Source organism: Dunckerocampus dactyliophorus, chromosome 7, assembly GCF_027744805.1.
Source record: "Dunckerocampus dactyliophorus isolate RoL2022-P2 chromosome 7, RoL_Ddac_1.1, whole genome shotgun sequence".
In the NCBI taxonomy this organism is placed as follows: domain Eukaryota; kingdom Metazoa; phylum Chordata; class Actinopteri; order Syngnathiformes; family Syngnathidae; genus Dunckerocampus; species Dunckerocampus dactyliophorus.
Window position 1 is genome coordinate 6,283,482 of NC_072825.1, and position 144,179 is coordinate 6,427,660.

The 144,179-nt window shown below is 40.6% G+C and overlaps 1 protein-coding gene across 1 annotated transcript; it reads right to left on the bottom strand.

The window, feature by feature from the left end:
• Positions 1-1,964: 1,964 nt before the first annotated feature.
• On the bottom strand, positions 1,965-116,141 carry grik3 (glutamate ionotropic receptor kainate type subunit 3). Its single transcript, XM_054781267.1, has 16 exons — positions 115,825-116,141; positions 62,538-62,711; positions 60,356-60,613; positions 59,690-59,871; positions 52,902-52,955; positions 48,878-49,048; positions 45,165-45,308; positions 37,010-37,117; positions 31,056-31,169; positions 27,162-27,365; positions 19,366-19,589; positions 14,381-14,499; positions 6,249-6,466; positions 4,617-4,842; positions 3,370-3,620; positions 1,965-2,314 (listed from the first exon to the last, which is right to left on the bottom strand). Exons 1-16 carry the CDS (start codon positions 115,940-115,942, stop codon positions 2,120-2,122), a joined length of 2,760 nt encoding a protein of 919 aa, XP_054637242.1. The 5' UTR covers positions 115,943-116,141; the 3' UTR covers positions 1,965-2,119.
• Between the last annotated feature and the right edge of the window lie 28,038 nt (positions 116,142-144,179).

Consider the following 144,179-nt stretch of genomic DNA (forward strand, 5'->3'; position numbering starts at 1 on the left):
GCGGAGTAGTGAACATTAATAAAATAAAGACTTGATTGGGCATCTTTTGTGACATATTACGTGACGTAACTGAAATATTCCAAACCGAAATGCTGTCTGCTGCGTTAAATACGTCGGTTGTTTTCATAGTTTGCTGGATTTACCAGCTTAGACGAGACCAGAGGTTTGAAAGAGTCTATGACTTATTTGCTGTTTCTGCATGCTTTTTGCCGTCATTTTAACACCGACCCGTGTCTTTGCTCCACGTAGCGTCGACATCTGAGCTCAAGTGAACTGAACTGCACCAAAGCTCATTTGTAAGTGTACTGACACCCACCTCACAAGCAGTCTCGATGTGTTTGTTTGGTGCACGCCAGCGTTCGGATGATCGTGTTCACACTTGACCAAACGACTTGTACTAGCAGAGCAAACGAGTTTCTTGTAACCGAACCGAACATGATAAGGATGGACTTCATGTCGACAGCACTGATGCAAGGATCGGGACTTTCTAGTTTGGTGGTCAATGGTCAGTGTCAATTGTCCACTCTGGACACCCCTGAATTAGGAATAGAATAATAAATCATCAATGAATTGATTAATTGTTGTTTTACATATTAATGAGATGGGAAACCGTTCTGAACTGCTGCTGGCATGCCACTGTTGTGTTGAGAAGACTAATGCTCGACCTGGAGGAGTTGCCATAGCGTGGATGTAGCTCAAATTTCCATTGTGATCGCCTTCTTTAGACAGCAAACTACTACTAAAATTTTGATGTAAGTCGATTCAAAATACGATTAATCAACAACCAATCGATGATGATGCCCATCCTTTCTGAGAACAGTCAGTAGTTCCAACTGATAGTCCACATTTTCATGAATATGTCACAAATGTATTTGTTAGGAATAAACTCAGAGTTTCGCTTCAAATGATCCTAGACGGAACCGGTTTCAAACCACACCGATCAAGAAGGAAGCTGGTTTGTGCGCTCATTCATTTGTTGGCTCATTTGTTCGTTCTTTTTTCTGTTTGGATCTTTGTAATCCAATTTGCACTGCATACAAGATGAACACTTGCTATGAGTGGCGCTGGGACTGAGCCGGTTTGAAACCATGCCAACAAAAGTTCGGTCATTCTTTCGTTTGCTCATTCCTTTGTTTGTTCATTCGTTCATAGTGTTTTTTGGTTTGGATCGTTATAATCCCATTTGTACTGCACACAAGATGAATTGGCTTGCTAACTTGCGCACGAGTGGCGCTGGGACTGAACCGGTTTGAAACCACGAAACCAACAAGGATGTTCATTCGTTCCATCGCCCATTTGTTCATTCTGTTTTTTGGTTTGGATCTCCATAATCCCATTTGCACTGATAATCCCATTTGCAGATGATAAAAATATGTGCACATCCGTGGCGCTAGGACTGAGCTGGTTTGAAAGCACGGCAACCAAGAGCGATCTTTCGTTTCTTCATTCTGTTTTTCGGTTTGGATTCCTAAATCCCATTTGCAAAGAACACTTGCTTACATGCGCACACGAGCGGCGCTGGTCGTCTACGGAAAGGTCACATCTTTGGCAATAAAGGTGTCTGAAACAGATGAAAGTCCACTAGTGTACAAAATCACATGAGGGCTTGAACACATACTGTATAATCCCGTAAAAGTGTCCACTCTCCTTGTGAGTTCATTGCTTGTCTAGTGAAATTACACATCACAACCTCTAAAAGTGTGTTTTTAGGAACTGAATCTGAGGTACAAAAGCCCACAAATGACCCTAATTGAAAGTACGTCAGATATTTATTGCCGTCCGCTGATTATGATTTTTCTTCATTGCTTTGTGTTCTCTTGTGTTTTTGTGTTGCGCACGTAAACATCGGACTTGAAACTAAGCATCCGAGTATAACAGAATAAAAATAACATCCCTATTTCCCTCCGGGATGATGTCTTTTTGGGTGGCGGCGGTTCGCGTTGTCATACCTGCGTGGCCGACGCTGCCATTTTGAGTTGTCCATGTTTGGTCAGTGTCCCCATGTCACTGTGGTGGTTCATGGTGAACCGGAGGATTCCGTCGATGCCATTGTCTCTGGTCTCGGGCACCGCCCCCGACACGTTGCTCAGGAGGCTTTTGCCCTGCGGGGAGCACAGGGTCACGGAAAGACGGGGGTCATCCCAGCGCTGCAGCTCAGGCTGTCCTTTCCTGGGAGACGGCGGTCGTTGTAGGCGTGCATGTTGATCACTGCATCCGTCTTCGCCGCGGCCAGGGGCTGCGGCTTGTGTTTCACCCGCCTCTCGCAGGTGAACGACAGTCTGATCTCGTCCACCATGGCACTGCACAAAGACCTCTGGGCAAAAATGGAGGGCGAGGGGAGGTGGGTCGGCGTGGGGGGGGGAAGAAGGGGGCAAAGGGGTAAAGGCCTTAGCTTTAATTTGTTCTGACGGCACAGAGTGTCCACAAAATGCGTTCAAATGTCACATTCATGTTGCGTTACTGCACTATGTCGCTTGGAGCATTCCTGTGTAGTATGTGTGGGCCTCTTGTGTGTGTGTGTGTAGCATGTTTACGTGGTCTGTGTATCACCCATGCATGTGTGTGACCAGAAGTCCTCTTTTCCAGCACATTTTAGGGCCTATGTAAAATATGTAAAATGCATTTTGCAATGCATTTTTGAAGCTTTTTCTGGGTCCACATGGGTCCACATGGAACGTGATCCCCACAACTGCCTACTGTAAAGTAAACTTCCACTTTGAACAGGCTGTGTGAAAGAGGCTTTGTTGGATTAAGTGAAGCAGTGCCCAAGTTTAATTATTAAGATTACTATCAATTATACCTTGGCACCGTTACCGTTACTCTGACCATTACCTTTTACCGTGTCAAAGTTGTTTTTTTTTATTTTATATTTTTGCATTTCTTTGGAGTGATTGCATCTTTGCCATGTGCGGCTTGCGTGTGGAGCATATGCTAATGTGACTAATTTGTACACAACATGCATTGTGCAGCATATATATAGCATCTGTGTGTGTGTGTTTGCCAGCAATGTCAGCTGCCAGCACTCGTCATTAGTGCTGCTGTGAACAAGTTGTGTACTGGAGCATGCAGCAGCCACTCACTTAAACTCAGTGTAGTGCTTTACAACATTAAAGGGGGTCATCTGCGATGTCGAGTAATGGATTAATTCTCTTTGCTCCAATTTGCATTCATGCCTATTAAAATAAGTAAATATTGTGGCCAAGCAGGGATTAGATTAGCCGCAGGCGTGCAAATCCTTTTATATCACGTTTAAACTATAAGCCGTGACGCTTCACATCGCAACAACCTTCTTCGCAGAAATGAAGTGTTAATGGAGTCCAAATCAGATAGGAGGCTTCTTTGTGGGCAGGATTCACAGCGGACACGTACCTGCTCACGCTCCGCTGTCTTCCTCAGCTTGTAGACAAATTCGGCGATGGCAACAAAGACGGAGAGCAGCAGGCCAGATGCCAGCACGATAAATATGCCACCCAGGTTTTGGATGCCCATGGGGCCCGTCTCTCTGCGCTCGTCATCCAAGCAGCTGCTCCCACTCCACCACTTCTCCTTCAGCATGTGTAGGCGTCCGTCCTCCATGATGTTCAGGATGGCTATGGAGATTTTGTCCCTGTACGGCGAGCCTGGAAGCAACATGAGGCCGCTTTTAGTTCTTTGGATGAAGAGCCAGCTGGATGCGTAATGAGATCCACAAACACACACAGTGGTGGCACGCGGGCTGCAAAAAAAAAAGGTGTGCAGTTGCATCCTCTAAGAAACCGTCCGTCATCGTCAAAAAGGGGAGCCTTACTAAGGTGATACCATTTCACATTTTTCATTCAGTGACAACGACGTATCTCCATTGGTTGCTTGAAATGCCTGTCAAAAATGATCAAGGCAAGTGTCAAATAGGATTTTGAATGGTTACAATTCAGATTCCAATTCCTCGCTTCGATTCCGGTTCCTAAAGATTCTCAATTCCGATCCTTTTAACTCATTCAGTACCAAAGACGTATTTACAGTGTTCCCAAAATACCCCGTAAAAAGTGAAATCCGTGAAGTAGCCAACTTCATTGTTTTACAATAACATATATGTTTTAAGGCTGTAAAACACCACACTTTATACAATTTTCTCAGACAGGCAATAACATTTTCTCACATTTCTCTCTTGTTTAAACACTCTCAAAAAAGTTCAAACCTTTGTTTCAATTTTAATGATCAACCTCAATGATCCACACAAGAATTATGAAGTCACTAACGCATATTTCACTCCTGTGGCCGTGCCTTTTCTTCCTGGCGCCGTTCCGCTGCACTGTAGCGTTTTTTAATCGTTCTTAAAACATATTGCTCTACTTAGATCCTCCTTAAGATCCAATCATGCAAAATGTAAATTATTGCAATTTTCAACTGGTCTTAAAATTTTGTTCAGGATTGTACTTTACACCTTTGTCCCCATTGTGGAATACTCCTCCACACAGGTGTCGTCCCACCTCTGTTCGGGCTGTCATACGACCTCCAAAGCTGAAAAATTGCTGGGTCGACTTAAAAGGACAGGATATTTTCCTGTTGAACAGTTGCTCGAAACATGTTTTTCATCACTGGACAGCTATAATATTCAGAGGTCATTCTTTGGGTCTTACCGAGGGGGGTGCCGATCCCGTAGCCTTTCATGTCAATGAGGCCCCCCACTTGCGTCAGGTTACAGTTGCGTCTAGTGATGTAGTCAATGGTGGTGGACTCCATAATGAGGGCGTAGTCGGACTTGAGCACCCGCTGAATGCCGTCCTCGATGGACTTGACCAGTGACGTGCTGTGCTTGCTGCTCATGAAGGCCCACATCTTCTCGTAAGTCGACACCTTGGATTTCTGACATAAGGGAGAGCAGAAACCGGAGCTCCTTTTAACCGAACCAAACATGACAAGTGTGAACGCACCCTGAGAGTCAACCGTCATGTGTATTTTCCAGAATCTGACCACTTTCAGTTTCTTATCCCTTTGAGCCACAGATGGACACGATTCTATTTGCTTTGTTACAGGATTAGGCGACAGTGCATTAAAGCCAGGCACACGTTTATCCTCATGCTACTCAAGTAGCCATACGCAGACACTCCATTAGTCTTGCATCAGGCAATGGTATTTCATGCCTTTTTTTCTTTTTTAATATCAGGTCACATTTGTGCCATGTCTAATCCCGGATAATTGCTGTCTAAAGACTGAGAGCCACTTCAAATCGGGAGAGACGGTGTTATACTAAAACGAAGCAGCCACTGCTCCTGTTTACTTTAAAAAGTAGAATGTTAATATAAGGACGTTGAAAAGTGACAGTTTGGAGATATGGCGAGCGACAGATGCAAAGTTTAATGAGTTTTTAATCTTGAACGTGTGCTTTTAAGAGGGTTGGAAGACAAGCTGGAACCTTGGCAAAGCTGATGTTTGCGGTAATACACAAAGAGAAAGAAAACCAACTTGGTTCTTTCCTTGAGATACTGCTCATACGGTTGCTTCAAAAGTGGTACAATTTGGAGTTCAACCACATTTTTCTGGGAAAAAATGCCGCAAAAAAACAAGGCTTTAACACAAACCACCACCATTTCAGAAAAAAAATGTCTTGCGGTAATAAATGAATTAAAATGAATAAATGAATTTATTGTATTGTTTCCTCCCACATTCCAAAATCATGCATATTAGGTCTCTAAATTGTCCATAGGTATGAATGTGTTAGTGAATGGTTGTCTATATGTGCCCTGCGATTGGCTGGCGACCAGTCCAGGGTGTACCCCGCCTGTCGCCCAAAGTCAGCTGGGATAGGCTCCAGCATGCCCCCGCGACCCTAATGAGGATGAAGCGGAATAGAAAATGGATGGAAAAATAATGTACCCATTTAAGCACACCCATTTCTGGTTAAACCACGGTCACTTATGGTTTATGCCCCGCCTACTCGGAGTACAGATACGGCTACAGATCAATTAGATGGGTGACCAGACACAGACCCAGATACCGATAGTGTTGTGCTCGCTCATCCCCAATAATCACGCTTCAGTGTGTACCTCGGTTTTAAGGTCACAGTTCGCACAAAAAATAAAACTGCTTCGCTTTTGTGTCAAAAACGTGAACTTTAAGTTACAGTTCCAGATTACAAATACATGTACTGTATCGCTACACCCCTAGTTCTCCAGAATTTGTCCAATGGGATACGTCTTGGTAGTCCCCAAAGCATTTCTAGTTCCTTCAATCTATGATTTAAATGATATTTTTCATCATTTATGCCGCACCTTGAAGAAAGTCATGGTTGCTCCGTCACGCACCACCCCGTACTCGATCTTGGTTTGCTTGGCGATGTCGTCCGCCGAGTCTGCCGGCGAGTCCATCCTCTCCACAGTGAGGAACGCTGCCAGGTTGGCCGTGTAGGACGATATGATGATGAGCGTGAAGAACCACCAGATCCCGCCGATGATCCTGGTGGACAGGGCTTTGGGCATCAGCTCGGAGCCTGTTAACAAATAAGACGCTATTTAACCTTTTTTCCAGCTAAAACTGGGCCCAGATCGAGTGTAGAAACAAGACAATTGCATTTGTGTTTGTTTACAAGGCGGCGGAATTAATTGGCAGTGCTGATAGAGGAAATGAAGCCAGTTTGCAAAACAAACAGGCCAGGCTTGTAAAACTGTATCACACCCGGAGATTTACACAAGAAATAAAACCTTTTTTGCAGTTCCCGGAAAACCTGTGGAATTAAACGGATATATCTACTGCAATTTACATAATCAACAAAAAACATGAGGAACTGAGCGTCATAATCTTCAGCATACACCAAATGACCCGATTGAGCCGGATGTAGGATAGTATTTCTTTCCTAGAAAGTCCAAAAAGATGCATCGTTACAGTACACAGTGTACGGGGTGCACAGATTTAAAAATGCAAACAAACCGGTGGCACCAAACGACCCTTTTCCTCCTGTCACTCACACACAACAGTGACCTGACCACCAGAGTCACAAAAATTGTTAGCAAGTTAGTGAATAGCAGAGGAAGAGCTTTAAGCTAATTTTAAGATAACGGTGGTCAATTATGCAGTCATCAAACAACTTTAACAGCTAAGAAATATGATAACCTGTTTTTTCAAATTGCAATTCACCAGTTGTTTTTCATTAGCATTATAATCACACCCAATATCCTCATATAGTGGCAGCTGGCGTTTATTTACTCAACTGCAGAGAGTACCAAGTGCCCTTGAAGGGGAAGGCATTTTTCTGAGGAGAGGCCGTCGTCCCACCTCCGTTTTTTTTACAAACATACAGTATATTACTGTATTACTGTAGTGACCCTGATATAAGACCATCATTTTTTCTTTGAAGAAAGATGAGTCTTCTTATATTCAGGGAAAAATATTAAAATAAGGAAAAAATATCAAATAAATGTGACAAATTAAATATGATTAAACAGAGTTTGGTCGTCAGAGGGGTGGTCTTATATTCAGGACATTACAATATGGTATTGCTGAAATACCTCATTTATCACATTTTTCCGCTTAATATTTTGACTTCATTAGCGTAAAATCACAGCTCTTTTTTTCTATTTCTGCTGTGTTTTTTTAATTTTCCAATTATTTTAGCTTTCTACTTATTAATTTTCTTCTCATAATATTACATTATTCACATCATACTTAGAATTGATTACTATTTATATATGATATCTTTTTTCCCAACTTTTTCCCCTTCAACTTGTTTGTTTCTCATAATATTATGACTTAAAAAAAGAATATATTTCAACTTTATGCTACTAAAATTATGTTATTTTCTTCATAATATTACAACGTTATCAGAAAGTATACAGTACATTTTCTTGTTTGATTACAACTTTTTTCCCTTAAATAAAAAATACTGCTGATTTATCCGCGTACCGAAACAAGTTTAGCAAGTAACTTTCATTTTTTCATTACAGAAAAATAGAGCGAATGGGGGGCATATGAAAACTTTTTACAAGCAACACATGCAGCCAACCAAAATGACCCCAAGAGTGCAGCGACTTTATTCTTAAAAAAATCACTGCTGATTCGAGCAACAGGCTTTTATTGCAGGTTTGAATTAAACAAAGCTGGGACGATCGACGCATTCCATTACCCTTCTGGTCACAGAAATGTTCCAAAAAGGACTCAGTAATGAGCAGCTGCGGCAAAAGTTTAAATAGTTGTGATTAAAAAAAAATAAATTTAAGTGCTGTATGTTTGCAAGTTTTATCCCGACAATGTGCGAAACAAATGTTCTGTTTGACACAAACTTTTATTTTCTGCAATAATAAAGTTGTAATAAAAAATTATAAAAAATGAGAAAAAAGTGTCAATTTTCTATGGGCTTTTCTATGGTTTTTTTTTTTTTTTAGCTTTTTTCCAGTGCAAAAAAATGCACAAATATGAAAAAGTACAGCAAGCGTGGGTCAATAAAACAGCCGCAGGCCGCAGAGACATGGCACATATAATAGAACCATACTATCACATTTTTATCACATTGAATTGCATGTGCCAATAAAAACAAAACAGCCGCGGGCCACAAATGGGCCCCAGGCCGCACTTTCGAGACCACTGCTTTACAGCATTTCACAAAACTCACATTTTGATTCCCGCCCCTAAGTTTGAGAAAACTCTGGTTTGTAATTTGAATACAATTGCTTGATTAATGTAAAGCTTGAACCCCTTTTCCCGGTGTATGTTCATTATTCAGCTATTGGCATTGTTTTCTAAGCAACATAAGTTACTGTGAAAGCATCGGTGTTATATACGACACTTCAAATCCTATCTGTGTCCTTTTATAACACGACCCTGAACTTATCGCAATGTCCTGACATGAAATGTATTACAGATTATATAAAGTAATTTTTGGTCCTCGAAACATAAGCGCCACAAAACCCCGCAGCCTCGTCTTCTATGCGTCTCCTCTGCGGAGCAATTCCGCCTTCCCGATGGCTCGCTGACTGACGTTAAAGTTACTTTATATCTCATCTCTGCCAACCTTTAAAATACCCTTGCGGGTTTCTCTGTTACTTTCCTGAGAAGATTTATGACAGCAATTGTGAAGAGTAACAAGCCCACGGATGGGGGTGGGCAGAGTGGTCCGCTCTTTAACCTCTCCCACCAAATTTGATTGCATTCGTCCTTTGTGGCTTGACGGAGGCTCCGCGCGCTAACAAACAAGGGGAGGGACGCCGCCATCCCTTAATTCACTGTGACTGCAGGGAGGGTCGACTCCCACGTGTGTGCTTCTGCTGAGAAGTGCTGGAAGCGACGGGATTAAATTCCACACCGTTAAAATGCTGCTGTCAGCAGGGGAAGGTATACGGTATATGGTGCTGCTTTGGAACTCTCGGTTAAATGCAAAAAGTAGATCAGTAGGTTGTAAAAACGTCAATATGTTTGTTCTTACAAGGAAGAGACGACAGCAGTGATGTTGGAGTAGACTAACGTTACGTCAATGGTTGTGACTGCTGGAAGACCGTTAATAGCTGTCTGCTTATCATTACTAAACACTAATGTCCGCACAAAGCCATCATTGCTCAGGGGTAGGAATAAATCAACTCTGCTTCTTCCTATTCCTTTCCGGAAGCAAATGTAAACGTGATGTTCCTTAATGTAACTTTGCTAAGCATGTAAGAAATAAATAAAACCATTATGACTACCATTGATTAGCATTTGTTGGAAATTTCCACAAATCAGTATCAGTCCTCTAAAAAAAACCCCTCCAAAAACACCAACGATGTTCCGTTTACATAACGTGACCTGTATATTAATTTGTAGGAGGTAACACCAAAGAACTACTGTACTTCGCGTAGTGACACGGTGCCTTGCTCACAGGGCCACTTACAATGTCTCAGGTTAATGCTAGGTTATAAGTCATGCCTCGCAAGTGTATAGTATAACGTTGGGGCAATAAGCTGAAAAGCTAGTCAACTACTGTAGTGGATACTGTCTCGCAACATCGCAAGGGAGACTCGGCTAGATGCTCGTTTGCTCTCAGCATTTTTTACCCCAGGACTACGCTGAATTTCCCAGCTCAACGGGGCGCACAAGTGTTGTGCTGAAACACTGTGACTGTTTTAGCACTGGAGCTACACAACAACGCTGTGAGAATCTCAGTGTTTCACTGTAGTTGGATCTGCCGAACACAAAGCAACGTTATTCTCTGCATGGGGGGAGTAAAACGTCAAAAAGTAGTAGTGGTCGGCTCTCACTAAGTCTGCCTTGATTAGTGATAGCAAACGCTCTTATTGCTTTTGTTGACGGAAGTAGCGTTCGTTGCAATGGGCTCTGTGAAATCAATGCGACCAGGAAGGATGCTCCACTAATGCTTACAGTAAAATGACCAAAATACGGCAAAATACTGTAAGTATTACATGTTATCATGAATATATCTGTTACTACGTGGTCACAGCATGTACATAAAACAATAAAACGTTTAAGGTTTTTGGGGGGGTTCAATAAAGGGTCTATAGGCGGACTAGGTGAATCCCACTACCTGCATTGTAAGCTGCCACGTGCTAGCAATTTTTCGGTATTTTCAACAGAAAAGAGAAATACACGTGCTCATGTCAAGGATTGTGGATGATGGGCAAAATTTCAAAATAAAGTGCAGTTTTCCTTTAATCTGAGCAAAAGAAGTTTGGAAAGGAGTTAAAAACATGCAACATTTATAGCATCCGCATGTCCTTTGTAGTCGTGTCACTTTGCAAGGAAGAAATTGAGCCAATTACATACAAAAAGTGCAAAATAGTTTGGGGATTCAAAGGAAATGCTGTGCTATCCTTTGTTGTTATGCTAATAAAATCAGGTTCCAAATCTTGATGCTAATCTAGGATAATTGTTTCATATTGCCTGCAGTGTCCAGTATCCCAAAGCTACCTTTGTGATGGAGTAAAACAAACAGTCCCGGTGGGATGTCCTTTGTGTGAGCTAACGCTTCTACTCCTGAATCACAGCACACAAAAGGGGGAACATTTGTCAACATGCATCCCTTCTTTGTTGTCTGTGCTATTATTTTTCACACCAAACTTTGGTTATTAAACAAGTTTGACTCCTGTAAGTCAGATGGATTTGGAATTTCGGATACAGCTTAATGCGTTCTACGAAGCACCCGCTGTAACTTTAGGTTGTGTACCCAAATCACCACCAAATTGGGTGCACCTCTTTTAGGGACTGGCAAGCGTGTAAAATTTGAGTAAGATTGGTTGAAAAACATGGCAAGAAAAATGTCTTTCCAGGGGCATGGGCGGGACTTTGCAATTAATTGTCCATAAGTCATGAAATATTTGTCTAATGATTATAAAACTTTGAAGAAGTCTGTATTTCATGTATGCTAGCATGCATTCCAAATAGGGGTGTAATGATCCATTCACTATATCGATGCTTCGATTTACATTCCTACAATCCAACTACATCGATGTGTGTTTAACAAATTCCATTCTGGACGGCATATATCAATCTAACATCGTTTAAAAAGGTTATCAATCGACTGAATGGATACTAGGAAATAAAGCATTGGATTTAAGCATGGCAGTCTTCATATGGATGTGTGTTTTTTAAGCATTTTTAATGATAAAGACTCGACGAAGAAGAAATCCAGTCTGTGTCTGTGACGTCATTGTCTTCCGGGTACGTGGTGGTCATTGGAGTTGTAGAGGACCTGTGAAATACAGTTGATTCACCTTTTCTTCTTTTGGTCAGTTAATTCACTTCATTCAGTATTCATATTTAACTCATCTGTCTTTATTTCAAACTCCTTTTCAGTGACAATATGCAAAGTAAGGACGTTTTGTACGCATGTTAGTTTACGGTCGAGGAGCAGTGACGCTTATAGTGACGTCATCATCCAGCGCGGCGTGTCCAGGTCAAAACATACACTTACGTACACAGAACCAATAAATGGCACGCACTTGGAGGATGCAGAAGAGAGGAAAGGCTGGGAAGCCGTAATTATTGTTGACCGACCGTTTCTTTGTTTTGTCACACATTTACACTCGCATTTCTTATGTATTCTTCTTTTGCATTACCACTGATGTCAGTGGATGGGTCGACAGAGAATGGTCACTACCATGTTGGAAACGAATGTCAAAAGTAACCTTGTGGAGCATATGGCAGATTCCACTACTTTTGTTCACATTTCCTTCACAGGAAATGATCAGACATATGTTTGTCGCCGATTGCGAGTCGCATTTGAAGTACTGAGCGTCTTCTGTGTTCTTTGTGTTGTGTATGACACCTCACTCCCACAGACAAGCTGCTCGTTTTTTTTCTTTTTCCCTTTTCCCTCAAACACAACCATTTGCATTTTAAACACGTCAAGGAAATGGCTTCCGTCTCAGCTGCTGTCACCGCGTTTGGCAGGCGAGCGCAGGAAGAAGCCTTGTTTATGTGACACAAACAAAACTCACCTATGAGTGACTACTCGCACTTGGTCTATCTATCAACAGTATCCATCTTTCCATCCATCCATCCATCTGGTGACTAACTAGCTCATTTGGTAGCGATTCTCCTCTGTGGTGCGTTCAAAGCCCTGCATGCCTGCACCGACAAATTGGCAGAACCGCTGTGCAGTTACATAGCAGCCAATGAACAGGAACCTCCGATGCGTTTTTGCTGTGCTGGGCACAAGATCCACTGCACTGCCACCCGAAAGGCTCTTTCTTGGTTTGTCTTGTTACTCTAAGGTTAAACATTTTATGACCTGACTATTTTGGCCAGTGATGACTTACAATGTTAATTTTGTTCATTTTTCCCCTGAATGGACATGTTGCAAGACAATTTCATTGCTTTGCAAGATATATAGTAGACATTTTTAGCAGCTTTTTTCACTCCTTCTTCTTTTTAAAGGGCTGTTATTGAAATACATGTAAATTCAACTAGAAAATGATTTAAAAATATATATAATTTAAAAATTACTAAATCAATAATTACCGTAATTTCCAGTGGATAAGATGCGCCGGTGTTTAAGCTGCACCCACTAAATTTAGAGAAAAAAAAAACAATTTGTACATATATAAGCTGCACCGGACTATAAGACGCACACGTACACGTCATAAAATTGCATATTGTGGCGCGCACGAGTCCATGAGGACTAGGTAGGTCTTTATTTGACAGGAGCCTATCATGAACTATGAGAAAACTCACAACGAGCTTGTCAACCCATCGGCAATCGAAGGAGGTCATTACTCAATACAACAGTCTGACTCACGGTGTCATCTTAAAAAGAATGCTAAAATCATCACACAGCAACTTCACACTCCAAGGGTAGGTAAGAAATATACAGTACAACTACCAATACGAGTTTAGAATAAAAAAAAAACATTTTAACTTCATCCCGTAATGCATTTCTTCCCAGCACAGCATTTTATTGGCCATGGCTGTCGGGGCGCTGCGATGATTCATTAAGCTGCCTCTGTCCACCAGAGGGCGCCTCACCTGTTTGCCTCGCCTGTTTGCCTGCCTTATCACTTCTATTCTGCTGTTTTACTGCAATTTCTTCAACTTGGTGGACTATTTCAAGTCTGATGTGCAGTCGTCTGATTTTGTTTTGTGCAAAGTGGCCGCTGTCATTGATTATCTGTGAGCGCAGCGATCACAATAATTAAACTACATCTATCTATTCTGCTGGAATGTTTGTGGAATATTTCCAGACTGACTCAGAGGAGTGATCGCACAAATTAAATGACACGACTGTAGTCGAGGGTGAGCCAGCCGCGAGTTCGATTTTTGGATCATTTTGAGTCTTTGCATTTTATTTCTATTTGGAATTATGTCGGTTATCATTAATAAAAACCTGCAAGGAGCAATCGCATTACAGTCATTTTTAATATAACTATAAGTAGGACAAGCAACGTCGTACACTACTGTAAACTACTATACCACAATATTAACCATGTATTAGTATGATTTCATTCTTATTTCATCTTAATCACAAGTGAGATAAGTGGATAATGCTGCGGCGGTCACCCTATGTCCAATTAAGCAGTTCTGAATATATCACACCCGTCAGCTGGAGCTTTGCCAACAGCTGGCATTTGTCAAACTTGTCCTCCAACATACCTTGTTTTTTTTTCGCGTGTGTCCCGACACCCTGAAGGCACCAGATGAGGGGTCAGCAATGGGAAATAAACGCTGCAACACCGTCTTGCCTCACCTGACAATGTCTGACAAGCTTCCCCCATTTTTTCCTTTAAAACAGCAGTAGGCGACAAGCGCCCCGCTATGTCACGAAAGACGGAGCACCGCAGTCGTTCCTGATGGCTGAACATCTCGCAAAGAAAAAATCTTGTCAGTTAGAGAGGCAGGAAGTGGAAGGTAGTGGCGCGTAGACAAAAGTGAGAAGATGAGGTGATGGGGGATCATTTTTGACAGCCAATGAGGGGGTGCCGTGCCGTACCTTGCTGCATCAAGGAGCCCACTCCAAACCAGAAGCTGTTTAGGAGCGTGAAGTTGTTTTCCACCACGTCGGATCCCGGGTTGCAGGGGTGGGCGTCGTACCACTCGTACGGGCTGAACCTGCAGAGCAGGAAGTTGAAAACATGTAAAATTTTCTCTTTCTTTTTTTTTAAAGTCACAAGACTAGTTGCACTGTCTCACTTTTAACAACAGCAAGAAAACTGCTCTCAAACTTGGAGCTATTTTGTAGTTCAGTCATGTCTGCTTTGAGCAGAAAAGTAACAAAACTGTTGCAACAGGAAGTCTAAAAAAGAAGAAGGGGAGTTGCATTCTAAAAAACACACTGCAGTACAAACTTTTTGAAGGAAATGTGAACAAAAGTAGTAGTAGTCGTAGTAGTGGTGGTAGTGTGGTAGTTTTAGGAGTATAAGTAGTATTTTTATTAATAATAGTTTATGTTGCAAATACCAATCACAATATCAACACTCATACAAACACCAATAAAAGCTACCAACATCAATACAAGGGATGAGCGAGTACACCACTACCTATATCTGTATCTGTATCTGTATCTATATCTGTATCTGTATCTGTATCTGTATCTGTTCACCCATCTAAATGATCAGCATCCGTATCTGTACTCAGAGTGGGCGGGGAATAAACTGAAAGTGGGCGTGGTTGAACCGGGAATGGGTAAAGGCTTAAATAAGTACATTATTTTAAGTCTGAAATTGACATGGATTGATCAGAAGTTGCTATATTTATTGTTTATTTGAAAATTATTTACAGAACAGCCTCAAAATTGAGATTCAAATTACATTTCTGATCACAAATGTAAAAGAACCACTTACAGAACATATTTTTTTAATGATGTTTTGTAAGGTTTTTAATGATCTGTGTGAAGTTGATGATCCATGCAAACATCCAGTAATGGAAAACAGGGAAATAATCTGTCAGCCTTGTTCACTGTATTTTTCTCAAAAGCACCGTGTTCAGTACGACAAGCAACGTTTTCCAACTGACTTTATATCACCAGCCAAATTAGAAGCAAGCAGACAAAAAAACACAGGCAGTGACCGATGCAACACGAGCCGTTTACAGCTCTGTACGAAACGAAACAAGTCTACCAACAAACATCAAATATCATACAAACCGATAAGCAACAGAGAGCGCTTATTCATGCACCGCGAGCGAGCACCGAGCGAACATTGAGTGACCAGGGAGCAGCAAATTCAGACATGGTGAGAGCGAGGACAGTTGTCTTTATGCGCGCTGAGTATGTTCTTACTCGCGCCAATTTTGGCATTAATGTGACGCCAAGCGAGTCTGTCGAGGGAGGGCCGGTCGCTGTGTGTGACTGGCCAATCACAGGGCGTGAAGAACATGCTCGTACTGGGCAACAATGCACTATCCGTAATGGATACTCGTCTAAAAAAGGTATCCGGCTCATCCCTACTCAATACCAATACCAATACCCATACCAACACCAATACAATACAAAATACCAACAGAAGATACCAACATCAATAGCAATACAAAATACCAATACCACAACAAATAGAAAATATCAATACCAGCAGAAGCGTCATCAATACCAATACCAACACAAAATACCAATAGAAAATACTAATACCAACAGAAGATACCAACATTAATACCAATAAGAAATACCAGTACCATCACAACTGGAAAATACCAATACCGGCAGAAGATACCAACATCAATACCAAAACTAACACCAACAATGATAAAATACCAATACTGATAAAAAAATACCAACACTTATCCCAAAACTAATACAAACCACCAACATAAATACCAATACCAATAAAAAAATGCCAATACCAATAAAAAATACAGATACAAATTGAAAATACCAACACTAATACCAGCACAAACAGTAATACCAATACAAATTTGTAATTTTTTAAAAACACATTTAAACAATACATGAACACAATTCGGACAGTATCAATTAAAATTGTGATAATGACGATGACTGTTATTCTCATAGTATGGCACTTATGACATTGTTGAATCACTGTTTGTCACTGCAACCCAAGGGCGTCAAATGTCACATTAGAGAAGCTGAAGAACAAATCCATAAAGAATGCCTCCTGCAATCCGCTGCCATTTCCTTGCTGTAAAAGCTGTGCACCTTTATTGCGCATTGAGTCATTTTCAGGAGGCAGGTGCTGAGATAAAACATCCTAAATGTCACGCCTTTAAAAGTTATTTGGATAAATATGAAGAATCACACTCCAGCCGCCTTCTTTACTCTCATACGTCTCCTGAAAATGTATCCAGTGCCCTTTTTGTCCTTTTGGAAAAAAGGGGGATAAATAATAACTATAATGCTTCACAGGGCTGAGGGGGGATGTGATGGAAGTAGATCATGTCACTTCTCATTTAGAGAGATGGAGCTGAGTAGAAAGCATTTTATCCGGCAGATACTGTAGCTACATGTCAAACTAATGACATGCCCCGCAGTCTAACATGTCAGCGGTGATGATTAAAAAGCATATGCAAACGTCTTAAGAGTACAAATATGACACTCTGGAAGTTTCATTTTGTTTCACCCTCTGTTGGATTAGGAGTCATAGTAAACCTGCGGGTGTGATAGTTAAAGTTTCATTTTGTTTCACCCTCTGTTGGATTAGGAGTCATAGTAAACCTGCGGGTGTGATAGTTAAAGTTTGGAAGATGATGCCACGATTACATAAAAGAGCAAAAAAATACAAAGCAATGTTGTGCTGTTGGAAATGTCTCTTTTGTGCATTCCCCAATGTATTCTTTTTTTTAAAATCCTGCCTAGCTCTCAGTCCGTCCACCAATAAAAAGTACAGCTCGGGGGTAAGTCCGAGTTTATACATCAGCATTACCAAACAGCAACTACGGTGGCCCTAATGGTGACAACACAGGAAAATAATTGTGTGAACGCTGAGAAGCTCCTTCTGCATGTCCCAATGATCCTCGGAGCTAAGTTGTCGGGGGCTTTTACGCCCCTGGTAGAGTCACCCATGCCAAACAGGTCCGAGGGGAGGGACTAGACCAGGGGTGCTCATACTTTTTTAGCCTGTGAGCTACTTTTAAAATGGCCAAGTCCCAAAGATCTACCTACTACTATAAATATAGAAAGTATATATATATTTAATATATTTATTTTAAAAAAATATGAGTAGGTATTTCTGTAGGTTATACAGTACATGTATATCAGGAGTGCACACACTTTGTCAGCATGCAAGTACAAGTCAAAATGATCTACCTCTTTCTATAAAACATATAACATATACAAAATGTAACCAGTAAACTATGAAATTCTATTGTTAATATTAATGATTAGTATTTCACATTCACATTTTATATAGTTTTATATAGTTCCTAGGATGAGCTGACTAGAGACGTGTTTGGTAGTTGGAGATACATACAGTAGGCCTATATAGTGTTGGAATTGCACTGCTGTTGATGTGTTCAGGTAGGAATAAAGTTATAAAAGAACTCTGTGAGACTCTGTGGTGATGCTACACTATGCTTCCGTCTGCTGTCATAGCAGAGGTGTGTCTTGACATGATGCCCATGCGTTCATTTCGCAAAAAGTTTTAACATAAATAATAAATTGATTAGTTACCGCCTTTAACGAGCTATTTTTGACCACCCTAATAAAAATCTAATAAAAAATACATTTAAATAAAATATGTTGAGCCATTATTGGAGGAGAACGTTAACATCAGGCTAGCAGAGGGGTTTGGAGGGGGAAGAGCGAGCTGGAGTAGCGTACGGTGGCACATCGATGCAGTAGCAAAATTCAGGTGTTATTAGACCGTCAAAAATAGACATTTTGATGGGCATCTCAATTACTTGTGTTTATTTACTATTCCTGAGTGGTCTTGGACAGTGACCCCCGTGAATAGCTACAAAAAAAATTACATAAATATAATTGGATATAGAAAAAAATAGGTCTGTAATGTGAAGGCATTCTGTCTTTGTCACCATGTCATGTGACAGTGGAGCATAAATAGATACAACATGGAGAAACAGATGGGTCGTGTATTGAATTAGTGCTGATATTTTTTGTATTTGCTTCGCTCCCTTGAAGCCTCCTCAGATTTAAGATACAATCTAAGTCGTGTCAGCCTGGAGCCAACAGTGTTTTCTCGCTGGCTCCTTATCACCTCATATGGTGCACTTTTATGACCTTTGAGCTATGTAAGCTCGCCTCCTACCACCTGATATCGCTATTATTTTTTTCTTATGCCGGTGCAAAGCCCCCTCCACAATTCCCGAAGTCCCACACCCAGCTAATTAGCGCATAAGGACTGCAGCTGGTTGCACTCGACCATCCTCCTCGCATCGCCGCGTCTTTTTTCCACAAGTACCACTTTGCATGAAAAACAGCAGGAAACGTGGAAAATCACATTCAGCGTATTTGGCTCTGACAATCAGATCGTTTGTCTCGTCAGAGAGCAATTCGGTGACTTATTACTTCTGTTTTTTTAATGCCAGAGCACATGATTGCCAATAAATAGCCTTCATTGAGGAAATTTCATCATCAGGTGTGTATTTACATAACCCTTGAGGGTAAAGAGTGTCGGCACATACAAATATCCTATTCTATATTTTAAAAGCAACCCATAAACTGGGTATCAACACAATCAAAAAGCAGAATGTACACATTAGGTCCCTCAAGGTGCCTCGAGGCTTTTAATCCTCTATCTTGACTTTGACTGCTAAATATGCTACACACTAAAATGGGACTTTCCAACCCAACTGGAGGTTTTTCCTCAGCCCCTCTTCGACCACCGCTGGGCTGTGCACACATAACTGCCTGGAGCAGCATACATAAAACATCTTCAGCAGCTAGCACAGCTTGCATTGGCTAGCCAGTGTGCTTGATTCACAGCCTGCGGTGATAACAGACTAAATGACTGCCTAGCCACCACATGGGCGTGGGCTTTGTCCGTTGTGGGGGGAAACTTCTTTACTTACCTGGCAATGACAAAGAGGACGCAGCTGACCCCCAAGTAGGCCAGTAGGATGTAGATCCAAATGTCGGGGGTCATGGGGTTGAGGAAGGAGAAGAAGCCGTTGTTGGTGGTGTTGGGCTTACGGTACAGGATGCTGATGCCCATGCTCATGAAGGGCTTGGTAAAGTCCACCACCTTCTCCCGCATGTATGTGATGGTGAGGGGGGCCACTGACAAGTCTGCCCTCTGGGGAAGAGGAAAAGCAAAAAAAAAACGACAGGTTTACTTCGTATGTTTGTATCTTTTTCTTCAATTCTCAAGACATTCTGTCCTCAAAGATTGTCACTGTCATTCAAAAGACAGTCAAGTTTCATTTATGCTGACCTTATTATGAATGGAACCTGATGACAACTTACATACATTGTGGTCATTTACAATCATACATACAATCAAAGATTTAAAGAAAAAAACAATTTTAAAAAATCTGTTCTATTACAGCAAACCAAAAAAAGAACCTTTTGTGTAAGGAACTCACTATGTTGTATCGTATGAAGTGTATTGAGTAGTATTTTAAGAGACTCTATTGCATTATTGCAGAACAACGCACATCATCACTAAAAATATGTAGTTGTTTATAAATAAATGTATTTATAAAAAATTAAATGTAAAAAAAAAAAAGTCAAACTAATAAAATGTATTTAAAAATATAATATGAAACATTATATAATACAGTCGTACTCAAAATGAATGGACCCTCATTGTAAAGTGCATTTATTTTAAAAATGTGCAAGCTTTAAAAATAAAAAATAAAAAAAATAAATGGTGTTTGTAATATTAGACTTGATTTGTTGGTTTACTGCAAAGTATTGCACCTTTTATACATTTTGCAGATGAAAACAATTAAAATTTGGGTTGAATGATTTTGAGAAATATAGAAAAATAATCAATAATTTTGTTTGTTGGTGCAATATTATTATGATTTTTTACAGGATATATATACACGATATGCAATTTATGGTAGCTTTAATGTGCTGGAAAAGCTTGAAAAAACATCCTGAAAGTGCTTAAATTTTACCTTTAGAAGATATGAGCAGTGTGTTTTTTTGAGCCTGTGGCCATCACCATGGCAATACAGGGACGGTAGAAAGACAGCAGTGTGTCCCGCTGAGTCTCTGCTGTCTCTCCTAAACTATTCTCATTTGTATGTGGCGTACAACAAGTCCATCTGCAGGTTCTCTTGCTGCCAAATGCAGCTTTGACCCAACCTGCCGGCCACTCGGACCGGCGACCAACACGAACGTGCTGATGTACACGCGTGTCCTTGTTCCGCTCGCTGCTCGAGTGCAGCGTAAGCCAAATAACCTGACGGAGTCCCACTGTGTGCCACATGGCTTGGCGTTATCAGGGACTGCAGATGGTGAGCTTAGCGGTGTTCTCCCCGCGGACCACCTCCTTTTTCTCACCTGATGGAGACAGGCCCGGGGGCTTCATGGCGTTACAATGAACGCCATTCATACATTTTTAATCCGCCGCATGGACACTTGACATTTCATTTGTCTGATTAGCCACTTGCCGGAACAAAAGAAGGTGCACACGGCGTGATGTTTGTTCCTATATGACGACATGGCCGCATAAGGCTAATGGGGGCGCATAGAGGTGTAATGAGGGTCACGCTTTGCGGTCACAGAAGGCTGTCTTTTTGGCCGGCCAGACAGACATGACTGCCAGTACGACGCTTGAGCTTGTGGCCTTCCAGCTGTGGGTCAACCCGTCTTGCCGCCTCCGCCAATAAGGATCAAACTGACACATTTGAACGCTCGAGGCAACAAAGTGACCTCATAAGCACAACACGAAAATGGTCAGCAAAACATCAGAATGTGTGTTTTTAGGACAGTGGAACCTCCAACGTCAAATGTCCTGATTTAAGTCGCGTAATCTGTGTTTTGTTTTTTACTTTGGTTTTACTTTCAGTAATGTATGATGTATGATGATAACTTTAGAACACAAAATTATTATTTTTTTAAGTGGTAAAAAAGGTTTTCGTCCTGGCTGCTCAGCTCAGCTGCTCACATGGCTAAATCATAATAACATTAAGATTTATTATAATTAATTAAATTAACTAATTCGATTATATTCAATTGATATAAACACATAGAGTGTTTAATAAAATCAATTATTTAAAAAGTAGGGCTGTCAAATGATTACAAATTTTAGTCAAATTAATTGCAATTTTCAAATTGATTAATCAGGATTAATCACCATTTGGAACTATGTGTGAAATATGCCAAGTTTTACTGTATTTTATGAACAAAAAGATGTTCTGAAGTACATATCTGAAAATATATTCGCCGAATGCTAATAGTAGCGCAACATTTGAATCACACGTTAACCATGTTATGAGGGGTTGCGTTCAAAAACACCACATAATTTCAGTTGAATTCACGTTTTGAGTGTAGATGTATTTTCTAGGATTTCCGAGCATACTTGCACCAAATTGTACTTTCGCAGTGTGAGTTATGTTAGTGAGTGATAAGAATATGCAGTTATTGTTTTTATTTGTCTTTCTGTTTATTTAGACCACACATACCTGTAATAAAGACATTATTGTGATTTTCGGAGTATCAATGAGCGCACCGTGCGGTAGTCTAGTGACCATGAGGAAGTGACGTTCAGAGGAGGACTAGAGACGTGTTTGAATTGGAGGTGTTGGAATTGCACTGCTGTTGATGTGTTCAGGTCAGAATAAAGTTAATGTGGGTTAATGTTATACTATGCTTACGTCTGCCATGCGCATGCGTTAAATACGCAAAAAAAAATTACGTAATTAATTAGTTACCACTGTTAACACGCTATTTTTGACAACCCTAAAAAATGATGAACGGAATGTACACCGTCGACTCTTCTCTGTTTAAAGGCAATGTGAGGAGACTCACCCTCAGGGACTCATTATGTCATGCATCAAAGTTATAGGGCAGTGTTATTATTTTTACACTTGCACAACAATTTTCAATGTTAAAAAGCATGATGCATAAATTCCATTTAATTTTTTTATTTATTTATATATTAAAATAAAAAATATTAAAATAAAAAATAAAATATGTATAAATATAATAGAAAACAGAACAGACCATTTCAAACTCCGTTTTGTGATACAAACAAATGGGATTCTGAAACCGAGGGAGGTTTCACTGCTCTCAACCTCATCATTAAAAGTTAAATCACGCCGCCTTTCTTCACAGATCACCGTCCATTGCGTCTTTATTGCATGACAAGATTAATTGCCACGGCACCAACAGATGATGTGCTAAGCACGCTGTTAGCTTTTGCATCGAAGCTGCATGATTAAAGTCATTATCTATTGTGACTACATCAAGTTTAACAAGGCCCGTTGCATCATTTAGCACCTTCCAAACAATGCCCTTTAGCCCAGCATTGGCCTTCGTGTCTGTTTAGAAGAAGGGTCTGCATGGCGGTAATCATAGCTTTATTGCAAACGTTCTTTATGTGTGTTTAAAAGGGATCATCACAACACATAAACAGTGTACTCCATCTCTATCACCTATGCCTTCTCCCTGTGACAAACCTTGCGCCGCGCCAGATACAAATAAAGGTGTACAGCTGATTCTAATGCCCGCGATCTTGTTACCCTTCAAAAGCTGTCAGTCAAATGGTTTTGTGTAATTTCCCAAATGCAGCTTTGATTTATGAGCAGACGGCATGCCAGTCGACAGGAGGGAGGAATAAGCCTCTCTCGCCTCAGCAGCGCTTTATCTGCATTAACTTCAACAGGTTTTTGTATCCCTCACAACACATCTCGAGCTGCGATCTTTGTTCGTGTAGGAAACAATCACCATGTATCTTGCCTGGCTACATTACAGTGAAGGGTGTTGCAGTTAAAAGCACAAATTTATGTTGCATTTCTTTAAAGTCGTACAATTCAAAATTTGGCAAAATTTTAAGCTGCCACGTAATGATAGCAGTCACAGCAAAGAATAAAAGTGTGATGATAACCATAGACCCCGGAACAACGGGTAGTGGGCAGATTTCCAGGCATTAAGATGTGTAGCGAAGCCTGCTTTTATTTCTTTTTTTTACAAAACTGTCCTCAGTGAAGTGGTGGGCACATACACAGGGCAGGCGCATCAGGGCAGGGCAGGTCAGAGGTGCTACCATGTGCATGAGGAAGGAGGTGTTTCCTTCATGACCTCATGAAAAGCCATAACTTCAGAAGCAAGTGTGAGAGCACCTTTTCTCTAAACAAGTGACAGAGATGGTGGATTTTTGCTTAAAAAAAGGTCTTTAACATGGCTCCAGGCTGTGTTTGAAGATGTGTAGTGAAGCCTGCTAGTTTCTTTTTTTTTAACAAAGCTGTCCCCAGTGAAGTGGTGTGTTTTAACAACATTAAAAAGTCACTTGTGTTTAATAAGGGGCCTTTAACAAGATTCCAGACTTTGTTTTAAGATGTGTAGTGAAACCTGCCTTTTTTCTTCGGGTTACAAAGCTGTCCCCAGTGAAATGGTGGGTTATAACATTATTAACAAGTCAATATAATGTATTATATATACCGTATTTTCCGGACTATAAGTCACACTTGTTTTTTAATGGCTTGGCTGGTCCTGTCACTTGTACCCGGAGAGACTTATATGTTTTTTTACCCACACTGACAGCCGCAACAGGGCGCTCTAGGCTTGTGTGCCAATGAATGGAGTTGTCATGTTGTTACACTTCAATGCCCCTAGATGGCACTAATCTGTTAGGCAACTGTGGAGTATGTCTGTTGTATGAAGGAGCTGTCAGTTGTGCTGTCGCTATGCTAGAGACAAGATGTTGCCGCCCACTCTGAAATAAAGAGATAAGATTCTTTTTTTAGTTCATATGTGTTCATATATCACAGCCAGTATCTGCCACTCCGGAACAGACGATACGAGAACGTTGACCTCACCGACTCACCACCGACTCGTCACCGTCACGTGACCAGAAGTGAGCTTTGATGACAAGCCAGCATAATATCTGAATGTTTCGACGGATATGATTCACCACAGTCGACATTCTCCTGATATTTTGCTGTCTTATAGTCCATAATGACTCGCAGAAGTCATTTGTAAGCAGAAGATGACGGACTTAAGCGCATCCGTTCTATCTTCTTCTCACGTTTGGAGTGTCACGTGCTTCCGTCTACGTGTCTGTTCACAGCGCCACAAGTAGGTGTAGAAAGATGGAACATAAATGCCCCCAAAAAGAAAATCCAAAAATCTAGATGACTGTGCGGGTTGTGTAGGGTATCGTTATCTGAGTAACTATATGTTACGGTAACATACCACCGATTCACGTTGTATTAACAGACACCTATTTAGCCTGCTGTTCTCAATACATTTTTGGCTAGTGCGACTTATACTCCGGAGCGACTTATAGTCCGGAAAATATGGTAGTCAATATTGTATAATAACGTCTTTAATTAATACTGACGTGGCAATAAATGACATTATGTGCCTGGTTTTCGGTATAGTAATCAGTCGCCAAATTGGCCTTTCAAAGCAGTATATGGCGAGTATATGGTACGTTTTCTTACTGTTTATGCTTTTGCTCTGCTTAATCCTGCCCAGCTCATCCATACCGACAAAGGTGGGAAGTCAAAAACCACCACACCACAACTTAGTCCAGTCTAAGAATTCACAAAGGGAACACACCCTTGATTGTGTGACAAGGTGCAGGAAAAGCAATAACTTTCTGTATAGTTTGCCTTCTGCGGCAATGCACTGAAGCAAAGGCTCTATACGGTGCTCGTAAATTCAAGAAATGCGTGTTTAAATGGCTGCATTAAAGCTCCAATAGTTTCAATTGCCAGTGCTGTGCCCTTGTGAGAACAAACTTGATTTTTAGTATTTTGAAACAACACTCTCTAGCAAAAATAAAAATAAAAAACAAAGAGAATGTGTGCTGGTGAATGACAGGGTCATGCTTCTTCATTTCCTGCCAGCATTTGCAGCCTGTCGTAATCCATTTGTTCCCCTCAAGGTTATTGTTATCAACACGGGAATAGAGCAAAAAAAAAAAAAAGCTTGCACGGAGAAAAGTGCCGCCCACCTTCCCTTCAACCCTTTCAGCAGCCAAGCCATTGACTCCTGCCACACCATTCCCCGCACTAAATGCCATTTAAGCTATTACAAGTTTTCAGCTGAGTACAGCGATGACCCGACGGGGCTGCTGAGGACAAAGCCGGAGCATTGACGGAGACACTTAGGAAATGCCAGTAGAGAATTGCCACCAGCACTTTGGATGTGAGGCTGTTTTTCACAGTGGTGGAGGGTTTTTGGAGGTTTTGACACGGGCGGGCACGAATGCTGACGACGTTTCAGCGAGATGATGGATGCTGTGCATGTCATTAACATAGATGCGATAAAATATATTTGTTTTAGAGCTCAAGGAAAGACATTGTAGAGCAGAGGGGTGGGGGAAATTTTTTTCTATCAGGGGCCATTACATGTTTTATAAAGTCTTGCAAGGCAAAGGTGTTGTTTTGATGACTGCGCAAAATTACACATTCAAATTCTATGCAAGTTTGTGGGGCACAGAAGCACATATTCCCAGCAAGAACCCAATACATTGTGATGCCGATCTGAATAAAAATGTGGCTACAGAAATATATTTTATTTTTTTTTGCCCCCATTACACTGTTGCCGATCTTTACAAACGTAGAAGAATAATCCAAATTGTTACAATTAAAACAAATGTCTGAAAACAAAAATCGCTCTCCCTTAGGGATAAGGTGAGAGACTCAGAGTAGAATCGCTACACATCCGCATTGAGAGGAGCCAGATGAGATGGCTTGGGCATCTGGTCAGGATGCCTCCCGGACGACTCCCTGGAAAGGTGTTCAGGGCACGTCCGACCGGTGGAAGGCCTCGGGGAAGACCCAGGGCATGTTAGAGAGACTATGTCTCTCCTCTCTGGATGGATGGGTCCAAAAACAAAAACCTTCTTTGCTAAGATAACTAGTGTTGGTTTTTGCATAGGTCAGTGCTTCTCAAATGGGGGGGTGAACTGTCAGAGGGGCGTGAGAGGCAGGGAGGACTTTGTCACCCATAACAAACAGGTACTAGGGGAGGGACCAGACAGAGACTGGCTCATCAGACCCTAATGAAGAGAAATAACGTTAGACCGAGATTTCCCTCACCCAGATGCTGGTCACCAGGGCCCCCCTCTGGAGCCTACCCTCACCTATCGTCATGAGCTTTGGGTAGTGACCGAAAGGACAAGATCATGGGTACAAGCGGCCGAAATGAGTTTTCTCCGTAGGGTGGCTGGGCTCTCCCTTAGCGATAAGGTGAGAAGCACTGTCATCCGGGAGAAACTCAGAGTAGAACCGCTGCTTGGGAACCACTAGCATAAGTTACGACTTTATTACCTCATTAGATGGTAGAAATTGTAGATTTTGTCATCTGAAAACAATTAGAAAGCTAAGTCAAAAAGCAAGAACTTTTGATCTGATTGTTTGTTCATAAGCAAATTTACATTAGCAAAATTACATTCAAACCAAAACCAAATTCTATGAAATTTTTTGTCACAGAAGTACATGTTCCAAGCAAAAACCCAATGGATTTGGTGATTATCCGAATAAACCTCACTTTTCGTCATTTTGGTCTGCTTGGGGTAAGTTGGGCAGTGACCAATGAGAGAACAGTATTACCTCGTACTTCAGCATTTTTCAATCAAACATGAGTTTAGTAATGTATTTAGTAATGTATTTAATGAAGTAATGAATTAGTAATGAATTTAGTATTTAGTAATGAATTAGGAATTTAGGAATCTACTACTTACGTGTTCTATGAGTTCCCGTATCATGCCATTCCACTGGCCCTTGTCGTCCTGAGAGCCGTACTTCCCGTCAGGCACCAGCCGAATCTCATAGGTGAAGCCCAGGATGGTGGCCAGCTCCTTCAGCAAGTCGATGCAGAAGCCTTCGAAGCGGTCGTTCCCGACCAGCGCCTTGTCAGATTTCTTAAGCATGACGTATGGCTCCTCCTGCACATCAAATGGGAAAAGCGATCGTTGAGGTCGGCCTTTTCAATTTGCTTCAGCACAGTGAAGCCTAATTGATGCAAAGGGATCTAAGTGGATGAAGGGTTGTTGCATTTAACAGGTAGAGACAGCGCATTAAAGTTCCATATTAGAATATGTAAAAGGCTGGCTTTTAATATTGATGGATTAGCAAATGTGGATAAAACTCTTTTACATTGCAAAAAGTGATGTTCTCCATATGCACTTACCGTGACACTGAGCTAACTAAGCCTTCTGTCACACTGCTATGCGTTGACCTATATAGCTGGTTCATTTTATGGTCAGGTAGCTGACACTATTTACTAGCCTGTAATATCCTGCCTGGCTGCTCATCATTTGGACTGTAAAAAACGAGCTTGATTAGGAACAGAATGCTGTGGTAAAATGGAACATGCCTACGACGACACTGCCTTCATCAGCCTGCTAAAGGACAGCGACCCGACTCTTTGCAGTGACTAAATCGGAATAACTTGTGAATGATTTCCTTAATTTAGTGTGCATTCAGGGGACCTGCAAATGTGTGCGCAAAGCCACCCGTGAAATATCTGTAATGGAATTATTGCATTCAGTAACTAAATATATGCAACTTACAAAGTGAGCTCAGAAGATGTGGTTAGTTCTCTGGTGAAGGTCAGGTTGTTTTTACACTGAAATCGGATAAATGTCACTTTGGCTGTTTACTTATATAATGAATGACATGTCTGGAACCTCATTTGAGAACTCATCTTAAAGTGGACGTTTTCGTAAACCGTAGCTTTAGAGTTTCCATCAAAATGCTGGCGTTGTCGGAAGTAGTAGTTTGTGCTGAAGACTCTACCAGGGCAATTTGGCGACCTGCGGGCCAAATTTGGCCCGGGAAATGATACCAGACAGGCCGGCGACTTCAATTGAAAACTTTGGAGAGAGTAACATTTTTGCAGCAGACACCTAAAAACAGTGGACCCTTAAGACATTGACACTGATTGGCTGTCATTGTGTTTGGGCGTGTTTAGCATAAACTGATGGGCTCCCGCTGCAGTTGGGAGGGCAAGGTGAGTAGCTTAGAAGAGATGCTAAAATGGTGGAGCACGTGATAGGTTCAATGAATGGGAAATTTACATTTCAGATTGCCCCAATGGCACCATTGATAAGGGTCGAGTGATATGCCTTCTTGGTAAAAAGGAGTTTGCTTACCATTCATATATATCAATATTTTGATGTGCCACAATAATGCAATGAATTTAAATGAAAGTACCTCAAAGTGAGGGCTTTTATCAGCAATATCTAGGTGAGATTTAAAAACATATGAATTAGATAAATTAATTACAGATCATAATAAATGTATCTATTTTTCATCTCGACAGCAATAATATATATTATTCATTATTCTTATTCTTATTATGGATTTTTTTGTATAGAATGATATCTATTTTTTTTAAGTGTTGTGTGTAGATGTTATTGTATGCAGTACTGATTTGATCGCTATTTGTTTGATCGCAGGATTACGCAAAACACAAAACTTAGTGTGATGGATGCACATACACTGAGCAAGAACCCATAAAACGTTGGTACAAATAAAAGTACTGATACAGAAATGAACAGAACAACAAATGCAATTAGAGATTTCAGAGTAAAACAACTTGGAAGTCAAGCAGGGTCACAGACAGTTTGTGCCTTTTCATTGAGTGGTAGAATAATCATTGTGCGTGTAGATGTTACTGTAGCATTTATTCCTTAAAATAAAATGCATAAAAAAGCTCAGGTTGGCATAGCAACCACCTTTATGTTACATTGTGCTATCAAAACCTAAACCCCCTCCAACCATGCAATTAGGGCGCTCTTTAAGATAAATACGTTATGAATACTTGATGACAATGTGTTTAGGGCGCCAGGCGCTCCACCACAAACTTTGCCCAAGTTGTCCAATTAACTTGATCAAAAAGTTTGCGTGTTGAGCGAAGTCATTACCATCTGTTTGGAGGCTTCCACTCCTTGCTATTCCCCCACGGTTTGGACTCAAATCAAAGTGTTTATACCAGTCGTCGCAGCATGGGTGTGCATGGCGGCGGCGTTGAGGAGGGGGAGGCGGGCCCGTGCGGAGACATTACAGGCAATGGAGTGCAAACAATTAATGTAAGGGGAGAAAACACATTAAGTTCCTTAATCTCTTCAACAAAGTTATCGCTATAAAGCTGTCAGACGTCTCGTTCACGCATCACTGCCGTCGGTTTGCCGCCGTGTCATTATGCAAAGAGGCGAGATTGATATTAAAGTTGAAGATTTTCCCCCCTACCCTGCAAATTGAAAGTAGGTTGTTTTACGACCTTGAACTAATGACTGTTGATATTGAAAATTCACTTTAAAAAATCGACTTTTTTATAATCCAACTTTCACAGCGCATTTCCTGTATATTTTCCTGAGATCTGTTGGAGTCAACACATTCGGCAGCTGATAGGCACTAATTGTGTTGTGCCTTGACCCTCGCTTGATGTAATTGCGGCGTTCGGGTCAGGCATAATGACAGTATTTATCATGCTAAGTAGATCTGTCCTAAAGAGGTTCGCTGAGAACATCTGTGTCAGCACCAACCAGGCATCCAGTCGCGTTCAGCAATCGTGGAAACAAAGATGCAAATGCGAAGCTAAGGGGAGGGATCGCTGTGTCCTTTTGGGCAGAACATGTTATTATGCATACTTTAAAAAAAGTACACCCAGCCCAAACTGTTTTTAACGTTATCGGGCATTAACGTATCAAATGAAAATGAAAAAGAGTTATTTTGTGTTGACGTCTTGGCCTGGTACGAATCTCAAGTACTATGATTAGAGGCATGTGGTGGAAAAATGTATAATTTACTGCCATAACTTAGGTCACATGTTATCTTACAAGTTATATGTATTATTGTTTTAAGTGTTTGTAGGGATTCATTTCTTACATCGCAACAGAATACTGGTAAATATCCAATGAAATATGAATCTGTTTTCTTAACAATGTGCTGGGGACACCGGTAGACGTGGCTAGCATTAGCATTACGCTAGGTGTTATCGATGCCGTGAAAACCCGACATTCTTACTGCCTACTTTTTTGAGAAATGTGTTTACAACATTATAGGCTCATATTAATGTATTTGCTGACTTAACATGCTCATCAGCTAATGCTAAAACAGATGAGTCATGAGGACATTTTGTTATTTTGGTGCTAGGTAAACCTGCTGTTAAGTGTACAGTAAATTCTGTAGATTTAGTATAAACACAATTACAAATATATTCCTCATTCATTTTAGATTGATGCAACATTTTTATGGTATAGCATTCAGTGTCATGCTCATTTTAACGACAATAAGTCAACTGAATGTTGTGTGTAGCTAACTACTGAAATACATCCAATCCACGAAGCTACTTCACTTGTAATGCTACATTTTCCAGCTACCTCGCCTCCCAAACCTACGGGAGATTTATGGGAAGCTATTTAAAAGGGAGGGCAACGGGAAAGTAGGACAAAATATGGTAGTTTCCCAGGGAAAACTATTGTAAATTACCAAGTATCTGTTTCGATACTTGTAATAATAACTTTTGTGCTACCTTGATAGAACCTCCAGGCCAACGAGGAACAGTTTCAGAGTGTCACTGACTAGTACAAGTGACATTTTGGATGGCGGGTCATACATTGTTGACTTACCAGGATGGTGGTGATCAGGAGGGAGCGGTTAGCCAGGGAATCAGTGATGTTCATCCCTTTTCGCTTGGTCACTTCTGTGATGTTGAGACCTCCCGACGCACTCCACTTCCCAACCTGCGCAAGAGCAAAAGCATGAGGCGGTGTGTCCTTGGCATGGACTGTGACCTCAGCTAGAACTAGCGGCTGGCATTAGCGGCAGGTTAAACGCACACACACCCGGCCCTCGGCATTATGTGATTACCTAGCACAGCGTATACGACTACACCATATTGGAAAGATGGGGGTAATTATGTAGTATCATATTCAGGAATAAGGGCTCACTGGGAAAAAAATATGACATTGGTAAACATTAGTGATTGTGTAATCGTTTGAAGTGCATGTTCCTAAGAAAGAAAGAAGTACAAACTAAATTAAACCGGGTCTGTTGTTGGTGTTCTTCCGCCATCGAACCCGAAGTGTTGCGTTTAGGTTTGTGTGTGAATTGTGACGCGTGCTTGTTGAAATGTTTTTTTCTTTCTCATAAGGTTATGACTTTTTTGTCGAACATACTGTATTTTTAGAACTTAACTGTTTTCTGTTCAACTCCGCGTGTCTTAATTCCCACAGCATTACAACACATACACTATAAATGAACTCACTTCAGGGCAATTAGCTGCTAAGATGACACTACAAATTCTTGAAAGGTTGTGACTTTTATGTCAGACTTTCATAACACGACGCCATTTTCCCAGCATGTTTGTTTTGTTGCTGTCATCGGACAAAAAGTGCATGTTTTCAGAATATTTTCAATTTAGTTTTGGCACGTTAAAACATTTTTTGTTATAATATTACAAATGTATTCTTTGTAATATTGTGAATTTAATTTCAAAATGTTTTGGTTTCTGTTTTGCAATATCACAAATTTATTCTTGTAACATTACCACTTTTTTCTAGGAAAAATGTCCTTTCACATATTAACTTCTTCTCATGTTATTGCGACTTTTTGTACTTTTTGTTCCTTATGTATTTATTACATTTAATTATGTGGTATTGTCGGACTTTATTTTCATATTATTTGACTAGAAAATATATTTTTCTAATGTTACTTACATTTTTTACATTCCCGTTACCATTACAAATTTATGTTTGCTGCTTTAAATTGTCAATAATTTGTTGTTTAAATAATAACTTATATAAAAAGTGGTGCAGCTATTTAGTTCCCTCGCTACATCACAGTTCACCTTTCACGGATTTGCTGTGTCGCAGAATTTTTGAAGTGCAATTTTGCATACTTTTTTTAACGTTTGAACGCAGATTGTGTTCTTCCTTGTGGTGTATGAGAGCAATTTATCGGTGCTCTGTTGTATGTGTCTGTTATTGTATTTACTACTGCTACCAGCAGAGGGTGTTGTATACTCATGTTGAAGACACCTCGTCTCAGAGCGTTCACCTGCCTGTACGAGCATATTAGCAACCCACAGTAGACAATAGCCGGCTTAATATAGAGCCACAACAGTCCTTATTGGCTAAGGGAGAACAATCAATCATTTTCCTTTATGTTGTCGTGAGCAAACTAGCTAACTGTGTGAGCTGCGTGCTAACTGCCAATGAACAACAGAAGAAGAAGAAGAAGAAGAAGAAGTAGCTAACTGGCTAAATGGATCTTTGGTTTAAGGAGTAGGACGAGGAGGAGGACGACGGCAGGAGCAATATGTTTTAACAAGGATACAAAAACACTACAGCCAAACAGCGGCAGGAAGAAGCACGGCCATAGGAGTGAAATACACGTGAGTCACTTCATCATTTATTGTGTCCAACCTAGTAGATTGATCATGGAAATTCAAATGAAATTTGAACATTGAGAGTGCTTGAAATGTGAGAAAATGTTCATGCTTGTCTGAGAAAAGTGTATAAAACAAATAAAAAATTCACCAATTTCACTTATTGCGGGCTATTTTGGGAACCTGTCCCCCTCGATAACCGAGGGAAGACTGGATATACAGTAAAAAAGCTTACATTGCCAGCTGCATTCGATTATTAATGACATTTCCCCTTGCCGTCTCAGTATTGTAAAAGTTATTCATAGATATAATCTGAAAAGCCCTCAGGCTAAAAAAAAAAAAAGGAAAAAGCTCTTAAACATATCATTAGCCCAAACAGTCCCGCTGCTGTCGCTAACAATCTACACTTGCAAGCCTCCTCCCACCCTTATCCAGCTGCCTGTCTCGCTACAAACGCTCGGCTTTTAATATTCACTAGAGTCCTTCCGCAGCGTCAGATGCGTTTAAAGACGCACGCTCCGCACAAAAATCATGAAAACATCCCGTTGACGTGCTCCCTGCGTAATCTGCCGTGATGCATCTGCTCTCAACGGAAAAGAACATTAGTTGCAGCTTGTCGCCACACTTATGCTAACTATTAGTTTGTTTCTGTTTGTCAATGGCACTTGAAAACCCAGTAACGTTGATGCCTAGCTTTCTGAAGAATGTGCACATATTAGCCTGACAACATTTTTGATGCAAATGATATCGGTGTGCAGCTAGCGTGCTAGTTAAATGTTTGCCTATTTAACCTTCGCTGTACACCGAATGCTTCATGGTTTGCAAAATTATTTATAATTAGGGCATGATTGACCAAAAAAGACCAATCACAAATTAGTTCTAAATGATTTGAGTAAAATCTGCAAATCCTGCAAGACGACGACACATGACACTCATGCTAGCATGACCTAAAAAGCAGATGAAAGTTGAAAAACAGTTGAAAAACATGGTCGCCATCAAGCACTTGTGAAGAGGCATGGAAGAGGGACCAAGCAACTTATTGCACATTAGTAAAAAGAAGAAGAGAAAAGTTGCAATCTCAAAAAATACATTTTTAATATTCGGAAAATAAAATCGCCACAGCAAAAAGAAAAGAACATACGGAAGAAGTCGTGGTGTCATGAGAATGAAATCGTAAAGTTGTGAGAAGGAAAGTTGTAATGTTACGAGAGTAACTAATATTACTCGGAAAAACATATTTTTTCTGAATAAAGTTCATCATCTTTGAAGAATTCGAAATGCTACAAGAAAACATTGCCAAAAAAGTCGAACAGAAAACAGCTTGTTGTAGGAACACATTCATTAAGTTGCACGATAACAGTCGCAATAAAGAAATTTAATAAAGTCGTCATTTTAATGAGTAAATGCTCTAAACACATTTTAGTCGCAATGTTATGAGAAAATCAAATAAAAAATGACCCTTATCATACACATAATAGCAGCGCTAACTAGCAAGCTAGCTATACAAACATTTCATCCATTCCCATCATTTTATGGTTTCTGAAATGTGTTCTAATTGTAGCGGTTGCAATTAGCGCAAGTCTTTTAACACGATTAGCTACAAAAAAAAGGCTGTATTCCAAAGTGGCTTGAAATCCGGTCCTGAGTGAAAAGCGCTGTAGGAACCCGATCAGAGCTGAAACTAATATTCAATTAGGAGGGATTAGTTGGGGGAAAAGTCCACATCCGAACAGGCTAAAGCCGATTCCACAGATGTACAAGATGGAAAAAGAAACCGACACAATGAGAAGATGCTAATGGACCGTCAAATAATTGCACGGCCTTTTTCTATTTAAACGACCGCACGCGAGATGCCGACAAGCGGGAGAAGAATGGCTTCAAAGCGGTCGTTTTTTTCTTTTTTTTTTCTCCAAGCCGCCGTCCTCCAACTTAGGGGTTACGAGATGAAAAGCTTCCACTATTATATCATCTTGAGCCTTTAGGGAGTACTTGAGGAAGTCATAATGGGACTTATCCCTATTTGATATATTCATAATGTATGAAAGCCCTCTGGTAGTGAGAGGCTGTTGTAGTCCAGAGGGTGCTTTGCCTTCTTGTGCGATAAAAGAAGACATACATTATCAACCTTTTATGTCTTTCCTCAGCGTTTCTTTTCTTTTTGTTTTGTGTTTATACAGCCCATTACCACCAAACTGCATTTTGGGCATCACCTCAAATTATCATTAAGAAGATGCGACGATTAACACACTAATGCAATCCAATCTGCTTTATGATCCACTCGCACTTGTAGGAACCGTCAGTTTAGTTCCTTGTTAGGGAGATAAATTATTCCGTCATCTTATTGCACACTAAGAGAGACAATTAACTGTTTCTGTCGTCGTACAAAACCTACCTTACCATTACCATTCCTGTAACTTTGACTGTTTTTTGTAATATTACAACTTTATTCTCATGTCTAGAAATGTGCTCGGTTTTGGAACGTCCCAGTTGGTTTTCGACAAATATTAACTCTGTTTTTTGTACACTGTCTCGGTTATATTGCGCGTAACAAACTAGTATGTTTGCCCTGTACTGTATCATTCCGCGAAATGGAATGCTGAAACAAAACACCGAATGCGTCGGTCACTAATTGTTCGTGCATTTTTTATTGTGTGAGTGCTAAATATCCTGCCATGGAAGAAAGTTGCGAGTGCCAGAAATTTGATAAAGAAGGCGAGAAACACAAGGAGTCAAAGTACAAATGAGGTGTCCCGGCCCCTAGTCCCTCACCGTCACCAACTAGAATCTTCCATCAAGGTAAAAGTGATGTTAAATGTTCAGTTATCCATTTTATTTGCCATTTATAGATATGTGGTATTGTTTTCTGCGTGTAAAAATGTATTTTTTGTCAATACTTTTGAGTGTCAGGAATGGATTCATTGGATTTACATTATTTTCAATTGGAAAAATTGCTTCAGTTTTCATACGTTTTGGTTTTTGTTGGACCTTTTGGAATGTCTTCATAACAAAAACAGAAATACCACAGTGGAACCTCGGTTAGCGTACATCCCGGTTAGCGTGTTTTTCAGGTAACATAGAAAATTGACATCAAGATTTTGCTTCTGTTTGTGTACAGGACAGGCCAAAAGCTTGGACACACCGCGCCTTCTTTATTTTTACTATTTACATTGTAGATTTTCAAACTATCCTACCTCAACCTATCTCAAAAGGTTGATGTCTGTGTTGATCTTGCTGCCACATCGCCGTCTTTGTCAACAATCACGTCACGTTAACCTTAATGAAGGTAAAAGTGACATTACATGTTTATTTATCTCAGTCATTCATCCTTTCTGTGTACTGTATATGCATTTAAAATAGTTTTCTCTGTGTAAAACTATATTGGTAAAACTATAAAAACGTGTTTTGTAATAACATTTTGGGCTTTCCGGAGCAGATTGATTGGAGTTACATTATTTTTTTAATGGAAAACTTGATTCGGTTAAAGTATGTTTCGGTTAGAGTCGGACCTTCTGGAACCAATTAATGACACAAACCCAGGCTACAAACACTAAAACACAAATATAAGACATACGGAGGATGCATTCAATGACGTTGTGATGACATGTAGTATTCTATACTGGTCACTGCGTGTTCGTAATGTCACTGTAAGGTTTGAATTATCTCACAACAGGCACAATAATCCCTAACACGTTGTGGCCGTAACCCACGGCAAACTAAAACTCAACTTTGAACCCCACTTCCTGCCCCGGAACACATTTACAGTAACACACATGTGTCTTATTTATGCCCTAAATGTCTTATTATCTCTTATTATGGCTACTATATTAGGTAATACGGAAGTAAAGACGAATATAGGGGTGTTAGCTCATGCCTAGAGGGCTCTAATAATGTTAAAAAAAAACATATTTAGAAGATCATTAACAGGTTTTCTATGCCATTACTACGAAAATATTCTATTTATAAATAAGGACTCCTACTTTGTGGAAATTACACTTTCTTTCCCTATTAAAAATGGTAATATGTGTCAAACACAAGAACGGAACAAACTATCAGTTGCTGAGACATATGTAAGAGTAAATACGCTCTGCTTATTCCTACTCCTTTTTAGGCTTATTAAATTATGCAAGTGATGTGCTTTAATGTAACTATGTTAGGCATGTTCACAATAAACTATATCATCATGATCACCATTACCTTTTCTAGTCCATCCTCCTTCAGGCTTATGATGTCCAGGTCGAAGTCAGTACGCAGGCCAGTTGTCTTGTTGAACGACAGCCTCCCAGTCAGCCCTTCCCAGTGAGACTGGAACATAATACGCAGTATGTACATATTTATATCCATAGCAAATTGTCTTGCATAAATTAATGGATCTGATAGTAATACAGTACATGACTCTTAATACAATATCGGATGAATACTATTGATTCCAACACAAGCAGTAGAATAACATCCGGTGAACGGTGAACGGTGAACATCCAGGGAGCGGACATAGAGTTGGTAGACAGCTACAAATTCCTGGGTGTTCACCTTAACAACAAGCTGGACTGGTCCGTCAACACCCACGCCCTCTACAAGAAGGGCCAGAGTCGCCTTCACCTGCTGAGGAGACTGAGGTCCTTTGGTGTGTGCAGGACTCTTTTACGGACCTTTTATGACTCTGTGGTGGCCTCAGCCATCTTCTATGCTGTGGGCTGCTGGAGAGGGGGCAGCACGGACAGGGACAGGAGCAGGATAAATAGACTGATCAGGCGAGCTAGCTCTGTCCTGGACGGTCCTCTGGACTCCGTGGAGGAAGTGGGGGAGAGAAGGATGTTGGCTAAGCTGACATCCATCATGAACAACACCTCTCACCCGCTACATGACACTGTTGTTTCCCTGAGCAGCTCCTTCAGCACCAGACTGTTACACCCACGGTGTAAGAAGGAGAGGTTCCGCAGGTCCTTCATACCGACCGCTGTCAGGCTCTACAACACCTGCACCACCTGAACCATGTTGTAGACACTATGCTTTCTTTACACTGTTCTCTTTACTTGTCTTGCTGCTGTAACAAGTAAATTTCCCCGCTGTGGGATAAATAAAGTACATACAATACAACATGGCAGAAGATGTAGCATAGCATTGTCACGCCAAAAAATTACAACATACAATATCAACGGCAATATTAATGTCAAACACATTTTTTGTTTTTCACTATATATGTTTGTATTTAGGTATTCATTGATGAAATACTGATATTACACATACAATTGATACACTCAAAATCCAGTATACTATTGAATACTGGTGACAAGATTTGCTCAGCATTGTCCCTCCAATGAGAAGGACCAAATGGTGGGATTTTTCGTTCCAAAAAACCCATAAAATATTAAGTATACATATAAATAAAAATTATATGTATATATTTAAAAAAAAGTATAATATGGCTGTCAAAATGCAATAATAACGAGTTAACGGAAATTCCCTTTAACGGCACCGTTTTTCTGACGAGCGATTCATGCGGTTCTGTAGTTGATGATGAGCCATAAGCAGGGACAAATATTGAGAAGAACTGGACAGCAAGAAAAGGATATTTTGAATGGTAAGTTTAGATTCAAAGCCCTGGCAGATGGCTCTCTCCACAAGACCAAAGTTATTTGTACCTACTTTTGCCGTGAGTTGAGTTGGCACCGAAGTACGTTGAGTCTCAGATGCCATTTGCTGGAAACTCTAGAGAAGGTGCTGGAGCACTGCAGGTATTTTTTATTCTCATTTATACAGTGCTACCTTGGCACGCGTGTCCCAACTATTGAGTGTTTTGATTTTTTTTTTAGATATGAGCTGTCTCTCTGCTGATTTTCAGCTGTGAGTTAAAATTTGGGTTACGAGCTGCTAGTTACTAGAAGGGAAATAGCTGAAGACGGCCATTTGGAGGGCTTGTGGCACCTGAGTATGTGGCGGAAGTGAGCGAGCACACACGTTCAGCCATCAATGATGTGGCAGTAAAAGCTCGTGAGGGAATTTATTAGTAATTTACTAGCGTTTTTTAGTTGTTGGGTGTTTTTGAAAACCTTTATTTGTGATGTTGGTCACAATTCTATTTTGTGACATTATTTGCTTGAAAGAATGATATTTGAGTGATGGACAATTTACCTTAACAATGTCTACTTATAGATTTTTTTATACATTGAGGTCCATTTTGTGTTGAGCTGTTTAAGAAAACAAAATGTTTAATAAACAAAAATCTGCATTTTATCCAGTCTCATATTGATAGGTGTTTTAAAACTAAACCTTAAAATGAACTTTCAAAGGTACATTTGTTATACATAAAAAAATATGTCTAACTGTGATTAATTGTGATTAATTGTGAGTTAACTATGGACAAAATGCAATTAATCGTGATTAAATATTTTAATCGATTGACGGCACATTGACTTTATATGATGTTTAACATGATATATTTGCTAGGTTTGAAGCTCTCTCTTATTAAATAGGGTCAAATAAAATAAATAAATAAAACATGTCAATAAAACATAAACAAATGTTTTCAGATTTACCTGATTCCTATTATATTATATATTATATATATATATATATATATATATATATATATTATTATTATTATTATTATTATTTTTATTATTATTATTATAGATATTTTCATACTCTTTCTCAATAAATGCATATCAATGCTCTTATTTGTAGTTTATGAAATACTGTGAATGATAAAAGTCAGCAGGACCCTTTTAGAATGTTGCAAAATGTCAAAAAACAAACAAACAAACAGCCAATAATCCCGGTTAAAATCTCTAACACAACAGAGACGATACCTATCCAACAATTAAAAGTTCACTTCAAGTCAAAACTTGTCTTTAACCGCGTGTATACATAAGAGGTACTGAGAATACCCTGATAACATCACATTGATATTTTAGAAATAGAAAGAACACGCCCACTCACATACAGTGAATTCAAACACACACACGACACTCAAAACGTACACAACAATGGAAAGCAGTCAAGCTGTGCCTCCGTGCTTGTTGTTAATTACATCTTACATCAGACACGCCACTAACGCCAAAGGACCGCAGAGTTAATTAACGAGCGTCTTTGGCTTGATTCCCCACGAGGTGGAAAAGCACATAACTGCCCTCTATTACTATTCCCCGATAAACGCAACCTCATAAGCAGCACACACACACTATTTATTGTAACCTGCACACCCTCCCGAGCTTAGCATTCTTATGCTCTTTTTACTTTAGTTTGGAATTGCATCTTTTCTGATGCTATGCCAACATTCCAATCTGTCATTTCCTGTCAAAACAGATGTATAGAGCCTCACTGGGATATTGTAATCACTTCTTTCTCCTGTATCATGCCTTTCCTTAAACTTCTTTCCTTAAAGCCAGTCTAGTTGTCAGTATTACTCTAAGTAGAAGCCATCCGGCCTCCTGCCCACAGAGGTAGGCAACATGTTCAAAGTCGCCAACGCCTCGGCCGCATCCAAATCCGAATATGACCTTCAGAAAATGTCTGACGTCGTAGCGTAAATCAGTGTTTTTTACAACCCGGACACCCCAGCGTTGTCCTCAGACGCACGTTGTTGTAAGGACAACACCGTAATAATATTTCATTGGCTTTCGTCTTGATCACCAAAGGCCGTTACGATGGCTTCCTGTTAGAAGACAGTAAAGCTCCTAAGTATTTTGGGAAAGGGATGCTTGGCAATGTCATGGGAAGGACAGACGTGAGGGTGTTCTGCAGACAAACGAGGAAGGATTTCTAATACAGTTTGGCGACCACGATCCTTCAACAGGGCCAAAACAGAAGTACATAAAAAAGTCAATTCAATCCTCAAGGCACTCAAAACCTTCACAATATTGAATGCACTCTTTTCAAAAGAGCCTCTAAAGTACTCAAAGGACAAACAAGAATGGGGCCGTGTAAAATATACTTGTATGCTTGCTTGCATATAACATTTTCTCTATCTTTTTCTCTTCTTAACTGTAGCAGTACCTATAAAACACCACTAGCTGACCATATCAGCCTGCAAACACTTCCTGTTTCTTCTCAATTATTGTCAGTCTTCAAAGGCTGAGTAGTTTCCATTTGTTTCTGATTTCATTCAGTTGTATCGAACAATGGTTAACTTCCCGTCATACATTACCTCCGCAGTTCATGAGAGTTTTGAAGATGCCGACAGTTTAAGCTGGGAACAAATGTATTAATTCTGTCGTATCTTAAAAGCTTTACTTCACCAAATGAATAAAGTCAGAAAATCATGAATAATGCATTTAAGTCATAAATCATGTGATAAAGTCATATATTAATATAAAGAACCAAGGACTTAAAGTTGGTATTATTTGCGGATGATACCACTGCCTTTCATTCTGGGGAAAGCACACAAGAAGTAATTAAAAAGGTCAAGGATGAAATGGTCATCTTAAAGACAGGCTTTGATAAAAACAGATTATCCTTGAAGTTAAGTAAAACTAAAATAATTCTATTTGCAAATAGCAGAAAGGACACGTACGATCAAATACAAATAGACGGAATGCATATTGAAAGAGTGAAAGAAAATACATTTCTGGGGATCAGAATAGACGAAAAAATGAGTTGGAAATCTCGTATCAAAAATATACAACAAAAGATGGCGAGAAATACTTAAATATTGAACAAAACAAAATTTGTTCTTGATCAAAAATCACTCCACACTTTTCACTGTTGTTTGGTATTACCATATCTAACTTATTGTGTGGAGATATGGGGCAATAATTATAAACGCAAACTTCACTCACTCAATGTACAGCAAACAAGATCGGTGAGGATAATTCATAATGCCGCGTATAGCGAACATACAAACCCTTTATTTTTTAAATCAGGTATCAAAATTAGCTGATTTAGTAAATTTTCAAATTGCTAAAATAATGCATTAAGTTAACAATAACTTGCCATGGTAGTATTTATCTATGCGAGAGGAGAAATATGACCTTAGAGGAAAATTAAACCTAAAACACTCAACAATGTACCGAGACGAGCAAAATCAAAAAACAATACAAGCAGTTGATGTCTGCTAAATATGACATGGCAGAAGAGTCTTGATTATTATATTTATTGTTCTGTCATGCTCGTTTTTATTGTTTATTATTTATTTATTATTACACTCATTATGATATGAACTAATATTTTTTCAATGGAATACAGGAAGTGAATAATATGTACTGCACAAGATGTGGAACGGATGGGGGGCAGAATTAAATAAGCTCTGCTTTTTCCTCCTCCTTTTGGACACATGGAGCTATGAATTATGGGATGTATTCTATTGTAACCTGCATGCATGTTCAAATAAAATTAAAACAAACCAAACCTTAGAAATAGTCAAAGATGTTCTGCATGGTACTGTTCTTAAGGATCTACTGCAAAAAAGCTCGTCAAAGATCATCTATATGACAGGAAGATTCTGCTGGTCTATTCCACAGGCTCTACTGCAAATTGTGAGTCAAAGATCCACTATATCAACGGAGTACTCTTCTGTTTTGAGAAATCTGCCACTGTTTTTCGGAATCAACTGCAAAAGTGTGGGTCAAAGACCCTCTATATAACAGGAGCGCTCTGCTTTTTTAATGCGAATCAAACATTTTTTATTGATCTACTGCAAAAAAGGTAGGTCCTCTATATTACAGAAGTGTTCTGGTGTTTTTAGACATATCCTTCAGTTTTTTAGGAATAGGCTGCAGAAGATTGCAGGCCGTTCTGATATATTTGCGGGCCGGATTTGGCCAACTGCAAAATGTGAGTCCAAGATCGTCTATTTGACAAGAGTGCTCTGCTGTTTTTAGAAATTGACAACTGTTTTTTTAGGAATCAACCGCAAAAACGTGAGTCAAAGATCCTCTCTATGTGACAGACGTGATCTGCTGTTTTTGCTGCCAAAATGTAGCTCTACCTAGTTTTGACCTGAACATGTGAGGCGGTCTGATGTCATTTTTCCTCAATTCTAACAAGTACGACCCATTTAGCTGTATTTGAATCCGCACCAAAATGTAATGCATTTCTCCTTGGCCGTTGCCCACACACATTCTTGGAAATCCCTTAGCTTGCAGTCACTTTTGCATATTTTTGCAGTCTAACAAACAGCGATGAAAACATAACCTCCTTTGCGGGAGATATATATATATATATATATATATATATATATATATATATTTTTTTTTTTACAGAAACAACACATCCCACTCTGTTTGCAGAGCCTCTGTGAGCTTCAGGAGCAAATCACAACCGGCTTTTCGCCCACTGTGATGGTCGCAATGTGCGGGGCTGTCTCTCCACATTGATCAAGCCAGGCTACTCCGGCAAGAAGGTGAGATGAAAGAGCGGACAAAAACCTGATGAAACCTGATTGCCGCTCGCAAACTTGTCAACTCCCCGCCGCTTCTTTGTGCAACGCAGCGTAAATACAATCATGCTTGTGCAAAAACACCTCTAAGACAGGTCTTGAGTGCATCACCGAGGGCGGCTATTCTTTCTTAAAGAAAATGGTCTCGCTGTTACCTTTTCTTTCTGTACTTTGGAGAAATAACGGAGGGTCTGACATCTCATCTGGACTTTAAAATAGGAGCACAGTGAATATGGAATATCATCTTCTCTGATGGATGCTAATGGCAGCCTCAGAGGAAAAGAGGGTAGCTGAGCGATTCTGACTCCTAATTTGCCCACATTTATATTTTCACGAAGTCTGGGTCTTATTTCTGGCCTGTTTCAAAGAGTTACATCATACTCGTACGCTCCTCAGATGTAGCCGAGCGAGCGCTGATATCATACCGTGACCTTAAGTTCATCCTCAGTCATGTGTGGACTACATCGGGAGTTTCATTTGACGGTACGATGCTGAGGACTGAAGAAGGAGAAAACTTGAGATGGCGTTCAAGCACTTCAATATGTTTGGACAGCCGGAATTCGGAGACCCATGAAGTTAAAGATGCTAAATGGTTGGCTAGAATGATCATCTCTAAAGGTTAACAAATAGACACTGACAACGCAACACTGACAACGCAACAATGCATGCACGCCTGGCCAGTAGTTGCTGATGTCACTTTGGGAAAACAACAATTTACTCCACTGATTGTCCTTCTAGGTCTTGTCCAAAATGGTATTTGGAATGTCAGTTTTGCATACTCCACATGCGCTCATATTTTTTTTCAACCTTAATGATGATTTGAAGTGCACAAGAAAGTGAAAATGTTTGCTTTTGTCTTCCAGTTCTGTATATGCATGGCCAGTAGTGGTAATGGTGTGGGTACTAGAAATAGTACCTTGTGGTTAGGGTGGGTATCGTTTAGATAAACTGTGCTCAAGCGGTGCCAGAACTGGGACTTAAAGAAAAAAAAAAAAATACAAATGTTGTTTTGTTTTTTATGGAATTTTGTGACTTTCAAGTTGAACAGAATAGTAATTTAAATACCTCAATGATGTTCAACAATAAAATTCACAAGATTTTACGGTTCAGTGGAAACTTGGTTAGCGTACGCCCCGGTTCGTTTATGTCAAACATGAACGCTCAAATTTTGCCTCGGTTTGTGTATATTTTTGTGTACATTTTTAGCGTACAATATGGCGCACATCTTGTCATTTTATGAATATATTGCGTGAGTCCAGCTGTGTTCTTAATGTATCTTTTTTACAAAAGGTCCTTGTTGGCAGCCTGTGAGCTTGCTAAGACGTGGAAACAGGAACTGGAAGTCAACTCACCCGTCTATGACTGACTCTCATTCTTTGCTAACTACTGTGCTAACATTAGGTGAAAAACACTATTGGATTCAAGAAATAACTAATATCTACTTAGTTTTTTGGTCATAATGGCGCCGGTGCCATTATGGTACAGAGTATTGATACCCATCCCACCTTGTGGTACTTGAATATGCCAATGGAAACCCTGAGCTGAGTAGTATTGTGCAGTGGAAAAATGTCATTTGAGTTCCTCAGCTGTTGCAATTATATGTTAAAAAACCACAGTGGAAATCCCTGCATTTTATCATATCAACATACAAATATTAGCATCTCCACCCAGCCTTCATCTGCCATTTTGTTTTTGTTTCTTACGGTGCATGCTGCAAAGTTGTCCTTTCAAAAAGGTTGCAGCACAAACGTTCAGCAGATAAAATAACAACAAGAAGGAATTTTACACAGCAGACAACAACGCTGCTTTAATGTGCCCATCATGGCTCACTTGGCTTTGTTTGTGGATATGATTGATTTTTTTTTTGCTGGGTAAATATTGTAGTCCACTCACTCCTCCTATGAATAACACACACACACACACACACACACACACACACACACACAACAGCGGACCAGCTTTAAATGCTGCCGTTACCTCTTTGATGAAACTCATGAAGCGGCCTCCGAATCTCCAGGGTTTGTGTCGGTGGCATTGCAGCGAGTTTACGGTCATCTGCGGGGCGTGCTGGTAGGAGACGGACACGATGTGGACGGCGTCGTAGGTCAGAGCTGCATCTGTCTGGAATAAGGGGTGAACATTGTGTCAGCTAATGCCTGACAAAAACACACAGTAGCTCATCAAAGATTGTCTATATGACAGCAGTGTTGCTTTTAATGACCTACAACAAATATGCTAAGTCAACGATTATCCATATGACAGGAGAGCTTTGCTGTTTTTAATGACCTAGGACAAATATGCTAAGTCAACGATCATCCATATGACAGGAGAGCTCTGCTGTTTTTAGGAATCTGCTGCAAAAAAGAGAGTCAAAGAACCTCTATGTTACAGGAGCGCTTTGCTGTTTTTAATGAGCTACTGCAAAAATGCTAAATCAAAAAGCATCCATATGACAGAAGAGCTCTGAAGTTTTGAGGAATATACAGTACTAGTCAAAATCTAGTCAAAGATCCTCTATACAACAAGAGTGTTCTGCTGATTTTCGAAATCTACTGCAAAAAATCTAGTCAAAGATCCTTCATATGACAGAAGCACTCTGCTGTTTTTAATGACGTACTCCACAAATGCTAAGTCAACAATCATCCACATGACAGGAGCACTCTGCTGTTTTGAGGGATTTACCAGTCAAAACCTAGTCAAAGATCCTCTATATGACAAGTGTGTTCTGCTGTTTATCAAAATCTACTGCAGAAATCTAGTCAAAGATCTACATATGACAGAAGCACTCTGCTGTTTTTAAGGACCTACTACAAAAGCCTTTACAGTATGTGACACTGTTGTTTTTAAGACGCCAGTCAAAGATCCTCTATGTGACAGAGATGCTGAGCTGTATTTAAGAACTGACAAAAATAAAAACACTAGTCAAAGAGCTTGTACATAACAAGACTATGTTGTTTTCATGAATCTACAGATAAAGACTTTTAGCTGTTTTTAGGAACGGCTTGAAAAACCCACATTTTGAGCTGCGTATGCGGGCCGGTCTGATGTCATCCAAGAGCCGCATTTGGCCCGCGGCCTACCAGTCGGATAGGGCTGCTGTTATTTGTCATTTACACCATGTGAAAAGGACATTTCAATGTTGGTAAGGCATAGGAGAGCACTGTGTGTGTTTCTTTAATGATAAGCTTGTGTCAAAAGTTGGTTTATTAAAAAAAAAAAAAACACACAACAACAACCAAACAGCTTCACATGTGGTTTGACTTACCGCACGCTGGAGAAAAACTCAGTAATCCCTTCAAAAGTACTGTGGAAGTGTTTTGGAATGATATGGTCAGGCCGTGTTCAGCATTTTAATTACTGATAAAGCAGATAAAACCTTCATTTCAGGGAGCATGCAGCAGTTTTTCAGCACTCACTGCTAAGCTGTGTTTATTCAATCGCAAAGAGCCTTCGGACAATGCTGAGCTTTGTCAGGGTCAAAGTATGTTTTATCTTCTGGAGATATTATTTTAAAATGCCCCTGAAGAAAGAAGATTCTTCTTTGCCTGGCCGTTGCTCCTTTAAAAATGTTTTGTTTTTCTGTGCTCCATTCTGCTGCGAGACAGACCACCTGACCACCTTTGTTGAAGCTCTTCAGACAGTTGAAGATATTTGATTGAACAAGCCATCAAATTTAATCCTGCATGTCACACCTACATCTGCTGCTAAGTGGTAATTCCTGGCGGGATGACACAAACCGGGCCAGCTCCTGGGCTCATCAGCACCTCTCTCAACCAGTGTAATCACTGTTGATGTGTGGGCCAGCCATCAGCCATGTTTCATTCTCAACACATGTTTTCAATGCATATTTTTATTTATAAATCGTAAAAATATACTGTTTTAAGTACCTGGCTGTTGCCATGGAAACAGTGATACAACATTGACACTGTAAGCTCTCCATTTCAATAAATGGAACGGAACGAAGGGATGCACCCGGTCACGCTCTTTATACAGTCGGCATGTGTGAAGGTGATTTATCAGCTCTGTACTTTTCTGTGCCAAAGTGTAAAAACAGGAAAAAATGACTGTGAAGTTCGTTTTTACATTATTTTTTAAATTCATAATAGCTTAGCAAGGCAGTGCCTCCCACATTTAGGTCCTTCCCAATCTTCATAATTGATTTTAACTACTCTTATTCGTATTGTTTTGCATATAAATACTATAAAATACAACCTTATGTATAATTACTATTATGCAGTTATTTGTGTTTGTCATTACAAACAAAACATTGCAATGTTTTTGAACTACCATATCGTGATACTTGTTCCTAAAAAACATACATAACTACTGCACATTATTGTTATAATTGTTATATAAAGTAACCCCTCGTTTAATTTGGTTAATTGGTTCAAGACCTGGCCATGAAACGTGAACTTCCACGTAGTTGTGTAGATAGAGCATAGAAAACGTGTTTATAACCTTCTAGACATGAAAATACACCCCTATAGTTATGCTCGTATTGATTGTAAGATAATAAGAGAAAATAAGACAAATAAGAAATAAATACGACATAATATAGACTGACACATAATAGAATTTGGAGAGTTCCTTGTCGTTCCTTTCCAACTTCTAGTTTCTGTACAGTACTTCCTGCGGTGGTTATTGTCTCATCAATGTAACATTACTGACACCTAGTGAACAGTGTAGAATACTACATGTCATCACAATGACTTTGAATGCATGTTCTGAATGCCTTATATTTTGTATTTTACCACATTGAGCCATTTTTATTCTTGAAAATGCTGAATTTTGCCAAAAAAATATGTAAAATTTGATTAAATAGGAATATGTTTTGACGAATAAAAGGCCATAGTCAACCACAAAACAGCAATGATTTATTGATTGGTATATTTTTTTTAAAAAGTGCAAAAATGCTAAATATTATTGCTGTTATTATTTTTATGATTATAAATACAATTGTTACACTTAATATTATTATATTATTACTAATAGTAGTAATAGTAATAGAAGTAGTAGTATATTTGATAATATATTTGATAATAATAATAATAATAATTATGATGATGATTATTATTATTATTAATATAATCATTATTATTATTACTTAATAATTATAATGAGTCTATTATAATTATGTAATAATAACAATGATAATTATTTATAATAGTAACACTAATCATTATGATTACTACTATTGTTGTTGTTCTTATTAATTTGAATATGAATAATAATATGAAATGTAATAATTGTATCTATTATACATTTTTTGCCATCTCATCTTGAACGGGCACCTCTAAGGACTATTAAACACCAAAACACCAAAAACAGAAAAAAAAAAATGAACAAAGCAAATTTAGGATAAATACCTGAGTATAATATCCTACTCCTTGTATTCATCTGCTTATTGCTTCATCATAATGACTAATGCCCTTAGTCACTTCCGGTAAGGAGGTACATCAGATTTGTGCGTTTACACTACTTTTGTCTTGGAAGATATCCAATTCATATCCAATTTACACCCACCTTTATACAGTTTGGAGATTGCATGCGTTGTTTTACCCATATCTGAACCGTGCCAGTCTGGAGCAAAAGACTGGAATTGTGTCCTTTGAAGCATGTTGTGTAGACCCAGCTATGCCATTATTCATCATAAAGATGAGGTGACTATGTGTAGACGTACAAGAACATACCGTCATGATGCCCTCCAGGAGGCCCGAGTCGGGTTTAGGCTGTATCTGCCTCTCCATGGACCACTTCTCCACAATGGAGGACACCTGGGGATTGTCTACGTTGAGGATGCGGAAGCCGGTCATGTTGACGCCACAGAAGCGATACGGCTCCAAATCAATGGCCATCAGATCCTTTTTATTGAGAGAGAGAGAGACAGCAGTAATGAAGGAAAGAGTCTCATTTAATTTCCACCCTCCCTCTGTGCACGCCTGGTGTCTGTCTTTTAAGTATTCATGCCGCCACGCTTTTCTCCTCACATGAAAAGCTAAATGACGCAGCTTCTGATTAGAGAGATGCTATATTAAGATCAAATAAAGCCAAAGGAGGGGTTGCTTTCAATGCGACATCAGGAGATTTATGCCCAGTTTCAAGATAATGCCCTTCAGCTTAGTGGACAAACTTTTTAAAATCAGCTACAGATAACCTCTAACAAGTATATAGCAACAACACAGCAGCTACAGAACCCATGTTGTAATAGCAGTGAGGAGCAAACAGAGCTAATTTTAAACAACATTACGACAAGAGTGCTGAGTAGCCACATTTTAAAGCGCATGCAGAGTTGGATGACCACTCATTATACTTCAAATGCAGCAAGCGACATCTTGCGGAGTTAATAAAAAATATATATCATCTTACCTATAGCCTCAGCTATTATGCCTGATGCTAATTATATACCCCGGTTGTTATTTGCTTTTGTACACCAAGCACCCACAGACTATAGGGGGTACGGCGGTTGATTGAATTTGAAAAGTCATTATTCTATGTCCACATGGTAATTTATTAACAAGTAGATTGCACAACACAGCAGCAACAGAACCAATGTTGAGTTCATGGTAAACGACAGCACGGAAAGTTTAACACTTATAACAGCAGCTCTTTAGCTAATAAGCATTTAAAAGCGCATGCAGAGGTAGATAAAGCTGCAAATGCAGCTCTTCTGGAGTTCATAAAATAAACCATATCAGGTTACTTTTTTATCTTCCAAATAAAGGCATGCGGCTATGTCCCGATTGCAAGGTCTGATCTCATGTATAATGTTCGCAGTTGCAAACATAGCAAAAAAAAGAAAGTGAGCTCATTAATAATTCACTGGCTGCATTCCCACGGCACACGATGTCATTTAAGCTAAGTGTAATTTCTAGGGCAGCCATTGTAGCCAAAGCGCCAACTCACATGTCGACACATGTCGAGCCGTAATGGGCCGGGGGGCTTGCGAAAGTCATTTGGATCAACATAGATATTTCATTAGCACCCTGCGGGGTTAGTGCCGGGGTAACGAGAGCACGTTATACACTTACTAAAACCCACCCCTACACCATCGACGCCAAATTATTCCTCCTCCTCCTCCTCTTCTCTCTCTTTGCACTACAGTGCCGTGTTTTTTATGTGCAGGGATCAAAGTATATCACTGTTGTTCTGCGTGACATTGCGAGATGCTCGCCAAAGTAGACGGGGTCGCTCTCCGAGCTTTTGAAGCTAAGAATACAAACTAAGTGGGACAGCAGTGTTTGCGCATTCATTTCTTGTCACATCCTCCTTTCCATTAGAGCCTTTTTAGGGTGTCACGGAAAAGCGTCTTGTTCCAATTATAAGTTCACATTTTGGCAGCGCTTATTGCCTTTTAAATGCAGACATAGACACAAAATCTGTATAGGCTGAATATTAGGTACACTTGCACGAGAGTTGTAGAAAAAATTCTGCATTTTACAAACACAACGATGCTCACTTTTGGTGACCTTGCCTGTAGTCGCCGGGTGCGTGGTCTACAAAAGCAAATAATAACCAGGGTCTCTAAGTAGCGCTGAGTCAAAACACATTGATATTAACAGCTATGGCTGTAGGCAACCTCCTGATGTAGTTTATTTATTCACATCATATCATATCATTATTAATATATGTAAATAACTACTAAGATGGTAGTAGCTGCATTTGAAGTATTTGAAGCAGCTTTATCTACCTCTGCATGCACTTTAAAATGTTGACGTGGAACTACACTTGCCATATTGTTTACAGTGAACTCATCAGTGCTATTAATGCTGGTTGAGCAGTTTGCGTCTTACAGCTTTTACAACATTTGTTCTGTTGCTGCTGTGTTGTGTAATATACTTGTTGGTCCATAACCACGTGTTCAAAGAGAGGGACCTTTTTCTGTTCTACTTTCTCATGCATGCAAATACAAGTTATTTCTATACCAATAACAAGTCAACTTTACACAACGATATGTCGTACTTACAGACATATCATTTAACAGGTTTAGTGGAGAAAATTCACCTTTTTGAAGAGATTTTGGACACTAGCTTGTATATTTCAACCCATGAAACTGTGTAGGTGTACCTAATGAAGTATCTAAGTATAGGACAAGACCTCCATCTGTACAAAGGCGCCTTCACCTGATCAAAATACTGTCTCCAGCACTGATGGTCCTGAATTAAACATGAACTGCATAAAGTGTAACAAAAAAAAAAACAAAAAGAGTTCCCCACCCATTAAAGCTCCAAAGACATGATGCATGCCAAAACAATGACATTGGCTACGCTCCTGAGCATGAAAGATGACACACGTCACGGCCGGGCCTCTATGTCATAATGCATTATCACCACCGACTGGCCGGGTCCGCAGAGACAAGTCAGTCAGTGTGTGCTTGTGTGCAGCGGAGACAATACCAGAGGGTGAAAGGAACAGCATAGAACATGCTGCTATTAGTTCCCAGTCACTGTGTTTGGCAGCCAACAGTTTCACGAGTGGTCAACATTCAGAACTTTTATGTACCTCTGCATGCGCTTTAAAATGAGAGTGACTTATGTGTGTTACATTCGCTGTAGTTGTGTTTACAATGAACTCATCAGCACTATTAATGCTGGCTGAGCGGTTTGCGTCTTACCGCTATTACAACATTGGTTGTGTTGTTGCTGTGTTATGCAATATACTGTACTCTAAGGCAGCGGTGTCCAACGTTTTTCCACTAAGGGCCACATACTGAAAAACAAAAGGATGCGAGGGCCACACGATATTTTGTAAGCCTACACATGTAGATATGCTAAGAAGTTATACGATGAAAAAACTGCATTCCAGCTTTGTGACATATGTCAAAAAGGGTATTATTAGTATAAACTTCGGTCTTTGCTTTTATTTTCCCTTTTTTGCTGTTGTTTTTGTAATTTTTTATTTTGGTAAGAATTCGTAAGAAGATCAAATACATTGTTTTTGGTGGCTAACTGTTTCCCAAGTATATTAGTGAGTGTGTGAATGTATAAACCAGAGTCATTAACTTAAATTAGAAAGGCGGAAGTACATTTATTTTTATTCACTTACAGCGCAGCCTTGCCACATCCAATATGTCGGCAAAATTGTACGTAAGGCTCAGTGCTGGATGCGCAGTGTAAGTATATGGTTTTTACAACAGCACTTCCTGTTTCCCAGCGTGCTTTCATCACATTTTTATGCCATTATCGGGCCGATAATTGTCAGCGGATCAGTGGCCAACATTATCAGACATCCCTAGTTTTAATGCAACATTCCAATTAAATTGTGGGGAGGATTTACTGTAAATGTTCACTGTTTAAAAAAGTGTTACGTTAATGCCTTCCGTATTGCATTTGCACAGATTCGTTTGTTTCTGCTCGAGAATAAATCACATTTTATTGGATTATTTAGCCCGTAAAGCCTCACATAGCACCGTGTTCCTGTCTTGATTTTGTCAACCTGATGCTCATGTGTTTTATGGTGCAACCTCAAACAAATTTCTGTTGACTTTGCTCATAAAAGAGGTGTGTTTACCTCAACGGCTCTATTATGTTTCCAGCTCGTCAAAGAAAATTGATCTATAACAGACTACGTCCAAAAGCCTGTTTGCAATTAGCCGCTATTCATCAAAAACCTCAAAGCAGCTGCGTGTGTGTGTGTGTGTGTGTGTGTGTGTGTGTGCAGAGAGTTGGTTGGGGGTGTTGATAGGTTCAATTTGCATTAACAAGCGTGTTACATTACCAGAGTGGTGAAGATGTAGTGGTAGTACTCAGTCATCATCCCCATGGTCTGGGCCTGCACACCAAAAGTAAGACAAGATGGAGAAAAATATTACAATATTTTTGGTGCACATTCACCTTACTGCGAGCATTGTAACCAGACGTCACATGATCATATAATACTTTTGATTATTGCGTAAATGCAAAAAAAAAAACAACAGTAATTTCTATCGTTGTGATAAGATGTAATATTAAGAAATAGCATACAATGCTTGATCATGCAGTGTAGTCTGACAAAGTTGTACATACATCTACAATTGAATTAATACCTGGGTATGTGAATTTAATTTGTGCCGGGGGCAAAAAACACTGGAATGAACAGCTGTGGCTGTAGGCAACCTCCTGATGTAGTTGTGATAATTAATGCGTCTGTGTAGGCTCTCAGTCGCACAGGAGTTGTCCATCGAGGGAAAGGCTTCTTGAGACGTCATCTGTACTTCTGTGAAGAACAATAGATGCTAACGAGCCAGTATCAGAGTCGTTCATACCCAACTCAGGGAGCGACACTTCCCTTTTATCGGAGGTGCTAATAGCAGGAGAGGATTATACCACTACTCCGCCCAGGCTTAGTGTAAGGAACCAATAGAAGGAGGGTGTTGGCACACCAATTCCGCCCAGTCTTACTGTATTTAAGGCCTAGGCTACCAGCACTTATTAGTTCGCTGACGAAGCTCTTCACAGAAGTACAGATGACGTCTCAAGAAGCCTTTCCCTCGATGTGATAGTTAAGTTTGCAAGATGGAAGTAGCGACATTTGAAGCATCGCAAATGGTCAGCATCCAGCAGCTCAATCTAATTCTGCATGTGCTTTAAAATCATAAAATCACGATTAATACTGGCTGAGCAGTTTGCTCCTACTACAGGGGTGTCATGCTGGTTTTCATTGAGGGCCACATCGCAGTTACGGCTACCCTCAGACTTGTACCACTTGTAACTTGTCAATATACTATATAACCATAAGTATGAATATAACCTCATGACATTATTACACAATTGCCCATGCATTTGATTATTATATTTTCACTAACAAATTGATGGATAACTTGCTTTGGAATGAGAAGCGAAGTGAGACTGTCAAGGTGACAAGCAGATATTCAAGTATTTTTTTTTGATAATTAAAAATGCTTGCTAAAAAAAAAAACTGCATGCAGTTCTTTTTTCTGTCAAAATAAAAGAACAAATACATTTAGAAGGAAAAAGGTGAAATGCATTACTGACACAAATTATTCCCAGGCTTTCGCGGGGCATATCTTGGGTTTGACACTGGGTCCTACAACACTGGTTCTGTTGCTCCTGTGTTGTACAATATACTTGTCAATACTGTAGCCCTGTCATGATAATTGATAAATCGATTAATGAAACGATAAAAAAACAAAGTCAGTCATTTTGTCGGCCTCGATAAATTGACATGTGCATGCGTGTTTGTTTTCCTCTCTCTCCTGTCTTCACCACACAGGCTGGATGACAAGAGGGGTCCCCCTGCACTTTGGTGAAGTTAGTTACATGTTGGACTTTAGATATTTGTCTCCATCGCTGTTCATTTCACGTTGGAAGTTGCATATTCAGCGGTAGTTCCCCCTCACTGTGCCTGGACTGCTCTCTCATGCACAAGAAAAAATGTGATACTCTTAATAGCCACCGCTATTAAGTAAGCTATTGCTATTGCTACTGTTGCTATACTGGATATTGCTTACACAGCAATAGCCAGTATAAGCTAGCTGGGTTAGCTTGGTTTAGCGGAGCATGCTAATGCGGCTGTGGGGGACAACAGCCTCAGCTTCAACAGGCACTATCTCACTTAGCCATAGTCAAAACACATTTCCACCACACTTCCGGCCTTCAAAATAAAAGCGGCACACATCCTGTCTAATATTGGTAATAAAAAAAGGGTGTCATAAAAATAGCTTACGTTAATATTACTATTACAATTGCATCTGTGATTTCATTTAAAAGCTCTTGACATTCCAATTTCCAATTTCCAATGAGAAATGCTTTTGCTATGATGTACTCACATTATTATGCCATATAATTAATGAAAAAATGTCTCAAATAATGTTGTCAATAATATTGATTATCAACAATAATTTGTGGGACATTTAGCATCCAGCAAAATTTGTTATCATGACAGGCCTACTAGTCAATAAATGACCATGTCATCAAAGAGAGCTGAAGCCTTCCTTTCCACTTTCTCAGGCACTCAAAATCATTATTAAAGTAAAACAAAAACTCGCTAAATTCAATTAATACAGTTTATGCTCCAATGCATACCACAACATCAAGGGTTCCACTTGTGTCCCTTTGCAGTCTTTAAATCAATAGAGCTGGTTAAATTTTACACCGGGACACTCCATCTTCTTTCACTCAATTTGAATTCAAAGGCGCCGCATTCCCTTAGCGGTTCTGCTCACTCCCCCCCCAAACCCACCACCCGCCCTTCAATTTAATTGTTCCAGCTGCTGTAAATAAAAGTCAAGGTTACACACGTTAGGAATGTGTACGTGCAAGCTTCCTCCTGTTTTGCATCTTTAGTTTGGATTCCTTGGAGAAATGCAATCTTGTTCCACGTTATTTTTGCATTTCTCCTCTTTATTAACCCTTCATTTAGTGCACCAACAGATGGGTTTTTTTTGTTTGTTTTAAATCACCAGGGACACACTTTTCCCATTTCTCTCCAAAGTGAGACGTAACCCGAGCTGACAGATGCATGTTGATGTGAGCGCAGTCAGACGACTTGATGCAGTTTTCAGCACGGTGGCATGACAAAAGCTGCCAGGGAAAGGGTATATATATTCATATTTATATATAAACACCAGTGCTGCTCGTGTCATGATGCTGAAAGCCAGTTTAAAACATAATGGCATCGGCGCCACTTTGACACACACACACACGCCCACACACACACGCACACACACAGTTAAAAGTCACATAACGTTACACAAGAACTCAGTGTGTCCTACATTGCACTCATTGTCTTACATAGGCGTGACCTTTTCATTGGGATGCAGTGACTGTCCCATTCGCAAAGTATAAAATTCATTTAGAGTACTGAAATGTCATTATTGGCTCTCTGAAGTCAAATGCACAGTCACAGCTAGAAATGCGTGGTTCTAGATGAGCAAAACACATTGCACCAAATAACTGTAATATCCCATGCGTACAGAAAATCAATTCAACAATAACATAACATAACATAACAGATTTGTCTCTAAACCCTACTGCTAGCTTGATGTTGACGTTCTCATCAGCTTTCTGATTAGCATTTGCAATTAAAATGACAACCCTGCCCTTCTCTCTTCAATTGCCATTGTTCACTCGCATGCTTGGATATTTTGATATGTAGTTGTATGACATCCCTATCAGCAGTGTAGTGCATCACTAGTGACTTTTCCCCCACTTTGTTCTGTGGGCAGAGTTCTGGTCATTTTTCTGTTGTTGAAGAAAGTAGTTCTGGCTAGTAGGCGGGGTCTCTCCCTTCGTATCACTGCTCGCTGCCGCCTGTCAACTGTTGTGCACCTTTCCATCACTTGTTTCACGGTGTTTACTGCTGGGATACATTACACATGTTCTTTTGTGACAATATATTTACCACTGTAGCTCTCACCTTAGGCCTCTAAGGTCGCAGCGGTCGTCATCCGAGCATGCAAACACTGTGAAACAGGTGGTGGAAACGTGCGCAACAGTAGACAGGCGGCAGTGTGCAGTGATACGAACGGAGACAAAATAGCACAGAGCGATCGTGAGATCTGACTTTTTTGTGGACAACGGTTTTGTGATCCAAACGTATTACCGTAAATTCCAGACTACAAGCTGCTACTCTTTTCCGCATCCTTTAAACCCTGCGGGTTCAACAGTGCTGCGACTAATTTATGACTAAAAGAACGACACACAACGATGGTGCGAAGGTACAAAGTATGAAATCTCAACTCTAGATGAGAAAACATTAATACCTCTATTATCATGTATTGATAAATGTTTACCAACTTATGCTGAATGAGGCGTTTTCTGCAGAAAAATAGCCTGTTTTTGGAGAAAAAAAAACATGGCCAAATATATATATATATATATATATATATATATATATATATATATATATATATATATATATATATATATATATATATATTTGGCCATGTTTAGATAACCAGTAGTTACAAAAACATGGATACAACAATATGCTGATAGTCGACAAATTATTTAAAAACAATGACTATTATTATGGCTACGCTGAAATGGAAAAATAAACAGTACAACTACATGAAAAAAAGTCATAAAGTTACAGCTAAATGTTGCAATTTGATGAGAATGAAGTTGTAATGTAGAAAATAGGAAAAAAAAAGTCATAATGTTACAAGAATAACATCACAATATTACTAGATAAACAATGGATTTTTTTTTTTTATCGGAAGCGAAAATGTTCCATTTTGTAAGGATAAAGTTGTAATATTGTAAAAAAAAAAAACAACAACAAAAACAACAAAAGTCTAATAGAAAAATGCTTCCGTAACATCACAGGGAATAAGACAATATATTACAAAAAAAATTGTCGTAATGACAAAAAAAAGTCGAAAGAAAAGAAATAAACTGGTTTCCTTTACTAATGATTGATTACTAATGACTTTAAAATTAAGATATCATTTCTTATGAAAATTCTGAAGAAGTCCCAAAGGAGACTGTACTTCCTGAGAAGACTGAGGAAATTTGGCATGTCCACCACAGTCCTGAGTTGCTTCTACAGATGCACTATGGAAAGTGTCCTTACCGCCTCCATCACTGTTTGGTACGGTAACTGTACAACACGTGATAGGAAGGCACTCCAGCGGGTGATCAAGACCTCACAGAACATTGTTGGGGCAGCCCTCCCCTCACTGCAAGACATTTATAAATCTAGAGTCCTACGCAGAACACACAACCTCATCAAGGACAGCACACATCCACAACACTCATTATTCACACTCCTACCGTCAGGCAGACGCTACAGGAGTTTGAAGTCCAGGACCACAAGGCTGGCAAACAGCTTTTACCCACAGGCCATCAGGCTCCTCAACGAAGCACTCGCACACGCCGCACGCAACACACGCACACATTCATAGAACTTTATTTATTTATTTATTTGTATTATTTACTTGTATTAATGTCTCTTCTGTTGTTGTTGCTTAATTTATTGGTATATATGTTTATGTGTTTATGTTTCTTATGTTCTTATTCTTTCTTGTGTTTTCTTTCTTTTCTTGGGAGAATGAACAGAATAAGATTTTCATTGCATGGTATAACTGCTGTTGTACTATGCACATGACAATAAAACTCTCTTGAATCTTATACCCTTTTTTCTCGCAATATTAAGTCTTTATTGTCATAGAATCTTTATTTTTTCTTGACAGTTTGACGTAATTAATGTCAATGATGAGTATGTGTATAAGTATGTTAGTTTTAGCAGACAGAATACATTCTTTAAGTTTAACGGCTGTTCAAATAAAGTACTTAAAGCAACACAATGTGTTAATTTCACCTAAGAGAACAACTATGAGGTCATTGGTTTGGTACCCTTGCTTGTGCTGAGGAGAATAATGTCTCTGTTGTTGCCTTGGCAACCCTGGATTACCTATTTTAGTGGTTCTAACAATGGTGGACCAGCTTGGAAACCGCATTGTAAGTTGTGTGCAGGGCCTCCACTTTTCTGTTTTTAAAACGATCCAATGATGTTTATTTCAAGAGTTGGTGTTTACAAGGAGTTTTAATCAAACATCACTTCCTGGCACAACTTCAAACTGACACTCATTTCAAAGACGGTGCGCTTCACTCCGAGACACATGGACAGTTTTTGCCATGAAGGAGAAATGTGCCTGAAAAACCTCCTCGCGCTTTTTTCTTTGTAGAATGGCCAGGAGCGGATTTATGTCAACTTACATCCTAATAAGACGGGGGGAGATGATGCATTTGGTGAGACGTTAACAGAAAGTGACAGCACACTTAATGGAGGAGGGAGATGGGAAGGGATGGGGGGGAGGGGTTTCTACCAGACTATTTTATCTACAAGTATACTGTCACACCAACTATACAGCTGATATTTGATTATGTTTATGTAAGGTTATGCAAAATGTACTTTTTGACGATGCGCCAACAATAAGACACCCACCACTTCACGGAGGACAGCTTTGTAACAAAAAAAAAGAAAAATAGGCTTCTCTACACATCTTAAAATGAAGTCAGAAGGCATGTTGAAGCCGCCTATTATGCAAAAATTACTGCTCAGCTCCCTCACTTGTTTGTGCCACTTATGAGAGAAAACACTTACTTTTGAAGTTGTGACGTTACCACGGAAAAAGCTCCCTCCTCATGGACATGATACCACCTCTAACCAGCCCCTATCTAGATTAGCCCCCCTGTATGTGCCCACCATTTCACACAGGACTGCTGTGTTATACATATTAAAAAAACAACTTATCTACACGTCTTAAAGCCTGGAGCTCTGCCTATATAGTTATCCATCCATTCATGCTGCAGGATCACAGCATGGACTGGAGCCTATCGAGGCTGGAAATTGCACAAACTCCTAATACGAAGTTATGAGTGCTGAGGCTTTAGTGCTGGAACTCAGCCTCTGCTCTTTATGAACATTTGGTGCTGTGATGCCAATTTCTTGGCTGCCTGTCAAGATCTTTGAGGATATGGAGAGGACGGACAGGTGAGACTGGTGGTGTGGGCGGTGGGGTGAAACCAGTAGCAGCCATATTGTAGACCCTCCTGACTAACCTGCTTGAGGATCTGTGCGGCCATGTGGTGGCTACAGTCAAAGATGATGCGGAACTCCCGGCTCCTCTTCATCTCCTTGAGCAGGGGTCTGGTGTCATTCGTGTCGACCGGCAGCTGTCGGATCTTCAGCCTGATGTTGTACCTAGACGGGGCCATTATCAGCTCCTGTAGTCTGATAAGGCCTGGAACACAGATCGGCACCATTGTTGTGTCACCAAAGTGGACAGTTTGAATAACGGCGCAACAGTTTTGACTGAGTGTGAATTGAGTGTTCCCTTTATTTTTTTGAGCAGTGTATATATACATATATATATACATATATATGTAGTTTATTATGTATTTATTATTATTAGAAAATATTTTTCTATGTATTTGGTCTACAAGCACATTTTATATTCATGTTTTTCTATCCTCTAACTATAAAAATATTCCGTTTATAAGTAAGGAATACTACTTCGTGGAAAGTCACCTATGATGGCGGGGTCTGGAACCAATTAACCGTGACAAAAGAGGTATTGCTGTACTTATTATACAGATTATACAGGGGTTACGAATAAGTACAAACTTTGTAACATGGTGCCCCGTAAAAGGAGGACCACCTGTACTTTACTGCATATTGGATGGATCTCATTAGATTACGCATTCCGAGTGTCAACTTCTGCTTACCTGTGCTGTCGTCATATACGACCGTGGCGGTCTTCCATTTAAGATACTGCACCAGGTCCAGGATGGCGTAACTCAACGACGAGTAGTCCGGGTATAAATTGGCGTAAAAGGTGTCCCTGTTGTCCATGGGATGGTGCTTCCACCGCACTTGGACGTGCGGCACTTCCAGGGCATTGCAGATGGACTGCACGGCGTTGGACGAGGAACTGTGCGACGGGCCGAAGATCGCGACCACGCCTAAAGACAGCTGGTCGCATGCTGGGAAAAAGCAAAGGTGGTGTTTACATTCAATTCAAGACTGGTACTTTACTTGCACACCGTCACACAGCATCCCACCAAATGCTGCAAGACTGAAGTGTTCACATTTTCAGAAAGCAAAGGACCAGGGGCGGGGTTACTGCTTTTAGGACAGATGGCCCTGCCAATTTACATAGATGGTCTATTTAAGACAATAATCATTTTGATGTCTTTTCAATGTCTTCTGCAGGCTGTTTTTGGCCCACAGGCCAAATGAGATTTCCTCCACTAGCTTTTTTCTTTTAGCTAGCTTTTTACTGCGATTATGGCTATAGAAAACAGAAATGGAACTACAGTCGTCCCTCGCCACTTCATGCTTCAAACATCGTACCCTTACTCTATTTATTTTTATTAATTAATTAATTAATTAATGACTGTTGATTTGTGGTTGACTACGGTCTATTATTAGTTTAAATAAAATGCATATGTAGCAATTTTTACGTATTGTTGGCCTAAATTGAACATTTTCAAGCATAAGAATGACTAAATGAACTACAATACAAATACAGTTTACAATTGTTTAATTAAAGGACGATAAACTGTAGTTTACCATTCGTCACTAGTAACACGCACCACACTTGATGGCTGTCAATAACAATTATTGCAGGTTTGAATATGGGAGTATTCTGCGAAGCGTTCAGTGTGTTAGCGAGCTGTGTTGAGTTGAAAGCCGGACTTGCGTGTTCAGTGAATGTAGCTCTCTTTTAAAGCAGCTGTATTGCCATGGGAATTTAGGCTAAACTCCAGGCTTTCATCAGCTATGAATGCACCACCGTTTTTTTTCACAAATTCAGAGATGGCGTCACCATTTATTGAGTACCACCCCCCCCCCACCCCCATTTTTAAATACCTTTGAAAAACTGATAATGTCTATTTCATTATCTGTAATGTACAAACTGAACTCAAACCCAGCAAAATGCAACAAAAAGGAGAAAAGTGAAGCATACAAGCGTATTCAAGAGCCAAATTGCATGCTGAGTACGACAAATTCATACATGTTGGCAGGTCTGCACTAATACTGAAAGCCCTTCCTGCCTTTCAAGCCCCTCCCAACAGTACACCGTGCTCCTAATCAAGTCTGGTGCTTGCGTGTCTCACCGAACATCACAGTAACATTACTGACACATAGTGACCAGTGTAGAATACCACATAGCATCCTAATGTCTTTGAATATGTCTTCTCAATGCCTTATATTTGTATTTTAGTTTATTTTGCCCTTTGTGTGCTTGGAAAGGCTTAATTTAGACAAAAAATATGTAACATTTGCTTAAAAATGTTTTTTTTTTAATAATACACTTTTGTTTTTAGTCCCATTTTTCATGAGCTGAACTGTAGATCAAAAACTTTGTTTCTGTGTACACAAAAGGCCTATCTCTCTCCAACCTTGATAAAAAAATCCTGTCTAAATCTTTGTTAGTGAGCATTCATCATCCACAGTTCATAATCTATCCACCTGACAGGTGTGGCATATCAAGATGCTGATGAGACAGCCTGATCATTGCACAGGTATGCCTTAGGTCGGCCACAATAAAAGGCCACTCCAAAATGTGCAGCGTGGAGGGGTCAGTAGGCCATAATAATAATAATAATTTTGCTTTATACTGTAATTGCGACGCGGGAAAGCTTTTGTGTCTGTGTGTGTGTGTGTGTGTGTGTGTGTGTTTTCCTGTCCTGTCTGCTCAGTACAATATGGCTAAAAGAACTATAACAATACAAGATGTTTTCATTTTTGATAATGTTTCCATTTATTTACACTACATTTACACTTGAATGAAAAATGTGACAATTTAGCTTTAAAATCATTAATGAAATGTCAGTACCATACAGTACTTCCTGTACTCGGCTCTCACAAACCTCCAAACGAACACGTCGACAAGTGACTCACCCTTTCTGGACGCCTCAAAGCTGTCGTAGATATTAATCCTCTGTATGTCATACGTCAGCGTGGTGTTGGGCAATAATGTCCTGTTCCGGTTGATGTTATTGACGGCGAATTTAAAAGCGAGCTCCTCTGCGCTGACCAGCGAGACAGGTCCATCTGTTTGCTCGAAAATCCCACCTGGGGAAGAACAGGAAAAAAAAGCAACACATTTAAAATTCATCATGAAAAAAGATGCTGCTCCACATGCGACTAAATGGAAGGAAAATACTGACAGAGATTTGCAACAAGGGTAAGCAGCACCCATTAGACCACGTCTTACATTTCACTGAAAACTGTCCATTTTGGGGGGGATACTAAAAAGAAATTCTTTGAAGCCTAAATCCATAATGGATCGCAGGACTTGATGTGTTCCATCAGAACAGCTGCTGGTCTCTCCATTAGCATACCCTTTTATTTCACCACAAAAGCTAAAAGTAATCATTTTTTAGATGTGCCGGGCCCACAATTGGAAAAACATGTCTACTTGTCCATCACACTGTGTACAAAATATCCCACATGAGCATCAGAAGACATTATGGCAGTTTTCATCAGCGTTAGGCGAATTACTTTAAAAAAGTAAGGTACCGTAATTTCCGGTATACAAATACACAGATGTTTGAGGCGCACCCACTAAATTTAGAGAGAAAAACAGATGTGTACATATGTACATGTGTACATGTGTACATATGTGTGCACTATAAGTCCACACATTTCTAGCAACACACATGAACACAAGTTTTATTTATGTCTTAAATGGCTTATTTACTCTTATTATGTCTACTATATTGGGTAATACAAGTGTAAAGATGACCATAAGGGTGTTATTTCATGTTAATAGGACTCTAATAATGTTAAGAAACATATTTAGAGGGTCGTAAACAGGTTTTCTATGATATAACTACGAAAATATGTGGTTTATAAATAAGGAATCCTACTTTGCCGGAAATTCACTTATCACAGTCGGGTCTGGAACCAATTAACTGCAATAAACGAGGGATTACCGTACTCCGTAAACTCAGACCTGCCCAGAGTCATGGCAAGTCACTAGTGCCAAGGAAAAGCCAGAGCTTGAAAAATTCTCCTCCGTCATTCCGTCACGTGCTTGTCCTGTTCGGGAACACGTGGCCTTCTCGGTGAAATACGTAAACAGCCGAGACAAGCGCAAAAGACACAAGCAGTGTAGCGACTATCGAGTCCTACCATTTTAGTCGCTTCTGGGTGCGGGGGGATCCGGGTCATAAAGCGCTCCAAATAAACAAAGTCCGGACAGATGATAAGGTATAGTCCCGTTCATTGCACAATGATGAATGAATGAATCAGTTGCTTGTGGAGTGGTGGTGCATATCATCAGGTTGTATGTATGGAGAGTGTGGAGGGCTGGTGGTGCAGGCAGCATGAGTGGAGCTGATTGTCCAGGTGACCTGTATGGTCCGAGTGGTAAAAAGAACCCCGTGACCTGCCGTGACCTGCCACTTCCGCACTTAAATAGTGTACCTTCGTACCGCCACCAGTGGTCAAACACGCAAAACAACGCATAAATGGCTCCTACAAGCAGTGTGACATTGTTCAGCAGAAATGGGGGCTGGGGCTACAAGCTGGAAGTATGAAGAAGCAAAGGTACGTAGACTTTTGATGCTTGGCATTGTTTGAAAACACCTGTGTATAACATTGTGATCCCTGCCGGTGTTTGTGTGTAGTCTGTCATGAAACAAAAATTGTCAGGTGTAAGACAGCCACTATGTACTGTGACTGGGCAGAAGCCTCGTTTTTTTGTTTTTTGCTTTTTTTGACGTCTTCTTGAAAGGCGAGACCTGCGCCTCCGTTCTCATCACAGTCATAACAAAAGCAAAAGACCTCGCTGCCGTCTTTCATCAATTCACTGTCGCGCATTGCGGCGTTCTTTTGGAAACAAACCTCCTCTGATTGATGATGCGACGTCTCTAAGATTCATCATTATGACAACATGACAACTCTGTTTCTGCACCGCCATCATGGATGCGCAATGTGTTGTCATTCGCTCCGATATAAGTCAGCTGGACGACGTCAGCATTACTATTTATTGACTTCAATCATTAGAGCGCCTCGCATTAAAATAAATGAATCCTTCCATTTCTCTGAGAAACCACATTAGGGTACATTAAGTAATTGCCTGAGTATACACTAATTTGACTGTTAAAGAGGGCAGAATGCACATTTCTCAGAAGCACTTTAACAAATTTGATACACTCCTCAGAAAGGAAAATGTGTTTTTAGTCATCTTCCATTAGCTTAGAGGCAAGTAGCTTTATGAAAGAAGGCCATTGCAGTCAAATACAATCTTTTAATGTAAAATATTCGACATTGCCATTGTTTTCCTGATCTTACCGGGCCATTTTGAAGAAAACTGCATCTTTTGCACCCTTCCAAAGCGCCACGGTAACATCAAGCAGAGCTCCCATCATATGCTATTTGTCCATAATTGCAATATAGATGCATACTCCAACATAACATGAAGGAATGGGACAGGAGGGTAGCATAGATATGTGAGCTAAAGTGCTAACATTACACTTGCATTTTAACAGGACCATCATGCCTGGTTTGCCTAGTTGGTGAAGAAAAAAAAAATCAAGATCAAGTTACAGCTCCCATGTCTGTAGCTTGCAGAGATTCAGGCTTTAATTTAAAATGTGTAGCGAAGCCTGCTTTTTATAACAAAGCTATCCTCCATGAAGTGGTGGGCGTATACACGGGGCGGGACCCTCTTGTATGGCCTGTTTTATTTTTTCTCAAATTTCGTTTGAATTTTTTTCAAATTCCGTTTTTTTTTTTTTTTTACACTTATTTTATCACCATAGATTGTGTGTTTGTTGTGTCAGTGAATGAAATCAATGTTAAATAAATGCAAAAGCCTTTACATTTATTGATTCAATACATCATCGGACAAGTTTGCCTAGCATTTCAGAAACAGATGGAGCTTCGCTAACTTTTCATTGCTACAAAACCCTCAACTAACGATCATGTCCGTGCCAGTGCTTAAAGAAGACATTGTTGCAGAAGCAATTGTGATAGCTTTATTTTTTATGACACCCTTATTTTATTACCACTATTAGACAGATGTGCGCCGCTCTTACTTTGAAGGCCGGAAGTGTGATGTGTGTTGAAAATGTATTTTGACTGTTGCTAAGTGAGATAGCTATCCGATTGGCTCTTGCAGCAGTGGCTGTTGTCCCTATTTCACACAACTTGAACGAAGTGGCTGAGTGGCACACACATAGCCACATTAACATGCTCCGCTAAACTAAGCTAATCCAGCTAGCTTACACCGGCTATTGCTGTACGTGAGCTCACACTCAGGTTTGGTGACAAGTAAGAGTTTCAAAGTTTTTTTGGTTGCCGCCTCGACATGTTTAGTTCAGCGCGGGCTGGTTCGTGTTTGTGAGGACATGAGCGGTCCGCTGGGGAAATATTTCCCCACACTAACGTTCCTTCTCCTTACAGTTAAGCATATTAGTCAAACTGTCAATTTCCGCGAGATTCCGCATTTAACAATAGATTGGCCAATTCCTCGATTCCGTTGACGCGGAAGTCATAGGGTCCTGCTCTAGCTAGGGTCGCGTCAGAGGCGGCGGAAGATGGTTTTTGCTTCATGATGCCGATTAAAACCCAAGACTAACTTAACCTTAAGATGTGTAGTGAAGCCTGCTTCTTTTACAATGCTGTACTCGGTGAAGTGGTGGGCGGACACAAGGCGTGAGGTCATTTCCAGCTGAAAGATACCCATTCAACAAAAATGACTTTAACTCAAAATTTGCCAGAATATGAATAATTTGACACTTAATTGTAGTAACAACGCAACTTGACATGAGTGCATCTGTGTATAATCTACAAAAAAATCCTAAAAAATAGGACGTTTTGGTGTATTGTTGGATGGTTAGTGCTTTTAGTGCAACATTGTAGCATCCATTGATCTTGTTAGAGCAACTCCTCGCTGCCAGTGAAGGCAGCTCATTATGTGTGTGCGTGTGTGTGTGTGTGTGTGTGTGTGTGTGTGTGTGTTTTCCTTTCTCTCACTGATGGTATTCCCTGCTCCCTCTGAATAGCTTCCCGTCTCCCGCAATGTCCGACAGTTCTCCGCAACAAACAAAAAGACCAAAAACAAAGCACTGAACATTTCCAGTCATAATAAAGGAAGAAATCAGTCTTTCATAATTTACTTGTACCACAACACAACACTGGGGACTGACTTCCATGTAATCTGGACAGCTGTGCTTAGCTTAATTTACTGCCATTAATCAGTGATAGGAATCGTGAGAGGAAATTAAAAATGATGCTCCAGTAATACGTTCATTGCACAATGCTAACTAACACAAGATTAAGTTAAAAAACGTGTGTACAGTAGTCCCGTTTAATTAATAAATCATGTTGTTTCATGGTTGAATACGGCCTATTATTGTTTTTTTTTTTTAAAAAAGCATATTGAAGCACATTTTACGTATTTTTTGCCCTATTTAAGCATTTTCAAGCATAAAAATGGCAAAATGAAGTCAAATACAAATATAAGGCATTCCAAAGAAGCATTCAAAGACACTGTGATGATATGTAGTATTCTGCATTGGTCACCAGGTGTAATGTTAATGTCATGCTTGGTGAGACACACACGTAACAGAATTGATCGCCAGAACAACAGGATTTTATTGCAGGTTTGAATTATAATCCCTAAGACAAACCTCTAATAAAAGCAAAGGTTACTGTTGCTGCAGTAACCCACGGCAAGCTAAAACTCAACTCTGAATCTTGTCCGCCCACCACTCAGCTCCCCTAGGCGACACACACCAGCACGAGTTTTATTTATGCCTTAAATGGCTTATTTACTCATATTACGCTCACTATATTGGGTAATGTTATTATTATTTCATGTTTAGAGGGCTCTAATAATGTTAAAAAACGTATTGAGAAGGTCATTAACAGGTTTTCTATGCTCTTACTATGAAAATATTCCATTTATAAATAAGGAATCCTACTTTGTGCTACTAAAATGCTCCTAAGGCCGACAACAATTAGGTGGTTCATTGTTTTTTTATAGTAGTTCCAAGAGAGATGTAATATCTACATATTTACTGTATTTACTGTATATACTTGTGTGTGTGTGTTTTAGAATGCCAGCACATTGCAAGGTCGGTAGCACATTTGTGTTGGTGCTTTAAAGCATGATAGCGCACTTGTGGATTGATAATTCTAGAAGTGTGTTGTCAAGTGTGACTGTGGCAGTGTCAAGTACATTGACTTAGATGCCGCCAGTGTTTATCTTCGGTGAAATATACAGCACACATTGACAATGGACAATATTAACACATGCACAGCTCATTGTAATGGTACATTAAAAATTAATTCATTAACTTAGCCGTGTCATAAGTAAATCAAGAGCATAGAATTATATTTTTCCTATTTGAACAGCACAAAATGGCATTTCTAAAGCCAGGGGGTTTAAGCGCAGAGGTTTTTCTTCAACTCAACAATAACAATGCCTGTTAAATCCCTTCACAAATAAATGAGTATTGCATGGTATGTTAATGACTGAGCTGTCATTAACAAAGCTTAATTACCTATCAGTGCCTTCTCTCATTAGGCGAGTTGAATTGTTACATTTTGTAGGAAATAATGACGGCAGCTTGACTGCACATGGTATTAAAATTGTTCTGCATCTGAATATTTAAATGATCTATTAAACAATCAATGAATAATTCATTAAATCGTATATATCAGTATATATATTTTTAGAAAATAAGGCACAAATAAACATATTTTATTGATTTATAATTGCCTTAGTTAAATTTGAATAAAAATAGTACTTTTTAAAAACATATTTTATTGAAAAATCTATTAATTTATCTATTCACAACATATCAAGTATTTTTCTTTTTAAATTCATTTTTTTCTGGACAGATTTATAGTATAATATAATATGAAAAATATTATTATTCTTATTATATTTGCTTCAAAACTGCTTTTAATACTTGACTTCTTAATTCTTAGTCCCGTAATCTCTATTTTGTTGGAAAGTGCCTCTGATTGTCTTTTAAAGACCCTAAATGAATTAAAATAAACATATTATTATTATTATTATTATTATTATTATTATTATTATTATTATTATTATTCCTCCAATGAGCTCACCACTCATGGGAGGGGACAAAAGGGTCGGCTGCAGAGTGAGCTGGGTGGCAGCCAAAGGCGGGGACCTTTGCGGTCTGATCCTCGGCTACAGAAGCTAGCTCTTGGGACATGGAATGGCACCTCTGTGTTAGGCGTCGAGTGAAAGAGCCTGAGCTGGTGCACAAGGTTGAGAAGAGCAGGGAAGAGAAGTGCGCAGGGCAAGTCTGACCGTGACAAGGCCTCGGGGAAGACCCAGGACACGTTGGAGAGACTATGTCTCCCAACTGGCCTGGGAATGCCTCGGGATCCGCCGGGAGGAGCTGGATGAAGTGGCGCGGGGAGAGGGAAGTCTGGGCCTCCCTGCTTAGGCTGCTGCCCCCATGACCCGATCTCGGATAAGCGGTAGAAGATGGCTAGATGGTGTTATTTTTATTATTATGGACAGTTTTGAACCCATGTTGCCTATATCATGTATTTTTCATTTTTAAACAGTATGTTATTTTTGTATATTTTTATCTTATTTTGTGCGATTTCATTTTCTCTGCTGCATTCAACAGCTGTTAATCTCATTTTGTTAAAAAAAAAACATTATTGAATATAGTCATAAGAATTGATTGCTGTTTATTATTGTAAACAAATATAATAGTGTATCTATTTTTATCAGTTCTAGTAGTAGAATAAGTAGCGGGGGGGAAGCAGGCGTTCACTTGAGGTGTGGCATTTATTCACTGGAGTGGATGGCGCATGCAGTGATTCTATTAAAGCAGCGGCCCCTTCTTGAGGAAACACATAGTAGATACTTTTCTCTTTTGCTTCTTTTCCTGTGTCTTTCAAAGAGAGTCGGTGGACACTGGGGGCGATTTTTTGTTTTCTCCAACACTAAATGACAGAATGTTATCATTGCACATCCTGCAATTTAAAGCAGCAGGAACGCGAGAGAGAGAAAAAAAAAAAGAGGGTGGCGGGGGTTGAAGGGATGATGTAAGTTTAAATCTCCTTCAGCAAGCCATGATGGCAGAAATGAAAGACAATAAAGAATTAAAAAGAGTGCGTTGTTGTTATGGTCAGAGCGATACATCATGTAGCAAAGGCTTTTACAGCGGGGTCGTTTATTATCATATAAATTGAACACAGGGTGCTGTTTTAATTATGTTCCCTTCAGCCACGTGGTGTCCACACAGAAATCTCCAGAGAGGCCGTCTTATTTATTTGATGCGATTAGTATAGCCCTATAATGTTGCGCGCGCTATCTCCTCTGTCAGAGCGCTGTCAGGTAACAACACATTTGTAAAATCTAATTTTATGCTCAAGTGCTTATGCTTCAGCAATTTATCTCAGCGATCGCTCAACCTCTCTCGCTCGCCTCCTGCCTTCCCTCATACCTCCTCCTTTCTCCAGTCTCCACCCTCTCGTCCCAGCTTAGCAAGGTGTTTGGATCTCATTATCATTCCCAAACAGTTGCACGGCATAATCTGTCAGGGCAGGAGCCGCTGTTCGGCACCGTGCACGGCACCTCGGTCATGATAAGGGGTGTCAAGGGGTGCCTCGAATAAAAATACAGACTTTTTTTTCCCTCCCACTTTTAAAAAGCATATACCAGGGGTGTCCAGCCTTTTTCCATCGAGGGCTGCATACTGAACAACTGAAACCACTTTGGCACATTGTGTGCATTAAAGATGATAAAACCAACCCAATATATGCTAGGCTATTAACAAAACATCTACTTATGTCTTTGCTTTGCGCGACAAAGCAAAATTGTGTAATATCTAATTAAATATCTTATTAATAATTAAGTAATTTTTTTTTTTTAAATATGGCAAGGACTAAAAAAACAAGCTGCGGGCAGAAAATGGCCCGGGGGCTGAACTTTGGACGCCCCGGGTACATACAGTCATACCTCGCTACATCGCAGTTCGAACATTGCATACTCAAGCAAATCGTACTTTTTCTTGGCCTAAATTAAACATTTTCAAGCATAAATATGGCTAAATGAAAAATGAAGTCATAAATTCCTGTGTATAAACCGCTACTTTTTTCTTAAACTTAGAACCCTGTGGCTTATACAGCGCTGTGGCTAATTTATGGCTAAATTCTAATCTCGTGACATCTCCTTTACTTCAGAACTAATACTGATTGTTTAAATAGCGTGACGCTCACAAGTCAGTGAGGAAACAATAGCTCTGTCTTTGGCAGGAGCCAATCAGGAGCTATTAATGCACTCACAACAAGCTTGTCAACCCACTGGACATCGGTGGAGGTTAGTAAATATACCAGTATAACAACATAACAGTCTGACTCACGGTGCCATCTTTCAAAGAACACTTTACTAAAAATACTAAATTCATCACACTGCAGCTTAATACTCAAAAGGTATATGTACAAATATACAAACATGTCCCAATATCAGTTTAAAATTTCAAGAAACAACATTTTAAAGTTTTCCATAAGGCATTGCATCTGGGCAACGCATTCATTGGGGCGCTGCCATGACGTTAGCTTCCCTCTTTTTTATTTTGGCTCTTGGCTGTTTCATTGCCTCAATGTTGTACAATTTTACAGATACACAGGTACATCAGTGTAAAGTTTATTTTGCTGAGTGATTATATACCATTTCAGGATACAACCATAACTGCAGGCTCAGTAAACACGTATGTTAGCCCAGTCGCATCCACAACTTCTAAAGCCTATGAAGTATTCCAGCAGCAGATAAAAGTCTGACAAATGATGTTATGATGGTCCAGTGAATGTAAATATACATAACGATACGCTATCCGCTACCGCAGACTTTCAGCATTTTCATGAGATGCGCACATTTTCCACATACGTGTTCTCGATCGTAACTTCAGTGAGCATCGCTGCATTCGTCATACCGTGCTACCGAAACGACACTGAACTTTAAGCTTTTGACTTTTGGCAAAAGAGCTGATGAACTTCTGTGATTTAAAAGGCACCAGCCCCTCCTCTAACATACAGTACATACCTGTCTTAATGATGACGGAGGCTTTGAAGAGCCAATTAAATTGTGAAATCACCGATGTGATGGTTGATGGGTTGACTTTTGTCATAAAAGCAAGGAACTCCTGCATAATGAAGCGATGAAAAACGTCGACTGTGCTTCATTGGTGCGCCATGGTTTTGCCTTTTAAGGTTTTTTAGTTTGCAACTAATCATGGAAGGACTTTAAAGACAAGATACAGTGTCTGGAAACCATGCATCTTTGTTTGCATGGAGTTAGTCAAGACTCTGATCTTGTGGATCGTGTGTTTGCGTTGTACTCGATGCCTGTGTCGACTGATGCTCTGATGTTAGTGTCATTGTTATCTATGACAACGACAATAAATGATTTAATCTTGAATGGTTGAATCTTGAATCTTTGGCGCGCCTGATCATAACTTTAGAAAAAGCTGTGTAAAATACTCATTGTCTGTGGTATCATTGTCAAGTTTGAAATTAGGTTATGCAAGCACTGACTCTATGGTCCTGTCCTTCCTTCTTTTCAGGGTATAATTGATCCCCACTATTCGCCAGGATTATATTACGAGACCACCTACAAATAGTCAATTTAAGCAGCAGATTATCGCCATTGGAGAATAATCGGTAATCGGCCAAAAGTTTTGCAGACTGACATCAATGTTGATTTTTCTGATTTTTCACTAACAAAATGCAGATAATGTAAAGGTATGGTGTTTTTCTTAGACATGAATGATAGGGCCTGACCATTTAACGGCGAATAGAAGTTTACTAAAAAGGTTGTACTTTTGTGCACAGTAGTCTACCCAGGGGGCATGTGAAAGTAAATGAATGTCTTAATTCAGACAGACTTTGCATGGTTGTTTTATTTCCCACAGGTGTGCTGCCGTTTTGCACGTCATATTTTTTATTTATTTATGTTCAAATTGCTCATATGCTGCTTGTTCCACACGATTTCTGAAAATAAAAGTATTTGAAAATAGTCCAATGTTCTCCCTTCAGTGTACATCTTCATAACAAGTGTTTGGAACTGTATTTAGGCCAGAATTTTAAGGGGACAAGCTGCAATATTAAATTCAAGTTGTATCAAACTTGTGGGCCGTGACTGCGATAATAAGACACATTGTTGAACAAGCGAACATGATACAAACCACAAATCCCTTTCCACAATGGCTGCATGTCCAATCCCAATGCCCACAATGAACAATACACAAAGCAAAATCTTCTCATTTTGTGGCCTATTGTTATCACAGAGGGATAACTTCCTCTGGGGCTGTGTCACAATAATGGGGGATGCAGATAATGATAAACGATGCCAGGTAGAAGATTCACGAGTCCATCATTGGACCTTCTTGCTGTGCAGTGATGGGCTCCATCTATCTCCTGAAAATGCGTGGAGAACTTTCATATTTTCCATTTGTCATGCTGACAAAATGTGTTTAATTTTTGTCCAAGTGCTTTGTTGTTTTAACAAAAAAGTGTGCATTTGCAGACCACATAAACACCCCGTGGGACGCGCACTAGAACATATTTTGTGGCCTCCGAGGTGCCATGAAAGTTCAGTGCATGTTTCCTCACTGACTCGCGAGCGGCAAAGTATTTCAACGATTAGCAGTAGTTCTGAAGAATAGGAGATGTCACAATTGTTGGTCATAAATTAGCCGCACCTCTGCATAAGCTGCAGGGTTCAAAGTGTAAGAAAAAAGTAGCGGCTGATAGACCAGAAAGTACGGTACATTAAAATAGCAGTGCAGTCGTCCCTCGCCACATCACGTTTCAGCTTCGTTATATTTCATTGATATGTTAAATACATTATAAATTATCTTAACTAATAAATCATGGTGTTTTGTGGTTGAAGATGGTCCATTATTACTCAAAAAATATGCATATTGAAGCATATGTTACATATTTTTTTCCTAAATTAAGAATTGCCAAGCATAAACATGGCTAAATGAACTACAACAAAAATATAAGGAATTAAGAAGCTACATTAAAATTGTGACTGTAGTATTCTACATTGGTCACTAGATGTCAGTAATTGAGACAATAATAACAACAGGCTTTTATTGCAAGTTTGAATTATCTCACAACAGGCAGACTAACAATAATAAGAAGAATCATAATCAGAACAACACAGGCTACTGTTGCGGCCGAACCCCCAACATCACTTCCTGTCATCTATTGCAACACACATGAGCACAAGTCTTATGTATGTCTTAAATGGCTTATTACGTTTGATTATATCTACTACTGTATATTGGGTAATGCTAATGTAAAGGTGTGTATATGGGTGTCATTTCATGTCCAGAGGGCTCTAATCATGTTAAAAACATATTTAACATGTATAGCTTTTCCACTTTCCCCTTTAAAATTAACTAAATGTTGTTGTTTTTTCAAAGTCAATCAAGCAGTTATAATTGTAGATGATGGAAAGCTTTTTTAAATTTATTTTAGCTATATATTAGTATTTTTTATTGTTTTTCCTTTGTTTGTTTTAAGTGGTTTAATTTGCAATGTTCCATCCATCCATCCATTTTCTATGCTTTCTCTCACTAGGTTTGCGGGTATGCTGGAGCTTATTCCAGCTGACTTTGGGCGAGAGGCAGGGTACACCCTGGATTGGTCGTCAGTCAATCGTAGGGCACATATAGACAAACAACCATTCACTCTCACATGCATACCTATGGACAATTTAGAGTCGCCAATTAACCTAACATGCAAGTGGGAGGAAAGTGGGAGGAAACCGGAGTACCCGGAGAAAACACACGCATGCACGGGGAGAAAATGCAAACTTTGAGATGCCCAACGAGATTCGAGCCTAGATCTTCCCGATCTGCTGACTGTGTAGCAAACATGCTAATCGTGCGGCCAAATTTGCAATGTTATTTAAAGATTTACATTTTTAAATAATTGCTTAATACATGTGGCCTGCGACTGGCTGGCGACCAGTCCAGGGTGTATCGCACCTCTTGCCAAAAGTCAGTCGGGATAGGCTCCAGCATACCTCCGTTACACTAGTGAGAATAAGCGGAATAGACAATGAAGACTAACAAAAAGCAAGCTGCAAACAACCCTTTGACCAGACACCAATGTCTTAGGAGTGTACAATGCAACACTGACAAATGGCATAGTGCCTTTATGGACCTAGGGTTGTGTACTTGGTGAAACAGTGCGCAAGGGTGTTCCCTAAACTGTATGCAGTGGTCAAAATATCTATATCTAATTCTGCTCCAAGCTGCCTCCAGAAAGTGTGTTATGAAGGCAGCAGTGATGTATCCACCAGCTCTCACACATAAATCTGTGCAAATCGAAGCAACTGCTAAGGATAAACAAAGATGGCAGCACCCGTTATATTTTTCAACCAGTCAACCTTTTCATGCTTGAAAAGCAGATTCAATTCCCAGCATTCAATATGTTTCATCTATTTTTAGGCTCACATTTTCACAAAGTTCAAACAAGTCAAATCGGCTTTGGAGTTTGGCGCCATAGTGGCCTAGCAGATGCTGCACGTATGCAGCCAAGCACGGATCTACCAGGCAGGTCAAATAGAGTCATTTCTTTGGGCCCGGGCTTGCTACCGCAGCGCTATAAAAGTGTGTTCCAACAGAGCAAAGTACACAGCTTATTCAATTGAATGGTACTAGCACGTCGGTGGAGAGCTCTGCAACGCTGAACTCCGACTGAGCGTAATAGCCTTTCCACCTCAAGGCTCCAGCGTTGGGAGGTTTTTATGTTCGCATTCTTTGTGATGGGTCACTCTCGGCGGGCTGCAGGGTTTAATTTTCATTCTACGCACTTCAGAAGACCTTTTAATTTTACTGTCACAAGCCCATTTGCCAATAGACTCATCCCTGGGGGTGAAAGCACTATACACACACACACACACACACACACACCTACACCATCTCACGGGCCTGCAAACATTCTTCAGCATAATAGAAACACATTGTTTACATTTTTGGTAAACCAATTAATTGCATTGTCATATCTACAGTACACCAGGGGTGCTCACACTTTTTCAGTCCCAAAGATCTACCTCCTACCATAAATATAGAAAAAATATATATTTACTATATTTATAAATATGAGAATTTATGTACATTGTACAGTATGTATATCAGGGCTGCACGCACTTTTTCAGCATGCAAGTTACAAGTCAGCATGATCTATTCCTTACTATAAAATATATAACACATATAGCCCAGATGATTACAAGTCCGGGCCATTTTTTAGATATTTTCTTTAGCCACTCTAGCCATTCTCACTTTAACTGTCTCGCGTTGCAGCGGTCGTCTTCCACGTATGTGTAAACACTGTGAAACACATACGCAGGCGGCAGTGCGCAGTGATACGAACTCAGAGAAAATAACACTGACTGACTGTGAGGTCTGACTCCTGCACAGTTTTGTGGCGCAAATGTGTTACTCTTTTGAACACATATTGTTTTGAGAAACAAAACGCTTTACTTTCGTGACCCCACCAACTAGCCGGAACTATTTCTAAAACACCAAAAACCGAGCAGAATTGGGCTCAAGGGACTAAGTGGGGGATAGTCACTGTTGATGCACTACGCTGCTGATGGGGATGTCATACAACTTCATGTCAAAAAACCAGCGACTCTCCATTTAGGTGGTGGGCTCATTTAGCTAGGGGCCGGCCAGAGGTTGTATGTACTGTATGTCCATGAGAAGAAGGTATTTCCTTCCTGATCTCAAGACAACCCGAAAACAGCAAAAGTGAGGCTATAAGCCCCTCTTCTCTCAAAAGTGGAACAAATAAGTGAGGTTGGTGTTCATAAGCAGGATCTTGGGACACATATTACTGTTAGAACATCAATAAAAAGTTGATTATACGTAATAGGAGATCTTCAGCCTTGGTGGAGGTCTGTACTTTACTGAGCTATTCCAATTGTGATCTGTGTTTCAAACTGCATTGATGCAGACTGAGGACTACACCAGAGATCATCTGATGACAAGAGTTCACCCTGCTTTTTTTCTTTCCAAAGTCATTGCAGACGTAGCTAAATATAAAGCTGCCCCACTTATTATTCCGATGGACCCCACACACGCAATGTTAACGTAGACGAATGAGGGGGAGGTGCAGTTCAGACCATTCAGGACACCTCTGGCTAGTTTCTGGGACAGGAGGCGCTCAAATGGAAAAGAACTTGCGAGAAAGAGAACAAGAATGTCCACATCCTCTGGAAAAAAAATCTTAACACATCTGAATTGAAGCCGAAGGCGCTCAATCTCTTCCTCAGAATTTCTGGTGGTGGCACGAAGGGTGGATAATTCCCTGGAGGTGCCCCTGAGGGGGGCAGCGCACTCATGAGGATTAGCAAGAGAGCTAGCAGCGCTTAGATAGGAAGGACCAGCCATCCGAGGGACATTAACGTATGCCGGCGGAACAAAATTGGACATTTAAGGTGCTACGGGTTGGAAATTGTTGTCGTTAACAGACGGCTGTAAAATCAGTTATGGTGAAAAAACGCTGCTGTAGCAAAAATAGAGAAAGTGAATGACACATTAGCTCGTAAAAATGTTGTCCATTTACATACATTTTTATTTCACTATCAACCTGCACTCGCTCTCCTGTTCTGTGCCTTTCACACAGAACCCAAGAAAGGCTGCAACAATCACTACTTTCAACACAAAATGGGGAGAAAAGGAAGTGTCGCGTTTGAAACACAACACCCAAGGGCTGGCATTACATCATCCCCTTTCACACAGGTGCTGTACCACCTCTGTTATGGCTCTGATACTACCTCCAGGCCGACAATATCACAATAACTTGCAAAAAGGTGGAAAAAACGGCTTTAAGTGTGAAAAAACTTGTTTTTCTACCTCAGTCAAAAAGGTTATTGTTGCTAAAATCCAAATACAGTTGTCCCTCGTTTATCGCGGTTAATTGGTTCCAGACCCGACCTCAATATGTGCATTTTCACAATGTAGGATTCAACATTAATACATTTCGTAGTTCAAGCATAGAAAACTTCTTATGACTTTCTGAAGACAAATGTTACCATTATTAGAGCCCCGTTGAAAAATTGCAAGAATTTACGGACATTCTAAGTAAAGCTTCAAAATGCAAAAAGAGGAAATGGGATTGAGACAAAAAAAAAGTCTGAGTATGCAACTTATTGCAAATAACCATGAAACTAAAATAGGCTGTTCATCAGCTGATCAAACGTTTAAGACCACAGCTCAAGAAAACCCGAACCCCCCTGGAATTACATTAAAGTAATATGTATGCTAACAGCAAATATGACTATTACATTAAGTTATTGTTATTGTTTTTCATGGGAAAAATATTTAGAAAAATAGTATTTTTAACTTTATTCGTGACATACATGCAGTTTCAAAAGAACCAACTTTTATGTATTAAAATGTACGGAAATAGAAAATGAATAATGTATTTATTACATTCAGCCACTTACATCTCAATCAGATCTAATGAGACCATGATGCATTTACTTGTATTTATGTGGACTCTAATTACATTTTCTTCCCTTGAATCTATTAGATTTTTGGATTTGGATCAAATTTCATCCTATTCTCGTTGTGTTTGTATGTGACGCTTACATGTGAGCTACTTTTATCAAGCAAGTTTTAACTGCTGTAAGCATTAGAATGAAAAAATATATATCACAGGGCAATTGCATTATTCTTCGGCTTTTGCGGCGTCTTTTCAAAGCCGATTAAAAAGCGGCGAGGGAGGCCAGCTCATCCTCACAGAGGCAGGTTATTTACATTTCATTGGCACGTGCACCGCATCTTAATTCGCCCGCCGCTACCATCTAACAAGGCGGCTTCCTCGTAGTTTCACACATGAGCGCTTAACGGCTTGGTTAACATCCTGAGGGACTCTCCTCATTACATGATGTGGTCAACTCTGACAGGTTGCAACGAGTCTCATCAGCACTCTCATGTTGGTTGGAGATCATCAACCACGGGTGAGTCCAGAAGCCAGAAGAAGAGGGAATGATTCTAATGAGATCAGCGGCCTTGACGGAAATATACAACCCAAAGTGAAATGTCTAAATTATTCGGGTATTGCTGCGATGACTATGCTTGGAAACAGACCAAGAACACCATTAGGAGAACAAATGCGTCATTCCTTGCACACGTGCTAATAAAGTCCCAGAACAACACCAAACATGTGTCCTTGGAACTGTCATGCTTTACTGTTTCTATAATATGACTGCCTCCCATTGATTTGTCTTGCTAGCAACTGCATGGAAACAGAGTTGATATCTTGAAACTAGAAACATTTTGCGGAATGGGCCTGCCTGATGCTTACATCTGGCCCAGCATTGTATCCTTGCAGGTTGCCAGCATGTTATATGCACGGTTTACCAAATATACATGCGGCTCTTCCCCAACATATGCATCTGTGTCCTCTTTAGGGCACATTTATTTGGCTTGAGTTACACATTTAGTGAAAATAGCCCTGTTCTGTACATGAACAGTGGACGTCAGCGTTCATGTGTTCATACTTCTCCTCCAAGACAAATCCCTTGGAGTAAAAAGGCTCTCAGAAGGCCACATTTCTGCTAAATTTAAAAGCTTGCAATAGTATAGTTTTAAACTAGGGTATCTGTGTTCCTGCTTGATAAATAGTTAACCCATGGGTCATATGAGTCGGTGATCATATAAGTCCAAGCACAAAGGCAATAAAGTTAGCTTACTTATCCTAAAATAAGGGTTGTGGAAAGTTGCAGGAAGAGTTTTAACAAGGAAATTTCAGAATCCCATCTCCGAGAGCGAGACACAAACCCGGGCAGGATGCATTGCCATGGGAACCAGATCAGGGGTGGACCAGGACAGGATGTACTACCACAAGAAGCAAGCCAGGAGGGGGAGTTCAAAGGGGAGCCCCCACTGATCAAGGACTTGTCAAGAACTATATGAGAAACACAGAGTTTGAGGACATTTGAGGACATCAGACCCTCTTGAGCTGAGCAACTGCTTTTTTTGCCAAGACTGTCTCCATTCTCAAGGATGCTTTTTGTCTGACGTTTCAATCAATCACACTGGAAAACAAATCTAAGACGGTGAATCTTAAATTGACAGGCGCTTAGTGAGTTTATTTTAGACAATGAAAAAAGCTCATGCTAACAGGATACACAGAATGTGACTTTAAATAGCACACCTTTTCTCATCAAGACCTATCCAGTGATAACATGTGGGGGTTCTTCACACAGTTTGTCCTGCAATGGTTGCGGCTACAAGATACAAGAAGAAAAAAATATATTATATATAAAAAGTATGAGAAATAATAATATAGGCTGCGCTTTGTTGGCAGGCCCATCCATCCATCCATCCATCCATCCATCCATCCATCCATCCATCCATCCATCCATCCATCCATCCTCATCTGAGGTTGGGGGCAGCTCCTTCTGGCGGATCCCAAGGCGTTCCCAGGCCAGTTGGGAGACACAGTCTCTCCAACAAGTCCTGGTTCTTCCCCGAGGCCTTCTACCGGTCGGACGTGCCCTGACCACCTCCCCAGGGAGGCGTCCGGGAGGCATCCTGACCAGATGCCCAAGCCACCTCATCTGGCTCCTCTCAATGCGGAGGAGTAGCAGTCTGAGTCTCTCCCGGATGACAGTGCTTCTCACCTTATCTCTAAGGGAGAGCCCAGCCACCCTCCAGAGGAAATTCATTTTGGCCGCTTGTACCCGCAATCTTGTCCTTTCGGTCACTACCTGAAGCTCTTGACCATAGGTGAGGGTAGAAACCTAGATCGACCGGTATATTGAGAGCTTTGCCTTTCGGCTCAGCTCCCTCTTCACCACAACGGACCGATGTCGAGCCCGCATCACTGCAGACGCCGCACCAATTCGCCTGTCGACCTCGCATTCCACCCTTCCCTCACTCGTGAGCAAGACCCCGATCTGGAGATGGCACTCCACCCTTTTCCGGGCGAGAACCATGGACTCCGACTTGGAGGTGCTGATTCTCATCCCATCTCATTGGAACACACCCATGGGTCCCCCTTCTTAAAAAGGGCAGCCACCAACCCAGTCTGCCAATCCAGAGGTACTACCCCCGATGTCAACGCGATTCTGCAGACTCGTGTCAACCTAGACACGCCCACAGCATCCAGAGCCTTAAGGAACTCCGGGCGGATCTCATCCACCCTCTGGTGCCACCGAGGAGCCTTTTGACAACCTCAGCAACTTCAGCCCCAGAGATAGGAGAGCCCACCGTTGTTGGCAGGCCCATATACATATAAATATTTTGCATTTTTTAACAACCTGTAGCAGCCCAGAGGCCGTTTACAGCTTCCATCTCATTTTTTTATTGTCGACATATTCTTGAAAAAAAAATCAATGGACTGCATATCAACATTACAACGTATGAGGGCCACAAAAAAAGAAAAACAGGATCTCAGACTTGTAATACTTCACTTACTACTACCAGTACTTTATCACCTATAACAATGCTGAGAAGTAGGCTGTGGTGTTGATGTAGTGTGTTGTGCAAAATCTAGCCTTAGATAGGTTTTAAAGAGTTTTTAGTAAATCCTACTGCTAACACGCCATTTTGTGTGTCTGTAGCTTTAATGCTAATGAGCTGTGTTTCTCTCCGACAAAGCGTGTGTCTTGAAAAAGCGCTATTGTGCACTTCTTACATAAACACTGTGACTCTGCACTTGTTCACTGTAATAGATGCCATATACAGTATCATGTAACACAGCGTAACATTAAGGAGTGGGACAGAAGGACGCAAATGTTAGCAAAGTGTTAGCCTGTTTGCTCTTGAAAAACGAAATGATGAAAGTTACATCTCCCACGGCTGTAGCTGATTGACATAAAGTTGGCAGAGCTTTCTTTTAAGACTTGTAGCGAAGCCTTTTTGGTGGGTGTATACATGGGGCAGACTCACCTAGCTAAGGGTAGGCTAGAGGCGATGTCATGAAAAAAAAACGTATGCTGCTGTTTACAGATAATGTCAGCATGCGGCTGCCCCACTATTTACACAGCTACCACCACGCCGCTGGTACACGCTGTAGAGGAAACAAGCCAGAATAAGATTAATCAAACTCAACAGTACCCTAGTCATCTTTACAGCTGGAGCGCTTGGTAGAAACATGACCTTCTGTCTCAGTAGGACTAAAAATCAACTCACTATGACGGTGTTTTGACTGCTTAGGGGCTTCTTTAATTTTGATTGAGTAGCAATTCCATAGCTGGGGTCCAGTGGGAGGAGCTAAAATGTGTTCTAAGAGCCAAACAAGACTGTCAGCTGGGGAACAATTTGCTAAACGGAATAACGACACAACAAACGCTAAAACCTCACAGATGACAAGTTCATTATCCACCAAAGCACCTGGCTAACAGCTTTTCTTATGAGTGCTTTTTCAAAAAAGTACCAGCAAACACTACGTTTTTTTAAATTTCCCTATTGTGCCACCACAGTTCTCCTGGCCTGGTGTCAAATTAAGGTCATGTTTTTAATCCCACAGCGCTGTTACATATGGTTTCCCCCGATCCCCCCGATTTAATGCACAGGCTGCAGTATGGTCAGTTCATTTAAAATGCACACAAGAGGCCTTTTAATGATTAGACAGAATACATAGCAGCTATTGACCAGAGAGTTGAGGTTAGCAGGTGGTCATTCAATTATTCGACTTAATAGCGAGTAAGGGTGTAACGATTCATTCATTACATCGATGCATCGATTCATATTCCTATAATTCAACTACATCAATCTGGGTTCTCAAGTTTCCCTTCAGGAAGATCGACCTAATATCATTTAAAAGGTAATCAATCGATTGAATCGACACTAGGAAATGGAGCATTGGATTTAAGCACAGATGTGCTTTTTTTTAGCACTTTTAATGATAAAGACGTTAAACGTCAAAGACTGCCTATCAGTGACGTCATTGTGGTGGTCGAGGGAGTTGTAGCTGACCTGTGAACTGCAGTTTCTTCTTCTTTTGGTCAGTGCATTCACTTCATGCAGTACTCATATTTAACTCATCTGTCCTTATTTGAAACTCCTTTTAAGTGACATTTTTGGAGACTATGCAAAGTAAGGACGTTTTGCACGCCTCTGGACGGTACGGTCCGGCAGCAGTCACGCTTAGTGACATCATCATCCAGCGTGTCGTGTCCAGGTCAAATCAGATAAGTAGGAATGTTACAAATACAATCCCCGTATTTTAACAATATAAAAATCCAACACTGTGCGTGCATGCTCGATTAGGAGAGTCCGTGGGGACGTCCTTAAAAATCAAATGTTTTTATATGATATCGAAAAGTTAAGTCCATCTTTAAGCTTTTTAAACTCATGGAGCTTCAGGACAAGATAAAAGGTATATAGGATATAAATTTACTTTGATATCTGTCTGCAGATGAAATTTCATTAAAATCTGACGGTGACAAATATGTTCATTTTGCCCCGGAACTACGTCCTGTGTACATGCAATTAGTAGTGTGGCGTGGAAACGAATACGCCGTGCTGCTGCTGCTGCATTATTACACTTGATTTTCTTCCCTGGACTTTTTGATTATCAAAAAAACTGAAATGGCTACTCTGTTGACTTTTTAAAGAAATGTGACAGCCTAAGTTATAATACATTTTGGAGTACGGTGGTGCTTGCCAAGGTGCGTGGGCCAATCACAGCTTTTGTCTTGACTCAACGTCAAAGCAACGGGAACCAAAGGCACTATTTTCCGGTACAAAATTTCCTTTAACTTCTTTAGTACTTGGGGTAGAAAAATGAATGAGGTATCAAATTAAATATCAGGTCATGTTTTATCAGACAGAATTAATCACCGACTTGATTTGACATATTTCAAAATGCTGTAACATTCCTGAAATACGTGCGCTGCAAAACGTCTGTCGGCGTATTCTTGCCAGTTGCTGCACCGTTCTTTCAAACAGCTGCTCTGATCAGACGATTATTAGCCCCAAAAAAGCCCCTGCTTGCATCGCTCCGTACAGGTGAGAAAGTTTCAACACCTAATTGAGGATACAACACACTTTCATCCCAATACACTATTGTGAGACCTCCGGCACTTAACTTCAAGTTGCTGGAATATGGTAGAATAATTAATTTGACCATCTTTAATGACCACATCTTTGTGTTGTACTTTATATATGATCCATCTGTCCCATCTTTTAGAGACATTACCAGGCTGGTGTCTGTAGGCACTTTGACCACAGGCATCACACTAAAACTACGCGCCACTCGAATTGCAAACAGAAAAGCAAACATCCAGTCAAGGACCTATTGTGTTTAGAGTAGAGACCATTTGAATGAACTTCTTCAGGTGGTCTATTTTATTCTGTGACAGTTTTATGAGCATTCACAGCACACAAAGACTTTTTGGGGGATCCAAGGAACTAAAATGTAGGCGCCTACGTGCGTGATCTGAAACTGATTTGATGGATGAAAGCTGTTCCTCTTATTGCGGGTTACAACCACACCATCATTCCTTCTAGATTTATTCAGCTTCGTGGATGAGTTATTCAATAATTCATTGTGCGATATTTCCCCACAAATTAATCCTTATTTAATGTAACAGGGAGAATTAAATGATTGCTGACCACATCATTTGGACGTAATTATTCGTGTGTGGAGCAAAGTCGCATCTGTCGGGTTTTTATCTGCCAGGTGAGGTCACTGAAACAGGAAGATCTTATATAAAAATACGTACACGGGTCGTTTGACGTTAACCTTATAATGTAAACAGGGCTGACTATCCATTTTCCCCTGCGGTTGATTTTTTTTGGCCTGGAATTTAGGTTTTCAGTAGCTTAGTCAGCATTTATTCCCCCGCCCCGGCCGGATGAGATTGTGTTTCTTTTTATGTCCAAGGCCAACATGGAGCTAAGTTGTGTAATTTTTTGCAATGGCTAGCTTTAACAAGTATTTTAAGGCAATTTTCGTAGCTAATGGGCTTATTTCTTTGTAACTTTTGCAACAGTTGGCAAGATGCTACCTTTCGATAGCTGATAGAAATACTTTACTTCATTTTGTTATACTGCCAATAGGCTATCTTTTGTAAAATTGGCATTGATACAGCATTTAGCATATTTAGCATTTGACCAACACTTTATTAATCTGTTTTGAAACAGTAATAAGTGATAGCATAAAATTTGTTCATGCCACCTTATCAATTACTAAAAAGTGATACTGCTAGAAGTTTGCCTGTATGATCGGTGACACCACTAGTGCTACGATAACTTTACTTGTACACAGGGACTGATTTGTGTGTTTACTTAACTCCAACTCTATGCTAACTTGTTTCGTTGACTAACTCGTGTAACCTTAGCGCACATTTTCTCAGAAACGATGTAAAATTGTTTTTTTTGTTGTATTTTCAGACATTAGATTGAGAATTCCAGATATGCGAGTAATATCTCTTTACATTTGATACGACTAGTGCTTGGTTGATATACTGTATTTATGTTGAATAAGCCAGCCTATGAAAGCGTGACAGGCAGTAGTATGAAGCTAATTTGTGCTACTGCTAGCAATTGGCTTTCACAAAGGGGGGATGCCGCTAGTTTTTACATAACTCAATGCGTAATTTTAGCAATGTTTCAAATTAAACTGCTGTAAGGTTTCGCTAACTTGTGAAACATTTGTGGTTGGTTTTATTTGTTCATATGGGCTAACTTGTGTGTTAGTGCAGTTAGCGCAGTTGTCGTCAACGCTCACTTCTGAGCGAATCGCTCGTCTGTACGGAAACGACGAGCTAGCATTTTCAGATTTTCCCCCTCTGGAAGACGTTTTCAAAAAACACCATTTCAGGGCACCCAGAACGCCATTTCCGTGTTGATGACAGACTTTGCCGTTTTGACCTAAAAATGTTTCTGTGTGGATGGCCCCCGAAATCCTGAGCAGTGTGTTTACTGTATCTAAGCATAACATGGTGGTCAAAAAAGGGGGGACAAAAGATTCAGTCAGCCTTCAAGTTGAAGTCATCCCTCAGCACCATCACTTGACAACACTAATGTCAAACGCCTCCCAGCATGCGTATGCCTTAATGATTTCTAACGCAGGCTGACAGCTGGGGCCATATCTCTCCTCTCCAAAGGGGGCTTCCTTCGCTGCCTCACGAGAGGCGTAGCGGTGGTGAGGGGGGGACAAGTGACAGCTATAGAGACTTCAGTGCAGTGGTGCAGTGTTTGTCTAAGGCTGGCATCTGACAGACCGCAACACAAGGCCTCCAGTCAAGAATAGTCTTGACTGGTAAAGCAGCCTAACAGCTTTTGACAGCTCAACACTCAAGTAAAACGGACAGAGTTGGACCGGAAGCATCATCCGACCCTGGTAATTTGTATTTAACCTCGATGCTGTGTGTTATTTATTATATTTGACTATGTTTACTTCTTCTCTAATCCTCTGATAGTCCGAATACGGTCACATGACGTAGCTTTATGCTAACAGCGTCACCTGTCATTTAAGCTAGTCTAATGCTGTGTCACCTGTCAGTCGAGTTAGTGTATTCTTAGCATTATCACCTGTCATTAAGTTCAATATACTGTACATATTGTTGTAATGCTGCAACACTCATCTCTCACTTAAGTTAACGTGTTAGCCTAATATCATCTGTCCCTAAAGTTAGCCAAATGTTACTGTCCAAGTTGACTAGCTATTGCCATTAAGTGACAGGTGGTACTGTTAGCAATAGGAAGCACATCGGCTCGCACGATGCGAGTTCATGAAACAGTGACTGCTAGCACTTGACTAACTAATTCCTTGAAAGTGCATAAGATTTGGCGGAGAGAGTATTGTTGTTTTCACGATTCACCCATTAAAATTGAGATTTTTTTGGAAATGGTAATCATGTTTGATATCATTAATGTGCAGTGTGCAATGAGCAGATTCTCGTTTTTTTTTGTTTTTTTTAATCCAAAACATTGTGATAAATACAACAAACTGACAGCTCCACTCTAATGAAAACTGAACCTCCTGCTGAGTTTATAGTCAACTCGAATATCAAATGGATTTTCTTTTGGCTATTAACCCGCTGGCATCAATCCTTTACACTCGCCACATGACGCCATGCTCTTGTGGCGTATGATATTGGCCCAGAGAAGCCCTGTTGATTTAATCTCTTTTCTGCATCGCTGACCTGCAACGAGTCTACTCTCTGTTTTTTTTTTGTTGTTGTTATTGAGGACACAAGCGATGGTGATGTGTTTATGGCATGTGTTGGCGAAATAAACAACAAAGAGAGACGAAACTTAAAAAATTAAAAAAAAAAACTGAAAAAAACAACAGATCAGATGGTTTACCTGAGGCAAAAGTGTTTGGCAATCTGTTTCTTCTAACAGTTTCTCATTTGAATTGTTTACAACATGAAGTTTAGGAGTGGGGACATCAGCGCCCCCGACCAAGAGGTGCCGCAATGGCCTCTCTCCATCTGTCGGCCCACCCTTCCGGGGGCTAATTATCCTAATCCCTAGAATTCAGAATGTCGGCATGGTGGCATGCGCATCAGTCCCAGGATGGTAGCGTTTTGCCTCCAGTTAAAATGTAGCAATTAATTACCGCCTGCCCGAGAGCTGCTGGTGGGAGGAGGAAAGGGTGAGAGTCCCTGGCAGGTGTGGTGGGGGCTGAGGGGCGGGGGTCTCTCTTGAGGATCAGTTGAGCAGGATTTTGTGCAAAAAGTAAAGCACAGTTCCAAGGCAAACATATGTTTTTGAATTTTGAGTGACTGTTCTGAGAATTAGATGTTAGACGTACAAAGACGTGGACGTTGTCCTTAAAACACTTACAGGGAGCCCAGGACACATCATGAATTTGTGCTGGCGCACGCACGCGTGTACACCTGTGCACGGAAGGAAACCAGCGCCCCTAAGTCAATAACTTCATGTTTTATTGTTAAATAAGGTTCCAAAACATCCATCCATCTTCTATGTCGCTTATCCTCACTAGAGCCGCGGGTATGCTGGGGCCTATCCCAGCTGATTTCGGGCGAGAAGCGGGGTACACCCTGGACTGGTCGCCAGCCAATCGCAGGGCACATATAGACAAACAACCATTCACACTCACATTCATACCTACGGACAATTTAGAGTCGCCAATTAACCTAACAGGAAACCGGAGTACCCACGCTCGCACGGGGAGAGCATGCAAACTCCACACAGAGATGCCCAACGGAGATTCCAACCCAGATCTTCCTGATCCCCTGGCTGTGTGGCCAACATGCTAACCAATAGGCCACCGTGCGGCCTGGTTTGAAAACATGTCGCACATTTCTTATAACACAACCCAAAAATCTCCGTTTTACCCATCCACACACAAAAACTGAGCCGGAGTTTTCCAAAAACTCTGTTGTTCCAGACAAAAACCCACATCTGTGTGTAGACGTGAGAACAGAATCCGTGTGTGTTTTTAAAATATCCATATTCATGCGGACACAGCCTCAAAGCACTCGTGTGTCATTACCACATATGCAAATGAGACATTTGTCTAAATGTACATTAAGTTTTTGTTTTTAATTCATTCCAAAAGGTCAGACAAAAGCTGAAACATACCATAAAGTAAGCAATTTTCCCATAGGAAATAATGTAAATCCAATTCATCCGTTACAGACACCCAAAATGTTCACAAAAAAGATTTTTTTAGGGAACAATTATGGATTTACATGCAGAAAGCAATGCAAAACTATTGTAAAAGACGGTTGGAAAGAATGTATGAACATTTAACATCAATTTTACCATTATTGAAGACACACACCAACACCAGCAACAACTTCTCAACATCTCAAACAAAGACTTTCTAGGTAAAAATGCATGGTCAGCAGCAGCCGTGGTCAACCCCAATGTAGTCAGAATGATGCAATCTTGGTCACATGACATTTTTATATGATTGGACTGCGAGATTGACGATAGTCGACGATTCTAAGACACCCCTAAATAATACCACAAGACTCAACGTACAAAAGGGGAAATAGAAATTTTTTTCATGGATTGTTGTACAATAACCGAGACAGTGTAGACAAAATTTTGGCAAAAGTATACGTCGAAAACCATATCATGCAAAACAGGGTGTTCGAAAACTGAGGTTTGACGGTGTACTGTCTGTAAAACTGTAAAATGATCCTGTTTCTACAGAAGTAATTCAATCTTTTCAATACATCTGTCTATAATACATATATAACAGGGGTGTCCCGATCCAATATTGATGTGGGATATTGGGACAATATCAGCAAAAAAAAATCTCCGCTATTGGCACAAGTGATACAAGAAGTCGATTCCAGGCTCATGCCAGTAGGAGTGATGTCGGGCTGTGTGTAACACTTGTCATGCACAAGTTTCCCGTGGTGGCACAGAACTGGGGAAGTTTAAAACGACCAAACTCATTGTGCATTTCAAGCAGTGTTACACGGGAAACTCCCATGGGACGACAAGAAGTCATTAGCTACAGAAAAGATGACCATCCCCTGTCGGTGGTGAGTAAAGTTGGCTTTAAACGCTTAATTGAGCACCTCGAACGTCGCCATATTATGCCTTGCCACCACTACATTGTGGATAAAACTATGACCCAGATGCTAAAAGGAAAACTGCACTTTCTTGGAATTTTACCCATCGTCCACAATCCTTAACACATAAACAAGTCTTTCTCTTTTCTGTGCGTTAAAGATATAAAAACGGATAAAAAGAGATAGCCCATTACTGCACATAATGAGACACACCTAGGCCGCCTACAAATACCACGATTCAAACACCTCCAAAAACCTCCAACAAGGCTTTATGGTTTTATATATGTAACCATGTATGAACAGGTCCATTCATGGTATCATGTATTCCAGTATTTTGCCAGTATTTTGGTCCTTTTAAGCATTAGCGGAACATCCATCATGATTTCACATTACAACATAGAAACGCCTACACCTACAGTAGCATTAACTTTTCCAAAGTCCAAAACAAAAACAGCAGCAGCAGTAGTTCCAATATGTGGCGTTAACTTTTGGGAGTGGCCTGAGAAATTGGGAGTGTGGTGCTGACGCTAGCCAGCTAGTAGATAGTCAGTGTGGTGTGGCAAGGTACGAAAACGCTAGTAACGTAGTTCGATCGACGTAACACTGTTAATAATAACAATAACAATCTTGCTGTGGCTTGGTTAATATGCGCGTCACATTACATGTAAATGGAGAGTTGTTGGCACTTTTTGGAGCTTTTTTCAAAAGGCTTTATAGGCGGAATAAGTGTTTCCCATTACGTGCACTCTTAGCTGCGTCTTTTTAGGTGTTCATCTTTAGAAAAGAGAAAGACGTGTGTTCATGTCTCACATAAGGATTGTGGATGATGGGCAACAATCCACAAAAAGTGCATTTAAATTTTTTTAAGTAAATGGGGCAGTTTTTCCATACCTACTGTTGCCGATTATTGTTTTTTGTTTGAGTAATATCGCTTGATTTTCACATTCCAAACTCCAAAATAATTAATAAAAGTATGTACAGTATCATTTTTTTATTGGATTTATATCGGTATCGATATATAATATGGACCGATAATCAAGGCTGCAATGTTGTCATCAGATCAGAAGTGAAAACAGTTGTATCAGGACACCCCATAATACTTTCAGTATTTCTTATTTTTGTTAAAAAAAAAAACAAACAAACAGTTGGTTAAGTTATTGCTGCTGTAAAAAGTTTTGCATAAGGGGTCATACAAATAAAACAGAGATGTGTGGTAGATGTAATGACGGAATCCTGGTCTGCTGCCAATATTAGGTATAACGAGTCTGCACATAGCCAATGGTCAAAGTAATGATTTTTAACCTCCTGTTTGCACAAGGGAAATAAAACAAATCTTCACTGTAAAAGAATGAGGAAGAGCAACTACAGATCTTTCTATCTTGTTGTGTTTCTCAGGCTGAAAGTTTCAGGAGAAACTGGTGAAAAGTATCTATGATGACCTATAGAGCAACATTTTCAAGTAGGAAATACAACACATTTTCCCCAAGACTGTGCTGAGAGAATCTACAAATAACCTGTAAAACACCTTCCAAAACACCCACAGGGAGAAATAACACTCTCAGCCTCGACTACATAGAGGGGAGAATGTGAAAAATGTCACAATATGATGTGAAAAATGGCATTCCATGTATTTTTCTAATTACAAATACTGATTACAGGTATTAATGGCTACTCAGACAAATGACACTGTTAGGATACGGGCTTTTATATACATTTATAACAATTCAGCACCAAGTGAAAAGCTTCAACAACCGTCTTCTGATGATCCACAGCACATATTTGTATTCCAAAGCCCATAATCCCACTCCACACAGATCATACTAGAGTCAACCTATATGCAAACACTTCCGTTGTATCCAAGGACCCTCTTGCAGCCTTTTTCTTTCTTTTTTCGACCTTGTATTTCCCAACAATCCGGATCACTCAGTTTGACGCATTACGGGCCTGACCTCATGTGCCATGCAGGTAATTCGGGTCAGTTAGCAGGCTGTTTCGAAGATAATCAAATACGGAGAAGCGCTGAGAGAAAAAAAAAAAGCTCTTTATTGGCCGAACAACACTCTCCACTACTACTCACCATAGACTAGGTTGATGTTTATTTACATGCACATTACACTGTAAATATCATTTGTGGTGCCCACTATGAGTTGTGCTCAAAATGCTTCAGAAGACATAGCACAGTTAGAACACATGTAATACGGATATCATCAAAGTTTTACAATCAGTAGACAAATGGTCAATGACGTATGGACAATTAGCTGCTACATTCTAAAGAGATTTTGCTGGAGGGCGGCCATGTTTTTCAACCAATCTTGCTCAGATTTTTCATCTCATCAGTCCCCTAAAGGTGTGGAGCAAAATTTGTGGTGATTCGGCCAAACATCATAAAATTACAGTGGGTGTTGGGTCAAGCGCATTGAGAAATTTCAAGTCCATTTGACTATGGGAGTCAAACTTGGTTTGTTTGATAACAGTGCCACCATTTGTCAGAAAAATAAACAACAGGGGTGGACATTTTGACATTCAGTCATCCCTTGTTTATCGTGGTGAATGGGTTCCAGACTCGACCGTGATAAGTGAATTTCTACAAAGTAGAATTCCACATTAATAAATGGAACATTTTGTAGTTAGAGCATAGAAAATCTGCTTATCACTTTCTAAATACAATCTTTACCATTAAAAGAGCCCTGTAGACATGAAATAACACCCCGTAGTCACCTTATTCTTTGTTTACAACACAAAAAAGCCAAAAACTTACCACTTCCACACAAAACGGGCGGATAACTTCTTTTCACTCTATCATGTCGGACATCCCATGGCTGACTACATCCAGTGTGATGGTCATTTAATGTCATGTCTCAATAATGGAACATTACTGACGCCGTGTGGCCAGAATACTACATACTGTATATTTGTCTTTCAATATTTTCGGACTACCGTAATAATACGTCATAGTCAACCACGAAACAGCGATCATTTCTTAATTAATGAATTTTTGAAAACCCTCAGTAGAGCGAGGGATGACTGTATTCTCGCCTTTTTGTGTGCAGCGGTTCAGGAGGAGTAGAACAGTTAGCTTCTACTAACAAATACATGCATATTACTACAGTCTAATGCAAATGCTAACATAAACAGTCACATGTCCAATACGCAAGACACAGTTGCCCATTTCCACAAAGATCATCAATTAAACACACAATCAGCTTTCGATTTTTTTAAATCCGTCTCAACCGCCATAGCAACACTAGAATAACTAAGACCTATTTGACTAAACTGTCTAATCAACATTACTTGGTCATTACGGCACGCTTGCTGCTATGATTTACATTGCACGGACTGAGGTATTTGCATGATTGTTTTGTCCTCTCCCCATGCCTGCTGCATATTGTATGCATTGGTAGCATAATGGGTCTTCCGTACAACACACAAGAACCACTACGCAACACATTTGATAGCTGCAAACTTTCCATTGTTTGCATTTAAAAGTCAAATGAGAATCAGACAAAAATAGAGCATAGTTTTCCCATGTTTTTCAGCTCAATACCCAAATTAGGAATTTTCTTCCTCCCCGGGACCCAAACTGGTTACTGTATTGCTCTACAGCAACTATGGGGGGTAATAGTACATGTATTTGTTGGTGTTTGTTTATTGTTTGGTACGGCACAGAGGTCTCCGGAACACACTGAGTGAGGGACAGGAAGTGTAACTGTTTATTTTTATTGGCAGTTTGCATTACTTTATGTTTAATTTTAAGAATCAGAAAAGCTGTTCAGACAAAAGCGAGAACAGGTTTTGTTTTGCATTTTATTCCCTCACTGTACCCAAAATGAACCGAACAGTGACCTTAAAACCGAGGTACCTAACCGTGATTATGCTGTATCGTTACACTGAGGGATGTCCAATATTGTTTTTTTTTATCCCATATGCCGTTGTTGTCCAACTCTCAATTTACCGATATCAGCCGATACTTACTGTATATGTGTAAATTCACATATCTCCTGTCGTGGAATTAACACATATCTGTTGTGAAGCTAATGGATACTGCATCAGCAATTAGCTTCTCAACGTGACTGTAAACAACAATGTACAACATTGTAAAACATCTGAGAAATACTTGCTAGTCGGCTAAGGCTGTAATATTTGTTTTAAAAGTAAACAAAGTAGCCATTTACATTTTTTTGATCATCAAAAAGTCCAGGGTAGAAAATCAAGTGTCATAATTTTCATGTATGCCGCGCACTCTTAGTGCAGCAGCACGTTGTATTTGTTTCCACGCCACACTACAAATTGTATGTACGTATTGTATGTATGTAATTAAAGTGAATTTCTATCATACATACTGTTTATCTTGTCCTAAAGCTCAGATCCATGAGTTTGAAAGGCTTAAAATTGGACTTAACATTTGAAGTCGTCATATGAGCCGATGTGGTCAAACACTCCAATCCGATGCAAAATTGAAGACGAAGAAGTAATCTACCCGGCAAACATGTATGCGAATGAAAGTACACTCGATATCATGTGAAAAAGCAGCATTTTCACGGACGTCCCCATGGACTCTCCTAATCAAGTACGCACACACAGTGTCAGATTTTATCGTTGCTTACTTCCGGGAATTGTAACATTCTTACTACTGAGGATAAGCGGCATGAAAAATGGATGGATGGAATGGAAGGATTGAGCTAGCCACTAGCCACCCACAGTTGTTTACACGCTTGATGAGGTTATCATTTGCGCACCTGAAAATACGGGAGCCCATAGGCCTATACGGTACAGTATACTGTACAGCATTATGTTTATTATCGACTTTCATTATAGGGAAAAATCCTGATACCAATATTGACCGATATTACATTTTTATGCCAATATCTGGCCGATGATATCGGTGCGCTGACATTATGGCACATCCCTAGCTACACTCCTAACATCAATGTATACTCAACAGAAAATGATAAAAAGTACTTTACTGTTGTGTTGCTGTAATCATCAAGAGCTTGATGAGCTTGATCATCAAGAGCTTGATGATTAGATCAACGCACCAAAGACTGACCAAACAACCCATTTTGGGTCCCAACGCTCAGTTTATGAACCCTTGCACTCCAACTTTCTTCAAGTAGTTCCTGACTTTTCAAACACATAATAAGTGCCCTTGTTTGGCCTCTGTGTGGAAAGGCTATAAGACTCTTGTAATGAGTTTTAAAGCCTCACCCATATGGCCAAAATCCTAAAAGTGCTGCATTCGAGGCTTTGACTTTTCTTTCTTCAAACAACAATAATATGTTTTGTAGATTGGGAAAAGACTGCATTAACCTTTAAGGCTTTAATTCCTATCAATAGATAATGAAGCAGGTAATCTAGAGAAATTGTCCGTCTTACTGTGTCCAATTCCATATTATCAGTCACTGCAACAAGAAAAAGCTGCGAGCGAGCAGGTTTCCATCCCAAACAAACGCTGCACGGGCTGATTTTGCTTGATTAGTAACGCCTTCCTCACAGACAGAAGGAACTAATTAGCGTAATCACCTGCCGCGCCACCACACATAACTCCACATCACTGCTTTTAAAGCGGAGCAACTTCGTTTCCATTTCACTCGGAAAGTTGATTACACCTTCTAAATGACCTTGTGATGAGCAGGGGCGGGGGCCCATCGGCATTGGCAGCTTTCAGCATTCCGCTTGAATCTTAAACGGTGCACTTGACTTCCAGAGATGTGATCCCACCTTCACATATCCTCATTAGGATCTTCTTTGCTCAACATTAGCTGTCTTAAGTGCCTTTAATTGACGGCCATTTCTCTCACAGATGACATTCCCAATATTTGCTGACCAGTCCTTGCACTCGTTAGCCTCAAGCACCTTTTTAGGCCTGAATAGATTGCACGCTGATGAATGTGCTGAAACGTCTCTTGCCATTTCTTGGCAAGTTGTAGCATCTCCTCGTTACTTGGACATTCTAGGCCATTCATTTTCCCATAGACAAATTTGCCAAAGACCATTTATTTTTCCATAGTCAAATTTCGCATAATGCCTCACATAGTGAAAATCACTTTGAAGGTGAGTCAAATTAGATGACATTGCAGTGACGGATTCCACTAGGTGAACTCCTTCTCCACATTAACCTCCTCCCTGACCACAAGTATTGATCCCTCTCATCCTCAGGACTCATCTACATCATCTGCGACTGTGATTAATGCACCCATTTACTGCTAAGTAGCTGTCGTAGCACGTATTGTCATTTAAAGCAATATGTCAAGGATTTTTCAATTAGTCTTATTAGTCACTGTCAGTTGATCCACCTGTCAGGAAAATATAGTTTGTTATTGCACTTACTACTTACATACTGTATGTATTTCTACTAAGATACACATTAAAGCCACACTGACTCGCAATGATTATCTGCTCGCCAGAGGCCTCTTGTCACCAAAACAAGTCCTCCACATGCTTATCACGTGATTCAAATAGCCTTGGGTTTCTTTGCATGTTAGTCTGCCCTTCGATATCTCTGCCCCCGCCCCCACCGGAACACAAAAATTGCAGTGCAAGTGTCAATCAAGCCTTGGTGATTAGTTTACAAAGATCTTTACTGTTGCAAAGCATTCTGGGAAATTGCCTAGTTCCCTTTATAAAGATGGTAGTGAAGGACTTTTCTTGTAGGTGAAATCTGCCTGTCACTTTGTCTCTTTGATACTCAACCTGTTTTGGATCTGCTATGTCACATTCCCATCGCTTGATGGATTGTTCTGTTTTATTTAGTTTTTTGACATTGGGGAACAGGCTATGTTCCTCCTCCTGCCTGTCAGTCTCAGTTTTTCTTGAGAACTCCACGCTGGCATTCGATCCGTCTCGGAGGCTGTGACAGGGGGTGATCAATGAGGACAGTGCAGGGATGGTAAACTCTTAAAAATTCCACAAGGGACTTTTTGAACAAGGTTCCAATGGGCACTCTTTGAACAAAAAGGCATCAGTCCTTGAAATATGATGCTAAATATATAAGATCATATGGAAATGTCCCTGCATCCGTCTTTCATCAAGAGCCAGCACTTCTTTTTGAACAGCAGCAGGAATTTGGCAGCCAGCGTCTGACCTCCAGGCACGCTAACAGGCTAACGATGCGCTAATGTGTCCCATTACACCCGATTTGCCAGGAGGGGATTCTTTTAGTCGAGCATCATGCTGCTGGTGGATTTGAGATTGGTGCGGTATAATGATGCGTGCCTTTCTTCCTGCTTCATAAAAGATGGAAGGAGCAGTCCTGCTGAGAGTCATTAGAAGAGCCATTGATACTTGGCTTTTCTTATTCAGAAGTGGAGAAGCACAAGCTTGCACAGATATGAAAATGCGAAGTGCCGAGGCTGGAAAAACGCATCTTTAAAGTCCTCTAAGCAGCTGTTCAACTAATTACCAGCGAATCATGCTCAGTGAATCAAAATAAATGATTAGATACATTAAGCATTGAAAGATGTATCTGGGAACAATGGGAGGGATATTGCAGTTTGCATTGCTTCACTGTGTATGAATGCAAATTAGCATGATGTGGCGCAGGAAGCCATTTTCTGCCCTACCTACGTCCCAACCACAAATTGAATCCAAGGCTGATTTCAATTGTGCCACTGCATAACCTCTTATTTATTCATTGCTTTTCTCTCGCCTTCATACTATTAAATCGAACAATTCTGCTTTTTCCGAATGCCGGCCGCCACCAGCTGTGAACAGTATGATTCTATTCACGTGTTTCCCCCAATGAGAAGACGCATGTAAATCTGCTGCTTGGTTAACAACCCCATCATTTTCTTCTCACCGCCTGTACTGCCATTTTTTTAACTGCATTTTTTTAACTGCTAGTTTAACTGTTAGTTTTTAACCAACTGATTCAAAACCCAAATTCAGATTTGCCATGACCTGCTTCTTTCTGGTTCTTTGGTTCTCGGGTTAGCATTCTAACTAGGGGTGTAACGGTACATGTACTGTATTCGTAAGACAAGACATGCGGATATGACGAAAGCAGTGTGTTGGCATTGTTCAGTAGAGACTAGGAATGATAAAACTGTGTACTGTTTGGTCGGCCCTGCATGGGACAATCCACCTTATGAACCGACGGTTTTTCAATACATTTTTCTGTGTGCGTGTGTGCCTGTCCAGACTAGCAAAAAGCCCTAATGTCCCATTTCCCACATTGTACATATTTCAAGTGAGGGACACTCTGCCCAAAAGCGGATGAAAAGGCGAGGTCTTTTGGCGATATACAGTATTGGACAGAGTGTAAATCAGAGAGTATAGGCGACAACAGCCACTCAGCCCTGCCCATTTATGTCAGCAATATGCAAAGACGACACAGACTCGGCGGACCTCCTTAACTACATGCCAGCAGGCCGACGTAGAGGTGCAGTACACCATCAGGTACGGAACTTTACTAAAATGATCATCACCCTGTTCAGTCTCTTACTTTTGCACTTGTACCTTCCTAAAACGAAACACTGTAAACCAAAGGTGTCCAAAGTACGGCCCAGGTCCCATTACCAGCCCTATGTTTGTTCTTTGTTCTTTATAATCCATCCATTTTCTATACCGCTTCTTCCTCATTAGGGTCGCGGGGGCATGCTGGAGCCTATCCCAGCTGACTTCGGGCGACAGGCAGGGTACACCCTGGACTGGTCGCCAGCCAATCGCAGGGCATGTTCTTTATAATAGGATATGTTATTAAATGTTACATGTATTTGCTTTGTCACCTATAACACAAAGTTTACATTGCTTATAGTACAATATACTGGGTCAGGGGAGCCTTTCACTATTAGTTAGGGGTGTCCCGATACAATTTTTTCACTTCCGATGCGATAACAACATTGGGGCCTTGAGTATTGGCCAATAGCAATATCTAGCCGATATCAGTACGAATCATACATACTTTTTGGTCTTATTTTGTAGTGTGGAATTTGTAGTTTGTACTCAAACAGAGATCAATAGTCAGCAACAGTAGGTATGAAAAAAAACGATCCATTTACTTCTTTATGCGTCTGGGGTATGGTTTTATCGACAATGTAGTGGCGGCAGGCATAATGTAGCGAGGTTCGAGGTGCTCAATGAAGCGTTGAAACCTGAAATTGCTCACCACCAACATGGGCTGGCTAGTTTCTGTTCCAGCTAATGACTTTTTGCTGTCCTGTGGGAGTTTCTCGCGCTTTTTGCAAATGTTTCATGACAGAAAATAATTGAGAACCAATACCTTTATGTGTATGTCACATTTCTTTTTTTTTGCTATGCCATAAGTCTTCTTTTTGTAATTGGACATGTGAGCACAAATGAAGATGCACCACAAATTCTGCCTAGCAACGAGTGGGAATGCAAACGTGTAACTGGAGTAGTGAAAACGAAATCTGAGCATTTACATTTACACACATGCAACGTTTTTCCTTTTAAAAACACTGTGAAACAGTGTTTTTTTTTTTTGCTATGTTTCTCTTTCCCGTCATCCCTCAGATGTTCATATGTAGACGTGGAGGGAAGTTGGCGTTGAAATGCTCAAATAAAGTCGGTATCCAACGGATGGCCGCAATTAAAGTTTCATGCATCGTTTTGCGATTCTTTTTGATTCTGGTAAATCTGATGGTTGGTATGCAGCGAGCATACAGAGTGCTGTCCTCCCTCGCCAATGGCTGATTACTCACACATTACTGCGGGATCTCTCAAGTCTCTCTACTCTTTACATCCCATTTACATTTACATTCTTGCCAACGTAGCCTTATATAATGTACAGTATCTCACAAAAGTGGGAAGGCCTCACAATTTAGCAATAATTTTCTATGACAATATATCTGGACAAGGGACAGTACAATATAAAATAAATGGATACACAGTAATCCCTTGTTTATCGTAGTTAATTGATTCCCAGACCCGACCGTGATAAGTGAAGTATGATTCATAAATCAAATACTTTCATAGTTAGAGCAGAGAAAACCTGTTCACAACCTTCTAAATATGTTTTTTAACATTATTAAAGCCCTCTAGACATGAACTAACACTCCTAGAGTTACCTTTACACTTGTATTACCCAATATAGTAGACATAACAACCGAAAATAAGACAAATAAGACTCATGGTCGTGTGTTGCTATAAATGTTTTCCTTTTGGGGAAACTGTGCACTGACTACTCCAAAGTATATCCAAGGATCATTTCTATAGTATTGTCTCATGACAGGATATAATAAAATGATAGCTACTGTATAATATGACGGGTGTACTCACTGTATAGCTACTAAGAAAGGAGGGAACAATCTCCCACTTATCTTGCATTATTATTCAGCCTTGGCGGAGGTTTTGCGCTCCACTGGGTGCCCTCTAGTTGTTAATTAACAAAGTCAAGAGTGCGTGACAACCTGTCACAAGTCACGTGCAGGTGGACACAACGGATAACTGTTGACGAAGGAGACTTTACATGCTGGAGACTTTACATGAGGAGACACAGTGACAGGAAGGTTAACAAAATAATTTCCACCAGAGTTAATATTAATAAGATTACAGCCACAGCCTAGACTATACCAAACAGTTGCATGACAGTATATCCATATTCCACTATTAGTCTTTGTTTACACCACATTGCGCAGGCTACGGGATCTCTGCAGGGACATAAGAGATGGCCGCCGCTAGCATAGCAAGCTACTGAGGTAACTAGTTAGCCTCTTTAATTTACTTACTCTAAGCTTAAGAAAGAGTTTCAAACGGCGTGGGGAAGAAGGGCAAAGTAAACAAAAACTTACCTCTTACCTATTTAGCAGCCGCACTCAATAAAAAACGCACGGACAGAGAGACAGCAATGTGTACGGTGCTTTGTTTGGGCATTCCATTTTTTTATGGAATGATACAGTACGGGGCAGACGAACTAGCGTACGAAAGAGACCAATGCAAAATCTTGGCCAAAATTTTCAACAAAAACATTTATTTTTAGTGTAGGCTAAAATCGGCAGGCAGTGTTTTAAGTTGCGATCATATAAGTATAACGAAGAAGTTAACTACTGTACAGTAATCCCTTGCCACTTCGCGCTGAGAATTTCATGGCTTGTCAAAAATACATATATCGATAAATCATACTGTTTCGTGGTTGAATATGGCCTATTATTAGTTCATTATTATTAGTTATGCATATTTTGACTAAATTAAGCATAAATTAAGCATAAATCAATCAAGCATAAAAATGGCAAATTGAACTAAAGTCCAAATATAAGGCATTCAGAAGACGCGTTCAAAAGACGCTGTGATATTTAGTATTCTTCACTCGTCACTAGGTGTCAGTATTGTTACGGTAATGTTCCGTGAGACACACACGCACAACCAACAGGCTTTGCAGGTTTGAATTACAGTGGTGTGACAAAGTGTTGCCCCACTTTCTGATTTATTTTTTTTTTTGCATGTTTGCACACTTAAATGTTTCAGATCTTCTAACAAATGTAAATATTAGTCAATGACAACACAACTGAACACAAAAATGCAATTTTTAAGTGGAACTTTTTATTATTAAGGGAGAAAAAAATCCAAGCCTACATGGCCCTGTGTGAAAATTGATCGCACCCGCTGTTAAAACATGACTTAACTGAGATCAGTTGAGATCTATCAGTTTGGAAAAGGTTAGAAAGCCAGTCAGTGATCATGACTCCACCATACGAAAGACACTGGGCAAAAACAGCCTGTGTGACAGAGTTCCAAGACCAAGAGAGAAAATACTCTGTGGTGTGACGAGACAAAAGTTGAACTCTTTGGAAGGTGTGTGTCCCATTACATCTGGCGTAAAAGTAACGCCGCATTTCAGAAAAAGAACATCACACCAACAGTAAAATATTGTGGTGGTAGTGTGATGGTCTGTGGCTGTTCTGCTGCTTGAGGAACTGGAAGACTTGCTGTGATAAATGGAACCATGAATTCTGCTGTGTACCAAAAAATCCTGAAGGAGAATGTCCGGCCATGTGTTTGTGACCTCAAGCTGAAACCAACTTGGGTTCTGCAGCAGGGCAATGATCCACAACACACAAGCCTCACAAGTCCACCTCTGAATGGCTGATGAAAAACTAAATGAAGACTTTGAAGTCTGAACATTCTGGTCGAACGACAAATTCCACAACTTTGCAGACTGCAGTGTAGTACTTTCCACCCGTGCAAGGTCAAAGTGCACCATAAATGCTAAACTGGAGCCAAATGCCATGACTGTGCAACACTACAAAGAAAAATCAGTGTCAAAATAAATCTGATTCTACAGGAAATAATCGTTTTAAATCCTCACTAAAATATGTAAACATTCCTTTTGCGAGTCCAGTTGAAGCCATCTAAAGCTATTATTTATATATGAATGTACTTCAAACTGTCTACTTGCTCACTCATTATGCTGCTTTATGTTAATTGTTCTTCTGATTGATTGTTCTTTCATGTATAAATCATTTAAATGCTTAGTCCTTTCGCTACTATCTCAAATGTTCCATAATTAATCACGCTGCAACTTTGCATAGATTAACAGGCACATTTACAAGCATGTTTAACAATGTGCCTTTTATTGTCTAATTAGCCTGCAATGACAGGGATGCTTTCATTCTAGACTTTTTAATCCTATATCCATGCAGTGCAGCTGGAAAAGAGACCGTTTGCATGTGTTTTTTAAGGTTAATAGGTTCAAGGGTCTTTGATGAAGAATAATTAGGTTTAAAGTATGTAAAAAAAAAAAAAAAGAAAAAAAAGAATGGTGCCCCCAAAAGGGAATTATGTTAATATTAACATTTGGGCATCGTTGGAGTCACAAATCTGTACATTTGCTTGTTGTAGCTCCATTGAGACTGTCAGAGAAGTGCTAATTTAACACTGTGTTATTTATTTCTTTATTTATTTATTATAAGCAGCATGCATTGATCTAAGTGTCAAGATTAAAATAAATTAAATTAACACATGGGCAGATTCAAATAATTGGGAAATAAAATAATAATAAATGAAATTAAGTAATAAAATAAACCAGACTGAAACACTGGCTTTGACCCATGGAAAACAATAATAATAATAATAATAATAATAATAATAATAATAATAATAATAATAATACAGAAATATGAAATTAAATTAATAAAGTAAATATTAAGTAAAACACTGTAAATGAATAAAAATTCATAAAAAATGAAGATAAACAAATAAAAAAATAAGCCACCAAGAACACAAAACAAAATGTAAAAAAAAAAATCTGATTTGAAAGCGAATGGGTCCTCATGAGAGTCATCAGTTAAAAGATCCCATTTGTGATTGTAGAATTAATAGTGTTAGACTGAAGGGGCGCAATCAGGTGGTTTCCACTGTTTTGGACACTGGGAGGATGCATTTCCTACCTAATTAGTAATTAATTACCTTAGCTGGAAGGTGCATTTTGTCTGCTAGCGGGGACACTTTAAGGAAACCTGCTGCCTTGAAACACTCGTGTGTCTTTTTCTGTGACTTAATTCTGATAATAAACTTCAGTGCAAATAAGCGGAGGTGCTGGTGCAGTTTCTTCGATCCTCCGCTGTAACAATTCTTCCCGCACAATCATTTGATAATCTCAACGTAAAAAGGTTGCCAATTACAGCAAAGGGGTTGACAAATATCAAATTTGTTTAATATGTTTGCATCGCTCTTCTGGTGGTCAAAGGATACTTGGTACGATCTTGACCACCGTGCAGTGTTGCAACTCAGTTTCAGGGTTTTGGCAATCTTCTTATACCCTAGGCCATCTTTATGTGGAGTAGGGGTCACCAACGAGGTGCCCCAGGCACCAAGGAGCCTCCCACGACCTCATGAGGCACCCGTGAGCCTGGTTTTCATACAGGCTTTCATTTAGTCATGTGTCTATGCAGTTTTCAACAAGTCAAATTAAAGACTTTTTCAAGACCAAAATGAATATAATGTAAGACCCATTTTACATCCATACTGGCAAAAATGTACAAAAGACATGAAGGAAAACTGGGAGGCTCCCTCGATATATTCAGACCGGGCTGCACCGGTAACTTCCATTCCGTCTTGTAGTTATGTTATAGCTACTCCTCAAAAATGTAAACCTTTAAAAATGAGACTGAAGTTCATGCATTTGTTTTAAACAAAAGCAATGTTAACACATTTTTAATACCTTTCAAAATTTGTATTTAAGACATTGTATGAGATTTTAAAATAATTTTAGACATTTTAAAGCCTTAAATTCAAATGATTGAATTTGAGACTTTTTAGGACCCCGCGGATACCCTGTAAAACCCACACAGTCACTTTCTTATCTTGACAGCTACATTGTCTGACCGAATTACAAGACTTTAAATCAACAAGCCAAAGCAGGAGGAGCTTCAAGTGGAGCGTTTTCCCATCATTCCCATTCCTCTAAATAGCCCCCCCACACACACACACACCTCATTTGATTGCGCCCAGCGGCAACCTGACTTTCCTCCCTGGTCATCTGTGCACCTTGATTTGAGAGTGGAAGGTAGGAGGTGTGGGGGTGGGTTAAATGGCACATGGAAATAAGCTGGTGATTGCCTTCCTACCCTGCGAGCTGGAGGAGGGACCTTGATTAGCTGTAGAACCCCAATGTTCAGGAGTGACGTGCTGGCTCATCAGACCCCCATTCACAGCTTGCCGGGGGGGGGAAGGGGCTGCCCCTTGATTGCTGCTCACGGTGCACAAGTAACCAACAAGTTGATGTCTGTGGCCTTCATGTTTTGAGAAGGAGTGAAGCGTAAAATCTAGTACTGAGATTTAACACGATAGTTATCCCAAACAGTTAGAGATCCCAAACAGGAGACTTTTAACGACAGAAGAGTGTTTTCAGGTACTAGCTTCTCCTTGGCACTTTTGGTAGCCACAACTCCCTTTAGCCAAAGGCTGGGACGAACTGTACTTGTGTACAAAGTCGACAAATGACTATATCAAGCAACTACAGTATAATGATACTTCCTGTCCCTCACTTAATGTGTTCCGTGTGGGAACTCAGTACGCCTTTGTGCTGAATGTTCCGTACGGAAAAATTCAATGAAGACTACATGAAACATAACATGTTACTATGACTGGTAGAGGGTATTTGGGGACCCTTTTACAATAGAAACGCTGACAATTACCGTACCGTATTGAACTACACGGCCTGTAACCAAGGCTCAATCGATGGTCACATTCATTTTTAGCACCTTAGCATTCACCAGTTAGCTGCATTTATCTCAACTTCTTCATTCTCACTGCTGCTTTTCACTCAACCAAATCACCCAAATTGACAACAAACATCATTTTGGGCTCGTAGAAGCTCCTATTTGCTGCACTCACTCAGCTCAGGACTTCAAATATCACCTGAAAGCACCTCAGTGCTTTATAGACTAACTCACTTCCTGTTTGTTCGCAATTAAATTTAACTTTTCTGCTTTTATCTGCTCCTCTAAAGGAAAGCAAAGACAGTTGCGGCCGGCCGCAGGCTTATTTGTGTGGACTTTCCACTGGCTAAATAGTTGCTGCTGTCAGGCTGGGTATAAAATCCCTCATTTGTGTTTTTTTCTTCTCTCTCCTGAAGACCAAACATGATCTGGGATGTCACTTTGTTGTTTTCGCTTTTCTTGCTTGTGCAGCATTGTTTTATTCTTTGCTGTGATTCATATTTACAAAACAAAAGCCTATAAAAGCACCCTTTCTTCTCTTCAGTGCCACTGAATGAGATAGGTTTCAGTGTCAGCCTTGTACGGCGACTTGTTTATTTTACAAGAAGCAGTGGAAAGAAAATCCGCCGTCATCTCAGCGCTCGAGCATCTACATAAGTCAAGCGTTTGTGTGGGATGAGTTCAGTCGAGAGAAAGACGTTAAGCAAAGTGTCACAGAAGAGGCCTGGGAGAAAACACCAGTTTTGTCCGTGAAGGATCCTTTCACCGATATAAAAAAAGACGCATCTTCTGCTTGGTTTGGAGTGCTGCAATGAGATAATGAAGACAATAGGCGTGTAAGGGTACCTCCGTTTTAAGGTCACTCTTCATTTTGGGTACAATCATGGGAGAAAATGCAAAACATACAGTAAAATGAGTAAATCCCGAAGTGAAAATGTCTAAATTGGTCCCGAATCAGCCATCTTCCCTTCCCTGTGTCATGTGAATGTGGAGCAGGTGATTTAAATTTGGTCTTATCGCTCTCACACTCTCTCATACATGTCACTGGAAGTTCCTCATGGCACCTCGTGGCAAAGAACTCTCTGAGGAAAAAGGGAAGGGGAAAATACAATGTTGAAGGATGGGATGGTGATTTTTAATTCATGATGGATTCATTGTAATAAAATAATTTTTAAAAAATCAAATAAAATAACCATAATAACAACACAGGCTATTGTTGCAGCCATAATCCACGTCAAGCTAAAACCCAACTTTGAACCACCAACAACACTTCCTGGCCTCCACACGTCCGGAACACATTTATTTCAGCACACACAAGCATGAGTCTTATTCATGTCTTAAATGGCTAATGTACTCATATTAGGTGACTATAGGGGTGTTATTTCATGTGCTCTAATAATTTTTAAAAAGCTATTTAGAAAGTCATAAACAGGTTTTCTATGTTCCAACTATGAAAATATTTGATTTATAAATAAGGAATCCCACTAAATCCCGTCGGGTCTGGAACCAATTAACTGCAATAACTACTGTATTTCTGACTACTGTATTTCACAGAATATCACTGATTGGGGAACATCTTTTTGTGACCCGTGTAAGTCTGACAGAGGCTAGAGAGGCCCCACCCCCTCCCCACTAATGGACTTCTACTTGCAAAAACACACCGACATCACCTCATATATAAATATAAAAATAACAATCAAGTCTCTGATGTATCAGAGCCCACATTGCAATCCAGTGCAAATCCCACTTGCTGCCCCCGCACCACCTCCAACCCTAAGAGCCCCCATGGAGAAGAAGAAAGTGCCCTATTTGAATGCATATGCCTCTCTTCTGTCTGATTGGCAATGCTGGCACGAGGCACGCATGTGCATCCAACAAAAGGTAACACTGAAATCGTCAAAAAATCAAATATTCTTTCTACTACTTTGATTTGAATGCGCACGTAAGTTAGCAGTACATCATCTCAAATCTACACGAACACCGACAGTTCAGTCAAAGAGTTGGGAGCGACAGGTGTTTTCGCAGCAGATTCCTAAAAAGCGCAGCTAAAGCAGGGGTCGCCAACCCGTCAATCGTGAGCGACTAGTCGATCTTTGGGAGATTGCCGATCGATCGCGAGAACATTTGGTACATATGGAAGATCTTTAACTAGGATTTTGCAGTAGATCCTTAATAACAGTAGATGTTAATGATATTTGATTAGCGTATATCAAGTAGGTCTTTATAAACAAGACAGCACCCCTGTCTAACGGAAGAAGGCTAGCATTTTTGCAGTAGCTCCTTAAAAACTGCATGGTAATACCTCTCTTGTTCCATCTCACCAGCAATTGGATTCCTGAATGGATTCATTGGATGGAAGTCATGTGTGAACAGTGTATCGTCTGCAAGCGTGGAAAAAAAAATCCTCCCCTCATGACCTCAGTGATATGTAACATTTAGCTGATTGAGAAGCCACCATGGTAAGTGACGCGCACATTGTTTGCATTAGCAATGAGCATAACGGGCCCTCTGACATACTGCAGATGTCTCATTAAATTTGCATCCAATTACAAAGGCATTATTTCAATGGATCTTTTTCATCACAGCAGATAGTACTTGCTGATTGCAGACTATTTTGTTGCATGCAATTTTTATACGGAATTATGCGTGGCCTTAATGAAAAGCAATTAGCGGCATTGCTTCTTGATTGACATTTATTTTGCAGGAAATAGGCAACCTTCCTGGAGTGAATTTCGCCTTTTGAACGGACGACGAGTGCAAACCACGCTGAGGTTAACTCCAGTCAAGCTGCTTTTTTTTTGAGCTGTGGAGATGCGGCTTTTAAATTTGAATTACTGATATATTAGAAGTATTTGACTCACATTTTAAAAGCTACGAGTGGTCAGCGTCAACAAAACAAAGAGTAGAACAAATTTTGACGTAAACACTGTAAAAATATAATGAGCGCTTAGATTAAACATTATTTCTGGACTACTTTTATACAATTTTAATTTTTACTTTCCACGAGACAGTATTTAGGCACTGTACATCAATTAATACATTTATGTTCAAAAGCAATCCCCCCTTTATTGCTGTTAATTGATTCCATGGATTTGGCAACTCACCACCTTGGTTTTATTGAACCAACTTCAGATGTTCTCTGTAATGATTCTGGTTTTACATTGAAGCAACATATCAACCGCATTGTGGTGCCAGTGTCAAACCATCCACCCTCTTCTATTTTGCGGTTAACCATGGGTGCACTAATGAAAAAAAACCCCAGCAGAGGCGGTCGAGAGCATCCCAAAATTGTCTGTCCTGCATGCGGCACGAGTGCTGAGTGGAAGCTTCTGGCTCTGTTATAAATTGACATTGGCTTCTAACCTCCCAGCTATCCATCAGCGGAGAGCAAGGATGTTGAGCATTTCCTGCACTCGCCGTTTGTTACCGGCGGGATGAGAAGGAAAAAAAGTGTGAGGGTGCAATGTGAGGGCTCCTTCGGGAGTGTTTTTTGGCCTGAAGAAGCTTGTCTTATCCACTCCTTGTCTTTGTCTCTCGCAGGGAGGGAGGGGGGGTAAAAACAAGAGTTGACTCCCTCACAGTTGATTAGTAACTCTTGCATACGCTTCCCCCATCACATACCCCCCCCACCGCCTCCGACCCTCGGGGGCCTTTTATGCCAGCTTCAACTATACGTCCCCTCATCATGCAGGCACGCGTCCCCCGGCGCCCAAACACGTACTCGTACACACACGGCTCCCTGCAGACATGAGATTCTTGGGGATTCACACAAGCTGACGTGTGCGGATGCACCAAACAATGGGAGCTTGATTCAAAGGCAGAATGAAACCCTGGCACACCTTTTTCTTCCTTTGTCCTCAGAGTTAAATAGGATAGAGGACGCCTTACCTTCACTGTTGTGATTGTGTCTGTGTGTGTCTGTGTGTGTGTGTGTGTGTGTGTCTGTTAGCAGGGTGTCACAGGTTACATGCAACATCTGGGAATAGATAAGGACAGCGCTAACGCGAGGGCGGGAAAGCGGAACGCTAATGCTGCTCCGGTGAATTCTGTAGCGTTTGAGGTGTCGCACGAATGAAGCCTGGTTTTTATCTGGCTCGGGGGCGACACGCAAAAATAGGAAGCAGCGCTGCAACGTGGCGAGGTTTCAAATTGGGATCAAAAGGTATGCGCTAATTAACAAGCTAAACTACACGTCCCTGAGCTCTGTCTTTCTTCCTCTGTGGTTTGTGGAATTTTTCCCTAACTCTTCTTTTAGATTAGCCACGTACAGTAGCTCACACAAGTGAATAAACCCACCACAAGCATTTTACCATAGCTTCTCAAGGGACAATACCATAGAAAGTAAACTTGGACAGCAGTATGGACTTGAAAATGACTCAACGCACATTCATTATTGTTTAAAGAGCTGGCAACACGAGTGAGTAGCAAGATAACTGTGTCTTGCCTACAGTCACGCATGATGGTGGTAGAGTCAGGGTCTTAGGCTGCATGAGGGCTGCCGATACCGGTGGAGCTGTGGTTACAACATGTACAGTGACATTGCGAAGCAGCACATGATCCCCTTAGGAAACCTGGCTGCAAGGCAGTTTTTATTACAATGTATCTTCTCAAGGGACAATACATTTGAAAGTAAACTCGAAAATGACCACAATGGAAGCCTGTGAGAGCATGTTGTACAGGTTGTAAGGAGGCTACTTTGCTGCAGTAACCCACACCAAGTTAAAACTCAACTCTGAACCCCCGACGTCGCTTCCTGTCCTCTCGCCACTCAGCTCCACTAGGGAACACACAAGCATAAGTATTATTTATTGTGTCCGGAATTGCTGATTTTCTTTGATGATATCGACTATATTGGGTAATACGAGTGTAAAGGTGACTATAGATGTGTCATTTCTTGTCTGGAGTAGATTTATTAACTGCTGAAAGTAAGTTGATACACATCCATTATTATGTAACAAGTGAGTACACCTCACAGTGAATGTGTCCGAAGTGTGAATATATTTAGTGCGAGTACCAGTTATCTACCGCTGCCTTAATCCTCTTGAACTTGAGGATTCTTGTACTTGCAATTGACCAGAGATGCACAGGTTGTTATTGGAATCCTCTTCCACTCCCCCATGATGACATCACCTCGCACTCCTCCACCTTCCTTCTGCTTGAGGTTCCCCCGCAGGTGCTCAGTTAGGTTGAGGTCTGGAGCAGACATGCATAGCCACTTCATCACCGTCCACTTCCTCGGCATAGCGCTGCCATGTGGCCCAGTTTGGGTCTCACAATGTCAAAGTACATGTTGGAATTCATCTTTCCCCTCAATGAACCGCTGTTCCCCTCTACTGGCAGCACTCACGCAGCCCTAGACCCTGACTGTACCACCGCCATGCTTGACTGTAGGCAAGACACAATTACCTTACAACTCAAACAATAATGGGTGTGTGTTGACTCACTTTCATTGGACAGTAAATATATATTGCTATACAAGCTGTGCGCTGACTATTCTGAAGTTCAATTTTATTTAAATCGTTCAGATTTTCGAAACACAGGAAATAACTTAAATACGGTAATAATTATCCATTCCATTGCACAAGTCATACAAGGGTAAAACCGACTTAACCACTACTCAATAATAGAGGTATTAGCGTAAAGAATCACCATGCTGTGCATTCCAAGAGACATATGCTTGCAACAGACATTTCGCAGTCGAAAACCCACTTTGTGCTACGATATGAAAACACCATCTGGCGCACGAGCTAGCGGCTAGGCGCTAAGTTAGCCGAGGCTGCAAAGGGCCCCGCTGTGTCCGAGGATTATTTCACTGGTTGCTGAGATCCTCCTTCTCTATTAGCCCCCAGTGGCTTGGATTATTGCATAATCATCATTAAATGTGACTGAGCGAGCCCGCTAAAAGCACCTGCACTTTCTTTTACACTCAAGTCTCGTTAGCTTAAGTGATCATAGAAATATGGTATCACTAAAGGGGTTCAAATTTAATTCATGTGTGATATGTACGTTTCAGGCAGAATTTGTTTTAAAATATTGACTCGTTTAAAGTAGACTATAATATTCATATTTATTTTACAGCTTCTTTTGGACTGAGGACCTTGAGTGTGAGTTGTTGTTTTGAATCTGGGGGGAAAAAAAACACAATGCAGAAAAATCAATGTTGCTGCCAAGCACTGACCTATGGCATCCTACTGATGATACTAAGTAAATACTCCTTGAAATGTGTTTCATGCAAATTACTTTACACCATTTATTCTTGTTTTTGGAATAAGGAACAGCAGGTATGTAAACATACCGGGATTTAACGAGTTCAAATCTCCAAAATAGACTTGAAAGTTGATATGTGCATTTCAATCAGAATGTTCACTGCCAACAATTGACCCATGTAAGGGCCTAAGAATGAGCTTATTCAATTTGAGCTTTTTCAATTTCAAAAAGTAGTTTTGTAAGCACTCAGGACTTTAAAGGGTTCACGTCCCCAAAAAATACTGATTTGTTTAAAGTAGAAAACAAATGTTAGTATGTATATTTCCAGAGGTTTTTGGCGAAGCTGGCAGACTTTCTCCTGAGGAGTTTTTGTTTTAGATCTGACACTGTAGAAAAATTACAATACATGAAAATCTATGTCAATCATTGACCCATCTCACAAACTAATCATAACAATAACCAGCAAAAACTCATTGAAATATTGAATATTGAACTAATTGTTATTTTTTTCATTAAAAAAATGGTGGTATTATGTAAACATACTGGCTTTTAATGGGTGAGAAACCCCCATAATATAATTCACGTGGAATGTATATTTCAGGCTGAAGCAGAAGAAATATGAATATAAAAAATATTTACAGCTGTTTGGAGGAACCTACCCTCAAGTGCGAGTTTTTGGGGGGTTTGTAGGTAAAAAAAAAACAAAAAACAATGCATTCAAATCCTTTTGTGGGCTAATAATAATCATATTAATAATAATAATAATAAGGACAGGCTTTCCACAGGCTGCGTCTTTGTGCTTGAAATACTCCTTGTATTCTAATCACAAATAAAAAGGGAGTTATGTAAACATACTGGCCCTTAATGGGAATATAAAATATAAATATATAAATGATATACGATAGATATGTAATATAAACATATCATTAAAACTTGATAGATATATTTCAGGTTGTTGAAAGTTGAAGCAAATATTAATATATATTTTACAGCAGTGACATTTTTTCTCCTAAAGGGTCCAACGTGAGAGCTTTTTTTTTAGGAGCTCTTCAGGCTTAAAAAAAAAATGCAACCAGGCAGTTCTGATGATCGTCAGAGCTTGTTTGTAGCATTTTTTGAGTTGATTACAGGAGATAGACCAATGTGCTAAATCAATGTGTCGTTTGTCAGGCTAATGAACAGGCAGAAAATGGGATTGGATTGCGAACAAGAGGCCCAGAGAGACCGGCCATTTGTTTTTAGGGAGCGACGTGGAGGTTCCTAAAAGCCCGGGAGTGGGGAGGAGTGGGGGCTGTCATTTAGCCTTGCCGTGTTTATTTGAGTAGATGATGGCAGCCTTAATACACTGAGCTAGTTCTTTTACCTGCCTGCAACCTTTTCCCGCGACCCACACACACACACACACACCCCACTCCCACTTGGCTTCCTTCCTCTCCACATCTGGGGACAGATTAAATTTGGATCCAGATGAAATAGTCATCTGATGGTTGTCTTCATTTCACACAGCTTTTGATGCAGCGTCACCTCGTTTTCACGTCCCCCAAGGCCCCCTAAAGTGGCTCCGTGTTGGGAGACTTGCATCCAAAACGTGTACTGTACCATTTTTGCAGTCTTACAAGATAAATGCAAGGCACATTGTGATATCACCACAGAAGCGTACCAGTGATGGCAAAGCGGAAAATTGTGATGGTAACCATAGAATCGGGATGAACCCTATTATGACATCAGAAAGGATGCTGGATGCTCAGTAAAATACCGTATGAGCAATACGATATTTTAAATATCAATTAAATCACCTACACAACATGTTTCCAGCAAACGTCCAGCAAATCACCCTTTTTTTTCACATGACTGTAAATTACATTTGTCCACCTCCCGCATGGGCTGTGGTCAAAATGCTTTGCAAGAAATGCTAGCATACATGTAATACAGATACCCTCAAAGTTTTATCATCATTAGCTAAATAGTCAAAGATTTATGGACAATTAGTGGCTAAATCCAGGAAAAAATATTTTGCTTGATAGCAGCCATGTTTTTCACCCAATCCTGCTCAAATGTTACACACATGTGCTTGTCAGTCCCATAAAGGCGTGTACCAAATTTTGCTGTGATTTAACTAAACGACTTAAAGTTACAGTGGGCGTTTTGTGGGACACATTGAGCTGTAGGAGAAATTTCAAGTTGATCTAACCTTTGGAGTTTGATAACAACCCATCTGGTGGTGTATTTGTCAGAGGTACCTTGGTTAACGTCCGCCTCGGTTAGCACGGTTTTCGGTTTACGTCCAAAATTTGGGCTAAAATTTGCCTGGTTTGCGTTCGCCCATATGTTTAGCATCCGGTTTGTTTACGCCGCCGTTATGGATCACGCACACAAGACGAAATCTCGTGATACTCGCATGTGATCGCGCAACGCATTGTGGGCCGCCGGCGCCACTTTAGCGCAACAGCGTTTGTTTATAGTAGAGTTTTCTGCTGCCAGTGAAACACTCTGACCGCACAAAAGACAAAGGCGATGGACCGTACCGATCTATCTAGAAGCACTGACAGACCACTCTGTCTTGTTTGTGAGATTAAAAAACGACAAAAAGGAAGCGACAGAAGGTAGTTAATTTGTATTTCTAAAAATATTGCTTTTGTTTTTTGTGGCTTTTTTACTTTTATTCTTCTCTCCTACAGCTTCCATTACAATTACATGCACATGTGTCATGGCAAATTATGTAAATTAGACAATGATCATGTGGTCCCCCGCCATCACTACATACAGACTGCAGTCCTGTGGGAAGCACTGCAATGGGATGTAGTTTTACTTTATTGTTGTTTATTTAGTTTCCATTATACAGTAGATAACATTTTTTACAGTGGTTGGCTTTCATGAACTTTCTTTGTTTATTTGGCTTAGTTTTTATGCCCTTCCTGACGCAACCCTCCTATTTATCCCATTTTTTCTGGATTTATTTACCGCTTCTTTTTGCACTTTTAAGACAGTAAACAAACGTTGAAATATACTCTTAACAATGGTTTGACTGTGACTGTGACTGTGAGTAGCTGCATTCTAGTCATCTCTCATGCCGCACAATAACGAATAATCAAACGCACGCGTCCAGGTGTTCCCTAGGAAATGAAGGGTGGGAAAGAATAAGCAACACTGATGACGCGCTTCACATTATCACGTAGATAAAGTCATTGATCCTACAATAAAAGCCAGCCCCACTCAACGAAGCGACGAGAGAACAAATGAACGGCGTTCATAAACAGACACTGTTGAGATGTGACCTTAGCTCAGAGAGGACAGCGGAAATTGACGGAAATTATTAGTAATTCAACTACTTTATCGCGTCATACTTTGTAAAATGGCCTCATACTGGAGAAGACAACCCCTTTGCCTCTATTGCGGCAAACTGTAATGTCAGGAGAGAGGCGGTGGGGTGGGGGTGGGGGGCAAGGCAAGACGAGCACTTTTTTATTCTCCCCCCCAGCAAATAGAATCGGCGGTACGACACGACACGACGCGACCATCTGGTCTCAACTTAGATCAATGTGCTGTAAAAGGCCGGCGAATCAATGGCAACCACTCCACCTTGGATGCCCACCATTACCCAGATGGCACTTGGGGCGGGGGGGAGCGGAAATGGTGCCTCCCACCTTGACGACGTCATTTTTTTTTTTCGCTGATCGACTAAAAGAGGGCCCTCTGCTGGTTATTTAGGGGCCGGTCAAAAGTTTAGACACACTTCCCAATGCGATTGGTAAGTGAGTTGTCTCCAAACTTTTGACTGGTACGACAACAATACGTGCAACTGCACAATGGAGAACAAACGATACAAAAGCTGTGTCACACATTTCCAAATTTGTTTGTAATTTTATGCTCCTTTCATGCCATGTAACCAAAATTTTAGGAACAGGTTACACCACTGCAACGGCAATAATGCACATATTGTTTCATGATGCCGCATCATTTTAAATGAAGGTGTCATTAAATTGTGCAGGTGCACCTAATGCTGCGTGCCAGCAGTCATACTCCAATAGTACAATATCCCAATGTCAACCCCCCCCAAATTTGACATTGAGGCACATACTCCGCAACCTTCCCCACGTCTCTCAGCGTGACACACAAACAAAACAAAAAAAAGGCTCCTACTGCACAGCAATGACGGAGTCTATAAAAAGCAATGCTGTGTGACGGTGGCACACTTCAAGGTACATTTGTCTCAGCACCTTGACATTATTATTTTTTTTTTTTTTTACAAAAACAACTCGTCCTTTTTGTGTGCTACAAGTCGACAGCTTTAAGAGATGCTGAGACATGAGCCACAATGTCTTGGAAGTCGGGAACTCTGCAGAGAGCGGCAGTCAATCATAACAAAATACTTTGTGCTTGTCATGACCGTCATGACACGATGCTTGACTCTTGGGAATTAGCATTGTACGACGTGAAAGTCGACTTTAAATGGGATTTACGTGCATGTGCAAATCCTAATCCAGTCCTAATCCAATCCATTTTAAAATCAAATGAAGGGAGTGGTATGTGTGCATAATGACAGGAACAATCAACCATTCCATTTATTTAGGATGTGGGGTGTTCTGTAGTGGTGGTTCTAGCAGGGTTACACAGAAACGCAAAATAAAGACACAAACCCAAAATGTTTCTTTTTCCCCACTTTTCATAAAATTAAACCTGTTTTCTTACCTTTAACTTAATTTATGAGTGATTACCACAGATGATAGGCAACCTGCGGCCCGTGCACCATAAATGGCCCGCCAGAGCGCTTGATCTGGGTTACCGTGCAATTGTAAAAACACATAAAACCTCAAAGAACTATCATAAGCTTTATAAAAACCCGAAGAAAAAGGTCCCCCGACCACGGACTAATGCATGAATCTGAAAGCCAAACATCAAGCACATGCAAGAGGACCCACATGATCTGACTGGCCATTTGGGGGCATTTATTCAAGTGACATTATGGTGGAGAAAATCAACAATAAGATGCTGCCGCTTGCAGCTGTCGGTGCCATTTGTCCAAATACAAGGCTTCTCAGCCAAATGTCAAATACCATTAGCGCTGGAGGGACAAAAACACACATATTGATCCTTGTGGTCACACAAATTGTGACATTCTGACTGCTTTTGCAAGAACCTGTGCACTTGATTGTGTTGGATTTACACTCAGAACCCATCTTAAACTCAAGTGATGGGGAGTCAACTTCCTTGCAGGGAATGAGACAGGAGTGCAAATTTTGGAGGCGAGGTCGTCACATTGCACCAAACCTCACTTGTTTTAAACGACAGTGATGCTTTGCACCCATCTCCTGTTGCTTGTGTTGCATTATATAAACACATATTGGGCTTAAATTAAACACACGCCATCACTCACCTATTCGGATGACATGAGGCATGCCGTACGAGTATGGAATCCACAAGAGACACGCAAGCATCCACGTCCAGTATTCCCAAGTCACACTCCGGGTGGGAAAGAGCCAAGGGTGCCTCATGCTTGTAAAGTCACCGGATCCACTTTTTTCTTTCTTTCTTGTGTGTGAGAGAGGGTCCTTACAATTTCAAAGACAGCACCGACATGGCGACAAAGTGTTCTCTCATACTTGCAGCATCCTGATGAAGTCCGAAATGTTTAAAAAAAAAACTGAAAAAAGCCCCACTCCGGTGCTCCCCCACAATGTCTGCGTCCACTTCCACGGCAAGTGTGGACTGGTTGCTGCTGCACACACTCTATCGCTCCCCCCCCCCCTGCGGAATTTAACCACACACACACACACACGCACGCACACACTTACAAAAACACGCACAAACACTATGCACAAATGATCGGTACCCAGAGTGATCCCATTGGAGCTATTTGCGTGTTCTTCCGCGACGCGCAGATGGACCAAAAAAAAGCATCGCGATGCTCTCCTCTTCGTTTTGCTTTGCGCACACGCATGCACGCAGGGCAATGCGCGGGCGTGAGGCTGCAGGTGGTCCAGCAAAGGCGCACGCCCTGATTAATGCGCGTGTGGGAGGGTCAAGCGTAACTGTGAATAGTGAAGAAGATGGTTGTTTCATCAGGTATGGATGTTGTTTCATCAGGCAGCTTTTTCTTTTAAATACCCATCATAGTCCACATCATGTCCAATCATAGTCCTAATGTACTCCATTGAGATGGACGTGTCAGTGTAGCCTCTGCATGAGGGGCAGGGGGAGCAGTGCCCCACCAGATGGCACTAGACACTTTTCTTTCCTGTATTATATTATTATTATTAATAGCAATTAAACTGCACACTTCTCTGGTTGAAATCAGTGGTGATGTGTGGAAACCTGTGGCATCACTCTGTTCTCTTATTGGTTGTAAGATTGTACACAGGAAGTAGTGGTAGTGAGTGATTTAGTCATTTATGACTCATCGCAATATTTTCATTGACTGGCCTCATGAGAGAGTTTGGACTGAGCCCAATGAACTCTGTCAAGCAACAAGTGGCCAGTCCTTAAACAGGTAAAGGACTAGGGTTAGCATTAAGGTCCAGACATGGGGATTCGGGTTAGCCCTAAGGTTTTGGGCTGGGGAAGAAGGGTTTCTTAGGGTTAAAGGTTTATGATCTAGGGTTACTTTAAGGGTTAGAGATTAGGGCTAGCCTTCAGGTTTCGGTTTAGGGACCAGGGCTAGCCGTGAAGTTAATGATCAGAGACTTTAGGGTGTAAGGTTATGGACTAGGGTTAGCATTAAGGTTTAGGATTAAGGACTAGGGTTAGCCTTTAAGTGTAGACTCATATATTAGGGCTAACCTTGGGGTTTGGGGTAAGAGACTAAGGTTAGCTTTAAGGTTTAGGTTTCGGCACTAGGGTTTAGCATTAGCCTCAAGGTTTAGGGACTATCATTCGCTTTAAGATTGGGGCTCAGAGATTAGCGTTATCCTTAATATTTTGCTTTTGGGACCATGGTTAAGGTTAGCCTTGGGATTTTGGGTTAAGGACAAGGTTAGGTTTAGACAAAGGGATCTAGCCTTAAGGTCTAGGATTTGGGACTAGGTTGAGGTTCAAGTTCAAGTTTAGGAAGTAGAGTTTCTTTAAGGTTTAGGGTCAGGGACTGTGGTCATGGTGAAGAATCAAAGATTAGGGTTAGCCTTGGGGTTGGTAGGTTAGCCTTAAGGTTTCGATTTAGGGGCTATGGTTGGGTTTAACATTTTGGATCAGAGATTAGGGTTACATGAAGGTTTAGGGTTGCAAAATTGGTTGTGCTTTAAATTGTAGGGTTCGAGATTATTCATGACTAAGGACTAAGCTTGGGGGTTTGGGTTTGGGGATGGAGTTAGGGTTAGCCTTAAGGTTTATGGACTACAGGTACTTTAAGGTTTAAAGTTAGGAAATGTATTTACCTTAAGGTTCACGGTTACCAACTTGGATTTAAGGTTAGCCTCAAGTTCTACAGTTGCAGATTAGAGCTGACTTAAGGTTTCAGGTTTGGGACTGGGGAAGGATCTATCTTCCTATCTTTAGATCACATGAAACTAAGCAGGTGCGCCGAATGTCGAGGCCAGGGACTGTAGAGAATACTGTTCAGAATATTTCCTTAAATACTCTCAGGTGCATTCATCAGTCACAGACGGAGTGAATAAACATAAACAAGTCATACCGTATGCCTCCTAATGCCACAATTGATTTTTCTGTGTTATGCTATGCAATTACGCCACTCACTCTAACAAAACAATGCAAGAATTCAATCTTAGCGGAGCATCGTTGATGTGGCTCATCGCTTTTATTCCTCTGGAAGGATGCAGGGTTGGGGTGGGTGAAAGTGTGCATCATGCAAGCGGGGGAGGGAGGGGGAGACAAGCCAGACTGACTGCCGCTGCATATTCATGTCCTCCCCGCCGCAGATTTATTGCCTCTTGGCACAATGTACCAACTATCAACATGAGTTATGTGGCCCGGCTCTCGCATTATCGAGATTCATTGACTCGCTGCTCTTTCAGACGCAAAATGTACACAGCTGGAGCAAGGCGGACAGTCAGGCAGGTCTGTGGGTGCCCTCTATGGAGAGATGCTGGACTGTGCTCGCCATCGCCAGCGAGTGGAGCGCTGCAACACAAACACACAGGGATGAAGCGGGACGTGATCATGCTGTACTAACGTGACATGTGCAAGACAGCACATGCTGTATGTACAATACTTATTCTCACTGGTCACTTAAAGGTACACCAGCACAATCTCTTGAGATACAATACAAATATTTGGCCTTTACAAAGATAATAATGTTCAATTTGGATTGAAACAGTGTTCATTATTATTGTGCTTGTTATATAGTTTTTAGATTTTTGTATTTTTATGATTACTCTATTTTTAGTTATATTTGAAAACAATGAGTACCCAATTTTCTATTTTTTAAATAAAAATCATTTTTTTGTTTGTTTCTTTCAGTGAACATTTTATTAACAGGTAGTCATCAGTCACACTAGCCTTTGAGGGTTGTGCGGCCAAGTAAACTAATATCGCAAATCCTGTATTTACCAGAATAATCTGCAGAAAAAAAAATGTGAGTACCACTTTTTCTGTTGTTTAATTCTAATGTTGGCCAGCAGGGGCAGCAAATAGCACATCTTACTTAAAAACAAGAGAGAAATTAGGTATAAAAGTGTGAGGACTGCTGTTGACAACCAAGCTAGTTCTTAGAAAGTGATTGACGAGATTTCTCCTACAGCTGTACACCCACTGTAACGTTAGGGTGTTTAGTCCAAGTACCCGAAATTTGGTACACACCTTGAGGGGACTGACAAGCGCATGTCTGTCAAATTCGAGCAAGATTGGTTGAAAAACACGGCCACCATCAAGCAAAATCTCTTTGCAGGGACAATGTTGAGATTGAGCAACTACAGTAATTGGCCATAAATCACAATTTTGACCACAACCCATAGACAGGGGGCGCCACAAATGTAATTTGTAGTCTTGAACAAAAACATTATGGAATGTAAATACCCCTGTAAATTCAATGCTTGGTAAATGCGTTGATCTTCATTGTGGAAAACAATGGAATATTTTCATAGAGCATAGAATATGTGTTTATGACTTTCGAAATACGTTTTTTACTATAATTAGAGCCCTGTAGACATGGAAGAACACCCCTATAGTCACCTTTACGCCCCTATTATTCTTTGTTCACACAACATTGTGCAACACTAATGCGCAGGATATTGGATCACTGAAGGGACATAAGAGATGGCCGCCACTCATAGCATATTGCAAGCGACTGAGCTAACTAGTTAGCCTCCAATTTATTTGTTCTAAACTTCCGAAAGTGTTTCAAACGAAGTGGGGAAGATGGACAAAATACTAGAATACTACATATGATTTGTCTTTCAATATTTTTTGACTAATAGGCCACAATCAACCACAAAATAGCGATTATTTATCAATTAAATCATTTTTTTGAAAACGTGACCGAGTGAGGGCGTGATACTCGAACCGCAATGTAGCGAGGGACGACTGTAGTGCAAAACAAAACATCTGTCAAGCAATTTAATACATTTCTTAAAGAGCTACTTCATCAACAAGTCGTTGTCCAGTGAACTCAACATGTTAGCATGTTTGCAAAGTCATAAAAACGATCTTTTACTCCAACAAGTCTTCGAGTGTGAAGTCTGGACCACACGTATACAACAAGTTGATGCACTCGCTCGTCATAAACAAGCCGAACCCAACATACACCATCGCCTCCTCCCCTGGGTGAAATGACAAAAACTGCAGCGAAGATGATGTTTCTCGAGCCCACCGCAAGGTAACCCAACAAGTCTTGAGAGTCTGAAGTTTGAAATGCATGTAAAAAGCAAATGAATGTGCTCGCTTGTCATAAACAGGCTGAAATAAGCATACTCCGTCTTCGTCGTGTTCTCCCCCGGGTAAAATGATTGCTGTCGCATTTACAACGAGGCCGCCAATCGATGCCTCGTCTGGCAAGGTGGTCATAACTAATAGCCCCAGAAACATCAACGCCACCATTGTCGGGCGGAGGAGACACTGACAAGACGCGTACTTAGTAGCCTGGATCAATCGCCACTTTTTTTTTTTTCGGGCAGGGAAGATTGCGAGAAGGAGAAAGAAGACAATCAATTTCCACGCTGCACCTTTCAGAGCTCGCTGAGATGCTCGAATGAAGATGCACTGCCAGGTTTTGTGTTGTTTTTGCATTGTTCGCAGTTATTTGGGGGGGAAAATTGCTGCTATTCACTTTAGTCTTAAACATTTTTAACATTGATTTAGGGAGCTGTTCTTGTCAGGAGTCCCACTCGAAGCGCCATAGATCGAACATCGATGGATCAATAGGAATTCTTGAAATTAGATAACTTTGTCTATCTCAACTTTGCAAACAAGTAAACAATTTTCAAAACAGATCTTTCATTTTTGTATCTGTGAGGCGGTGACACTGCCGTGTAATTAAAACATTTCACAGTCGCTGCCCATCCGTCGAGCCATTCGCCAAAGACCGACCGCCTTGTCACTTAATTGCTGCTCATACATACATACATACGTCGCCTGCCATGACAGGCTTCGTGGCGGCTCCATTACATCGGCTCCACAATGTCCGCGGCCCCGTGCGCAGATAATTAAATGTCAATTCCACCTCTTCAGCCGTCCGGGGCGGCCGTGTTTCCCCAGTCGTTGCTGACAGATTGTAACGCTCGCCGCAGCCCGCAGCGGCCTTATGATTCAAGGCGAGGTGCCACACACAGACAAGGTTATGAGGAATTGGCCCAATTCGGGGCGCTGATTGCTACGTTTAACGGGGCTCTACGCCTGGCTCTGGATCGGCGTTGGAAGCCGCTCAAGATGTATGGGAGGCCGCTGATGTATGTGGCGGCGGCGCGTTGGGAGGGGCGGTGGGGAGACAATCACAATGCTGATCAGTCATCCAGACAGTCACGGAGATGGGAAATGACTGCTGGCGGGCTGCAGCCACTGGATATAGATGAGAGCGGCGCCGAGTAATAATAGATTCCTGACCGACCTGATCTATCAATTGAATTATTAGAGTTATCGCCCATATCACCCCCATTATATGTCTTCAGTAACTACAGGATGCCACAAGAAGAAACCCAACAGGAACTTAATAGGACTGGGATGGAGGAAAGAAATAGAAATAGCATACTTGGTTGGTGTTTTCTGCAACACTCCAGAGGACCCTTCTGAACTGCAACGGTGGAGGTGGTCTCAGGGTGTTTTCTGGCTTTTCACACTAATAAGTCCCCTAAAAAAACAACAACAACAAAAACATTCTGAATGTGAACAACAACAAAACCTACTGGACTGAAACCACTTCAAGTCAATAGAGCAGTTTAATCTGTTCAATGTGAAGACAAAGAGGTCCAGGTTCACTTCACGTATTGATTTTAGTCCTCATCAGACCTGAAAAGGAAGAAGCAGAACAAACTGTTTAAAAAACAAAAATCTACTCGCAATGTGGCTTTACGTATTGCTCCACTTTCACAGGACATCCATGCTGAGGCAAAGAGATAAAGTAGTCTAAGTTCACTGGAACTGGTTCTCCCATCAGATCTGGAATAAACCAGAAGTAAAACTGGGTTTTCTTGGAAATGTATTCACAATCCACTTTCAAAGGCCATTCCAAAAAGTGTTCTAGAGTTAGTGTTCTTTGCAAATATGTGAAACCAATTCGAAACCAACTCGGACCCCTCCGAAACTAAACTAACACTTCTTCCGGATGTGGTCATAGCATGGTCACTTTGACGTTTGTTCATTTACAGTGAGAAGCACGTAAAAGCAACCAATCATGATCCAAAATAGCATATTTTTGCTTTTACGTTATGAGTTATTTTGAGAGGCGATCTAATTGTCTTTTTAATCCACTTCCGCTCTCACAGGGCTTCACTACCACTAGAACACTCACACCTCTTCGATGCAAATGTGTCTTTTAAATTTCGCTTCAGAGGTGAACTTTATTCGATTTGGTTCATGTCTTGGTGTTTAGGGATCACAAAGGTCAAGGTGGTAAACCTCAATCAAACACTCGGAGATCCTACAGATTGCAATCAGGCGCTTATCATTTTCTTCACAAATCCTTTGCGATTATACACGACCCCACGTGCTCCGGTCACAACCTTACGCTATGCAGCCAGCTGTGAGCTGCTATTTAAAATCCATGCGGGTTTATAATGAGTTTCAGAATGTACATTAAAACTGGTGCATGCCAATTATCAAGTGACCCCTGGTGCTGCTGCAATTGTAATACCCATGGTCCGAGTCTTGCTGAAGCCCGTTGTTGGATCCCTCACCATTCCCAGATAAAGGCTAGCTACAAGATTGTACTATAATATGATAATCCAATAACTCCAAGGTGAACTGGAGGCTTATAAAATGGGAATTCCTCATGACCCCTTGACACAAGTAAGACAGGAATGAGCCAATGAGGGATGAGCCTACTGTAGCCGCAAGCTTTTAACAACATTTGTTTTTATCATTCATTCGCAGAACTGATTTGTGTTTTTTCCCACGGGTGATAAGTTGGATCCATTCATAATCGTCAGTTTCTTGTGGGCAGAACGCAGCTCACTCTTTTGTTTTGATGATGTCCACATTTTGTGTGATTGTAACATCTCAACATGAGCCAAAAATGATCTTTTTCTTCAATTTCTTCTAACCAATTATATTGTATGCTATCCTCTATCCTGCTTGCATCGCACTGTATTTTGTCCTATCGTATTGTATCATATCGGATCCGAACATATGTCATAACATTGTACTGCCTGGGTTCCCAAAATGCGGTACGCGTACCCCTATTGTCATGGGGGCACCTGAATGCCTCACAGCGCCTGCACAGAGCAGAAAGCAGGAAGGAGACAGAGGAAGAAGTTGTTCATTGCTCTGTGTGCATTACATGAACGAATAAGTGACTTTGCTGAAACTTTTTTAGCCCGGTATTCCTTATCAAATAAATTAACCAGTTAATCATGTTCAATATTTTAAGTTAATTCAGATTAAAAAAAGGTTTATGTTTAAGTGTGCGGGAGAAAGGTGTACATGCTTCAGATCAAATGTCTGACGGAGTACGCGATAGTGATTGGTGCCGATAGTCGGCATTTTGACACATATCAGCATCTGCCTTTTTTTTTTTTTATCCGATGGCCGATAAGAGATCAAAAGCGTAACTAATGGGACGCAACGTTCTACAGATCTACACGGGTAACTTAGTGTGGCGCACCCAAGCGCTGCAGCCAGCATCTCTCCTGTTGCAGGACTGGAACCTTCGTGAAACATGGCTGCTATAGCGTCCTCTTTTGCCCCAATGATGCAAACAAATAGGAATGTGACAAAGTACATCCATCTAAGTCATTAATAACGACTGGGAAATAAACTCATATACCCTCCAAAGAGTGGAGACTTGCCACCTCTGCGCCAGTTATATCACATACTATTATACAGAATCTCATGGCATTATATTGTATCACATCGTGCCACACAGTATTGTATCTCAGCATCATTGTGTAGTATCCTAGCCTATTGCACTTTAACACATCTCATTACACTGTATAGTATCACATTGTGATACTATGGTATCGTATACTATATACTGTATTGTATTCCAGGCTATTGCATTTTATTGTATCTGATCGCATTATTATATTATATTGTGTCACTTTGTATTGTATTGTATTGTGTCATACTGTAGTGTATCATATTGTGATGTCGTGTTGTATCATATCGTACCATATCTCATGGCATTGTATTGCATCACATTGTATTGTATGGTATCACGTCGTATGATATTGTATGCTAGCCTATCATAGTGTATTGTACAACACTGTATCATATTGTATTGTATCCTATTCTATTGCATCCTAGCCGATGGCATTGTGTGATATCGCGTTGCATCACAACGTATTGTTGGAGAAGAAATTCTCCACAACCACAACCACAACCTCCTGAAGGTCAAAGGACCACTTTGAAAAATGAATGAAGCCAATTTGACCTCCCTCTCTTATCTATCTATCATATTCTCTGCAATCCTCCCAGTGCTTGGCTGTTTTTTTATGTAATCCTGCTAACAAAAACCTTACCTGAAAAAGTGAAGCGTAACTCCAGCAGCAGTCAACGCGACCAAACGGCACACTCTCAACCTCCATGAACTCACATTTGTGTTTACTATTGTGCCAAGCTTAATTGAAAGCATCGCTTTTGAATCTGCTGAGCCCAAAAACATGCTGCTAATTACGGATTTATGTTATGGAAAAAGCCACTAGCAAAGCAGGATGACTATCTCAGGGCGACAAGTCTTCCGATACCCACTCTGCTTTGTTTTGCTCTCCATCTCCAGTGGATTCAAAGGAGTGGTCCATTCGTCAGTGATGCTAAAAGGGGGAGGCAGCGATATGATTAGAAGTTATATAAGCTAACAGTGGACCAGCGCTTCAACGAGGCCAATCTTTGTTGTTGTTTACATTTTCCCATCATTAGGCTTGGCAATGCTGGCTGCTCCTTTTACATTAATTAAAATTAATATACAGTAAAGACCCCACGTATGGCTCGCGGCCCACATCTCCAAGGAAGACTCAATTAACCTCCACAACCTTGTCGAACGCAAACAATGAGGAATTAATCACATCCAAACATGGCGGTGGTTTGCAAACATTACAAATGGTTTGGAGTGCATTTCCACTGTGCTTTCATCTGCTGCTGCTCCAATCAATGGCCCATTAAAAGATGGGCGGCAGCGTGAAGTGAGGAGCATGAAAGCGCAGGTGTTAGCAGGGTGTTTTTAGCCCCGCCTGTCACACTTTATTGTGTATGATCAGCCTCTCATGGCTACCTCATTGATTTCACTTCATGTGCTCGTCAAACGGCTGTGAGACGGGACTGAAAATGAAGTCCGGGGTTGTTTATTTTGGGCGCTGAGCGGGGACCTTGAGGTTTGTTGCATTTGATGTCAACTTTTATAATTCATGTTTGGCACTGGTGTATTTCACACAGGTCACTTTGAAGAGCTTGTGCGGCCCGGTCTGACACGGTCAGGCAAAACCTTTCGGGGGAAAGTGAGTCATTACAGTGGAACCTCATTTCTGCTAGCATGAAAGGATTACGTCTGCATGCGTGCGTTTGCCTTTTTCTTTTGGCTTTTTATGAGACTTTTCTTTAAAGAAAGAAACACCATTGTCAATACATTCTTTTGGGGGGGTTCAAACAAAATAAGACATTTGCAAGTCTGATACATAGTCAATAAATTACAGGATGAGCGGATGAGCGTCGTACACTACATACAATACAACACATCATTTAAAAAAAGGATAAATTGCCAGTAGCCATGTGGCAGTGATGTGCTGTGAGGCTCCTTTGGAGGGTTTTTTATGTTAATACAGGTTGCTCATTATGAGAATAAATCACTTTGATTAAAAACTTTTGAAGTACTTCTTAGTCGCATTGATTTGTTTATTTTACAAACTGAAAAACATTTGCGGTCTTGCCTTTTATTTGTATATGAAGTACGTGCGCCCTATCCTTCTCCAGGAAAAGCTCTGTTGCTTTGTTCTGAAAGTCTGATCGCCTTCTGATCACCTTCAATATACAGTATAACTTTCTATCTCGGCAGTCTAATTAATTAATTCATTCATTCACTCATTCATTCATTCATTCATTCATTCATTCATTCATTCATTCATTCATTCAGCAAAGCAAAAATATATTCAGTGGATTTGACTTGTTGCTAAATCTAGCTCTAGCTGGTGCTGCTGTCACAAAAACACTGGCTTTTCCTCTCTATGGAAGGACGGCAGTGACAAGCACCTTCCAGCTCATGCACACCCCCACTCCTTCAGGATGAAGTGGAGTGCTGCAGCACCTCAGCGTATGATATTTCTCTGTATTTACACTTGCATTAAAGACATTGCAGGGGCTGTACAAAGTCATGGTGTATAATAAATGTTCTATATTATTGGTGACATGATGACAAACGGAAACGGGCACATGCCATCCGCCATCCAGGCATGCATCTCAGTTTTCCGCCCGCTATTTGATCAGGAAATGTGCAACTTCAGCGATTTTTACTTTAAAAAAAGCAGCTTTTTTGTGAAGAAGAGGCTTTGATTTGGCTCTTCTGTGACTCTTATCATGCATTCGACTCAAATTGATGAGAAAGTGTGTTTGTTCGGCCTTGTATCTCCCAGTGTAATTGCAAATTTATGAGAATTTGTGCGCTTAATAGCAGACGTTCTTGAAATCGTATTGTCAGTTAGGAGTAATTGCACCCTGCAGGAGTCCTTAACAGGGGAAAACTTTTAATTATCTAGCATAGTAGCCTCCTCCAATGAATGCCTCCACTTGAGTCTTGAACGATTACAACTCCCAAACACGTTTATCAATCTGTGCTATTTGTTGAGTGAGTGAAGGATTCCCCCCTGCATTGTGTACAACGGGTGTCTTTCAAAGTAATGTGCAGCAAAGCTGTAAGATTTGTTCCAGGTGCTCCGAGACAGCCCTCCACTTTTGAAGACAGAGAACAAGTCGAGATGGAGCACCGACGGCAACATGACTGAATGAGCCCTTTCTTTTTAAAACATATTCCTCAGATACCCGGGATCATTTATGTCTTGTACGGCCTACACCCAGAACGGCTCTCCCCCGCCGAGATAAATGTGTGTGTGCACTGTCCGTCATCATAGAAGCAGACGAGGGTGAAGCGAAGCATAAACAGTCCAACAGCGAGTCATGCTGCACTCATGTTGGGGCAAACCCCCCGAGCATCACCCTTCAGTCCAAAAACGCAGAGGCGTCACACTTTTAACCAACACCACAAAACAAAATATGATGCAGGATATGAAGGAATAGTATTGACTCTGTTGAGGTCATGACAATCTTGCATCACCTTTTTAAGGCATCTAGCGGGGAAAATATGACACGAAAATGAAACAAAAGGAGCAGAAAAGGCAGAGCGTTAGCTCTGATCAGGGCGACAAATGATATCCGTCTGAACACAGATGCAGGCAAAGTCTCACTTTTAGTTCTGCTGGACCTGAGCGCTGCGTTTGACACAGTTGATCATGTGATCTTATTACAGAGGTTAGAAAACTGGGTGGGAATCTCTGGTACTGTTCTAAACTGGTTCTAAACTGGTCGCCTAGCAACAAATCTGGCTACTTTTTCTGGTGTCGTAGGAGAGAGGTTTCTGGTATTTGGGGACTTAAAAGTGAAAGCACATATTGATCTGCAATTTGTGTTCTCACCTCGCCCCCAAAGCAGTCACAAGCCGTCAGCGCAGTGGTAGCTCAGTGGAGCTCCACGCATCCGTGAAATAAATACAACGGAATAAAACGGAAATAAACCTAAACTGGAGCCTCATTCGGACTCAGTCGCTTACCTGTCAGTGTGTCAGAACATGTGATGAAAGAACAATGTGTGAAAAGTCCAAACAATATGCAATATGCAAATAAAACGACATCATCTAGCGGCTTCTGGGGACTTCTAGGCTACTCCCATAGCTACTTTTCTTACTGAGGAGTCACCAGTGACCACCACACACCCAGTACTCAGTGCTGGTTATTGCTTACCCAATCAAAGAGCCGCCTCCCTTTAAGCAAGATAATGTGCACCTCTCGCCATCTCCGCAGGGTGTGTGGGCCGCACTTTAACTAAACTTTGATGTCAAGTAAGCGGTACAAAACATTGCCGCCTGTGGGCCGCTAGTTTGAGACCCCTGCTTTACAAAGTAGAGCTGAAATTATGTTTTAGTTCAAATAAAATAAATAACACCGTTGGTTAACGTCCTTGACCTGGGAACAGATTATTTGTATTTACATTATTTTTCACCTTTGGTTAACTTCTTTGTACATTTGTATGGCAGGTAAAATTGCTAAAATGTGATTTAAAACATTGCCTGTGCACATAAAAGATTTTAAGATGGCCACAGTCTGAACCCTGAATCATTTGATACAATTATTTTGAACATTTAGGACCACAAATGAAAATATCCCTAATGCTTTTGGAGTCTCCTTTTCACATTGTGTGTTAAACTTGCTGTACTATTGTACAATGTGTTAATAAACCATTCAATCAAAAACAAATGAGACTACACATCATCGCCTGTCGTTTTCCGGGGACACAATACACTTTTAAACTGTCTAAATTCCCTGATCAAGGATAAATTTTGGGCAACACTCTTGCAATTCACTATTGTGGGACCCCTGACACTTAAAAAGGAGCATATGGGACCTTTAAAGTGTTGGTGTTTTGTTTTTTGTTTGTCTTTTAGTGTTTTTTGGGAAAAACGAGCCTCAAGAATCAAAGTTAAGCTAAGGCAATTTTTGTCGCAACAGTGGATAACTTCTTTTGACACTTGTGTAAACACTCCAAACATCATGTCTACTTTAGTTGTCTACTTGGTGACAGTTTGACTCTGAACCAGATTATTACCATTTGCATTATTTCCTATGGGGGAAAATGTTTTCACAATACAAACCAGTATCTGCGTGTTTTCAGGATCATCTGCATCTTCAAAGACAGTTTCATCCTCATTTGTGGCCGTAAATCATTTTTTATTTGACATCTCATGTGCCAAAATGTTCAGGATATTAAAACTTTATCAGATATTGGCTTCTAATCTAAAAGAAAAAAGTTGTTCATCAGCTGCAGTGACATGAGACGGGATTAAGATGCAGTTGGGTCTTAAACTGTTATTACTTTTAATGATATATCGGATATATATTGTAGTTTATATATGTTTTTGCACATTGTTTATCATAAGACACCTTGTCCCAGCGTGAAATGGGTCACACTTTAAACCTGCTTTTAATCACTGTACTGTCCTAATCTTGTTCCTGGATGGATGCTCCAGGTGACATTTGCATATATTGACTAACTGGAGTCAATCCAGGAGACCACAGTGTGTGATTTTTAGCTCAACGCTCGCTCAACTCAGCTCGCTTCAATCAAATGCTCGATGTTTAGCATTGATTCCAGCAGCCCTAGTCGCTGTGAATATTCAAAAATAGCCCAGCTGGATTAGTAGTGCGTACGTTAATGCAGTCGTGATGAGAAATGATGCTGCACTTTATCTTATTAATGAAAAGACAATGGAAATTAATTGCTGTCTGCAGGCCGCATGGCAATATGAAGTCCAACTATAACAACATCTTTCTGTATTTCTTACAGGGATTACTTAATAAGACAGATGGAGAGCAATTGTGTTTTGTTTTTTTCCAGCCACATCAGGGCCTATGCAGACGCTTTATAACTTCTGAATGTATTAATTCAGCTCTGCCGCCACATAACTATAACGGAAGATGCTCAACACGGACCACTCTCCTGGGAATTAATTAACCTATAATGCTGCCAGTGGCATCCTGCAAAGGTCCTGTGGGAAATAAAGTGACTGAGAGCGCCCGCTTTACTTATTTGCGGAGTCAATAAGAAGGAGTGACCTGACAAGAATGTAAAGTTTTATTAGTGAAACGCAACGCTGCCTGTAGCACATAATGTTGTGTTAAACACTAACTATAGTAGATTATTATGAATTAGTGTGACTAGTGACAATGGCTCTAAATCCTCTAGTTCTATGTTCACTGGAAATTGAAATAATCCGTCACCATGAGATACACTTGAATAACTCGGTATCATAATGGCACCGAAAAACTTAGTAGCCATCGGTACCTCATTTCGGGGCTAAATGAATGCGGGGTCTGCCACCTGCAGTGCTTGAAGGTGATACTGTGCAAGTGACGTCACTCTCCGCACCGACACTTTACACCGCCAATCACAGGCACAGCGACGTGCATTCTTGAACACTACTTTCCAATAGCGGCTATATGGCTATGGTTGTTTCGGCGTAGTTGTTTGTGTCCATAAAGTGATTGTTGATCGACCACCTCATCGCCATTCTCTCAATGTTACTTTATTTTTATATCAACACAATGTGACTGAATCTGGCACCCTTATTAAGAATGGCTGTGAATTTCATGCTAAATACAATATTGTTTTCCCTCTTCAAATGAAAATGCCACAGGAGTAGTTTATACCCAAGGAATTGCTTAATTACGCAGACCGCTGTAAGCACTTTGTTATTAGATAAGGTCTGTTAGGCAGGCCAACTCAATGCTATTTTCCAAACAGTTCCGCGGGCCGGATGAAATTGCAACGCGTGCCGGATTTGGTCCCCGGGCCTGAGTTTGACATGTGAGTCATGAAATGTTGAGCGTACAGTGGCTCATTTTCAGAGTTTATTTTGACACAAGGTGGTCTGAACGTTAGACGCCTGCAACAGCGGCACGCACAGTGATTTTTTTTCCAGAGGCTCCGGAGAGCAAATGTCAAACCGCAATCATGTGTTTGACTTGGGCTTACAGGCTAACCTATGCTGGCAGCATCAACGTCTACAACATAAATCCTATTTGCTTCGTGTGGGCGAGGTCGATGAGGCCGAACAAACCGATGGATCAACTTTGCCCTCTTGCGAGTCCATACACGGCGTATCATTTAATTAAAGCCCGAGCTTACATTCCATTTGGGTTTGCGGCTTTTCATTACTGAGCTTATTGTTAATGGAGGGAGGCTATTTGACACGCGGCACTGACACGTCTGTGAACCCTGAAATCATCGGGAGAAGACTGCAATCAAAACAAAGAGAGCGAGGCAGTAATTAACAGCGGATTACCTGGCGGAGTGACTTCACAGAGAATGTGCTACACTTTCAAGTCAACCCCAACGTAAAAAGCTGTATGTGGCTTTTAGGAGTTTGCCGCGGAAAGTGTAAACTCCTAGAAGCCACATGGAGTAATTCCTCGCCACTTCGCCCTGTGAATTTCGTGGATTCACTCGATGCCGTTGTTTAAAAAAAACAACAACAACTGTATTTGAATAAAGGGAAAAGTGAATTCAGAAGAGTCAAAAGATATGCAGTATTCTACACTGACCACTAGGTGTCAGTTATGTTGCATTGATGAGACAATAGCCACCGCAGGAAGTACTGCACAGAACAGGAAATTTATTAAAAACAACACGAAGGAACTCTCTCAATGCTAACGTGTGAGTCTATATTATGTCTTATTACATGTAATATTTATTGTTTTTTCTTAATACAATTAATATGAGTGGAAAAGTTTTATGTAGTTTTATGTTTAGAGGGCTCCAATAATGTTAAAAAATGTATTTAGAAGGTCATAAACAGGTTTCCCATGTTCTAACTACAAAAATATTCTATTTAAAAATAAGGAAATTTACTTTGTGGAAATTCACTTATCAAGGTCAGGTTTGGAGCCCAACTAATCGCCATACACCAGGGATTACTTTGAAAAAAAAACTGGTTTTTATGTCATTTATGTTAAGGATACATGTGACTGTGTTGTTTTTATAGATTATAAACTACAGTCGTCCCTCGTTTATCGCAGTTAATTGGTTCCAGACCCGACTGTGATAAGTGAATTAGGATTCAATATTAATAAATGGAATATTTTCGTAGTTGGAGCATAGAAAACCTGTTTATGACTTTCTAAATACAATCTTTTTTTACTATTATTAGAGCCCTGTAGACAGGCCGTCACTTTTATGCTCCTGTTATTCTTCGTTTACCACACATTGTTCAACTGCAATGCGCAGGCTACAGGATCACTGCAGGGACAGAAGGAATGGCCTCCGCTAGCATAGCCTGCTGCCGAGCTAATGAGTTAGCCTCCAATTTGTTTATTCTAAACAAAGGGTTTCAAACAGAGTGGGGAAGAAGGACAAAGTAAGAAGCCAAAAACACACCACTTCCACACAGAATGGGAGGGGAACTTTTTTTCACTGTGTCATGTCGGACATGCCATGGCTGACTACCTCATCAATGAAACATTACTGACGCCTAGTGACCAGAATACTAAATATAACTTGTCTTTCAATATTTTTTACCAATAACAGTCCATAGTCAACCGCAAAACAGCGGTCATTTATGAATTCATTTACGAAAAAATGCCAGGGATGACTGTATTTATGTTAATTATGTTAATAATATGTGTGACTAGGCCTGTCATGGTAAAAAAAAAAAAATGCTGTACGATAATTGTCCTACAAATTATTGCCATTAAACGATATTACTGCCAACATTATTTTCAGACCATTTTTCATTAATGTAATGATAATAATAATGCGGCGTATCAAAAGCAATAAACATTCATTTCTCACTAGTATAAACAAACAAAAAAGACAAACAAACAAAAAAAACAATGAAAATAAAGTTCACATTGTGTGTCAATGCGGATGTCAGCTCATTTGCATACACACTTTTCGCAACGTGTGTGGGATATGCTGTTTACTTTTAATGGGGTGTAAAGTTTTGTCTGAGTTTGGTCAAAGTACATGTTTTGGATGCAGCAAAATGCGTTTGGTGCACAATGAGGTCTTTGGGAATCACTGAAACGTAAGTTCCACCGTTGTGTATTCGTTATTTGATTGTCTTTGTCACAAACCTTTTCATGTCACAAAATGACAATGCGCAAATGGGCTGAAATTGACATCAGTTCGTGTTTTATACACAACAGGCACGAAGAAAGGGCTTGATCGTGAGTATTTGATCGCAACTGTGTCGCGCGCCTCTCCTCACTGGGACAAAGAGATCACTGACAGGAGGGGTCATTCACTCGTTCGTTCCGCTATAGAACCAACACACCCAGGTGTTGAGACAGAGGCATGGAGTTGTGTAGAGAGAGAGGAGGGAAATAAACAAGCATGCACATGTCAATATATCGATGCCGGCAAAATGATCAATTTTGGTTTTATTTATCGTGCGGTTAATTGATTAATTGATTATCGTGACAGGCCTACATGTGACAGTGTTTTCTTTTGTATAGCTTATGAATTAAAAGAACTAAACACATCATATGCTTAGCTTGTACAATGCAATTTCCATTTTTTGTGATTTCACTAAGGTGCTGATTGAAATTTCGTCGACTCTGCCCAAATCCCCAGCCACTAATCCCCATAATTCCGCCATATTGTATTGTCATTAACCACTGGCTGGCTGGTAAATACAAATCCTTTCACCTTTCACTTGGCGGCCCCCGTGGATAATTGCTGTATCCACTCGTCAGAGGCTTTCGAGCAAAGGCGGCGCCTTGTGCAGGAAGCCGGCAGACTCGCACTTGACAGTTTAATATGGAGCTCCGGTGTACAGGAGCTTCTTCTTGGCCTTGTATGTGCCGGCTATCGCTGACAGGACAGACAGTGGCTAATTAGACCTTTGCAACCTCCTGGTGGTGAAACACTTTCATGTGTGGTCTTGTCTTTTTCTTTTTTTTTAGATGGGGCTTTTATCTTTAAGACAACACCGAACAAAATGGAGCTTACGGCATATAGTGTAAACTAAGAGTAAGCTACACTGTCAATCAAACGTGGAAAGACATAAAGTAGTGATGTGCCAGTGGTGAACAAAACGGCCCTTAGAGTCAGTTCTTTAAAGTGAACAAGTCTTTGTTTTTCTTGTCTTTTTTTCTGTTATAGCCGCACGTGTCGTTTTAGTTGCCCCTGCTACAACACTGCAACTTCAAAAGTCAAAGAAAAAGCACGACGCTGACATTGACATTGATGTTGCGCATCATTAAAGGCTTTTGTGAGACCAATCAGGTGTACCTGAGCCATCCTACCAGACTAAGTCCCATTTGTCTGCAGGTGATGCAGTCAACAACGGAATACGGTGCTATGAACATCATTCTTCCGCATGATTTACAGCTTGAATGACCGTAAGAAAGCTTGGTCTCAATTAACAATTGCGACCATGCCCTCCATTCAAGCGTTCAACTGAAACAATCACTCGCAACTTCAAGTAACGTGTGCACCTGTTGGCCGACTGATCACAGCTTCTATCAATCTCTTCATGTTTTTATCGGAAGAAGGACAGTAGTTGCTCAACTTCAACATTTTTTTTAATATTATATACTCGACCAAGCTGCAGCCTTCACAAGGGAACACAACACTCCTTGTTGCGTCCTTGCTGGAATATTTTTCTCATCTTTAGAGGCCGCCCAAAAGGTGCAGCAGATAATCAGCAGTGAAAAGACTGCAAGGAGTTTTTTTTTTATTTTCAACAATGTAAAGACGCATCGGGCGAGTGTAGTGTGGTATTCTCAGCCGCATAAACCCTTGAATGGACTCCAATTCAACCAAGCTAGCATTTGCCGGTCGCGTAAACTGAGAGAATGGCTGTTCTGTCGAGCTTTGTATGATTTAATATCCACAAAGCGTGCATTGCACACTGCAGGTAACAATAATTGCATTCCCAACAGTTTCTGTCTCAAAAAAACAGTGTTCTAGTCCAACGTAATGTGTACAATGTGTACATTAGCAGGCCTGCCACAAATAGTAGTTACCCGAGGTGAGACATGAGCATACAGAACACTCACAGTATGTTATATTTGTGAGAAAACCTTGGAGGGAGACTTTTAGAAAATGATCCTATCAATCTGGCCAGTCAGTGCAAATTTGACATTATTTCCATTTTCCCACCAGTTATTTCAGTTTATCACCATCAGCGATAAACCATCAGTTATCACCTTCCTTCATCTTAGTGTTAAATTATTTTGGATTCGAGGTAATGAGAACATTTCACTAATGCCAGCAGCATTAGCCGTGATGATGATAATTAATGTCCATCTTCTCCAGCGTCAGCAAAGAAGGGTTAGAATCATTTCTCTTTATCAAATCCCATTAATCAACGTTCGGGGCCACCTGTGAGTGTGACACTAATGTAATAAAGTATACAATGATGGGTGGAAAAGGGGGCTGCTGTGATCAGTTGTGAAAAGATGAATGAGTTAATAAAAAGGGGGAGATTTTTATTACTATGGAAATCTCCTTGGCGACATTTTTTGGCTTAAAAAAATGCTCCAAAAGGAACACATGTGCATCATACAGGGGAGGCCCTTTGAGACCATGTGATAGTACGTCAGTGGACACGGGACACAAGGAAGGAACAGACTACTTGTTGGAGGAGAACTGTACCAGACAATGTTATATAGAGCTCGGATTATGGCGTTGCAGCATGTATGATGAAGATTCTGACTTGCAGACTGAACTGCAATTTGCACTTATACACACATTTGTATATATAAGATAGAATATGATATATATACAGTATATATGTACAGTATATATTGTCAACTTGACTAACAGTCAGCTATTTGTAGCAAGGAGTAAGCTTGACATCACCCCATCTGCGGCTGATTGACGCATAGAAAACAGAGTGCTAGGCTTTATTTTAATATGTGTAGCAAAGCCTGGTGTTTGGTTTGTTTCTCATTTGTGGGAAATACCACAGTAAAATGCCAACGTCATAGGCAACGTCAGACAAGTGCGGCTAGAGATTAATATCCCGCCACACCTCTCTGCCTAAATCGAAGCAGCAGCAAATGTCTCGGGAATATTTCACTTTCACTTTTGACCTCACTTGCCTTCTTCCTTGCCTTGTATGTTTTTTCAATTTGCATGTTACGTATCATGGCGCGCATTGTGACAAGTGTAAGAATCAGTCAGGCTTGCAGCTGGAAAGCTGAGCGGCGAAAGAAAGGAGCTTTTTTTCCCCGGCATCTCATCCTGATCCCGCTTTGGAACGCTGCACTGCACATGCAGTACAGTGGTACTGTACAACCCGCTTGCTAGACATCCCCAGCTGCTTTTCTGCATCTAAAATATTCATCAGAGATTTTGCGTTGGACCGCTATCCCTTACCTTTACCTGCAGGCCATGGTGGAAAATGCCAGTTCATGAACTCATCAAACTTCTTCTTACTTGGATTGCACTCTTTTGGAAGTACAGCAGAACCTAGGCTAGCGTGTTTTTCAGTTCAATTTCTCAAGTTATTTCTTGAATTTAGCTGTGTTCAATGTCGTTCTTCGCCGTCTTTATCATACTGCTGCCACTTGAAACTTTCTTTGGCTACATTTTGGTTTGTGAAGGTGAGAAACGCGATTGAATTCAAGAAATAACTCAGGACAAAACAGGAAGGCGGTGTCTTGGAATCTCTGGCCACCTCACGAGTGGATGCGAGTGCGATTCAGAGGCTTGCGATGCGATGAGAAAACGATTATCCATGCGTCTCGATGCATCTTTATTTGTGATCAATAGTTTGTCAAATTTTTCGTACATACTTTTTTCTGTTTATATTCTTTTTACTCACAGTGTACTACTAAAACAAAGCATATTTGTAATGATTGTTTTAAAATAAACATGAAACAGACTAATTTACTTCCATTATCTTTTAATAATTGGAAGGTTACGTCTACCAACAGATTTCCCATTGCACAGAACCAGCAGGAAAAGGGAAGTGCACCACTAGCTGCATGTACAAAATTAACAAACTTCAGCATATTCCGAGTAACCAACATGAAAATATCCGCTATTCTTCACAAATGAATAATAGACTTCTGAATTCAAACTAAAATCCTGAGCATAGAATCTCTGACAGAGAATATTTTTGCTGTACAGTAAAGACAAAAACAGCTTTCATACAAAATATAGACTACTGCCACTGGCTTGTGGTTGCTGCACTGCGGTGGCTGCTGGGGCGCCGGGCCATCTGGTGGGTTGGGGCTTGGTCATGCTTGCGGGTACTGTGGGTACTGTGGGTACAAGTTAGGTGGAAAATTAGTTATCACCTGCTTGGTGGTTGTCTGGTTGGCAGCAACAACATTGTGTCTCTGGGAACACTCACATGAAGAATCACGACATCAGCGAAGGCGAAAGTAACCTTAAATGTTAATTTATCCTTTTTCATTCTGTATTTATAAGCATTTAGAATTGTTTTCTGCATGCAAAACTATAATTGTAAAATAATAAAAACGTGTTTCGTGTTAACGGATTAATTGGACTTACATTATTTTGTATGGGAAAAATGCATTCGGTTAGCGTCCATTTCGGTTAGAGTCGAACAAATTAATGACGCTAACCAAGGTACCACTGTAGTAAACAATTGGCATTTGGTATATTCAAGTCTATTCAGTTTCTACAGAAAAAAGTGTCCTTTTCTTTGGGCAATCTTTGACTGTTGTGTCCTCTGCTAAACACATCATTTGTGTTCATGGGCGGGACACGACAAAAATTTGTGAGTTTTCGCTCATTACTAGTAAGTGACGCTCCGTTTGTATAGATAATCTTTGGCGGTTGTGAGTTTGGTTTTCTAATAGCTTTCTGAAAACGTGGCCCCCTGAACAACGTAGTTGAATATCCCTGCTCTATAGGACGCTCCCTCACAGAGTCGTAACAGAAGATGCATTTCACACAGAAGTCAACTGTGTTCATAAAGGAGCATCAGATCTCAGTAATTGATCATTAGAGCACATAAAACACCTGTTGGACTGCAGAAATTACTTTCAACACAACAGTTACAGAAAACAAAGGCACTCTCTGTTTTAGCTCTGATACGACTTCAAAACCCAAATCATTGGTGGGGTTACCTCGTCTACCCGTCTCGTGTCGTTAAAAAGTCCGTTTTTTAAAGGCAGTGTGAAAGGGGCTACTAAAATACGTGGGACACGATACAAGAATTAATATGTTTATGTTGTATTTCGAGATACTCAATACTGGCTTTCTTACCAATATCTGATATACTGATATTGTGAATTTCATGGCTTCACGCTATCAAGGTTTCTCAAAAGTATATTAATGAATAAATCACGCTGAGTTTCTTGGTGAAATACGCCCTGTTATTAGTCAAAAATATGCATGTATAAGCAAATGTTACTTATAAAGCTAATTAAACTTTTTCAAGCATAAAAATGGCTAAATGAACTACAATACAAATATACTGTAAGGCATTCAGAAGATGCATTCAAGTATTAAGTATTGTTTTTAGCTGTGATGATGATAATTGGAAGCATTGTTCTTCATTCTTTGGGTGTTTCTAGCTTCCCACTGCTCTTTTGTTTTTTGTCTCTTGTAGACATTGTCCCTCCTTGAGTCATGCAGAGCTACTAGACGGGCTCAGCTGCATACCATCAGCAGTTCATTTTTAATAGCCTCAGCTGCTGCAGGAAGGTGCTGGATTATTCCCCATTCTGGACGCCACTCTACAGCCTCTTCATCTCCCAAGACTCCTTGTTGGCTTTCCTGTTAGCGTCTAGTCTTTTGCTATTCTCCATTTTACTCACCTTCCTGCTAGCCCAGCAGCCCGCCTGACTCAAAGGCACTCCTTAGTTTCTCTTCAGTTTCTAGTTTGACTTTTTGTCAACGGTGCTTCATTTATTCTTCTTTTTGTGCGCCGTGGTTTTTTGTTCCTGCATTCCTTGTTCATTGTTTTGCACCATTAAAGACTTGACTAACCTGAGCTGGCCTTGCCGTTGCATTTTGGGATCCATCCTGGTTCCCAAACGTGACATAACCGCAATAAACTAGGGATTACTGTACTGCAATACGCAATGTACCATTAAAGAAATGTCATATTTATTTTAAAAACTTTGTTTCAACAGAATCATGACCTATAGTCAACTGGCATGTCCTACTATCAACAGCAATGATCCACTTTTGAAAGCTGCACATTTGTATGTGGCACAAACATCCGTACAAGAACAAATTAAAGTTCAAAGTATGAAACTCTGGACTATCTGGACAATCCGTGAAATTATAAACTGGGCTCATTCAGATACGTCATATGTAGTATTCTGGTCACTAGACATCAGTAATGTTATGAGACATGACATTAGATTACATTCTTTCATACTGCATGGAGACGGACATGCCATTGCTCAGATGGAGTGAAAAAAAGGTTCTCCTCTCAGTCTGTGTGGAAGTGGTAGGCTTTTGGCTTTTTTGTCCTTCTTTCCCACTACGTTTAAAACACTTTTTTAAGTTCAGAATAAGTAAATTGAAGTGGCTAATGAGTTTGCATGTTCTCCCCGTGCGTGTGTGGGTTTTCTACGGGTACTCCGGTTTCCTCCCACATTCCAAAAACATGCATGTTAGGTTAATTGGAGACTCTAAATTGTCCACAAGTATGAATGAGGTTGTTTGTCTATATGTGCCCTGCGATTGGCTGGCGACCAGTCCAGGTTGTACCCCGCCTCTCGCTCAAAGTCGGCTGGGATAGGCTCCAGCATACCCCCGCGTCCATAATGAGGATTAAGCGGCATAGAAAAAGAATGAATGAAAGGAAATTCACTTATTGCGTTCTGTTCTGGAACCAATTAACCACAATAAACGAGGGATGCGATACTTGAGCTACTGAGCTAGCAAACTTTGTTGCACTGTGGAGCACAGCACAGAAAAACGACACTGACTTGACTGATCTCATTTTTATGTCAACACTAGAGGATACACACCGAGCTGTATTATATATTATGATATGTTAATCATATAGCGACTGGTTCTGAGCTTATTCTGATGAAAAATGCTCTTTTTCGGACACCCTGCAATGGTGTCAATTGGAAGAACACACGATTTAATTTCTATTATTGTTTTCATTTGCTGATTTGCAGGGAGAAATTGTGCGGTTTTGCCGTCTCAGTCGAGTGAGTCGATGAAGTGATTATTAAGAAGAATCCTGTTGGTTTGTTCGGTGATGAACCGAGTCTCGAAGCGTTTGAGGCAAAATCGAGTACAACTGCAACCAACAGAGGCGCTGTTAATTCAACTTGTTTGCTGTCTAAAGAAGAGCAACATGACATCATCTCCATTATAGTGCAACTTAATCTCCTCCACACAACGCTAGCATTGTAATAGGAGTTAGATTTACTCCCTGCTGCCACAGACAGCAACAGCATAACATCAGTGATTGGTTGTTCCTCATGAAAGACAGGCCGCAAACAGCATTATGGCAGCACTTCCATGTTGATTAAACCTTCCCTATCTCCTCTCATGCGCTCAAAACTCATTGCACTGCCTGGTTAGCATGAAGGCTTCTGCCCAGGTCATCAACTTTGCTGCAACACTCACAAGTCGTATGAGGAATGGCCCCGTGATTACCTTCATGCAAATGATGCCGTAATCACCTTGCGAGCCAGTCGGGGGCCTTTGATGAACCGCCGCGGAAGCCGCCGCCACCGTCGCTCTCATCAGTGTGACCACGTGGGCTGACAGAAGTCTCGTCCTGTCACGAGGCTTCATTTCAAGCGCCTCCAGCAGGAATGTGCTGACGGTGATATCCATCCTGGAGCTAATGTTGCACTTTTAATCTCCACAGACCAGAACATTTTCATTTTCAGTCTCTCTGGGAAATAAAAACCCTGTGAATAGAACAGTTGGGTTGGCTTGGACGTTTCTCAGATAAAAAAAGCACAAACATAACACACTTGTATAGGATTTTTTTTTTTATGTGTTGTTGTCCTTCTTTCTTTTGAGGACCCACTGCAAAGATGCCCTTCTTGCCATGAAGTTATCATACTATAATGGTTTAGACAGTTAACTTTCATGCAACCAGTACAGGACCTTTTTATCCGCAATATCCCTCACAAAATTAATAATGCATATTCATTTGAAGTTCATATTTATAGTGCTTTTCATCCTGCTCTTGCTTTTGTGAGCCTGTTATCTCGTTATAGCAGAGCTGGAAGTTGAAGTAAACATTTTTTCCTTACAAGCAATTAAAATGCTCATAATTGAAACAAGCTCATTTTCGAGTTGGTTTTGCAGTTGCGTGACGGACGTGTTGTGCCAGAAACACTTTATCTTCCCACAATAATTTGACGGCGGAGGTAAAACGTACGGCACAAACATGGCTGTCGTTTGCTAAACTCTGTGAACATGACTGATACGCTGCACAACACGCCACAAATGCAACAAACATGCCACACGCTGGTCTAGTGGCCAGCATATTGGCCTCGCAGTCAGGAGATTGGGGTTCGAATCTCCGTGTGGAGTTTGCATGTTCTCCTCGTGTGCGCATGGGTGTTCTCCACCTGAGTGAAGTTGACCCACTCAAAACTCTGGTCAAATAGTCTCATTTGTTTGTGCTGCTTTGTGCAATTTCAGTGAACGTTTGTGCTGCTTTCATTTTGGAGTTATTACCGTTCATTTTATAGGTCAACCAAACTAGCTATTAAAAGGAAACCAAAATAGCCTCATTGTTTTGTGCTGCGTTTGTGCTGTGTTGTGCAGTTAAAATTCATGTTTGTGCTGCTTTCGTTTTTGAGATATTAACGACATGCTCAGAATGAAACCAAACTAGTCTAATTTGTTCCCTCTTCGTTTGTGCTGTTTTGTGCAATTAAAATGAACGTTTGTGCGGTCATATTTTTTGAGTTATTAAAGATTTCATCTTAATTTTTTATTTTTTTTATTTTACTCCGGTTTTCTTCCCCATTCCAAAAACATTCATGTTTGGTGGGCTGTGGACTCTAAATTGTCAACAGGTGTGAATGCGAGCGTGAATGCTTGTTTGTCTAAATGTGCCCTGTGATTGGCTGCCGACCAGTCCACTCGAAGTCAGCTGGGATAGGCTCCAGCTTACCCATAAACTTAATGAGGACAAGCGGTATAGAAATCATTCCACAAACATGCGCAAAACACTCCACAATTATAGCAGACATGCTACAAAACACCCCACAAATATGACTGCCACGTTGTAAAACATTCCATAAACATGGCAGACATGGTATAAAACAGTCCACAATTATGGCCGACATGTTGTAAAACACTCCACAAAGATGGCAGACATGCAATAAAACACCCCACAAGTTACAGCACCCATCCATCCATCCTTTTTCTACATCACTCGTCCTCACAGCTACAGCACATTCCACAAAACAAACATGGCTGGCATGTCAAACACTCCACAAATATGGCTGACGTGTTGTTAAACACTCCACAAACATGGCAGATATGTGACAAAACACTCCACACATATGGCTGTCGTGTTGTAAAACACTCCACAAACATGGCAGAAATGCAATAAAACACTCCACATATGTGGCAGACATACGATGAAACACTCCACAAATATGGCTGTCATGTTGTAAAACATTCCACAAATATGGTTGCCGTGGTACTACACATTTTATACATACAGTATGACTGCGCTGAAAATATAATAATTTGCCAGAAACAAGAAATCTATACTTTTGAAATATTGTCACAGTGTTTAAGGGGTTTTATGTTTTCCCACCCATCCATCTTCTATGCCGCTTATCCTCATTAGGGTCGTGCGTATGCTGGAGCCTATCCCAGCTGACTTTGAGCGAGAGGCAGGGTACACTGGTAGGACTGGTCGCCAGCCAATCGCAGGGCACATATAGACAAACAACCATTCACACTCACATTCATACCTATGGACAATTTAGAGTCTCCAATTAACATAACATGCATGTTTTTGGATGTGGGAGGAAACCGGAGTACCCGGAGAAAACTCACACACGCACGTGCAGAACATGCAAACACCACACAGCTCAAGCTCAAACTTAAACTCCCAAACGGAGATTCGAACCCATATCTTCCTGATCTCCTGACTGTGTGGCCAACATGCTAACCACTCGACCACCGTGCGACCCTTTTATGTTTTCCTACTTTCATAATTGTGTGAAATCCAGGTAGAACCTCATAAAATGAGCGCCCCCACAGAGCGAGTGAACTCTATGGTTCTCTAACTCTATCAGGGTCCCATGCGTATTTTTTTTCTGAGATAACTCCTCCTCACTTCCCTTCGGGGGTACTTTTTCACCATTAGTATGACAGATGTACTCAAGTGATGCAATCCTATCAAGGGTAGAAGCCAATGAGATCTAGTTCAGCCAAGGCACGGAGGTCTGCAGCCCTCGTATACCATCAGTCCGCTCAAAACATTTACCCAACTGACCTTTGAACACGTCAACGTATTTACTTCATTTGGTTAAGTGCCTCCTTTGAACTGCCCCCCCCCACACACACACACACACACAGCCAGCTTTATTGAAAGAATCAAACATATTCAAAAGGACTTTTTTATTTTTTTATTTACCAAAGTATATCTTAGCCTGATGTCAGCAGAGGCTTAAATGCCCTTAAGACGGATGCAGGGATTGCAGCATTTTGGAGGAAAGTGGTTGCTGTTGGATAGACTGTCACTGGCGAGCCAAGCAAAAGGGGGGAGCAAAATGAGAGAAAACAGGTACATCTCCCCCAGGTCTATAATCCTGAGATTACTGTTTGCTCTGGGGCCCGTATGAATACACTCCAGGCTGCCTGTGCTTCACTTCTAATCTCCTCGGCACCAGTTGTCCACCAATTGATTCGAAGATTCTCTGAATCAATTACTCCTCAGTCCAAGGTCTAATTGCCTTGCCTTGCCTTGGAGAAAGGAGTCTGCACACACACCCCCACACACACACGCACACACACACACACACACAAATACGAGCATTCAACAACCTGCTCATTGAGACCCAATGCACTACCTATGACACATTTCAGTTGAAGCAGCCCATAACGGTGCATTATGGTCATTGAAGGTCCCATAATGTACTATTTTTCACCAATCATCACCTAGCTCGGGTCAGAGGTGGTTTTTCCTCCATGACGTCATGAAAAGCTGAAGCACCTCCTCTCTCAAAAGTGGAGCAAACAAGTTTCCTTGCATTTGGTGCTCATAAACAGGTTTTAAGGACTGTTAGTTGTGATGTTTGCATAATAGGAGACCTTTTACTGGCCCTAAATGTAGTATTTGTCTCATTCGGCGTCCTATTATTCATTAAAAAGGAAACACTCCACATATTGTTTTCATACAGGGCGTCTATAAAGGGGCATTCCACTTTCGTTTCATTTATGCATGTGTACCCCTCCCCGTCATCCATCTAGCTTGCAGCCACATGTACTGCAACC

Bases quoted from the DNA above. Each gene is read 5' to 3' on its own strand.
- grik3 (XM_054781267.1), bottom strand. From the start codon at position 115,942: ATGAGGCACCCTTGGCTCTTTCCCACCCGGAGTGTGACTTGGGAATAC. The intron at 60,614-62,537 runs GTGAGTCACTTG...GCTTTTTCCCAG, and splicing joins CTTTGAGGCGTCCAGAAAGG to CATGCGACCAGCTGTCTTTA. The intron at 4,843-6,248 runs GTGCGGCATAAA...CCCTTATGTCAG, and splicing joins CAACCATGACTTTCTTCAAG to AAATCCAAGGTGTCGACTTA.